Source organism: Scomber scombrus, chromosome 21, assembly GCF_963691925.1.
Source record: "Scomber scombrus chromosome 21, fScoSco1.1, whole genome shotgun sequence".
NCBI classification, from domain to species: Eukaryota; Metazoa; Chordata; class Actinopteri; order Scombriformes; family Scombridae; genus Scomber; species Scomber scombrus.
In genome coordinates, this window is record NC_084990.1 from 7,683,523 (window position 1) to 7,816,457 (window position 132,935).

The 132,935-nt window shown below is 39.4% G+C and overlaps 3 protein-coding genes across 4 annotated transcripts; 2 read left to right on the plus strand and 1 right to left on the minus strand.

Annotated features, from left to right (window-relative positions):
* Positions 1 to 4,921: 4,921 nt before the first annotated feature.
* Positions 4,922 to 32,262, plus strand: si:dkey-191m6.4 (rho GTPase-activating protein 22). The gene is made up of 11 exons (XM_062443183.1): positions 4,922 to 5,043; positions 5,200 to 5,264; positions 7,941 to 8,140; positions 13,989 to 14,076; positions 25,500 to 25,628; positions 28,158 to 28,365; positions 28,470 to 28,602; positions 28,684 to 28,757; positions 28,938 to 29,059; positions 29,204 to 30,218; positions 32,040 to 32,262. Exons 1-11 carry the CDS (start codon positions 4,922 to 4,924, stop codon positions 32,260 to 32,262), a joined length of 2,379 nt encoding a protein of 792 aa, XP_062299167.1.
* A 2,983-nt stretch (positions 32,263 to 35,245) lies between these two features.
* On the minus strand, positions 35,246 to 63,542 carry mapk8b (mitogen-activated protein kinase 8b). 2 transcript variants are annotated; one of them, XM_062443139.1, is made up of 12 exons: positions 63,268 to 63,542; positions 55,911 to 56,091; positions 53,542 to 53,671; positions 52,867 to 52,925; positions 51,276 to 51,414; positions 49,730 to 49,895; positions 47,458 to 47,529; positions 44,866 to 45,048; positions 43,256 to 43,380; positions 41,916 to 41,979; positions 41,250 to 41,327; positions 35,246 to 40,165 (listed from the first exon to the last, which is right to left on the minus strand). In XM_062443139.1, the coding sequence occupies exons 2-12, from the start codon at positions 56,030 to 56,032 to the stop codon at positions 39,960 to 39,962; spliced, it is 1,344 nt and encodes a 447-aa protein (XP_062299123.1). In that variant the 5' UTR covers positions 56,033 to 56,091; positions 63,268 to 63,542; the 3' UTR covers positions 35,246 to 39,959. The 2 variants fall into 2 exon arrangements, with proteins under 2 accessions (XP_062299123.1, XP_062299122.1); XM_062443138.1 differs by having other exon boundaries at positions 35,246 to 40,170.
* A 5,268-nt stretch (positions 63,543 to 68,810) lies between these two features.
* Positions 68,811 to 82,495, plus strand: frmpd2 (FERM and PDZ domain containing 2). The gene is made up of 25 exons (XM_062443140.1): positions 68,811 to 68,931; positions 69,116 to 69,279; positions 69,423 to 69,488; positions 69,591 to 69,770; positions 69,899 to 69,974; positions 70,058 to 70,145; positions 70,334 to 70,490; positions 70,754 to 70,825; positions 71,522 to 71,696; positions 71,816 to 71,951; positions 72,061 to 72,199; positions 72,898 to 73,050; positions 73,127 to 73,312; positions 73,496 to 73,655; positions 74,801 to 74,881; positions 75,282 to 75,389; positions 76,188 to 76,304; positions 76,477 to 76,655; positions 76,972 to 77,070; positions 78,010 to 78,103; positions 78,867 to 78,952; positions 79,156 to 79,333; positions 81,235 to 81,449; positions 82,300 to 82,366; positions 82,449 to 82,495. Exons 1-25 carry the CDS (start codon positions 68,811 to 68,813, stop codon positions 82,484 to 82,486), a joined length of 3,135 nt encoding a protein of 1,044 aa, XP_062299124.1. The 3' UTR covers positions 82,487 to 82,495.
* The last annotated feature ends 50,440 nt before the right edge of the window (positions 82,496 to 132,935 follow it).

A 132,935-nucleotide genomic window follows, 5' to 3' on the forward strand; every position in this document is an offset into this window, starting at 1 on the left:
TGCAATGTAGCGACAGCCTTTTCCAAGGCTTATGAATGAACACCCTTACAGCGTGATACTGAGAGCAAGAGCAAGAGGCGAGGATAAAATATGCACACGCTGACACTCTCATATCATGTGTGCATTAACGCATGTGGAGATAACATGCACAGAAATGCACAGATAGGCACACACCCTGTGCTGCACATCAGTTCCACTCCACTGCAGCTTTCACATACCGGCTGTATATTACTGGCCACACCTCCAGCCTGTCAGTGGAGGCTGCCACACACATACACACATATACACACTCAATGGTTAACACATTAATCAAGAATGATAGGATAACTGGAAGTTACGCACTGATGCACCTGTAACTCTCTCTGCTATTTTCCACCAGCCATAAATCACAATACAACAACCAGATTAATGAAATTGAATTCCTCCTAAATGTGTTGTGTGTGTGTGTGTGTGTGTGTGTGTGTGTGTGTGTGTGTGTGTGTGTGTGTGTGTGTGATTTAGCTATCAGTGTAGTATTGTCTTGCTATTGTGGAGTACCCACCCTGCCATGCTAATGGATGGGTTCCTCTGTGATGTGCATAAGAGCCATACATCCATTTCCTGCTGATAGTAAATATGCGGCTCCAAAATGCATTAAGTGACATCATTTGAGGTCTAGAGTGTGTTGGGCGTGTGTGTTTTCAGGCATGTGTGTGTGTGAGAATGTAGCATCATATGTGCCTTCATGTGTCATACCACTTGTGTTATGATTTTCAGTCTGCAGACAACCATTTGTTCACATTGTTAGTTCTATGCTTGCACTCCAGCTCATTCTATATCCTCCAGCAGGCTTTATTTGCATTTCTTATTTCATTCTTCCATTTCTGTGACAGAACAAGCATAAACGTCACTAACCACATTGCATTTGCTAAAATTGGCTGAATCTACAGCATCCCAGATAGCGTGGATTTGTAGAACCCTTGATTAATGCCTCCACTAACCTAGATAATGCTAGTTTCCCCCATTTTGGACGCTCCAGCTTTGCTTGCTATTGGCCAATGGCATCAACTTGTTTGTTAAAAATTCTCTCTCGCCAGGTTTTTGCAATGTTACTAAGTCATTCAGCTTAGTTCAATATAAGGCTTGTAGGTTGAAGTTAGGGGTGGGTGACATGGCAAAAATATATGACATTTTTTCAGGCAGGATCACAATCTTATCACTATTCTTTTTCTTTTACTTTATGTTGGTGTTTAAGACTATTTTACAAGTTACTGAACAGCACTCAAGATTCAAAAAACTTTCTCAGATTAGGACCTCACAAACAACAAAAAACACCCATGAAAGACTCATTAAATCATAAAATCCCATTAACACACAAACAATCCCATCAATGAATAAGAGCAGGTGTGCATAGCTGCATCAAAAAGTGGTGACAGGCTATTTGGCCTTGTTTAAAATGGATATTACAGTGTGAAACCTAACTAACAGTTTGACCAAAGTCATTTTACAGCTGAAAAGCAACTTGATGTTGTGTGGAAGCATTAGTGAGTTGTTTCGGAGAGCTAGCAATGTTTATTTTTAAAAAGGCACTGACACAGTTCACCTGAGCTAACATCACCCTAGCTTGCAGCATGACAGAAGTTAATGCTACCATTTAGTAGGTGAGCTAACTGCTAAACAGTGGCGTTTACCTGCACCCAGAAGGCTAATAACTTGACCTGACACAAGCATTCTCAATTTTTATAGCAGTTACCATAAAAGACTGTTTTGGCTCCTGATGTGGACCGTGCAGATAGTTTGATCTACTTTGAGTTCGTTTTTACCTGAGATCCTTGTCACTGGAGGTAATATTCTACAGAAGATTGGAGATGTGGTACGATGTCAGTGCTGTGACTCGTCCATTCATCTGGTATTCCTGGATATTCACCTCCATGCTCAGAATTATTCATCCACTACCCAAAAATAACATGACACACGAGCCTATTCACATTAACTGTCAATAGTGTACATCAGCACAAACAAATGTGCGCATGTACACATTCTGAAACCCCCAAATTGAAGTCTTGATGCTGACCTCTTACTATTTGACTCAGCCCTTCCCTAACTACTATCTACTGTAAATGAACGAGCCACAATTATGCTCTTTATTTCAGTGAATTGCAGTGATTATGCATAAAGTGCGCCTTAACAGTAGAACAGCCTCTTTTCAACTTTCTAGTTGATAGTTGTAGAAGTGACCACAGAGTAGCTCCACCCAAGCCAAGGAAGGTCTGAATCACCCCGAGCACGATGTCCAAATTGGCGCAGTGGGTGGTAGTGTTTGGCACATACATAGACACACACGCGCACACACACACACACACACTCAAAAATCAGTTGTTGTGAGTCAGGCGTGAATCATTGGCCAGTGTATGTTCCACTCAGTCCATGATCCAGACAGCTGATGTATTAAACAGTGGTGCTCTTTTATGCTAACACTGGCAGGGCGAGGAGGGATGGAAAGACATGAGGGATGTGATGTGGTAAGTAAAAACAGAGAAGTGAAGGAGGACAGGGACGATGGAAAGAACAAGACACTATCCCTGTCAAAGGCAAATAATCTGTACTTAGTTAGTGTCCTCACCCTGAGGAAAAATAGATCTTGATGGTGATCACACATGTATCATCTTAAAACTAATTCTAAAGGTATGGTGTAGCAGATTTAAAGGTTTTGGGAAAGCACTTGGAACATAACTGCCAATAACTGCCAAGAAATGTTAGGCAAGAGCAGTAAAAGACAAAAACATACAGCAAAGGGGCCTTTCTATTATATAGACAAGTAGCTTTAAAATGACTTACAATTACAAAACTTTACATTTTGGCAGAAAACGAGCTCTGAAAGCCAGAAACATAAACAGATGGTGCTGTAATTGGTTCAGTCACTGATATTAAACACTAACATGGTCTTGTCAACTATGTTGTATTATACATAAAACATAACCCCCTTATTAATGGCAATGAGACCACTGTGCTTTCTTAGTAGGTTACTTTGTAACTCAAAAGCTCACATTGCAATTGACAGTATGGAAGATAAAATGTTTGTTGGTGTGATTAATTTGCAGAGTTGTAAAATCCAGCCTCATAATATAAAATAATTACGATATATTTATATATATTTTTATAAAAATATGAATGAATTAATGGATCTATTGTTTAATCTGGTCTTACTCTATTTTATTTCAATTTGTGTCCGATATCTGAGGCAACACACCGCCACCAACCTTTTCAGTCTGAACGCCTGCTAACATCATGATGTCACGTTCTTAGAAGGACTGTTGATCTCCAAACAGCCATTCTGGGTTAACCCTGCCTCACCTATACAGTCATCTCTCATTGGCCACTGACGTGGTGTCATAATGATAAAGCAGTGTCAGTGCTGCTGACAAAAATTTTGGGACACAAAGTTCTAAACAACCAATTCATCCACCTACAAGACAGGGCTTTTTTGTGTATGTCTGATGCTTTTTTAGTGCATAGACTCACAGGCATAAATACAACTATATTAAAAAATATAACCCATAACTATTGTGTAGTGTTGTCCAATAGAAAAATAGCATATCACAATGGTTAAAAATTAACATTGTTCTGAAAAACAGCATTAACAATTGTGTTAGAAAATTGCCAATGAAGATGTGCTTCTAATCCAAAAACTAATTTATTAGACAAAACCTGTTTAAATGAGGTACCAGTGGTGATAATTAGCATTTTTGTGTGTGAGAGTGTGTCATGCATGTGCCCTGTGTGCTCTCAGTAATAACAGAGCTCTGATTCAATAGGAGCAGCCGTGCTGAACGTGAAGAGGGAGAGAAGAAGTAGAGCGAGTCAAAATAAGAGAAATGGAGGGAGAAGCAGCCAGGGAGTGAAAACAGAGCTGGAAAAGGCTGGAATTAACACAAGATGGATAAATGAGAAAATCCAAGGTAGAGAAGACAGTGATGAATGCTAGCAGAGAAGAGCAGAGAAGAGTGGAAGGGAACAACGTAAATGAAGAAGAATGGGAAGAATGTTAAGGTTTGAGGCCCTGTGTTTAATTTGAAATGAATTTTAAGGTTTGTTAACGTAAAATATTTCCTTTGATCTCAGATCAATTAATTCAGCAACATGTGAGTTAGAAATAAGGAAGTGTTGTTGTGAAGCTGATGAAGTGCTGAGTAGTAAATGCTGCTTAAGAAAGTTACTTTCATTTTGCTGTTTCTTCTCATTAAGACTGGTCCAACTTTCACGTCTGAATCCTGCAGGTTACAGAACATTATGGATTGATATGAAGGAGTGAAGGATTTGGATGGGTTACTATTTTATCACAAGAAGAAGAAGAAGTAGACAACAAGTTTTAAAAAAGGGATATAATTCAGCCACTTTGCACTTGGTTACAACATCTCAACCCAAGTCCAGGCTCTTCCATCTGCACAGATCTGTTTTTTCTGGCTTTAAACACTTGACAAGGTGCCATCGAGAAGTAGCCTAAACCTAAACACCAGACATCAAAAAAGGATTTCACAGACACTACTCTCTCTGTTTTCATGCTGTCAAAGCACACACTTAATGTGGTCTTAAAGGATTAAGCCCATTTAGTGTGACAAACAATGAAAACCTGGATTAAATCACCTAATGTGGTAATGCTGTGTGACACTGTGTAGTGTAGGGAACCTGAATGAGACTTGCATTCTGGCCAGACAGCTATACAATATGTATAAAATGTAGAGAAATATGAAATAGGAATGCAATGTCCTCATGGTACCACACTGACAGAGCAGACATTACAATTTAGCAAATAATAAATACAGGGAATCTGACAATAATGTATTCTGTAGATTCCTCTGTGACATTTTAAAGTTGCTCTCATCAATCATTTTAAAATCAGCGATGGATTTAATGACTGTGTGTAATGTGAAAGGTATTGCTCATGGTGATGATGGTGGGTCTACAGCCCTCAGTAGTGTATTTTGGCCGTGAGCAGGTGCCATACAATGCAACAGAGAGCCAGCTGATGGCAGCTAGTGTCACTGCAGTACCACAACGATCTGTGTACGTTTTGCCCGTCGACTCCTAATGTAGGCCTGTCATGATAACTCATTTTGTTGGACGATATATTGTCTCAAGTAATCGTGATAAATGATATTATTGTCATTTGAAGACCATTTTATACCACTGATATAATGATAATATAATAGCATAGTAAAGCAAGGGGGCTGGAGGGTGGGATTTGAGAGTTTATGCTTCCATAAAAACACAGACTGCCATTATGGGCTGGGACAGAGTGATTTACCTTTGATTCCAAATAAGCTGCGCCGCTCGCTTCTGCAGTCTCCACTCAGGACGTACACAGTGAGGAATGGCAAAAACTACTCGCTTAGCTAATGTCACATGAATAGCCTCTTAGCTGCTAATGTGAAGTGTGGTAATATTGAGGTCAAAAAAATGATCAAGGTCATGTCCATGTATCATATGATAAGTCCATATATAGACATGATGACGTTGATAACTACATTATTGTACGATAAGTAGATAACATAATTATTGTGACAGGCCTAACTTCATATCCATAGCAGTGTGTAAAGAAATGATTTGCTAACTTGTTCACTGCAACTTTATTAGGATAAGTTAACGTGGAGTGGTCCACTGCCCTCAAGTGGCCAAAAATAGTTTAAAGACCATGTAAAGTGAATTCAGACATTTTCTTCTAAACACATTACATAGGTCATAAATGTATTTCTAAAAAAGGTGTAAAAAGCATTTCAACCATTTAGATTTGAATTGTGGAGCTAGGCTTCACGAACTGTGTTTCAAGATTTCTGTGTTCAGGATTTAGTGGGCAGGTCTGAAAATCACTGCCGCGTTTGGCATAGACCCACCCCTTGCTGCTGTAGGTATATATTAAATACATTCAGCAAAACTGCTACTACTACTACAGTCTACAGTTAGCCAGTTAGCTGAGTTAGCCGCCGAGTTAGTTGCCGAGCTAGCAGCTGAGCTAGCCGCCGGGCTAGCAGCTGAGTTTGCAGCAGAAAGCTCTCAGACGTAGCTTCCATGTTTCTGGTAGAGGTGGTGACTTTGATTAACAGGTGACACTTGGTAGGGGGCGGGGTTTCAGCGGACTCGGCAGGCACTCCTACAGCGTTTGGGAGAAGAGAAAGAGGCTGGTTTTTACACAATTTTGAAGCCTAATTTCATATATTTGGCGATTTTTTAATCATTCAAATTTGGCAGGGTGGTTAACGACACACTTTTCTGTGGTATGTCAAACTCAAAACACATATTTATTCTTACTTTACATGGACTTTAAACTACAAGCTGGTTTATTTAATAATCTTTGGTAATGTATATCTGATGTGAGAAGTTAACATATCTCACATCAACACTGCCATGTGATAAATGAAACGTCAATCTGGCACCAAGTGAAGACACATTCAAGAATTTGTTGTTTTTCATATTTCATGATGAATTTCCTTAACATGAACGTTTTTATCCTATCGATTACAGTACAAATGATTAACGATGAAAGGATTTCATTTAACACATATTTTTTTTATGTTTTTTTATGTATAATGTGATGTATATCAAAACCAGCCACCATGGAAACAAGGTCAAACAAATCTTTACCTTTACCAAAGACTAGTCCATCCTTCATTCAGCACATCTCTGAGGATCAACAGGCTTTTTAGACTGCTAAGAGAAGATGTGACACGAGAATAAAAATGACGTGAGCCCTCTCCTTTAAGCTATATGCATGCTGCAAAGAGAGACACGAGACAATAAAAGAGAATAAACATTGATTTTCTTCCCCCTCCCCATTTATCCATCCCCTTCTTCCCTCTGCGCCATCTGAACATTGATCATTTCTGTGTGTGTATGTGTGCGTGCTTGCTTGCGTGCGTGCGTGGCACAAAATGCACACCAGCAGGGAGGATGTCTCCACAATTGATTTCTATAAATTATACATGAACATCAAATAGCATTGCCTTGTTTGCCAGCTCTGTGTGTCATCCTTTCATCTGTGCGGAACCACGAAAGCTTGAGCCAGTTTTGTGAGCCTGTCACAAAATGTACCCTCAACATGATGATTAACATAGATGCATCCTTCTTCCTCCTTGAATTACACACCCTCTCTGTCATAATAGTAACTACAGCACAGAGGCTAATATTGTCCTTGGCAGTGGCTCTGTATGTTTACACATGCTCAAGTATCAGCTGATGTAGTCATGATTTAATAATATCAAACTGATACTTGTATATATATATGTATTATTTCTAAAGCTGATGTCATGCAAGGACAATCTGAGGGGATCAGGGGGCCCAAACATGATGTCATATTGTGACACGGCTATAAAGCTGCCATCCTCTCCCTTTTAAACCTGTCCTTGGCCGAGCTCGGGTTACACACGTTTGTGGAGAATGCTTCAGTCACTCAGCCAGTCAGTCAGTCCCATGTGGTCTTATTATCCCAGCTCAAAAGCCTTTACTATTCTACTGGGTTACGGCAACACACAATAAGTCTTTTCCAAGGACCTCTGAAATGGAGGGGGGAGATCCCTGTCACCTCAGGCTATAAGCATGTGTGTGTGTGTGTGTGTGTGTGTGTATTCCTCCCCTTCACGGTCTCTGTTTTATCTGTTTTCTGTTATTATTTGTCCCTGCTGCCTTTTTGAAATTCTACTCCCTCTTCATCTGGAGGCGTTGCAGCCCGGGGCAGAAGGTTGTGTGTGTGTTCATGACTGAAGAGCCTGGCAAGGGAACACGCAGCATACACAATGAGGGATAACACAAGCATCTATTAGAGAGAAAATGGAAAGACACGAGCCGCAGAAACAGAAGAAATTAAGCAGAACCATCATCAAATCCCCTTTGGCCCTTTACAAACGCTTGCTTTCTGTTATCTTGTGTATACAGAGAATATAAATGTGTGTGTGTGTGTGTGTTTGCAGCCAGGTCCAAGAGCATGGTGATGGGCGAGGTGTCTCGGGGACCATGCCGGCCGGCTTCTCCCAGCCTTCAGGAGGGGGCGCTGAAGGCCGGCTGGCTGAAGAAGCAGCGCAGCATCATGAAGAACTGGCAGCTGCGGTGGTTCGTGCTGCGCTCAGACCAGCTCTTCTTCTACAAAGACGAGGAAGAAACCAAACCACAGGTAATACTGACGCTCAAACCAAATCACTGGGATGACATCTACACAATTAAATGAAAGTTAAATGCAGTTGCTGCAGGCTTCAACACTGAGCAGTAACCAATCAGATCAATCAAAAAAAGTATGATTAAAGTCCCCCTCTACTCAAAAACGAGGTCACTTTTTTAGATACAAATACTATTCATATGTATTTTTCATTTGAGTATTTTGTATGTCTATTAAAACATGTCTGGAGGGGGTTTTAACACATTATAAATCACATATGACTAGCAGGGATGCCTTAACATTACTATAGGCCCCCAGGCAACAGAGCCCCCGCCACCCCCCCACCCCCTTACCCACCCCCGTCTAAATGCACTCCCTCCCTCCCTTCACAATATGCCGAGACAACATTATTCAGAACGCTGTGTCAGTGGACAATGACAAATGGTAGATGGAGTGCCCTCTAAACCAAAATAAGTCAACAATAAGTATACCAACAGTAAATCAAGACCAAGTGAGTTTCACATCTACTAGTGACCGTCTTAATTAAACCAGAATTACCAAACCAAAACCAAAATTAATGAGAAATCCACACGGACACGCTCTCTTGGTGTTTTCAACAGCTGCCGTCACCACAAGCAGCCAGGAACCACTCATCTGAAAGTCACTAGTTAACATGTCACTCAACTGGCATCGCGATGCCATGTTCAAACTGTTTCGTTTTTGTTGTTCTTAAGGTCATGTTTCAAAACCCCTCAAAGCCCGAGGTCCGAGGCCCAGGGGTTCATTCCCTGTAATCCAGTGCATTAAGGTGCCACTGAAAAGACAATATGAGAGCATTCTCTGAGTATCAATCATTGATATTATTGTTATTCTGGCAGCTTATTTGCTGTTATTTTCATTCCATATCGCTTTCTTTCTCTTTGAAGAGTCCACGATTACAGGTCTGAAATGATTGTCGGTTTCCTCAAGAAAGATACATGTAATGAATATCTGGGTGTGTAAGAGTGAAAGTGCCTGCTTACCTCTCCATCAATAAAACCACCACTGATGTGGCCTTGGGCCAGGCCCTTAAACCCCCACCTGCTCAATGGCCAGAAGGTCAGACTGCGGTTTTACTGGGCAGCTTCCAGGTCTGAATGTCAACTGTGTAACAGTGAAACAACCCTGGATGAATAAATAAAAAGGGAGAACTAGATTCCTTTTTTAAATTTTTGCTAAGGAGTTTTTTTAATTAACTAGACTATTTTAACATCACGATTCACTCTCAAGAGTCATAAACTAAGTTTTTGTAAAGTATGAAAAACATGGTGCATCAATTATATAATGAGTAGGAAACAGTCTATGGCTTTATTTTTTGACAATAGATGAAAATACACAGTGTGTGATGACACATTTTAGGGCATTAGTACAAACAGCAGAGAAGATTATATTATTATTAATAAGCCACCCTAAAAATATAAATCCTCAGTTGATCCTATTATTACTTCTTTGACTGTGGCCAAGTGCTGACTCAGGTTTTTTTTCCATTTATATTTGCCATTGAAGAGCTCATAAGTGATAGAGTAGCTGGTCTGGACTGACCTCAGACATATTAAGATAGACAAGTCAACACAGCTGACAGGCTTACATAGTCCTAACAAGAGGCAATGATGTAATCTGACAACAAAAGACAGCAGGGGCAGCTTCGTGACCCACACGCACACACACACACATAAACATACAAGCTTTAAAAGCATAATAATCATCTCTGTACATTCCAGGATGAAATCTCGACACTTTTATTGATTTCCTTAGTCTTCACTCTGCGTGACTGCTGTTCATTTAATGTGGGCAGCAGCTGTCTGCCATCGCTGTCTTTCAGTCATACACACACACACATGCACACACACACCATATCCACACAGGATGCTCTCCTCCTCGTTGTCTCCATTCTGTGCGGAACAAATGACTGAAGGCTTTGACAGACTGGCTTTAATCAGAGCCTGCCAATACTCATCCAGCCTGTATTGATTTGCAAACCCTCAATGGATTCAAGTCACACACACAGCTGAATGGGCACAAGCACACACATACACTCGGGGTAATGCGCACTTATGCATACACACACACATACACACACACGCATCCTCCCCCCTCTGAGAGCAGGAAGTGTGAGAAAGTGTCATTCTGGCCCTCATTCTCCCTCTCATCTTCTAATCGATAGGAAATCCGAGGCTGGGAGGGTGAGGGGTTTTTTTTTAGGGAGGGGGAAGGCGGGGGGTATCGTCCAATCAGTGCAACATAGAAAGAAACCAAACCCCCCCCACCAAGATAAAAGGATGTGATAATTAGCGGAAGGAAAGGCAATACTGACAAATGATCTATACAGGTTTTATTTTCCTTTTCATCATGTGGAGATAAATCCACTACACTACAAATGGACTTCAGTTATCGGATGATAGATCTCTGTTGCTCCGACCTAGACAAACACATGGGTGACGCAGATGGAGATGGAGGTGGAGGTGGGGATCACCAGTGCTCTGAATGCATAATGAATCTTCAGCTGCAATTAAAATGTAATACAATGCTGAGACTAGAGAGCATGCTCCTTATTGCTTAATTCACTTTAATGTGATATTTAGGTGAAGAGACCACTTGTCAATCAAGTCAATCAACTGGTAGTACTTTTTTCAATAATGGCTGATCTACTTCTTTGATTAAGCTGAACAAACAATTCAACATAAAACACATAATTAACTGTTTACCATATGAATTAAAAAAGACTCCAGCAGTCAGATATGAACAATGTATATTTCTAATTAAGAGAATTTAATGTTGCTATATGCGATATGTATTTTGTATAGGTCTTTCCAAAGGTGTTCAGTTTTTACTGATTGTTAGTTCACATAATTTTGAATTGCAAAAGCAGCAACAATAATCTAGTTCATCATGACATAAAATGACACTAATTTAATTTTAAAGCCATATTAATTGATTTTCTGGCCACATGGGGGCAGTAGAACAAACTGTCATCACAACACTAACATATTCCAACATATACTGATATACAGTGTCTGATTTTTAAGCTGCTATATTCTCCACTATGTTTGCCAACTAGATGCTAACTTTGTGGCAGGGTTTATCAGAGCTTTTTCGCAGAAGAAAGCTACCTTCTATGGCTGGAAACAATGCAGATGAGACTGCTTAGACTCAACCATAACAGTAAAGTGTGGATCATTAAACAATCAGCTGAAAGATGAACTGAGAGGAATTACACAGTTGGGTGATACTTTTCAGTGGTTTTGTCACTATTGGTCACTGCTTCTAACATTACACATAGTCATTTAATCTCTTGCTAGTTTTAACACTTACATACTGGTCATATTCTGAACAGGTTTAAGTAATCCTTTATAATTAGTATCTATACTAAATTTTTAACCACAGATGTATTTTGCATTCATGTTTTGTTTTGTTTTGACACTGAAAATACATTCACAATCACACTATATTATGATCTTGTGTTATCTAAGCCATCATTATTTCTGTTAATTTATTAAAAGTGGATGATGCAACATTTGAATGGTGGGTTCCACAATAAATTTGAAGACCATTTATGTGCAAAAATGTACCAACTGCAAAAAAAGAAAAAGAAAAAAAAAGATAATATTTTTGAAATATTTACATTTTTGTACTCTCTGGGCGACTGCAGGAAAAGTCATATTATTTCAGGCTTAAAGAATGTAATTCAGGGTTGTATTGCTTTCAAATGTGAGAATGGGTCAAATTTGAACCAATCAGTATATTAAGGTTAAAAAATGCTGATGCATGCAGCTTTAAATTTGTCAAATATTCTGTGTATATATAGGTGATGTTAATTTTGAGTAAAGTAGTTAAACCTGATACTTTTTTAAATTAATTTGATCTACTTATGGATCCACAAAACATGTTGAGTCCAACTGAAACTGTTAGTTTGCTAATGGGATGGTGTAACTGAGCTTTGAGTCTGAGTGTGCTGCTTTGACCGGGATCCAGTCACCACAGATTTATATGTGAGGATACAGCTGTTGAGAGACTCGGTCAGAGCTTCGTGGCATGTGTAAAACAATAGGAGGTTGGGGTGTTTGTGTGCCTTAATTTAGGGCCTGCACACATGTTACCAATCAATAGCGATGTGTAATGTCTCTGTGTAACGATACACCGGCTGCTTTGGCTTTGGCTTTGGCACCAGTTTGGGAAGGTGTCTAAAAGGAGATGAAAGTGAGAACGAGTCTTCAGGGGCTCGGGCTGGGTTTTTCTGGTCCGGGATGATGATTGACATTTATGTGCAAAACCAGGTTAAACTGGGCGTGTCAACATCTGCTGAGGGCCTGTATGCAGTTTCACAGCAGCTGAAATAAGATGTGAAGACTACGTAAGCAGGGTTTTAAAAAGCTGAGAGAAGAAAATGTGGGGATGTGTTTTTCCAGTTTGTACACATGCAGATTTCTGACACATCTGGATGTAAAAAGAGGAGTTAAAGAACAGACAATGTACCATATATTTGACTCCAAAATGATCCAGATGTATATTTCTGATATATATGTACTGCAAAATCACTGTCAGCAAGCTACAGTAAGATAAAGAAAAATATATTATCGATCCCACATTTTGATTTGTTTTCTAGGCCTTTTCTTACTCATTCATCACCAGCCAGCCACTCGTGTCTCATGTTATTCGAGCACATAGCACCCTTGGGAGTCCCCTTTCTCCAACCACCCCCACAACCCACCCCCCCTCAGCTCTGCTCCTGCCCTGCCCCTGTGCTTCATCCATCCGCAGCTCCCACCTCTTCCATTTGTTGCCATGGTGACTAATGTTGGCGACAGCCTGGCCCTCCGGTTGAGGCGATTTGGCAGACTCCTCCGCCTGTTTGATGGAGGATGCCAGTGCGCAGATTAACGGGGGTCGACCCACAGATGCTGGCATCTCTTCACAGCTCACTTGGCCTTAGTTCTTGGGGCAAATGGATATTGATCTGGATAATGTATTCTGATAATCTGCGTGGGTCCCTGTTCAATCACAGAAGTAGCTGCTTTAAATGGCGGAGGGGTTAAGAGTGTAAGGAGGGAGGGGGCAAGGATGAGGGGAAGAATAGGAGGAGGAAAGGAGGAAGGAAGGCAGGGTTTTTTTTGATATTGCAACTGCGATTTAAATTGTGTTAACTAAGCCGTTTTTCCATTTGTGGTTTACATGATATTAAGGAAGATTATCTACAATCCACGACTATATATCATAAATTATGACCCTGCATGGATACTTCCCAGAACTCCAACATTTCAGTGACAGATCCACTCATAAAATTACTTATAGATAAAGTGTTGAGCACCCATACTCTGCAGGTGATAAGAAATGTTCTCAGTGACCTATAAACTGTTAAATTAAGCAAAAACACATGAGGCTATAATTTATTCTGATCGCAGCAAAGTCACCAGCTTGAACTTTTGCTGGTTACAGCTTGTGAAGACACAGTTAGAAACAGTAAATTACAATTACAAATGTGAAAATTGCACTCTTTCATATTGCCATTTTTATATAAAATGAGCAGCTCTTAAAGAATTGAACAAATTAAAAATTAAAAAGACAATAAAAAAGAGACAGAGGACAACAGAGAGGTAAGGAGAAATGAAAGGACAAGAGGAAGACAGTGAAAAGAATAAGGAACACACAAGCATGAGAAGAAGAGCGGACAGAAGGTGGAAAGTGGGGAGTCTGGGACAACATTTTAATGTGTGTGTGTGTGTGTGTGTGTGTGTGTTTGTGTGTGTGTGTGTGTGTGTGTGTGTGTGTGTGTGTGTGTGTGTGTGTGTGTGTGTGTGTGTGTGTGTGTGTGTGTGTGTGTGTGTTTCAGGGCTGTATAACTCTGCAGGGATGCCAGGTGAACGAGCTGACCGCTAACCCAGACGAACCAGGACGACACCTTTTTGAGATTGTACCAGGTAAGATCCACCGTCCCCTTCCTCCTCTTCCACCACCTGTACTCATCGTCCTTGACTCAGTACACATCTCTGCCAACACGCCCTGAAATATGACACTGATATATTCATTGCCTCATGTGTGTAAATGGTTACAGTGTACATTGGAGTAATTTCATGCTGTTTGATTGTGGCTATCCACCTCTTTTTAGAGCCTATAGGTAACTTTACCGCTCTTCATCTCTCTTAATGGATGTAGACAGGCCTTTAATCAGCTGTTTGAATGTCAACCAAACCGGTCATGAACAAAAAATAAATAAAAAATGTACAGGTTATTCCAACAATGCCGCACCAGCTGTCAATCCAAGTTTTTAATATTGCTTGCTTTTTGACATTGCTGCGGTTGATTTTAGCACCTGTATCATTAATTCATCACATGTAGGCCTACCTTTAAACAATCACTTCTCATGTGTATACATATGACTTATAACATCACCTGTATATATATAACGTATTTACCTGTCTATATAACTTGTTTTCTTCCCAGCACTTTACTAGTTTGCACTCGGGTTAGATGAAAAACCACATGTACAATGTACAATGACAATAAAGTTGAATCTAATTTAATCTAATCTAATTATCATCAAATGTCAGAGGGATAATCAGGGATTCAGTTTATAGCCCCTCTATAGAAACAGGCTCTGTAAACTGCTCCGCAGTAAGGGATAAAATCTAAAAAAACAACAAAATAAATATAAATAAATGGTGCCTTCACTCTAAATAATAATCATGATGAAATTGATCATGCAAAAGAAATTCTACAAAAATTATTTATAAATGTGACTTTGATTTAAATTTCCTTAAATCATTGTGTTCAATTGAAGAAAAAAAACATTGGCTAATAACTTAAAATTCCACCTTCTTACTGTATGTTTTTCTATTATAAATATACCATTTTGTGTGTGGAAATGGCACTCTGGCCATATTGTCAAATAGAGAGAGCTATATGCTGCTATATGGCCACATTTTTTTCTGGCTGCTATTTGGTATTCAAGCAGCAGGGAGCACTATTACCCAAGGGTTAGTCAGTGTGGTGGTAAACCTCCAAACCTCACATCTCATGACCTCAGAGCCGATCAGGTTGTGACGGCACCAGTAGTAAATTTGTAGCTTGTGAAGTGTGAAAGTTGATTCCTGCTAGTAACACCAAATAAATCAAAAAGAAAACAGCCTCTCCATCATCTCGAGCCGTTACGCTTCACAGTTGCACCATCCTGAGCCAACATACAGAAGCCATACAGAAGCTTTGCCTGCGGCTGTAAGGTCTGGTTAGATTGACCTTTCGTGGCTTTACTGAGATCAATGTAACACTTATTTTTACGAGTGTATTGAAGGGTGCATTTGTCAGCGTGTGTGGACACAATTTTTCTAGATTCAATAGCCAGTCTCTAATTTTCTAGGTCTTGTTAGATGAATTTCAAGGCTAAAAGAGCAAAGGAGAAAAAAAGCTGGCCCCACTTGTGGTATAGTACATCCTTCAGGCTCCCTATATCACTCTGTCATTCAGGGAGTGTTTGCTTGGAGGTCTCTCCTTGTGTTTAGAATGGCTGACAGGCCTGTGAGTCTCTATGTGTTTTGTTTATGGCCAGTCAACATAGCAGATGGGTGTGAACCCCAATGAGCCTCTAACTTGTGGACAGGCCTGGAGGCGAGCACCCTGGAAGAGGAAAGAGATGGGAGGGAAGCGAGGGCAGATCAGATGTATATTTAGGTCTGAATGAAATGTTGAGGGTTGAAAATGTGGCATCAAATACGAAAGAGGGGCTGCTCTTTAGAAGATGGATGTTCTTTTATAATACAGAAGCACAACCCGAGTCTCTAGCCGCACTCGACATCAACAACAGGAACCTTTCAGCATGGTCAGAATCAATCTGTGTGAATTACATTCTTCTCTCTTTCAATCCCCCTGCTTATCAACTCAAAGCGAATCAGCAACAAGCTCAATGAGCTCAATGATGCTCTTTTACACAAATGCCTTCCACCCTTTTATGCCACTATACACTCTTTCAAGGAGCGCCCAGCCGTAGTGGCAGTCTTTACTACAACTCAAGAACATCTCAGCCATCAGTTGATAAGAGGAGAGTGTTTCTCAAGGGTTCTTTGATTTGAGTCCTTGTACACCTGTTTTTTAAGAGTTCCTACTTATAGCTCAACTGGAGAAAGTAAAAAAAAAGATTATTTAGGCATTCATTTAGCAAAATAGGGCTATTTTGAACAGAATTTCAGCTTAATCTTTCATTTCAGAATCGCATCTTTGGAGTGGCCGAGTGGTCACTGCGCATGCCATATACCCCGCAACGTCCCTTGTTCGAGTCAAGCCAAGGGACCTTGTTGCATGTCATACTGTTTCTCTCTCCACTTGTGTCCTGTCAGCCTCTCTGCCATTAACTGTGCAATACAGGCAAAAAATAATACAAAAAAGAACTTCATCCTCCATAAAGGTGCATTTTTGTGTAGCACATTGTATAACCCCGCTCCCATACAAACGATGGAAAACCACACATCTAAGAGGCAAGACTAATAACCAATTAGGACTCCCAGACTGATAAACCCACAACATGAAGTGAAACCAGCACAGGAATGAGGGTGGATGATGGCCGATAAATATGCTGCTGGCTTTATCTCACTTTCAGCACTCCTTTGTCCACTGTAATAGTAGCCTTGTCCTTCAAAGGAGCCCAGGGACCTTGGCTGTTCATCTGGGTCATGTCATTGATTGATGGACTTTGTTTTTTGTAAGACTGTGTGTGTGTGTGTGTGTGTGTGTGTGTGTGTGTGTGTGTGTGTGTGTGTGTGTGTTTCAAGCTACCGGGTAAATCCATTGGTCATGTTTATTGTTGAGATGTGGAGTTGCAAAAGGTAGATACAAGACTAATAGCAGCTGCAAGATGCTGACACACAAACACACACGAAGCCTATATAATACTGCGTGTTTAATGTGGCCAAAGCACAGTGTCTTTAGCCATGTTTATAAAAACAGATTAAGGACACTTTCTCATAATGTTCATGTTAAAAACTGCTCAGATTAAACAATGAATTGGAAAGGGTCAGTACAGATGTCTTATGGAAACATTCTCAAGGTCACTGTCACTATAAAAGTGTCTTTATGTGCATTTATCTCACATCAACACTGCAGACATTTGCTCAGCGGAAGCAAACGGAGCACAAAACTCTAATTTCCTTTTGGCATCTGAGTAAAATAACAGCAGTAATTCAGCATGCATGTTATTAAAAACTGGACTCCTGCCGTGTTTTTTTTTGTTTTGTTTTAAGTCTGTATGTACTGTAGTGCAGACAGAGCGAGCAGTGCACCCAAACAAAGCCGATTCCACAGTCATGCGCCTGAGTTTGAATTGAGCTAGTCTGAAAGCCTGTAGGCATGAAGGAAATGGGCAAATAATTGGATATTTTAAAATATTCTTTGTATTTAACGGCTGACTCAAGGCTATAAGCCCTCTGTTGTTGCAGTGTGAGGCAATGAAGTCATCTGGAAAGCAGCCCACACACACACGCACACAAAACACACTTGTGCCTGTGCAAACGTGACAGCTTCTGCTAATTAATCATTGTGGACCAGCCGTTTAGGCAGCCCACACACTCGCACTACATCCGTGCATGCACAAACACATACTTGGCTTTTTCTATGTCTCAGAAATGCGCTAACAAGCCAGCATCAGAGTTCAGAGTCCTGTTGCCTGTCCTGCAGGCAGCATTACCAAAACACACGCTTACACTTGAGGCCTTTGCCCTTTCACCTCTGTAACGTTAACACAAAATGCATATTGGCCATTATGCTAATTCGCTCATTAGGTCTGACAGTTTTGAGTCTTCAAACAGCATAATAAGATACAGATAGAGACAAATAGGATCGTTAAACACTGCTGGATGTTATAAGTTAGCTTTTTATTTATATATACTTTCAGATTGAAATGTCTCAACAACTCTCGGATGGTGATTTTTCATCTAGCAACATCCTCAGGTCAAAATTTAAATTCATCCAATACTTGGATTTATGACCAAATACCTGCCAAAATACATTCCTATCAGCCTGAGCTTTACTTTGCACTTAGTGCTGATCAGAAAACGTAAGTACAGTATACTAACATGCTAACAAATTAAGATGGCAAACATATACATAAGCTTGTTAGCATCGGCATTATGAGCATAGTAGTATGCTAATGTTTGCAGTTAGCTCAAAGCACCGCAGCCTCACAGAGTTGTTAGCATGACTCTCAACTCCGAAATCCCTCACTGTCCGCTATTTAATTATAAGTGTTAGAATGTGTGTCAGAAAGTGTGTAACTGTATCCCCAACCTCCAAAGATTCTGCCGTGAAACAAAAAAAGCAGTCTCCACGGCATGTACTGCACACTACTTTTTGCTAACAATTTCCCAGTGAAATGTACTGTATTTTACAGAGGCTAAGATAAGCATTGTAACTAGTAGGTGAATCTCAATTTGCTGTTCGCTATCAAGTAAACTATTGAGTGTCTAGAAGTAAATAAGTGAACAAGGGACACAGCCTTAGTCATTGTTTTTTTAACATTTGTACAGCTGAACTAGCAGTCCCCCGTACATCCAATCTTTACACTAAACCAAGCTAATCATTTCCATTAACATGTGTCGTATCAACCTTCCTGTCTGACTCCTGGCCAAGTAAGTAAATTAATGTGTTTACTGAAATGTCCAACTATTCCTTTAAGTAGTTTCTTGGTGTATCCAACTTCTTCAGTTTGTGATTTGTTTCTTATATTTACCAAAAGGCCTTTCTGGATGACCCAAACACATGTATGATATTAAGTGTCTGTGGTCTTAGTGTAGTAGAAATGGAGATACATAAACCCTTACCTAAAACACAGCTGCTCTACGCTTAGGTCTATGTTCTGTTATTGTGGGTGAAGAAACTGGTTAAATGATCAAGATTTATAGCAGTGTATACATAAACACTGACAGCCATGCTTTCACCTCCCCATAGGCAACAACATTACACTGTAAATATGGGTTAGTGGGTTAATAAACACATATAACTGTAAATACAAAAAAATTCTGAGAAGGTTATGTACACTGTGAACACTTGGGATGTTAGTGAAGGTGTTAAATCCAATACCAGTGAGACAATATAGGCCTTGATAAGAGCACAGAAATTGCATCTCTGTTTTTCTGTTGTTCATTTTCTTTTCATCTATGATCCTCTCTGGGGTTCTTCTGAATTTCCCAAGGATAACCTGTCATTCAATCAAAGTCTGCAAGACAAGATATAGACTAAATTTCTTTTTCTCTTCAGCAATGTTGGCCATCATTGTTTACCTTTTGTATCTTCTTTTTATTTCAGCATTATATTTGGACAAATCTTTAGAGCAGTAAATAGAGAGGTTTTTATAGTGTTGATTACAGGTTTAATCACTTACGGGTTATAGTTGTCAGAGCTTAAAAGCGGTAAAACTGATTTTTTCTTAAACAAAAAGTCACAGATAATTATAGTCATACAGTTTAATATGAGCCTAAATCAGATATGACTCAAAGGAATCCAAAGTCTATATGTCAGATTGATTAGTATTGTCTGTTTTCCCTCAGTGTGTGTGTGTGTGTGTGTGTGTGTGTGTGTGTGTGTGTGTGTGTGTGTGTGTGTGTGTGTGTGTGTGTGTACAAGTTTGTTTGGCAAAGATTGGAGGACAGCCCATCTCCCACTTACTGCACACACACAGACAGAAAGTAAGAGAGAGAGAGAGCCTTGTTACACTCCTCCTCAGGGATTTACTTCTCCCCAGGGGGGGGGCTAAGGGAAAGAACCTGCTGCCCACATTGTTGAATGAACCAGACAGGAAGAAAGGAGGGAATGAATGGACAGTATAAATGAGTGAAGAACAAGAAGTGGGACTCGTTTAACGGGTTTTGTTTGCGCTGGCATTGAGCATGCCTCACTGGCAGGTTCTGGCCGTCGGTGCTACCTGCGTACTGATCTGCTTCCAAACGGACTTCCAAGCAGAGAAGCTGCTTCATGCATCAGAAGCATTAGGCCAGAGCCAGTCCCAGCTCCAGCCTGCGCCGCTCACTCAGACATGGGGCCGGTCTGCTGCAAGCCGGACAGACTGAAGAAACAACATCTCCAAGGTAACGGGAAACAGTTACTGGAGATTTTTAACTAGGGGAGTATAGGCTGAAGTGAAGCGCCTGAGTAGCTTTGAGACTGATGGAGGCTCAGATACGTAGTTTGTGTAAAATATCTTCTTACTTGAGGCTTTGTTGGATAGCTTTAAGGTACTGTCTCCTGTTCTGATGCCTGTTTGTGGGGTACATCATGCGTTGAGACATTGTCGCATCTCTTCATGCATACTGGAAACTTAAACTGAATGTATTTTCCGAGATATACAATCCAATGACTCTGTTTTTCAAACGTTGTATTGCTTGCTTTACTTAAACAAATGTAACTTTTCTAAGTCTAATTAGCAAATGTGTAAATATAAAGACAAGCAAATAAATATTATCTAGTGACTTCCAGCATAGTTTTCTTAAGCAGTTTGTTGCTACTTTTATTGGCAGTCAGTTAAATGATACACGGGTCAATTACATATGGAATAGTACAGTTGCAATATAGTCACTGATACAGTATAACTGTGGTTCAGTGTCTATTATACATCACAGTCAAAATATTGTGGCGGGAGCTTGTTGTGTCCACAACAAGACATGCTGCACGAAAACATGAGGTTAGATCTTTAAGGTGGCACAAGGTCATACAGTCTTTGTTGGGATTCATTATTATATTTTGTATTATACATATATTATACATGTTACCATCACTGTCCTGCAATACTAATCCTATCTGGGCAATGCTAAAATTACATTTTGTTGAGAAAAATGTAATTGCGACTTTGTGAGTTATTAAGTGTTCGAAAGCTTGTAATACTACTTACTCAAAATAACTGATCCTGAGTTTTTAATTTCCTGAGTGGAAATCCTGAAATATCAAAAGTCTACTAACTGGCAACACAAAATATCATCACCATTTTACAAACAAAAGGAAAGCTGACCAAAAATGAGGCTGTAGTATTTTAACATGTTATTTTTTTAAGTGGTTGCATACTGTAGGTACTAAGTATTAGGTAGTTGACCCTGTGCTGTAAGCTATAATGCTACTGTCTGCACTGATTGGTCCTCAATGTTTGTCTACTCATTCACTTATTTATTTTCTGTCTGTCTCTCTCTTCCTGTCTCTCTCTCTCTCTCATACATAATAGCAATAAAAAAGCAGCACAGGGGTCATATAAAGTTAATCCCCAACCAATTCACTGAGCCCAATCATCAGTCTCATTATTAATAGAGGACTTGGCCAGAGGGACAAAGCACACCAACAAACCAAACAGTGTATTTACTGTGTGACTGTTTGCTAGGCTAGCAAAGGACTTTAATAGTTGGAGACAGAGTCACAGGTTTGATTCTCATAGACTAGAAAGGGGATTTGTGGAAGACTGGTCTGTGCTTTAATATTTTCTTTCACGCAGAGTTAGATTAAATTATACCCAATGTGAAGCTAAAGTCAGGAGACAATTAGCTTTAGCATAAACACTGGAAGCAGTGAGGAAACAGTTTCTCTCGCTCTGTCCAAATGTTAAAAAACATGCCTACCGGCACCTCTAATGCTGTATTACATTTACCTCGGAAATTGGACGTTGAAGCTAGGAATGACGTCACACCCGAGTATGATTCGTCAGAAAAACAATCCTCGCCAGGTTAGCCACTGATTGCAATACCAGCTGATAAAAACGCGTTTTGTTGTATTTTGCACATACAAACAGCATAGCAACATGTCCACAGACAAAAGTTGGACAGTGCTGTGTGTGCAACCAATTTAATGAGACATAAATAAGACAAAACTGCTAATAAACAGTACATTACTACAGCTTTCACACTGTTGATGCACAGGGCCATCCATCTTGGATTTTGAGGCCAGGGCTGGTGAGGTTCGTCCAACTTTCCAACTCAGAGATTCTTCTTCGGGTTAGAAATTCCAACTGCCGAGTGCAACTGGAATGCACCATAAAGCTCACTAATGTCATGTTTGTTTAAAGATATACTATGCAGGATTTTCCTTAACAAAAAAAACAAAAAAAGTATATACTTACACAAAAGGAATCCTTCTCGCCACTAGTAGAGTGTGGCGTTGTATGTTTCTACAGAAACCCCTCTGTCTGTATTTTCTTATTATTTTACTGTGTTTCAGCGTATCTAGGGGGGCTGGGGAGGGTGGTTGACTATTGGACTGAAAGCCGGAGAAAAGTTGACTGACACACTACCATAACTTATTGTTACACCAATTAGGCTACCTCTATCATTTTGGGTAAGGGGTTAAAGTTAGTATGCACTGATTGCACTAAAAAGCAAGCATTTTGTAAATAGTATCTTTGTGTTTGCACTCTAATATACACTAAGATATTAAGGGTAAAAAACTCTAGGGAGAGTGTGTATTTACAGAGCGGTGGGCTTTTGTTAACCAAAGAGGAGGACTGCGTCTTTCTGGAATTAGCCTCCTTGTTACTCTAAACATTTAACTGTACATGTTATGTGTTCTTAGCTAGCCTGCTAACATTAGCCGCTGGTAAACTACAATTAGGAATCACCTGGCTTGTTCAGCTTTGGAGGGTTAGTGAACCGTGGGAAAGCTACTTGCAGTCAATAGAGCGAACGGTAAGCTAGCTGCTGACATTGACTGATAGAACACCTTCAAAACATAAGCTGGCTGCTAACAAGGGCAGCCAGCCAGCCAGCCAATAACAAAAGCAAATGTAATAAAAGTTAGCTAATTACTTTTGCTCTTGAGTAATTAGTAAAGTTAAGTAGTTAGTTATGAGTAATTCATTACATTTTTTATGTAACTTGCCCAACACTGGCCATAAAAATATGTACAATATCTTATGGCTTTTAGGGCTAACAAATTGTTTCACCTTTGTTAAATATCCACATTCATGACTGATAGACAATCCACCTTTTTCATCTTTCCAGTGGAATAAGCTCACTGGAAAGATGAAAAAGTGGAGAAGAAAAATCCCCAGACTGGCCTTGACTATCACCTGACTGCCTTGTCGTCTTGACTACAAGTATCTTATCCCATACTGACAAGTTTATAATTTCACACAATGACATCAGCAAGAAAGATGTTATTCTCCTGCCCTATAAAAAAAAACTACAGTACCTCCTCCCTCCATCCCTCTCCTCTCCTCATCTCCCAGTCAGCGCCACCTGTGAGCTGGCTGACATTTAGGAACTGATGCTATAATTGTGATTAAATCTTCAATAAACACAGACACTCAAAATGCTGCAGCTTTATGCACACATGCTGTAAACATTCAACCTCTTCCCAAACTCAAATGTCAACCTCCGACTGATTCTGTGTAAAAGGACAAAGATCTGCTTCATCAGTAAGACTTTGTACTGAGAGGAAAGCTCAGTTAAATTGTATTTCTGTTAACCCTACAGTCAGCGTTAATCTTAATTGGCTCCAAAAGGGATCTTTGTACTTTTTAATGTATCCATCCACTCCAGGCTTGGATGTTCTAGTGGTTTTTTGGTGTCTATTGGCTATTTTAGGATTGATTTTAAATGGATCTGTGTGTGTGTGTGTGTGTGTATGTGTGTGTTATCAGGGCTCGGTTTCTTGAAGAGGAAGTATTGGATGTGTCGCGGCTCCTTAATGTCTGAGTCTCCTCTCTACACTGACTACCACAATTTTAATTTGCCTCTTTTCCTGAGGGGAAATTAAAGAGCCCATCTAGTTTCAGTTGTACATATCCTAACACACTGTATAGATGCATTAATGGGGCCAAAATTATAAATTCACATTATTTGTCACATCATTTAGACTTTAAATCTTATGATGGTACCCTGAATGAGACTGACTAAGAAAAAAGACAATAATGGTATATCTTGGGTCCACTTTTTCAAGACACTGGTGCACATGTGAAGAAGGACCACAGTGTGTTGTTCATCATGACAGTGTGAGTTTGCAAAGCTGGGCGACAATGGCACTTAGCTTTATGGCACTGCTGTTTATATTTGGATTCCCTCCTCACAGCTAAATGACTGTGACAACAATGACTGTGACTGTGGCAACAACATCATCCAACACTAATGGCTCATCCAAATGGAAAACACATTGCATATTCTCCACAACATGTCCAACAAAATACAAAAAGATGAAAGAAGCAGGATAATAAATAGGACAAATTTGCTGCCTGTGGTGTGGTTTCTTTATGTAGCAATCTATCATATGATTATTCAAGGTAGTTTATATTTCATACTGTTGTGAAGTAAAAAGAAAAAACAAACATATCCAGCACTATCTCAGCATAAAATAACTCATTTTGCATTATCATTCTGTTAATGTTGCACTAGAGGAACATAGATAATGTTCTTTGAAATGTGATTTGGACTGACTGGTGTCATATTGACATTGAGGACATGAGAGTTGGGAGTGCAAATACAGTGAATGCTTAACAGAACCACTGTGCCATCTAGTGGTGAGAAACCTTTATAGCATAGTGGTTTTAACCTGGTGGGAACCCTATGCTGTCTTTGGCACCGGACAAAACTATTTGGATTGACATTTGATTTTGTTTTTCTTCTGGCTTATTATACATCTATTAAAAGCTTTGTTTTGACTTTATTTCATTGTTTGAATAAATGCTGATTGAACACAAGCATGGCTAGATAACACAGAGGCCAACACCTACAGCACAGATGCAGTTTCAGACATTTTGCCGCCAAAAAACTCACCTAAGGCAAAAAATACCTGATATTTTTCATTGAGCATTATTTAGAAAATCTGCATGCTACACACTTACTGTACAACACACATTCAATAAACCATCAGCACTCATACTTAACTGTTTTAACTTAGTCATGTCATCTTTCTTTCTTTGCACAAAAGCATCACTAAGATCCAATTGATTTTTCACTTGTCCAAACGTATTAAATGAATGCTCTGACTGAATGACTAGTTAGTGCCACATTTTAAAACTCACCAGACATGAAATATTAAACATGCACAAATCTATCCAACTAGATGCGCTGATTCATTCTCCCTTTAGCTCTGCCTGATTATACTGTGCTTTACCTGTTTTTCTTCTGTCTTTCTGTGAAAAACACCTAGGGGCCTGCTAGCCAAAGGTCAGTGGGTGCCAGCCCAGTCAACCCAGGTTACTATCTACGCTTTGACTCTCACAGGAAGCTGGCACAAACTCAGTGCACGAACAAACTCAAACTAGCTGCAACATTAGCAGAAAAGGGCACAAATACACTGCCTTTAGAATAAGGTTCCTACAAGAAGAGACTTATTCTCTGGTGCACTCACCCGCACTTTTCTCTCCTTCTTCCTCGTCATTTTTTTCTTACAGGTGGAACAGGAGACAAGGACCGGGCACCAATCAGCCATGAATCATTCCTACTTATGGCAAACTCCCAGACAGATATGGACGACTGGGTCAAAGCCATACGCCGGGTCATCTGGGCACCATTTGGAGGAGGTAAAGTTCAACTGCAAGCTCAAATATGAGAAACATGATCACATCAATTTGTCGTAAACAGTTCATTTCAACCTGATCAATGCTACCTGTTCATGACTAGGCGTGTGCTCATGAGATTTGATCATTTGCATAACCATATTTTCTTTGCAACTAATGACTGTTGGCAACTTTAACTTGGACCAAAGCAGTTCCTTCCAAGCAAGCCAGGAAGTCATCATTTCCTCTCTGCCATGTGGGCTCCACAGATCTCCCAACACGAAACCAGATATTGCTGCTGAAATTGGAAAAGACTACAGTAACACCTCTCTGGTGTGTCTATATTATACTGTATTAGTTACTAACTTGAACGCCATCATGCAAAGTATCACCTGCCCCTACTGTGTCTCTTTCTTTAGCCGGCAGTTAATTCTCACCCGGCTGTCTCTATTCCTGGTGTCCAGCTACCTGACTGGAGAAATGTGATGAGAGTTTGCTGTCAATCTATTCCAGTATGCTGTTGGTATAAATTCAAAAATAGAGGACAGAGTGCTTTTATGGGGTTTCTGCCATCGCTGGCGTCTGTTTAGGTGTTCTTTGGCTGGAGTTTGTTGAGGAATAAACTATGAATAAACTCCTTCAAATTTAATTTTTCTACGCAGCAATGAGCCTGTGGTTAAATCTCAACCTGTCTGCTCCGGTCTGGCTGCCCAACTACTGTACTTGAAAGGAGTCCAGAAATATAACCAGGCCTGTCTGGGTGTGAACAGGGACATTTGGAGCAGCTGAATAGCAAGGTGTTGGGTTACAAAGGAGTGGTTTATTAATAGAGATATAAATGTAGAATAACACACCAATGATATAGTGTATGTCATCACGGGTCTCATTTTAGTCTTTATTTTTTATCAGCCAAGTTTAATCTCTTTTGGCACGAGGGGGAGAGGGGTACAACTAGAGCAGCAGACATTTAAATTATTCATCTCTTGGGTGTTTTTTGATTGTATAGTCAATAAGAATTCAGAATTCATTTATTTGGCAAAAGTAGTGTCTTCATATTTCTTATTTTGTCTGACAATTACAACAATAAACAAACATGGCAGTAAATTACCATATTTGAGAAGCAGCTAAAATTGTTAAGCAGTTACCAACATTACATTACATTAGAATTGACTATTTGTAGTTCATAGATTCTAGTTTCAACACTGCCAACAACTCAGACCATTCCCTTCAGTGAAAGGGAGTAAATGCCATTTCTGGTCCTTCTTTTTAATGCCTTCTCAACATTTCTGTATTAATACTGAATCAAATGAGTGAAATGACTACAAAGTGGTTGCTCCTAATAGGGAACCCGCAAAGTATTCTCATCCAACACAGTTGGTCTACTGGGTTTTTAGTCTCTTTTAACTCATTGTTTTGCCATAGATGGGATGGTGGCAAAGCTATGCACAGGGTTCTGCATGCTCGCTACGCCCCTGCCCACAGATATAATACCTTTCAAAAGTCTGTCAGAGCTGGGGAGAAGCATATCAACAAGCAACATTCAAGATAAGCTGTCATGGTAATATAGTATCTGCTGGTTTACCTCATGCTTGCTTGGTCATATTTCAATCACCCCTCTCAGATTCACAGAGAAGGGGTGTCTGTGTCTCGGTTCTCGGTCCAGAATAGATCTGTCGCCAACTTATAGACTTGTCATTAACTGCAACACTGCAGTCACTGCACACTGACCTTCGTCTGCTGTTCACATACATGTATATGTGCCGTCAGCTCAGTGCTCCTCCGTCAGTTCCCTCAACTGTACTCTTGTTTCTGCTGTGAAACAATTTGTGTTTGCAATATTAATCTACCAGCGGAGTCAAATGCCTGAACCGGAATGGATTAATTTGGTGAAATGTGGGTTGGGGATGTATGAGAAACGCTTGCTGCTGCTGTGCAGCCCCTGTTCTGTGAATTACTACGATTACTGCGAGCTGTCAGACAGCTGTGAATACTGCAGCCTGACAACAGGTAACAATTACCACTAATTAATTATCCAATTGAAGTGCGTTTTTTTTTCAATTTAAAGAGGACCTCTAGTACTTCAATTTCCTTCTGCTTATAGATTCTGTTAAATAAAGTTTTTGGGACCATTAAACGCTAGAAACTCATCTGCCAGCCAGGATCATCACAGACAGGGTGTCAGTAGGACTAAGTCAAGTGGTGTTGCTGGTGAAGCTGTGACTGGGGGCCCTCATTGTGAAAAATTGGGAAGTAATATGCAGCAATGTACTGTAGTTCTTTTTCCATTTACTCTGAAGTTAAAAGGTATGAAATTGCTTTAAGACACACTGTAAGTTACATTACATTAAAACTTGTATGTCTCAACAGCATTTTACAAATTGGCTCATGGAGACAGCTTGGTTGACTGAATACTTTTCTATCTTTTGTTTAAGATTAAAGGCCTACTGTTGCATTATGTCTCTAGGGAACAAAATAGATCCAACACGTATAACCCACTACCTTCAGTGAATACAGATATACAGATATTTGAAAGCTTCCCTCATCTGTCCCCAGGGATATTTGGCCAGCGTTTGGAGGACACGGTGCAGTATGAGAAGAAGTTTGGCCCCCGGCTGGCACCCCTGCTGGTGGAGCAGTGTGTGGACTTCATCAGGGAGAGGGGCTTGGATGAGGAGGGTCTCTTTCGAATGCCAGGACAGGCCAACCTGGTCAAAGAGCTGCAGGAGGCCTTTGACTGTGGTGACAAGCCTCTGTTTGACAGGTAAGGAGGAAGGGCCTTTGGGAGTCAAATGATCAACTTCGGTTTTGTAAAAACTGGTCTTGACCTTAACAGTCCTAATTCATTTTTTATGTTTTCCCCTACAGTAATACAGAAGTCCACACGGTGGCATCCTTGCTGAAGTTGTACTTGCGAGAGCTGCCTGAACCTGTCATTCCCTTCTCCAAATATGAAGACTTTCTATCCTGTGGACAGCTTTTGGTCAAAGATGAGGAGGAGGTGTGTGCAGTTTACCTGGTGTGTGTATGTGTGTTATGTGCTGTACGTGTCTAACAGTGAGTACAATCTTTCTTTTATCAGGGGGTCCAGGAGCTTGGAAACCAAGTTAGCACTCTACCTCTACCTAACTACAATCTCCTCAAGTACATATGCAAGTAAGTACATCACCTATTCCCTCTCCTGATATTTAATAGATGTGGACTGGTAATAACTTCCCACTATTTAAAGTGATCAGAAATAAATGTCATCAGTTATATATACATCAGTAATATTTTCAACAATGATGGCTGTTTCTGCTCTAGTATTTACTGCATCTCATGCATCGTTTTTCTTAGATTCCTTGATGAGGTCCAGTCCCACTGTATTGAGAACAAAATGAGTGTCCAGAATCTCGCCACAGTATTTGGACCAAATATCCTTCGACCCAAGATAGAGGACCCAGTCACTATCATGGAAGGTACAGATGATGTTCACTGAGTTCATGGCAATAACGGCTGCAAACTATCATGACATTTAAAGCCCATATGGCAATGCTGCTTGATTAATATCTTATTACATTTGGTAGTATTGACGAAGATACAAATTGGTCCATATTCTCTAGGTACCTCTATGGTCCAGCACCTGATGACAATCCTCATTAGGGAACACAACCGTTTGTACTCAGGAAGGGACCAGGAAGGATCCACTGTGCCCCAAACAGAGCTCCCTGTCCAGGGACAACATCGCAGCCTGGGAGCCTGGATCTCAGAGGAGGACCTTCACAACTGCCCAGTCTCCAACCCTGACCAAGAACTGCACAGCAGTGCATCATCTCTAGATGCAAAACTGTGTGCAGCCATCACACCCACCCAGACTCCTTACCCAAACCCTGGACCAAAACTGGGGTCTCCGTCAGGGAAGGGAGATATCGTGGTTAGCCCAAGTAAACACGCCAAGACCATACCTTCCTGGAAATACACTTTCAAAAGCTCCTCAGCGCCTCGTTCCCAGCCACAAGCTAAGCAAAGCAGTGGCGGCTCTGTGGCAGACACTACCAGTGTATCTTCTGGCGGAGGTGGAGGTGGAGGTAACTGGCTCATGAACGGTTTGTCCTCCTTGAGGGGACACCGCCGCACCTCTTCAGGTGAACGGTCTGCCCGGGACCGAGACTCGACCGGCTCTTCTCAAAGACTGTCCACCTATGACAATGTCACCTCCTCGTCCAGCATGGGGAGTGTTCCAAGTGTAGCCAGCACACCTTGGTCCACTTCCTCCTGCGAGATCTCCGTCCCTGACTCTGGTAGCAGTGAGCCCTCAGCTAACCAGATCTGTGGAGTAGGGGGTGAAAGTGGGGAAAAAGGGGAGTGGATGGAGAGTCAGAGGGAGAGTGACACAGGAAGGGATGGGGGTATGACGACAGACCCAAGCTCTGAGCAGGACAGTTGCGAGGCCATGGAGCTGTGCAGCAGCAGTGCAGCATGCAGTGAGAACGGACACATCGCCATGGCAGCTGGGGTGCCATCCATTATCATGTCTGAGGATGGAGATGGGACAAGTGTAACACTGAGCAGTCTGGTCGAGGGTCTGAAGGACGAGTTGAGGAAACAGAAGACTACATATGAGACCAGGATCCAAAAGTAAGTCTAACATCTAGGGTTTCCTGAAATTTGTCGTATTTGTGTTGATTTTCTTACAGTGGGAACTATCTATCTATCTATAAGAAAATTAAAGTTAGTTCAGTATGTTCTCCATCAAGGGTCGCCAGTTTGGAACCACTCTGCTCTACTTTAAAAACCATCTAGGTTCTTTATAAAATGGTTCATTTTATAATTTTTTTTGACTTGCATGTGTTACTTAAGCAATATGACACGAGGAGTGCTGTCATACTGAATATCAGCACGACTGTGATTCAGTTGTAGGTACTAGGCCACAGCCTTAGTGCCAAAGATAATCACAGAGCCTCAAGTTCCACATCAGACATTTTCTGTATAGCAGTGGCTCTCAGGCTGTGGTTGGTGTAAGACGTGTGTGCCCCTGCCTCTTTGCACATCCTGGGTAACATCTGTGACAGCTGGTTTACTCCTAGAGGAACGGCGGTATACCAGAAGCTGTCTGTCGCAGCTGTTACCCTCTTGAGCTGCAGATAGAGGGCTTTTGCACCAGGCAGAGTTTTGCTTAGGGGTGGTTTAAATCGATGATATGACGAATTAAACCAGCCAGAAGCCCAAGGTAGCTGCTGATGCTGTAGAGCTCCCCTTTAGTTGTCTAGATGGATCCATAAAACGGCCTCAAAATTCAGTCAGACTCAGTGTAGTCTTCTTAACAAACTGAATATTGATGTTTATATTTTTTGAGACTTAGCCAAGTCTGAAAGCAGGTTGGCTTATGTCATATAGGTACACCTGGAGGTTTGCACTAAATTATTCAGGCTTCTTTCCTTTCCAGTGTCCTCTTCTAATGGCCCTTCATAATTTAACTCAAATGTTATTTGTGGAAATATGTTTATCTTTGCAGTGCAAAGTTCGTTACAATCTAAGATACATAATGAACAGTTATTAGAACACATGTTAAGCTAAGTGATAATGCATATTTAAAGGTTTTAGTGCTGTTGTACTCTATATCAGTACTCACAGAATGCCTCTTGTCCAATCAAATTACTTGGTTGAAACTAAATATTGTATAATACGTTTTGTGAACACAAACACAATGGAGTGAATTCACACTTAGCCATGTCGTTCTCTTATTTACTGTTATTAACCAACTTTACTGTATTGGTTAAGTTACTTACTATGATAGTGATCTTAAAGGGGTACTTGAGAGATGCATTATTGAATTTCAATATAATTGGGGGAATTGTGAGACACCAATTAAAAAATAATGAATCTTATCTATCTTGTGCAGGGTATCTTAACTTTCAGTCCCTAGATGTGCCAACCTCCAAGGATCCTACATTTCCCATCATGCAACTGATTGTAGTCTTTTTTGTCAGAATCTCTTTATCTGTTAAATGTCCACATCTTTCAAACTCCACACATCCAATTTGTAGCATAGGTTTTCTGTTGAAAATTGAGTGTCTAAGGCAAAGCTGAGATAACCCAGATGACATTATCTTGGGTTATTCTGTCAGCCTTTACAAAACTCCTTCAGAGCCAACAAAGACATACAATTAAATTAAATTACAGTATTACAGTACAGTTAAGTTGAAAAACTCAGGAATTCTTGTGGTAGTCTCAGAGCTGTACCATGTAGACACAATGTCCCCAGTTTGATTTGGACTGGAGAACTTTATTACATGACTATCTCGATAGCTAAACATCAAATAAAGCTGTAAATGCCAACAAAATTTAAACTATTCCTTTGGTAGAAAGCATGTGCAGGTATGTGATATGTGTATACTAAGAGTCATGGCGAGTGTCACTGACCTTTCTGTTCTGTCTGTGATGTCCTGTATCTCGCAGATTGGAGGATTCTAGTGCTGCTCTGTGTGCACAGATGGAGCGTTTAGAACAGGAGATGGAGCAGGAAAGGAAGAAGCAACGTATGCTGGAGATCAAACTACGAAACTCTGAGCGGGCACGTGAGGACGCGGAGAACCGTAACCGGCTACTGGAAAAGGAGATGGAGGATTTCTTCTCCACACTCGGAGATCTGGCCTTGGGTGCAAGGACTAGCGACATTTGATACAGCAAGGCCACTCTTCTGTCTGGGGTCAAAATAGTGGCTGACATCAGGGTTTAAATTTAGGGTGTTTGATGTTTCTTAAGGGCTCGTGTCCTCCTCAGTGCAGCAAGATGTTCCTTCAAGAAAAAAAAAATAAAAATAAATAAATAAATAAATAACAGGCCTTTTTTTGCGTTCATTCAGGACAAAATCAAAGGGACTGTAATATGGAGATGACAAAAGAAATTCACATGAAGTAAAAATGAAATCATCTCTACTGAACACCGAGTGGTTTTAACTTTCCTTGATGTGCAGTGATACTCTTACGCATGCTTGAAATGGACATTGATTTACACCTGTGTTGAGTCCAGGGTTTGTCTTGTGGAGGCAGTATTTTAACAGTTCAGGTAGCTGTATGCGAATGGTTGGACATATAGTGTAATTTCTTTGACATTGTCTTTACTGGAGAGCACTGACGTCTTCAACCACTATGTTACAAGGACACTACGTGAATGGATCTCGTGCAGAAACTGTAAGACTCTTTTTAGAATTCAATGTGGAATACAGAGAGCTGACTGACTTATCTTTATCTGATATTTAAAACAGGAATAGTTTGACACTTTTGACATTCTGGATACTACTCTCATGTATGTACGCTAAATATGAAGTAAGACAAAGGAGACAGCTTGGCTGAGCCAAAAGACTGGACGCAAGGGGAAACAGCTAGCTTGGCTCTGTCCAATGTTTAAAAAAGAAAGTGTATCAGTGCTTCTAAAGCTAATTTACACTGTATGTCTTTGTTTACTCCTCATCAAATTTGAAATGTAAAAGCAAGTGAGATATAATACATTAACTAACTGTAGAGTTGCTTGTAGCTGGATTTTCTTTGGGCAGAGTAAGGCTAGCTATCCCCCTGCCTCCTGTTCTAATGCTAGGCTGTAGGCTATAAGCTATAACCTCCCGCTTCCTCTTGTTAGCTTAATACTTAGTGTACAGGCAAGTGTGGTATCGACCATCTTATCTATCTCTCGGCAGGAAAGCAAAGTTTCCAAAATGCTGAATTATTCCTGCAACTGTTGAGTCACTTCACCAAAATTACAAAAACAACATTTTCTAACCATATTTAGCTTTTTGGCCAGGTTATGAGGTTGCAAAGAGTTGTGTGAACTATCCAGATAGTAACAGGTTTACTATTTCTGGAAAGAGATGTTGCTGAATTGGATTTTATTAAATGTAGTCTTTAAAGCTGTGAGTGTGAGAAACTAGACTCAAATAACCTCCATTTTTTGGAGGGTTGGTGGCAGAAATGTCATATATGAATATCTCATAACCTTAAAACCAAAGTTACATGATTACACACCACTAGTTGTAAGTGAGAAAATTGTGTTTTTTGTAATTAAACTGAATTGACTCTTTTTATACAGTGGTAGCTTTTGCAGAGGTTTCTCCCCTTGCATTTATCCTCCTGTCCTGTATTCACACTGCAGATTTTTTTTTTTTTGCTGAATCAGATGCGTATATTATAATACAAAAAAAGATTTGCAGGAGAAAAAAAAAAAAGATTTCCCGATTTCTTATGATAATGGAACAAAATTAACGCAGTGAGAGGTGGGACTTCTGCCATAGCTGCTTCTGAAATCTTTGTCCTCAGGCCCTTCCAGTGCCTCTCTCGTCACCATCTACAGAACATGGTTTCCATGTCCATTTGATGGCAAACCTCAGTCTTTGGGTCACTCTGATCCTCACAGATGTCAATGTACTTGTATTGTACAGATAATAAAACAGGGACTATGTCAACAATTTTTGAAGCATTTTCAACTAAGCGCATGGTGCCAGCTATACGGCACATGTGGTTCAGTAGGTGAAGGCCATTTACAGTTCACAGTTAATACCAAAGCTGGACCGCCTCAAGCTGTTCGCTCATTAAAGATCTGAATGGCCTGCCTGGAAGCCATGTTGATTTTGGCACATGAAGCTGAACACTGCCCTCAAAGAAACAATGGAATTTCCTGGTTGTGCCTTCAGGGAAGTGTTTTTAAATAGGAAAAATGTAGTGTTGCTTGCTTGTCCAGAGATGTAGTGCATACAGTATATTCGCCCATTAGTACGCACAGTGGCTGCATTGTTTTCTTTCTTTTTTTTCAATATGGCAACAAACTGCTGAAGAATGATAACTTGATCTCCCTAGAAGGTGCCAATTCTTGTGAAAGTGAATTGTGATTTGAATGGAAGTTTTGAATTAAGAATGTATCATTGTGGTGAATGTAATGTGTTGTTGATGAAACCAGCCCTATAAAAATGTTAACAGAAGGAAAAAATATATATAATTGCTGATGGTGTTCAGTACTTCCTACCAGATGTCTGTTAGTGACTGAAAAAATGATCTCAACACTTAAATTCATGTTTCCAAGATGAAGACTTGTTCTGTGAGCGTTGCATGTTTGAAGATGTCATCAATCAGAAGAATGTCCAGAAGTGTATTAAGCAACACTTATTTCTGAAAGGGCCCAACAAACAGTATAATTACAAGTGAAAAATGTGTTTTTGGTTCGATAATGTGACTGTATTTTTTTTTTTTTTTTTACATTTTATAAACAAATATGAAGCCAATGTTATATTACCTTCTTTAATTGCACAGGTTTACAAGGTAATTGTCCTTCAAGACATTTTAACTACCACTCTTAGACAGTTCGCAGTATGATGGTTTAAAATTTATTGCAGGTTCTTTGACTCCCATACAGACATTTATTTTCCTTGTGCGTATGTCTTATGACAGGCTAAATGTTTCTTACTGCTCTGCTGATCATCTATGGTGCTTATTTATTATGGATTTACACTATTGTAATGAATGGACATGTATGGGAATAAAGGTGACAAAGATCATCTGTAAGATGTTAATGAACCTGAGTTCTTGGAGTATCCTTTCAAGCCTTTTTGTACATATCAGTGAAATAGGATTGTTAAAAAAGGTAACTCAGGAAAGGAAAAGACATACAACCATAACTCAAAGTGTATTTCTTTTATTTGCAGTACATGTTTTTTTGTTTTTGTATTTTTTAAGAGGTGGCATCCTCAGATCCCAGTGCATGTATTCTAGTAGTGCACTTCTTCGTTGGTTGCGGTTTTCGGGACGCGCAGATCCAGGAATTCTTAAAACTACTTGCATGGCTGGATTCACTAGCAAACATTACAAACCAGCACCATACATATAATGATTTCTTGTAGGTATTTACTCATCTTTTTTTTTGTGTTTATTAACATTATTGTCCTTACCACAACCAAAAGCTAAATCTGTCGGCCTTGGGTGACTGAAAGAACCTCCTGCTTCTACATCAAACCTCAGCTGACAGATTTGTTTGGTGGGTAAGACTGATTACGCAACATTATGACTATAAACAAGTCACAGAAATAAAAATTGATCTTATTCATAAAAAAGGAAAACATGGATTGACAGTACCAAACATTTTCTTTACCTTCAGGAGACAGCTAACAAAGGCTAGGCCCATCACATACTACTAGCACAGTTTGCTGAAGGTATTGCACATTTAGTTAAAAACAAAAAAGAAAACAAAAACAAAAGAAAAAAAAATACATATAACAATTCTCTTACTTCTAGGTGAAGTATACATAATGTACAAAACTAGAAGTCTGTTGAAACCGACAAATAGTACACTTTCAAATAAATAAATAATGGAATCTGTTATTCACACGTCTTCGATAGCTAATTCTGCAGGCGACCAAGTATATGCAAGAACTGGCAGAAATTCAGCGTGAGGTAGTTCATCAAAGCCGACTGATATCATGACATGACATTGAATGACATTGTTTGGAGAGATGTAGAAATAATAATGAAAAAAGCAACAACAACCTAAGAAGAAAAAACACAACAAAATACTCCAATTAAAGCCCCGATTGTTAGGCTAAAAAAATTAAGAGCACTTTAAACAACAAAGTGTTTTTTCTGATTGATTTTTTTCTCTTTTTTGCTAATAAGATAAATGGGTTAATAGTACAAATGGATACATATCACGGATTTTCTCCCTGTTATTGCTGCCTTCTTAAACATGTGGCACTGCTTAAATCTTAGTTTTTACCCTTTGTCAAAATGCACATTTACTACTAGATAATCTACGTTTTTTTCGCGTTGGAATCTACCATGACTGGTAGGTTAAAATTTTGTTTTGTACTACACTGAGCTGGCTCTGTATTTGCTACCACTGTACCCTACAAGCACACTCTTGATGCTCAACAATTACCAAACCATTTCTTTTAAATTCTGGTGGCTGAAAAGACAGCAGCAGCCGGGGGGCACCAGCTGTTCGTAAGTTCTAACTTAGAACAAGTTTAAAATAAAAAAAGGTTGCACCACACAAACTAGTTGTAGTAGAGTAGTTGTTACCAAATATTTACACTCACTAACTGCCAGGTTAACTGTTTTGCAAAACCAAACTGACAAAGGTAATGTTAGCTTGCTAATATAACAAATGTTGACTGTTCTGTTGCTAACCAACAAAGGCTGATATATATACTGCCTTGCTAAGTGAGAAATTTAACGTGAGCTAGCCAATATATTAAAAGTTAATAGTGAAAAGCAAAAGAGGACATTTAATAAAATGCTGTTTAACACTAATGTAAACTTAAATTACATTCTTCAAAAATAAAAATTACAAAGTTTTATGCTAGTAACATTAGCCTACCTCATACCAAAATGACATTTATGGATACTACAGTCATATTTCTGTGCATATGTGAATAAAACTAAATAACAATTCTGCTGTAAATGTAGTTAAGTTTGATATGTTCTTGAAGTTTCTTCACAACTTGTGATGTTACAATGACTTTCTTGCTACGGTAGTAACTGGACAGCGCCAGGTTAAACATCTCTTAGTTTTAATGGTGCAACGATTTCACTAGTTTGAAACTAACCTATAGTTATTTTACACACAAACTTAGAAAAAAAGATTTACGAATAGCTGGTGCAACCCAATCCAGATCTTTAAAGAGTAAAGCAGTTCTTGACATAGTATCGGCAGTGGGCTAATCAGAGCAAGGCAAAGAGCTACAACGTATGCTACAGTCTGAAGACAACCTTTCCAAGCAACTTTGCTTTGAGCTTCCTAGAACATTCACATCAGAGACTGAGCCAGGTTCTAAACAGTGCTGTATTAACACATTTAGACAATCCCAGCACAGTGATGTTTATTCCTTTACTGTCAACATCCACGATACTTGCTTATGATCCGTGATGAGTACAATACATCCAGACTCCGCTTTTACAGATAGGTTTAGTTATGCAAACATGTCTAGCAGAGCAGAAAAATAGAATAGAAAATATAAATGGCATTGACTACTGTGATTTATTCTTCCAGACCATGCTACTCATGAATTTAGACTGTCTCAATCATTTTGCCAAGATAAATATAAGCCAGCATGTCTACATCAAACTGGAAAAACTTATGGTTGTTATTTTTTTTAAGTGTTACATAATGTTAGCTACGTCCACTGTTGCTGGACCAGCTCATCATTAATTAGCCAGGAACACTGTGGTTGTTTGGCTTTGCCTCTTAGAAATGTGTTCATAACTAAAGCATCAATCTGCCTTTTCCCACAGTACAATATTCTCTATAACCATCCACAAAATACTGGCTACAATGCATTAGCAGATTTCATTTGTTAGTTTGATCCAGTAGTTGAACTGTAGGGTTCATTCCTCTCTTACAATAATCACATTAAATTAGTACTCAAAGAAAAGCCGAAAAACTGTTATTAACCTATATTTCGGTTGCTGTCACTGCAAAGAAACGCTTCTTTTTACTTTGATGAAAGACCTTGATAAAACTGCCTCTTCTTCTGAAATGACTCAAACACATGCTTAAGCATCCCAGCGTATACATCATCACCTTTCATACCCTGCAAGACACTACAGGCTCCCCTCAAGGGTCAAAATCAAAACAAGTAGAAAAATATACAATACATTTGTGAGAACTACAACCCCATCATAGAGTATCGGTTTGATATGGAAACTACTGTTGTTACCCAGACGCCATAGAAACCTACATATAATGGACACACTTCCTCCCACCTACTCAGGAATGAATGGCAAACAACAGGCACTTTTCCTTTTAAAACAAAATCAAAAACACTCAAAGAGGGCACTATTATTGCATACAGTAAGAATTTGTTTTCTTTGACTCTCTTTCTTTTTGTTTTTTTTCCCCCCATCTGTGCTGCTGTTTAACATGCCAAGTTTTAGGTTCTTTCAGTTTTCTTCACAATCGCAGGCAAGTGTGGTATGCAAAGTGTTTGGCCAACTTTTAAGAAAAATCACTTTCAAATGTCCAAATTCACAAAAAGTACATTACATTACTAATAACTGGATCTGGTAGTAGGAAGTAGACATCTTTTCACACTGTTCCATCCGGCTGCAGAACCTCTACCCCTCCTCAAAGACACCGAATATCAACACGTTCACATGCGTTCTCAATATCACGATTCCCTACTTGACTGGAGCACATTCTACTTACACCGTCACCGATTTTACAACCTCACACAGCTCTACGTCTCAAAAAAAACCTCCCAAAACACAACAACAACAAAAAAAAGAAAAAGACATTTCTAAATCCTGAACTTTTCACAATACCTCACTGTCACAGCAGAGAACGAGCGTTCTCTGGCTTTACCAAAGCGATTCCACCCAAATCCAGTTTCCATAAAGTCACACAGCCTGTTGCAGACAAGAGGAAGAGGTACTTTAAAGCACTTAAAAATACAGAAGACAGTCATCAAAACGCTCAAAGTTATCTTGTGGGACCTTACTCTGCCATTATCAATCCCGTAGCTTAAATGTAGAAGGTAAATTGAATCATTGGTGAGTGAAAATCGCAGTATTTTGAAAAATCACACAATGACTGAACAGGAAAGTAAAGAATGAGCAAATTATAAAGCTTTCATTAAACTGAAATTTTACAATGCAGGAAGTAGTAGTGACTCAAAAAAAGAAAAATCTTTTTTTTTTTTTTTTTACAAATAAATCTAGATGATCTCAGTTCAAATAAATGGATAGGTCGTATGCATTTAAAACATTATCCATATGATGATGAGATAAAAACAGATAGGGGAGTACTAAGACCATACATTTGTCAATTAAATTATGTTTCAATGGCTCACTGCAAACTTGTATTGAAGATAAAACTACATCTACCATAAAATCTGTACAAACTCAATCTACATTTATATGGCAAGTTGTAAAAGCAGTAGCTTACAAGTGAAACAAATGACTTTCAACAGAAAAATAGATCACATTAAAACATTTTACAGATATTTCTTTAAATTCTCACTGTCGGTTAATACAAACCGGAACATAGTGAAATCATAAAAATTCTCTTATCATCATCTTAGGTTTCTGAAAAATTAAGAAATGCCACAATAAATTACAGCTAGGACTCAAAATAAAAAGAAATCCTTATTTAAAAAAAAGACTAGAACTGTAATAAAAAAAGGAAATCTGTCCTTTCAGAAATCAAAATAGTTCTCTAACAGCTAGCTGGCTAAACGCTACACTACTGAAGACAAGCACAGACAGGAGGTGGGAGGGGGTTAATGCAGGGGGATGGGGCCAGGAGCCAGTGTTGGGCTTGTGGTCTTGGATGTGACCAGGGGGTGAGGCCTGGCCTAGGACCAGGACCAGGACCAGGATCAAGAGGAGGTGTAGATGATAGTCATCTGCAGCAGCCCAGGGGGCCGGTTGCTGTAGCAGCAGCAGCGGCGGCGGCGGCGGTAGCGGCAGCAGCGGTTCTGACCGTCTCCAGGCTGCTGTCGGTGTCAGTCAGGGTGGGGTCGGTTGACATGGAGGAGACGTCGCTGGCTGAGGCGGAGGAGGATGTGGAGGGGAGATGCTGCTGGGGGTCACTGCTCACTGTTGCACCTGTGCTATGAGAAACAGGAGAAAGCCTGTGCTCAGCCATTGAGCGCCATCAGTCGGTCCTACCTTACACATTACCTCCAATGCTGTGCTTAAAGGATCCCTGTGGAGTTCGCAACCACTAGGAGCGCTGTGGAGCAATGTTTGGATGAGTGGCTTCCTGCTTTGTTTCCATCTTTCCAAAACTAAAATCAGGTAGCCAGTGAACATGGATATAAATAATGCTGGTTTACATTTTCCTAAATAAAATGACTCTGCAAATATTTATTGAGACCTCAGCAGTAAAAATATAAGCCTATTATAAACATAGCAACTAATACCCTTGATTATCGACTAATCGTTTTAGACATTTTCTAAGCAGAAATGCAGAATATTCTCCAATATATGGACTTATTGTTTGATACATGGAAATGACCTAGATCATTTTTTTTCAATATTGCCACACTTCACATTAGCTGCTAAGAGGCTATTCATGTCACATTGGCTAAGTGAGTAATGTCCTCCATATCAGTGTTATAAAATGATCTTCAAATGACAATAATATCATTTGTCCCGATAATTTCAGAGACAATGTTTTGTCTGACAAAAGCAGTTAAGTTAGTTGGACAAAAAAAAACATTATAAGAGGTTAACTGTGGGAAATAATTCCACTATTATTTGAATTTTTATAGAATAAACCATTGATGAATTGATAATGAAAATAATCATTAATTCTTTTAAAAACATCTTCAATAAGATGTGCTTTAGTAGAACACCACTACACCACCTCAAGGAAATGTATATAAGCTTTGTGAAAGCAGACCTCATGATAGAGCTGTTGTATTAGATTGCATTACTCAAGTACATGTATACCTGATAAAGTGGTAGATGAAGGTGTATAATTACACTAGCTACTGCTCAGTCATTTTCCCTCAACAGAGACATTAATGGCACCATTATAACTAAAGTGTTGCACTTTAACAGTGCAGGCTGTGTGCGGTACAACACAGTCTTGATCATTTCCCCCATTTCTAAGAGGTAAAAGCTCATTTAAACATGCTCTCACGCTCTCTCTCTCTCTCACAAACACACACAAGACTCCACTAACCTATGGACGCTGGCTGTCCCCTGATGACTCCATTCTTTGTCCTTTCCTCCCAGTCCAACACTTCTTTGTATATCAACTCTGCAAAAAACACAAGATGCAATTATTTGGTTTAGTCGACTCGAGATGGTGACAAAAAAGCAGACACACACTTCATCTTATCAGCCTCCATCACAACGTCCAGCTGGAAGAAAGCAAATGGAAATACCAGTGTGTGGTCAGGCAGTAAAAGACATATCCAAATGTCAAGCTGGACTCACAGCACCTTTTCCTATGGTGTCTTTCTTTTGGTATGAAGCGTCACAGGTTGGTAAACGAGCAAGCAGCTGTGGAACTCACACAGCTTTTTAAACTCACGCTAATCCAGCAGAGCAAAACGGACAAATTTGGACACATTTCAGGCAGTGAAAATAAAAACACCAGGACATGAATGTGCGTAACATTAGCATTATGCATCAGACATTAGTGCATTTATGAACTTAGACAGACTTATGCAAGTAAAAAGATGCCCCTCGGTTTGAGAATAAAGATTAAAAACCCCACAGGCTGCAGAGCACAAAGATAGACCGACCTTATGCAACACACTACAAAAAGCTAATTCCTTATGACAGCTTATCAAAGGCACGAAAGAATAAGAGAAGAGAGGAGGAACAGAGGATCTTTTCCTACCTTTCCACTCCTCCACTGTGTGCTCTCTTTCATCCAGCTGCTTGTCTGTGATCACGGGTGGTGGCTGGAAAAAAAAAAGGACAGACACATGTTTTCTATATTTCGGTCTTCTTAACAGATGGTCGTGGAGCAACGAGTCCACACACATCACAGTGACACTGGCATCACGCTGGTTATAATGGTGTTATTTGACACTCTACCCATAAGGTTGCCCTGCTGTCATGTAAAACTGTTGACATTTCAGCTGTTATCTGATGCTCTTTTCAATCACTGGCTCAATATGAGTTTTATATCTTGCAGTAGGTCACATGAATACTGATATTGGAATTTACTGAACTTGTAACCTTTCAGTTATGAAACAGTTTGACAGTCTTTACCTATCATACCTGTGGTTATGTCATCAATAATCTGCCACTTTGAGTTAAATCGGCCTGTTTTTGTTCCAGTCAAATATTACAGCAGGTGAATTCAGGGATGAGACGCTTCAAACTAGAGAGGAAGTCAATTCAGCTGCTGCAGTTTGGATTGAAAAGCTCTAGACTCAGCTAATGATGCCACGAGATAGAAATCTGCCGCATTAAAACTTCCTCACAGTAAGCCCACTTAATGCTGAACATTTTTCTGCTTTGGTGTGCACAATCCGTTCCAGGAAAATACCACAAACTACTAAATTCAAATTTATAGCGCAGACCGGGCTGGAATAAACTACCTCAAAGCCAGCCAGTGAGATAGAGTTATCCGTCTGCCCTGAGAGTCAGATGGAGGAGTTGATGCGTTTGTGTTGTGTCGGGGCGAAAATCTGTATACAAATCTGCCCCCCCTTTCAAGGCGGAACTGTCATTTCTGAGGAGTCCTTTCATGCCGGAGAGGAGACGGAAGAAAAGCGACGATTCGTCTCATCTCCCGAAATCTCCTGATCGCAGGCAAAAAAAAAATCAATTTGCACTGGCTGAGTCATTGTGTTTCCAGGGAGAGCACAAAGGATTGTCGCCAAACAAAATGTCCCAACTTTAGGAAACGGTAATTTTCAAGGCTTTGTGAGGACAAACACAGAAGCATTTTGCATGCAGAGATAAGAGGCCATAGAGCCTGATACCTAGAAGAATGTGTGTAGTGTGTGTGTAATCATTAAAAATACATTGTGATGAATAAAACATGTAAAGATTAGAGCTTTTTTTTTTACCCAATTTACCCAAATTTCTCTAGAAATATGTATGATGACATAACCTGTTATTTAATCTTGAATATTTAATGTTCTAGAGAAACTAAACTTTAAGGGGCTTTTAAATGTAGAACAAACTCAAAATAAATAGATTAAGCTTTAAAAGGTGGGTACTTACTGCCTCCACTTCAGTCGGGTCGTACCACACGTTGATATAAGGGTGCTGGAGAGCCTCGTCCACTGAGATCCGTTTTGACGCATCTATTACCAGCATCTTGGATAGCAGGTCCCTGGCTTGGCTCGCTGAAGGAGATATTGTGGAAGAAAAAGGGAAATAAAGGGTGAGTGCTTAGCTTTCAACCCACTGTTGCTACACCCCTCCATCAATGCTTCCATTCTGTAATTTGAGAGGATGTTTGAGCAGGACATGATACAGGGTGGGACTGTTCAGAAGGGTAAATTAATGGAGTATCAGTGAGGGAAGAAAAGAAAAGACAGATTCATTAGACGGAATGAGGAAGGAGTGGTCATTTAAATAATAGAATGGAGCTGGTATGGGATGATACCACTAAAATAAGTAAGTAATAAGTAATGGGATCTTATTTGAAGGTACAGTGTAAAATGTTCATGTAAACAAAGTTATGTTTACATTCAGTGTTGCTATAAATCAAGCAAAACTTATTGAATGCATTTCTTTAATTGTTTACATCCATGTTTGCTAGCTTGCAGTCTTTTTCCTTGTCTTTGCTGGCACATTGCTAATTCCGTTAGCATGTTAGCACCACTAGCTTTAAGTCACAATGGAACAGCAAGTAACGGACACCAAGAATGCGTATTGCATCACCACAAGCTTGTGCACGATACATACAAAATGTGGACCCACTCCAAAAAACTCTGCTCCATAGTTCTGTTAATAGGCCTGTCACAATAATTACGTTATCAACTTATCGTACAATAACGAAAACATCAACATCATCATGTCTATATATGGACTCATCATATGATACATGGACATGACCTTGATCATTTTTTTGACCTCAATATTGCCACACTTCAAATTAGCAGCTAAGAGGCTATTCATGTCACATTGGCTAAGCGAGCATCATATCATTTATCGCGATTATTTCTGAGACATTATATTGTCCCACAAAATGAGTTATCGTGACAGGCCTACCTGTTAGTACCTGTAAGTTTGGCCTTTTAAACATTAAAGTCAGATGGAAAACATAAGGAGTAACAGTTTTTTGCGTCCGCATATAGGTTTTTCAAGGATATCCACTTGTTTGGAGTCTTGCCAGCATAGGCTTTCACACCCAGACGTGAACATCCAATATAAGAAGTTTAACAGGAGTATTCCTGGAGGATACACTGCTGTCATGTATTCCTGTCTGTGTAAATTAATGAGGACAGAAAAGAATGAGCTACTTTTTTTTCTCCAGTGACATCTTGCAACAGCTCCGTTACACTCACTGTGAGTGTTCCTGTCATCTTCTCAACATTTAGTGATGAAGACACGCTCGAGGTAAATTCCTCTTCACAGTAAACAACTTTGTGCTGAAGTGTCACCTTCTGTAATAAGTGCTTAATCTAAGGCAGCCACTGAAAAACTGAAATGTCACTTGGGCTTTCCTGTCAGGAAAAGTGTGTAAGGTTGAAAACCCTGAGTGCAACACAAACTGATGTTACATGGAGGATGTTTTTACCTCTAAAATCGCCCCTCTACACATTTTCTTGCACTACACTAAGCCTTTACAGGATTACTTTTATGCCATTTAGACAGACATTTACCTTTCAGTTTGTTGTGTTCGGAGTCGGCAGGAAACAGAACGTCTGGGAAAAGCTTCTCGAAGCTGTAGCCTGCATATCGTGGTCGGTTTTCCACGTAGGTCCTCACTGACTGGTTGAGCTTCATCAGGAACTCCTGAGACGGTGTCCCCAGCTGCTCGATGACCTTATTCCACTGGTCGATATCTTAAGGTTACAATATTAAGAAAAGCACTGGGCTGGATTTGGACAAAAGGAGCAGGCGGTCCAGAGTTGGGGTGGGTAATTTTGAGTTAGATTTCAAATTGATGAATATTAAAAGGGAGCCATCCGGAGAGGTTATGTCTTACACTGCATTGTTCTGGCTTGGATATGTTCCTTAAAAGAAAATGTCAAATGCCACTACTGGAAAAGGGAATGTGTAAAAAGGTGCAACAGATTATTATCTGCAGTGGAAAGTGATTGCTAAGGATTATATACTTAGCAAACAATATATATCCACATTTTTTGGGGTTAAGAAACAAATTATTGGGCAAACAGTAAAAATACATAAATGAAAATTTCCAGAAGGTTTGGTGAAAAGTTGTCCAGACAGTGATTACATATGAAGCAATGACCATATCCTAGTCATACATCAAACCTGTGGAAATCAGTTAGGATAAACTGGGTGGGACACATAAATGATGAAGTTGCACAAATTATTTCAAACATCTGTACGTTTGCATGTAAGGTGCTCACCTTAAGTTGTTCGGATCCTTGAAATATGAATGCAACTTTTTTTCCCCCTCAAGGACAAAAACACACATATACATACAGATGTAACATGTACAGGTCTACCTGGAGGACACGTCAAATGCCTTGTTCATACCTTTGTTCATCCTTAACAATGAATGAACAATGAGGAGGAGAAGCCTAATCTGCTTTTAGACCTCAGAATCAGCTACTTCTGTTTTTGTTTTGTTTTTTCTTCAGCAAATCAAATAGGTGTAGGAAATGCAACTGAGCCAATTAGAGCTTCCTAAATGGGATTATTTTCCTGTGGAGAAAAATAGCAACAGCGTATGACAAAAATAGCCACATGAAAAGAAGTGTGCATTACATCAATGTGAACCGCTCCTAACAGCTGCAACCGCAGTTTCCATGTCAACTAAACAATTCCCAGGACAAATACATCCTTGCTACTGTCTGAGTAACAAGTAGCAACCACTATCTTGTCTAAAATAACCCCTCCACCCCCAGAGACCAGCTAAAATGAACATGATGTCAGAATGGAAAGTGAAGAGAAACAAAAAGGAAATTCATTCAGTTGACATGAAAAATCATTAAAAAGAAGGTAGTCAAGTAGAATTAGACTATAACAGTATTCATTAGCCAAATCAGCAGGTTAATGCTGACCTTTTAAAGAGTCCATTACATGCTAGCCTCTGTGTAATTAGCTTCTGTCATATTTTCAAATTAAGCTTTGTAAAAACGTTTAAAAAATGACTTATCTAATTATATGTTATCTATTATAAGTTAAATTAAATTGTGTGTAAATGGCACTGTCACTTTCAAAAAATGTAACATCCAATAAAAAACTTTAACTAACAAGCTAATGCTACATTAACTTTAGCTAACCAAAGTAACCCATTAGCGTAGTACAGTGCTAAGCAAATATGAGCTCCAAGATAGCTAATGTCACAGGAAGAATCAGCAATAGGACACAAAAACTACCCAAATATGAGTACATATCAGATAGTTCTAAAGCTACCAGTTACAATGCAGTGACTCTGTGCAGGTATACCATCCTATATGCTAATTAGCACATCTTAACCAATAAGCTACTGCTACATTAAGCTTAGCTAAGCAAAGTCACTCATTAGCATACTACAGTGGTAAGAAAATATGAGCTCCAAGATAACAACCATTAGTAAGACGCAAAAACTACCCAAGTATCAGTACATATCAGATGGGTATAAAGCTAACAGTTACAACGCAGTGAAATGTTGCTTCTGTGTGTGTCCTCTTCGCTAATTAGCACATTAATGCTAAACCAAGTAAGACAAAACAAAAGGTAATAAACCCTTTAGTTTCAGGAAAAACATGCAAACCAACTTTACATGCTGAATAAATCAACCAGATAATAATAAAACACAACTTAAAGTGTATTCATTCAGGGATAAAAACAGATAGAAAGAAGGCGCAGAGAGAAAAAGGGTGCGGTTGCTGTTGTACTACAGTCAGGTTTACCATGTCCATAAATGCAAGGTCACTGACTGCTTTTTGGAATATTTAAATGTTGTTTATTGTTAGTGTTATTAATTACACCTGCTATGAGCATTCATAAAGTATTCCATTAAAAAGGTCTATACCTCCTCTGCTCAGCCACTGACAGAGATGATTGCAGACACTGAAGATGACGTAATTGAACTCATACTTGGCAAGTATTCTCTCAATTTATGAGAATAGAGCAGCAGCAGTAAGAAAGAACAATACTCGTAAATGTAATAATGTTTCATTTTTTTTATAGACAAGGTCCTCCTATTGTGTGCAAAGATATGAACAAGGCATCAGACAAATGATGAGATAAGACTGCATTTTGGGGGGGGGTTGGATGAAGGTTCAACTTAAGGATACGATCAGTGCCTGGAAACAACACACTACCCCGGACCATTTCAGCCATGATGCAGCCAACAGACCAGACATCAACTGAAAAATGAAATGACAACCACTGAATTAGCATGCAGGACTGAAAAAAAACAACAAACAAAACTCAAAAAGAACAAAAGGGTAACTTAAAATTACAGGATGTGCGTGCCAGGTGATGTGTGTGATGCATGACAAAATATATGACAAATAAAAATGAATTGCATGCAGTTGAGTGCACTCTCAAACCTGGGTCAGCGTCCCACAGCGCTGGGGAAAATGATTGTGCTTTTTGGCTCGCTTAAAACAAATACAGTGCATACTTTTGTAGGAACCGCAATAACGATCCAAAGGAGAGACATTTCAGATTGTTTCTGCTTCAGGTACAGTCAATAATGAATTTCAAGCTTTGAGAAGTGAGACACTGACTTACAAGGTCTTCTGAAATATTGTTTTAGGAGCAGAAATGCATTTCAACACCCTTCCTCACAGTTTTATGTGTAAATATGGAATAGTCTGGTCTATAAGGCCAGTTATTAGCTGTTTTTGAGTCGTTTTGTCACAGCCACATTTGTGACATTGCAGATTAGGTGTTTCACAAATATTTCTGTAACCAAGCAGCAATTTATTCTGGAGAAAAACCCCATCTATTCATCTTTTTCTGTGACTGCTGCTATGGAATCTACAAATATGTATGAGGAGCAGGTGAGGGTATTTTTTTGCAATTCAGTTCTCAGCTACGGAGGAGCAAGCTATTAAATTCTATTTCACGTTTTTCATGTGACTGTCATGGTGCCTGAAGCAACAGTGCTGCTGCTTAGGTGAGTGTTTGTGTATCTGTAGGAAGAGGAAGTGAGTGGTTGCAATTTAAGCTGTCAGGCAAATCCTGAGAAATAGAATTTCTATAGTTGCTCACAAGTCATGATCACCGTCCGTTGATGAAAAATAATGGGTTGAAGTGCGATCCGTTTGATGAAAAATAATGGGTTGAAGAGACGAAAAAAAGTTCTTTTGTGCTTATGTTTGTTTCACAAGAAATGCCAGACACTGCTGCAAGCAGCTCAAGGATACAATCCCTTCCTGGAAAAAGGATTTTGTGGCGAACCATTTCTGCCATAATGCAGCCCACAGCCCAAATATCCACTACATATGCGCAGCATAAAAGGAGGGAGAAGAGAATAAGCAAAAATAAAATGCAAAAAAGTCAGCAGGAAAAAATTAGGGTCAATGTTTTTGGGTGAGAGAGCATTACAGAGTTTTGCTGGAATAGGAGCATTGTTTCTATCCATTTAACTCATGATGCCTGTGCTAAAGGGGAATTTTAAAATCCAAAACAATTAGCTTAACTGGCTATTATGCATCTGACTCTATAGCTGCAAGTATCTGCTATGTTATTGGAGCTAAACTCATGTCTCAAAATTAAAGGAATAGTTCAACATTATGGGTGTTACACTTTCTAGGTGAGAAACAATGGGTGATACAATTCTATACATTAAATTTAAAACCAGAGCCAGGAGACTTGGATGTTAGATTAGCTTAACATACAAAGAAGAAGCAGGGAGAAACTGGTAGTTTGGCTCCATCCAAAGGTAGAAAACTCTGACAGTTTTAAAGGGTTTCATAGGCAGATTTTTAACCTTTAAAAAGAGCCAAGTAGCTCTATCCACTTGTTTCAAGATTTTATGCTAAGCTAAGCTAACCTTTTGCTGGCTGTAGATTAATATCTAAAAAGGACATATATGAGAGTGATATCAATCCTCTCAACTACCTCTTAAAATAAGTGTATGTCTCAAAATGTAGACCTATTCCTTTTAGACTGTCTTGCAGAAACTGTATGTTCCAAGCAGGAGCACCAAGTGAAACTGCTGAAGCATGCAGGAGTGCCTGTATTCACACTGGTGTATCTTTGTTTTTTTTTAGCCAGGCTGTACTGAGCTCAGGACAGCCAACCTCTTAATAAAACATCAAACGCATGCTAAAGCACTGCTGGGCTCTGGGGTCCCCAGACAGGAAGTTTCCTACAAAGCAGCGATACCCGACATGCCAACTTCCCCCCTGAGTGTGACCTTTATAAGAGGAACAGGGAGAGTGTGTGTGTGTGTGTGGGAGTGTGTGCTTGTGTGTGTGTGTATGTGTTTGGGAGGTGCTGTCGAAACATCCCAGGGTGGGGGGGGGTGGCAGGGGGGCCATGCAGCAGGCCAGGCAGCAGCTTAGGAGCTCCACATTGGCCAGTTGCTGTCAAGAAGCGGCTTCCTCCACTCACCGTTGGCCTGGTAACCCATGCCCAGGATGACTTCGGGGGCGCGGTAATAGCGGGTAACCACGTAGGGTGTCATGAGGAGGCCGGTTGCGGCCGTCCTGGCCAGACCAAAGTCCAGGATCTTCAGTGTGCAGTCAGACTTCACCACGATGTTACTGGGCTTCAAATCCTGTCAGGGATACAATAAAATACAATAGTTACCAAACTGGTAATAGTTACCAAACTTGTGTTGAGTGAAGAGTTGAATCGGGTGTTCAAATCTCAGACATCATAAACTGGAAAGCAGCATTCAAGAGCTCACTTTAGAGAACTCATTTTCTTCTGAATGCAACACAGACTTCAAACAGGCACCGAAACATCATTATTTTATGGGTGGGAATGAACATCCAAATAAAATCTATGTAGTTCACTGCTGTTGGTGTAGTGGAAATTTAATATCACTGCTCGTTTTCATCCAAAAAGAAGCAATCACTCATTCTGCTTTTATTTAACTGCTGCCTGAGCTGCATCATGTCCCACCCTGTTTCATCTTAATCACCTGAAACCTACAGGAAGACACAGCAAGAGAATAATTCAACATATATGACATGTATTGCAAGAAATTATTGGGTGGAAATGTAAACTTGACACACACTTGGGTAAATAATGTGACTGGAGGCTTGTTAGATAGGGAAACATATTTTAAAGGGAGGGGTGCGTGCAGCATCTAAAAAGGACTAGGAAGCTTTCATCATTGAGACAATGCGCCCCAAAAAGTACACGCGGAGCTGAATGTTTGGCGATACATGACTCATACTGCATCTGTTCACCTTATGAAAGCTTTGCGTGTGAGCTGCGCCGACACAAGCGAGGACTGGTTAGCGCCGCCTGTGGCTCAATTAGTTCTGGCTGGCAGAACAAGAGGAGCTCTGCTAATCTACTGCTTCTTCCTCCACTGCGGGTGATTGACAAGAGTGCCGTTAAGTGTGTGTGTGTGTGTGTTAGTGACTGTGTGTGTACATACGAAAAATAAGAGAGATATGTTGTATTTTGCTTTTGATGCTGCAGGGTTTGTGTGCGTCATGCTGTTACTGTTGTTTCAAGGTGAACGTGTGTGTGTGTGTGTGTGTGTGTGTGTGTGTGTGTGTGTGTGTGTGTGTGTGTGTGTGTGTGTGTGTGTGTGTGTGTGTGTGTGTGTGTGTGTGTGTGTGTGTTACTGCAACCTATTCATGTCAGCTGCGTAACCACCTGTTCAGCTGTGTCTTCTGGTGATTTCATGTATTATTAAAGGTGTCAGAGAATGCAAATGAAATGACAACTAACTCTCAGCTTTAAAACTACAACGTTTTTGAAATAATGAGGATATATTATACATGATCTATTTCTGTGTATCTGCACCCCATTTGTCTTATATTGCATGTTTTTGAATCAGCAAATTTTGACACTTCTTATTAACATATCCACGTTGGCAGCCTCCTGATTCCTCTCCGTTTCTGCACCTGAGAATAAACTGCATATGTGTGTTTACAGTGTAACATTTTGTTGGTGTGTGTGTATGTGTGTTGCTGACCCTGTGTATGATGCCAGCAGCATGCAGGTGTTTGATTCCACACAGCATCTGGTAGAGCAGGTAGGACAGCCTCTCGTGGTCCAGTTCCATCTGAATCACCTGGCAGAGGTTGGCGTCCATCAGCTCCATCACTAGATACCTGCAGAGAGGAACCAGAGGTCAAAACAAACACAGACATACACACACACAGGTTTCATAATTTGGCTAAGATACAGAGTAACTGGTCATGTAATATCAGCCAGATCAACTATTATTATCAATTTGTGTACAATTACTGAAACTGTTCAAGCTACATTTAAATGACTTATTAGTCAAATCAACAACATATTTTGGGGTATTTTTTATTAAAAATCCACAATAGAGAACATAAATGAATATAGATCTACATTTGGGTCTGTTTTTTCCTCGCTCTCACAGCACTTGTTACTCATGGCATTTAGGAACTGACAATAATGATTCTTCTTTTCACAAAGTGATGATGTGACATTATCTGGCAGCTGTTACATCACATCGGTGCCTCCTGCATGGAGTCAGGAACTTGTGACAGATTTTTAACATTTTTTTGTTTCATAAGCTGGAACAGACTGAACAGACTGAATAACACTTTCAGTTTATTTTTGTGTAACTTCATGATGAAATCTATATTTTTAGACATTCTGCAAACACATACCAAATCACTGTCATGCACGTTGCTAATATGAGTATGCATGCAGCCTTTGTGCCTGAACACATAGGCTGGCACACTTACACACACACACACAAACACAAATAGAGTGTTTTCCTTCATCCTGTAACTGTGAGTTTGCCCCACAGCCCTCTGGCTATGATTTGTCCAGTTTCCTTTTTAGCTCCAATCAGGCAGACACAGCACTGCGTGCGCGCGCACACACACACACACGCACACTGAGCTTCCAGAGGATGGCATTAATCATGTTTGTTCCCGTCATACTCTGCAACGTACCAAACCATCACTTCCCCCTCATCTCTAGTCTAGTATTCCCCTTTCTGTGATTCTGCAGCCAGTTTCCACTTGTATGGGCATCTTGTCGACTTCGAAACACATCCAGGACACTGCTAAATATACCCCGCTGATCTTATTAAAGGCAGAGTCCACTAAAATGAAGCATTAACAAAAAAGCCAGGGTGTAAATAGAAACAGGAATTAAGTGTGTGGACATATTGGTGAATTCTTTTTCTTTTTCTTATATAATCTTATATATTACTTATTATTTCCACCTCAATGAGCTTCTAATCAATGTAGTCTTTACTGTATTGAAAAATGGTACTCTTTTGTATTTTATTGTGAAATGGACCCTTCATAATCTGTGCCCTTAATAAACTTTTAACTGAATGGCTATTTTAAGACAGACATTAAACATGTCCACTCATTCTGATTACAGCTATTACAACTATGGGTGTGCATCCCCCTGTTTAAGCACTTGTAGTAAAGCAGACTAACACACTAAATAAAGATCCAGCTAAGCTGCACAAGCCCCTAAAATTCTGAAAAGATGATCTGAGCCCCTGGCGTGGTACATCTCCGTACTGATCTGACAAACATACAGATGTTATTTCGCTCGCTTATACTCACACGTCTTGGAACTCTTCCAGTGTCTTCTGTGGCGTGAATACATTTAATAGGCCGATTATCTGTCGAGACAAGAAGCGCAGTTATTACTCAGAGGGTCCTGGAGGGGAAGATGAAGAGTTGTAATGAGCGACAACATCGGCACATCTAACATCTCTGAACCAGCGGGGCCGACCGTTACAGACTGCGCCAGCGTGAGCGTCAATAATGAATAACAACAGGACGTCGAGTAATTCAAACACTAAGTAAAAAACATGTTGCGGCAGCACAGAGAAGCACTGCGGTACATTAAAAGATACCATGTTATCAGCACTTACTGTATTCAGAATTCACCTGTCAATCAAACATGGCGGGCGGTTTTTCCGGATCACTACTGACTCAGCACAGAGTTGCAATAGGGAAATCAATTTTTATGGAAATGTCACAGATAATTAGGTTATATTTGGTTGGATGAGGTGTGACTGCACATCAGTATTTGACTATTTCCAATGCAGCCAATCAAAATGGACACACAGGGATAAAAACTATGCTCAATTTGATTTCCAGAACGTTTCTCAAGCCAAGCTTTGCTCCATCCAAGTTATTTCTATTGAATGCTTGTTCTTCACATTACTTTTTGACTGATTAAAACTCTGAAACACGCCAATGTTAAAAGGACAGAGAGAGTTCTTTGCTCACGTTCTTGTGGTTGACACATTTCATGAGCACTAGTTCCCTGTAGGCCCGTTTGGCGTGAGTTTGGTTCTGAAAGGGCCGGCTCAGCTTCTTGATGGCGACGTTCCTCTCCAAGTTGTGGTCATACGCCGAACTAGAGAAGGGGAGAGGAGAGAGAAATAATTCATGTGAGAAAGTTTCGGAGTACAAAACAAAAACAAATGTGGTGTTTGATTTTGTTGCACTTTTAAACACATTTTGTTCAGTGCTGAACTTTTAACCGTTTGCTCTCTTCCCCAGTGCTTGTTTGCCATGTTAAAAATCACAGGGTGTACCCTCTCTATTCATGCTGTGGAACAATTTAGTCAAACTTCCCTCCCTGAGCTTGATTATTTTGGCAAGGAGAGAACAGGTGGCACCGCATTGTCTTTTTCATTTCCCCACTAGAATTTGTCAAAGTCAAACATTGTTTAACTACTTCATGTGGGAGGCTTTAATAGAAATTTATAAACTATAACACAAAAAATCTAACTGAAATCACAACTAGGCTGGGGCTAATATACTCCATCAGACATGTTGGATGGTCATAAACCTTCCGAACCCCTTACAAACGTCTAACTTTCTGTGGGCTTTTCACTCCAACTTCCAGTGTAGCCGCTCAGAGCTACTTTAGAACTCAGTCAGCCCAGAACAGCTTTTGATTTCTGATCGACCATATGCCAAACTTTATAGGAGTTTTGCAGCCAACTTACTGGAAATAAGAAGGAAATAAGAAAGATATAAGAAATTCAACAAGCCAAACCTTTAGAACATTTTTAAAAAGAAAATATACATAAAGTGATAAAACTTAATTCATATTATTCAGTCCTGCAAGGAGGAAAAAAACTATATTACATCTGCCATTTAAACTTGATAACTGTTTAAAATGGTGCCTTAGAAAGCATTAATTGTCGGGCTGTTGTGTGTCCCTGTTTAAAACACTGTTACTAAAGACGTGCACAATGTGAAGCAACTCGAACAACTTTAGGAGAAGAAATCTTCAAAGTTTTATAACGATTATGTTGGGTATCCTGTATGCTGCCAGTGGAAGAGTATCATAGCAGATTTAATAAGCACCTTTTTCCTCACATAACACAACGAAGATTTGAGTGACGCTCATGTGCATTTCCTTCTGTTCCTGCCTGCTATTAAGACCAGAGAAGACAGAGATGATTTCATCATGTTTAGCTTATGTTATGAAACCTGGATCTGGATTTCTTCTGACTGAACCCTTGGGCTAATAAATAAGAATGTATCTACCACTGTAAAGATGATTGTAGGCCTGTCACGATAACTACTTTTGTTGAACGATATATTGTCTCGCATTAAACCATATTGTCATTTGAAAATCATTTTATACCACTGATATAATGATAATATACTAGTATAATAATGCATGGAGGGTGGGGTAGGGATCGGAGAGTGGGTGCTATGCTTCTGTAAAAACACTGACTGCCATTATGGGCCAGGTCATGTCCATGTATCATATGCTCAGTCCATATATAGACATGATGATGTCGATAATTATGTTATTGTATGATAATTCAATAACGTAATTATTGTGACAGGCCTATAGGATTATACAAACAATGCAACAGTTGTACAACTTTTTGATATAGCAGAATATCATTACAGACAGGAACCAATCCTGACATGAACCACAGAGTGATCGTGGGTTTCAGATTCAAAGTCACCTCAACACCCCACCCTTCCCTCTAATCCTTTCACACCTACTAAACTCCACAGGGAACACACACACACACACACACACAACACTGCACTGTCAACAACTACTACATTATGCATCACTTTCTGTTCGGTATGCTGCTGCTGCTGCCCCCCCCCCCCCCCCCCCCCCCCCGCCTCCCCCCGCCTCCCCAAATATCTGATTTCATCAACTTTCAGGGCCAACAGCTGACAAGATTCTAGCTTTCACAATCAATAAACAAGGTGCTTCTGAAAAATGTTGCTGTCGTTATACTAGCTGCGAAAAGGGCAACAAATTGATTTAAGATGAATGTTCTTGAGTGTTTGTGATATTACAACATTTGCAAAATAGTAGATAGTAGATGATCTATCATAGAACCAGTATGTTAAAGTGTGTTTGTTCACAAGTTTTTGATAGGAGAGCAAAAAGAAACAATAATGAAACAGTTAAAAAAACAGTCCATGGAGACTTACTGGGTTGTCATAGAGACTGAGACAATTGAGCTAAATCCATCTTCTAATGGAGACCATGATATAGAGGTTGAGAGCTCCGGATAAAAAAAAGCTAGAAGTTTGGCTTGAGTTAAGAACTACTATTTCCAAAGAATTTGTCCTTTTCGGACACCCCCAGGCCCCCTTCAACTCACCAGACGATTCCCTGTGCTCCGGATCCGATGGGTCTAAGGTTCTGGTAGCGCTTTAAAACCATAAAAGTCGAATCGCCCACATCTATACTGTAGTACTCTTTTTCCCGCTTGTTCCGGTTCATGGTGAAGCCTGACACAAACACTGTGACTGGGCATCCACGTGGAGCTTTCCTTTCGATACCTGCAAGAGAGTCAAGAGAAAGAGACATTGGATCTTTAATTTCCAGGGACTGAAACAAGGAATTTCTAAAAACACCTGAAGCTGAACTGCAACTTTTGTCAATGTGGGATAAATTTTTTTTATCATTTTGTTTTTTTGAATCAGGTAGTTTTCTTAATGATCTTCATAAAATTTTGGAGCAAACATCTTAAAAACAGGTCCTATCTGTCTTGTACCAGCATCAAAGCAAAGCATGTGGATCACAGCCAGTAAGACAAGTGATATTTCGTGTTTTAATCGTTTTTTCCCCTTAAAAAGAACTGCTGAATCACTGATGGCGATTACTCCGTCCTACAATGCGAGACCACTGCCCCTTTAACCCAATTAAATCCTTGATTCAAGGGTGTCAGAAACTCAAACTCTCCATGTGATGACTACTAAGCCTCTGAAATACATCACATAACCCGGAGGAGCCGTGCATATAAGAACATAGAAACCTCAAAGGTCAGAGCGATGGATTGATGAGCCGGGCTGAGAGAGAGGGGAAGAAGCAGGAAGCTGGGTTTCATGCTGGGACCGAAGACGACGAATCATTAGTGGAATTTGGAACATTGAGCTGAAGAGGTCTTCGTTGTGATGATAGCTGTACGTTCGGCGGACCACGACCTGACCTCTGGATTTCTCTGACTACAGCTGAGTCCCCCCCACCCCACCTCCTCCTTTCATTATCATTTAGCCTTCAAGCCTTTTCCTTCTCTCCTCTTCTCCGCTGCACTTTATTCTTAGGTGCAGCCCCTTCTTCAAACCTTCCCTCTTATACTTGTGTTTCATCCTCTCATCTTTGTCTCTTCTTCTCTCTGATGCCTTCTTCTCTTTGACTCTGATCGTAACATCATCATCATCGTCCTCTCCTCTACTCTCCTGCTGGAGAACCTCGTTGACAGAGTGCAGCTGAGCCGCACGGCGCAGAGGTACAGAGATGAATGAATAGAGTATAAAAGAGCCCCAACTCCTTTTATCTAACAGAAAGAGGTGTGCTGACAAAATGTTTGCCGAAAAGATACACTCGTTTGTCATAGTGCGGTGTCCTCCCTGTTACACATCATTAAAATACAACCAACGACACAAGATTAAAACCACCTGCCAAATACTGTTTAGGTCACAATCATGTCACCAAAACAGCTCGGATCCATCAGCACAAGATCTTTGAAGGTGTCCTCTGTTATCTGGCACCAAAACAACAGCAGCAGAACCTTAAAGTCTTGTAAGTTGTGAGGTGGGGTCTCCAGCACATCCAACAGATGCTCCATCGACAACACCTTGAACGCTTTGTCATGATCTTCAACCTATTCCTGGACATTTTTGCAGTGTGGCAGGGTGCATCATCCTACTGAAATAAGAGTATCGTAGACAGGAAGGGGTGTACTTGGTCTGCAACAATGTTTAGGTAGGTGGTACATGTCAAAGTAACATCTACATGAATGTCAGGACCCAACGATTCCCAGCAGAACATCACTCTGAGTATCGAACTGCCTCCAGCGGCTTGCCTTCTTCCCATAATGCATCCTGGTGCCATCTCTTCCCAAGGCAACCAATGCACACACATCCGGCCGTTCACATGACGTAAAAAAGAAAACATAATTCATCCGATTAGGCCACCTTCTTCCATTGGTCCATAGTTCAGTTCTGATGCTCACATGTCCTGTAGGAGCTGTCGATGGTGGACAGTAGGGTTGTAAAACTAATTGAAATTCTATTGCCGTTTTCAAGGAGGCGCAATATTTGTTAAAGGCGAAATGTGTGTCAAAATTGTTTAATTTTAAATTAGACAGTTAGTCAGTTAGTCATGTTGCAGAGATATCCTGGACTACACGTCATATTCTACAGACCAAAAATCAAACCACAATCATTTTCTAAAACTGGCAATAGTGATGTACAAATTATCATTCCCATAATATTGCAAATCGTATCGTAATTGCAATATCTGTCAAAATAATCACAATTGGAATTTTTTTTAATCGTTCATCCCTGGTGGACAGAGGTCAGCATGATAACTCTGACTAGTCTGTGTGTTCTGACACTTGTCTATCTTAGAAAGCATTCACTTTTTTCCAGCAATTTGTACTGATGCTCATATCAATGGGCCTTGGGTGTCCATTCATCAGTAGTCCTTCCTTGGAGCACCTTTGGTACTGACCACTGCATACTGAGAAGACCCCACAAGACCTGCAGTTTTGGAGATGCTCTGACCGAGTCATCTAACCATCACAATTTGGTTAAGTTGCTGAGATTCTTACGCTTGCCCATTTTTACTGCTTCCAACACGTCAATTTCTACAACTGATTGTTCACTTGCTGCCTAATATATCCCTCCCATTGACAGGTGCCACTTTAACGAGATAATCAATGTTATTCACTTTACCTGTTAGTGGTTTTAATGTTGTGGCTGATTGGTGTATATTGGGTTTTTGGGCAGACAAAACAAGTAATTTAAAAACGTTACTTTGGGAAATATATTCTAACATTTTATGAAGTGTATAACTGAAATAGATCTGATCAATCAAAAATGGAAATAATCATTATTTAGTCTATCATATCTACATAATGTGTGATTTTTGTAAACATTCCGACTAAAAATAATCAAAATCTGTTTTCCCTTGTTTCGTTTGTTTAGTTTCTATTAAGTTCAAGATAAATCCTGCTGATTGTCATTTGTGACATCCTGACTGGATGTTCTTAGATCAGAAGGAACAATTCACAAAAATGAATCGCCTCTAATTCTGAAGTCATCTGTCAAACAACAATGTCAAACATCAGCTTGTTCTAGCTTCTCAAATGTGAGAATTTGCATCTTTTTCTTAACCTCAGTTGTTAATAATTGCTGTATTTAATTGGTGGATAAAACTTATTTAGATCAAAAGCGCACTTAATAGATTATCAAAATTGCCTAACATTTTCCATCAATTGACTCCTTATTTAATCAACTAAGTGTTTCAGCTCGATACTGACTGACACACGAGGACCTTAATGCAACCAACAATTTTAATTATCAATTAATCTGCTGATTATTTTCTCTATTAATCAATCAGTGTTTTTTAGGCTATAAAATGTCAAAAAAATAAAGAAAAAAGTGAATCACTGTTTTCCAAAGCATAATATGGAACCTAAAATATCTTGTAACAGAGAACTTTTTTTTTCTTTTAAAATTAACTCAATTAATCAATCATCAAATTATTTGGCAATTCATTTTCTGCTAATTTATGGATTAATTTTGCAGCTCTACTTTTTTAGGCGGAAGAAAACAGCAAAAAAAAAAAGACTGTGCTGTTTACTTGACATGAACATATAATCCAGCTGTAACAAGTTTTTAAGGAAACATCAAACACGCGCATCACTGCAGAATAAGTCCTTTCCTACCTCTGAGGTACATGTAAGCTTAAGTCAACACTGCAGAACATGTCTAAGCTGATGTTGGGTTTCAGCACGCGGCGTGACACGATTCTCTCTCCCCAGCACATATCATAGTTACTGTGGGAATGGAGGATCACTGGCTGCATGTGAAACTGGGACCGAGTGATATGACGGAGTGTGTCAGGCTGTCGACCCGAATTCAACTGTTTGTGTGGCCCTATATCGCTATCATACAGCCGGGGTTGCACGCAATGAAATGAATGAATAAATGAATGAATGAAGGCCGTAGACTCGTGTGTAATCATGTGTGTGTAAAAGATAAAAGACAAGGCTTACATCTCCATTTATCTGAACACACAAAGGAGGCTCTTATCTATTGATAATTCTTCAAAAGTGTGAATATTAAGGCATCAAAGCCAGCGTCACTTTAAATCCACAGAGAAAATGTCTGCCCCTGACAAGCAAGTGTCAAAAAAATGTGTCAGATATGGATTTCTCACAGGTGGGCGTACATTAACCCGGGCGGTCCTGTCCGTATCTACACTGGCCTCTCTTCCACACAGCTGTCCATCACTCCCTTCTCCTCTGGCAACTCATCTTAAGTAAGTCTGGTCCTAGTCCGCTCAGCCTTCAGCGAGTGTACCAGCCACATTCTCCAACAGGTCTGTATTATCTGGGCGACCTTGATTGAGCCAGCCAGCAATTTGTGAGGAGTTAGATGTTATCAGTGAAGCCGCTCGCATTCAGCCGCTGATAAAAGACTGATATAAAAGGTGCGTTCTGTGCCAAATGTTGGTACTAGCTGAACCCCTAAAACCTGATTTCTCGCCTGATTGTCTGAAGGGATAAATCTGTGGTATTTTTGGCCCCGACTGTGTGTGATTTGAACACAGCATTAGCTGCTTTGCTATAATCGTGATAATCATAGAAGAAACCAAGCAATAGCAATGAGAAACTCAGAAATCAAGATGTTGCTTTTTTACACAATCTCAAATACCAGCAAATAGATATATCCCTTAGAGAAACCCTTCAGTAAAAAATCATAGAAGTTCTATGTGCTTTCCATCCCACGACTCGCACATTTACAGGCTTTAAACATTTCACACAGTGTGATTTACAGACTTAAACTCACGAGAAGACTTGTTTATTATTGTGTAATTCAGTAATTAACAGTCCCTTCAAATTTCAAGATTTTTGTGACCATTGTAGCCAAAAATGCTTGATACTGAAGCAGCTTTTCTTCAAGACTGATACTATCTGCAATGTTTAATGTTCTTTTTTTCCCTATAAAATTGTAAGTTCCAAGCAAAGCTAAATAATGTTGTTTTTTAAACTACTACCAATGCAGCATATCACAATAAAGACTGTATTTCTGTGCTAATTTGTTTATTTGTTTTCTGAACATGACAATTATGGTCTCAAAGCTGTATAAAAAAAGACAATACTTGATTTCCATTTATAAGACTTCCTAAGATCAACTTTCACCTCAACATTAGCACCAAACAAAACAGACAATAATGCCATTGAAATGACAAATATAGTGTCATGAAAATATAGTGCCCATTTTGACGTTTTAGGTAGATTATGTCCACCTTTGCCAACTTATGATTAACTAAATGAAAACCAGCTGTACGCTACGACCACGCAACTTACTCCGACTCAAAATGCAACAATTGGTCCAAATCACAAAACAATCTATTAATCTGACCATTTCATGCAGAAAAGTTGCTGTTAGTTTCCTCGAGTGACTGCATATTTTTTTGTCCTACCCTCTGCTAACTTTAAGTCATTTTTCCAGTTCTGAATTCACAACTAAGTCATTCATAACAACCACGAACATTCTACTGTATAGGCCTGTCACGATAATTACTTTTGTTGGACGATATATTGTCTCAGAAATAATCGCGATAAACAATATTATTGTCATTTGAAGATCATTTTATACCATGATTTAATGATAATATATTTAAGCATAATAATGCAAAGGAGGGATGAGGGGTGGGATTGGAGAGTGGGTGCTACGCTTCGGTAAAAACACAGACTTCCAATATGAACCGGGACAGAGTTATTTACCTTTAATTCTGTATAAGCGGTGCCTCTTAGCCGCTAATGTTAAGTGTGGCAATAGTGAGGTCAAACAAATGATCAAGGTCATGTCCATGTATCATACGATAAGTCCATATATAGACATAATGACGTTGATAATAACGTTATTGTACGATGAGTCAATAATGTAATTATTGTGACAGGCCTACCAATGTGCTTGTAAATTTGTACAACATCGCTCATTTCATAGACAGAGCAGCAACATCACATCTTGCTGGAGGGAATTTGAACTCGTCCCAAAAGGTGTGGCCAGACGTGAGAGAGGCTGGTGTTTCTTTCTCACGGAAACTGACTTTGTCCTCATCCATGACTGTCTGCAATGTGCCATGCTGTTTGTTTTGTTTTATTTGTGTCAGGGATGTTCTCGACTGCCAAGCTAGAATAGCATGTCACCTTTTCTTTATACGGGTAGTATTGACTTCACCTACCCAGGCAAATTTCAGTATACACTTTTGGACATTAGAGCCAAACAGTCCAATCATTTTGAGCACGGAAAAATCGACACCCAACCGTGACATTCGTTGGCACTGTATTTCAGCCATTGAAGAAAAAAAATTCAAATCATCTAAATATTCACAAGTCAACAGGCCCCAAAATGACTGTCAGCTCAACCAATAGGACCTCCAGGTATGACAGTGGGCTTCTCGTGTGTTAGCCAGGCCTCATAATGCCGTCTCTGCAGGCTACCTTTTGCATTTGGTGCAGGAATCAGATTTCTTGGTGCTTTTTTGGCTGACCGTCAGGGTTCTCTTGGCAGCTTGTTCAACAAAAAAAAAACCTTGATAGCAATGTGCAGTGCAGTGTGAGAGCAGCACACCACAGATGCACACACACACACACACAGAATAGCTACGACCTGTGACAACCCACCTTTGATCGAACCTATTCCCATTGAAGTTATGGACACTGCAGATGATTTGATGGATTGTGAAACTTAACATTGGCATGATAAGCTATCTTACATTACTGTTGGCATTGTACGCCATTTCATTGCTGCAACAAAGATAAACCAAACTGCAACATTATGCAATTTGCCAAGGACTTCCATATTCATACTCACCTTACAACGTGCAGGTCAGTGGTCACCACAAGAATGACAGAAAAAAGACAGTACAGCGCTGCCTACAGCCTAAATATTGATGTCGGTTTTGAATGCACAGAGATGTTGCTACAGTGTAATAACCGTGGATATATCAGGGTAAAGCCATAGGAAGACCTTTCAAAGCGGACAGAAATATTTATGAGATCATTTCGCGGCAGTAAATATCAGCGAGCTGATGTGAGCCGCATGGAAACAGGGTGTATTCAAAGGCATCAATATGTGATTTCTGCTCACACGGAGGATGTTATTGTTCTTCGGCGAACACACGCTGGAGGTCACGGTGTTTTAGTACAGCCTTTTCACTAGTTTTAAAACCGGCAACACCAACCAGTTCACAGTTTACAGTGTAAGCAGCGCTAATGTGTGTGTGTAGCTCTGACTGTGTAGGTTACAGCAGTGTAGTCACTCAGTCTGGTTGCCTTCCACCAGTTAGGCCAGACCTGTCCTGCCACCATGTACATTATAGTAACACCTATTTACAGTAACGTGTGTGACACAAATTTGGCTGTTACCATCCCCCAACGGCTGACAACAAACACGTCTTAAAGAGAGGAAAGAAAACCCGTATGTGGAGCTCACCCCTCTCCGGTTAATTCCAGCAGTGTCGACCCCGCAGTCGCCGCTCGCTGCTCGGACAACACAACACAACCTGGACGTTTGGGGAATTTTTTTTTCTGGAGAAAAAACAGCACTTTAATCCCTTTTTTCTCCTCCTGCGGATACACTCCCGTTTCTCTCACACTAGCAGACCGGGGTCGCCGCAAAATACATGTGTAGCTCCTTCGTAACCTAATATTTGTGCTTCCGTGACACACGCAGTTTCTGCCATTTCATACCGACGTCGTCGAAACCAACCTTGCGATGTTTCCTCGGCTGCACAATGAGGACCAGGGGGGCGTTCAAGACCGCCTGCGCGTTCCCGGAAGCTGAGCCGGGAAAGCGGAAGCGACGGTTTCGCAACGTTTTGCAATGACGGCGTACACAGTGGGAGAATACGGCATATTTCATATATATTTGACGTATATTTCTTCCCAACTTACTTAAAATACATTCACAACGAAAAACATAAATTAATACAGACATTATATGAACGTTGTAAACACATTTAGCCTGTGAATGATTCAAACGAGTGTAGTCTATAGCTGATTTGTAGTGCCCAAATTGGCTGCTTTGCTAACATATGATATAAAATATGGTCCCACTACAGTGCCAGCTACATTAATAAACCTGGGTTACCATATTTAAAACACAATAATTAGCACAAACACTGCATTTGATTGGCAGCTGTAGTGGTTGCAGATTAATATGTTAACCAAAAACATACGCTTATAAAACAATAGGCTGTGTATTATTAAATATTAAACCAGTGGCTTGTGGCCCCTTAAAAACATTTTATACATGCCCTTATGCCTTTTTAATTAGCCTATGAGTTCTCCACATTTCTACCAAGAGATATTTACCCCATAAACTTCTCAGATGCTGATTTCAATAACCGTTCCATGCTCAAATAGGTGCAATTATATATATTTCACCAAAAAAAAGCAAGGGTTTAATATAATTCTAATAAATAAATATAAATTCATGAAGTAGAACTTTGTTTTTATTTGTGTGTTTCCTACCCCATTTCTGAACTACCAGATTTATCTTATGACCCTCTGGAGGGGGCCCAAGGCAGAGAGCATTTTATAACTCTATAAAGTAAAACTAGCTCCACCTTCACCAGCCACAACAATATAATACTATATCAGTCACATGGCGCCACATTTTTACCTGAGTAAGCACCTTTACTTTTGATGCTTTAAGCACATTTTATTGATAATACTTCTGGACTTTTACTTAAGTAAAACTGAGGGATTGTTAATTCCAAACTAGAACTGTTAAATTACGTAACTGGTACTTTTAGTTAAGTAAAGAATTTGCTACTTCTTCTGCCACTGATGTTTCATTAAGGGTCACTTCACTCCCACACAGATGATATTTTTGCACTGTTTTTTGAGGATTTAGATGAACATATGTAGAGTTGTGTTTATCGATAATAACAAGTGTCAAATTTGACCATGATGAAGAAAGCAAGGACAAGCAGGCCTTAAAATGTTCTTCTACAGGGGGGATCCTTGGTATTTGGCTAGACAGGTCAAAGGCGTAAATCTGGACTAAGTTAATTAAGCTACAAGACATCTCTAGATGATGTGGCTGACCCTGCTGGGTGAGAATGTGGACCAGAAAACCTATTAAATTACAGATTATTGGAATATAGTTTGAAACCTTTTTATGCACAAAATAGTGTGTAAAAGTGTAATTTTGGAGATTTTACATTCTTTATACAACATTTCAGAGATCAAATGTCACTTTTTACTCCCTTTATTATTGCACTTTTTACTTATCATGTTTTTTTAGTGGAAACATACGCCATTGATGTTAAATATTGCATCATATTAATATCAATTCTTGAGATGATCTATCCATAAGTTTTAATTGCATTGACATTAAATATGAATCATTTTTTAACCTTTACTCAAGTCAAAATCTTCATGACAGAGCGCTATAAGCCTGTTGCAGGTTCTATAATATCTGTTAATTTCCACAGCCACGTGTATTAAAAAATCACCTGAGTGGTCTTCTATGTAAGGCACTAATAGAAAGTGGGACAGTGAATGTGTCACTTGTGGTCGAAACATCAGATTAACACAGTGCTGCCTACAATGGATTGGTCCTTTGCCGCCCCATCTGCCGCTAGCTTGCCCTGCAAATCCAATTATGTTCTTATGTCCCTAGTCTAAATATAGTTGAAAATGACGGAAAACACAGAAAGAGCACGCCATTAGTTAGAGGAAATTATGTTATGGAGCTGATGTGTCTTTTCTGTGGAGACAATTGATCTGTCATGAGGAAATGACGATGTGTGACAGGCTGCCATGACATACAGAAACACCCGGACGAGGGAGAGGTGGGTGGAATGGCAGCAGCAAGGGATGCATAAGAGAAAGGATTAGATTGAGAGAGGTGGATGTCTGAAGGAACTTAGGAGGAATCTCTTCAGGCACCGGATGAAATAAGGTAGGCCACATTTCATGTAAAAAAAAAAAAAACAAGAACAAAAAAATAAGTTATGATGTTTTTTGTGTGACCATTAGTTATCAAACCACCTGTAGGCCTTGAGGTAGTTGCATACAGACACAGTGCTGGCTGTCGTATGACTCCATGCAGGAACAGAATGAGCTATTAGAACTTAACCTAGTCAGACAAGGGGAAGTATGGCTTTATCTCCTTTATTATTTATCCTATATTTATATCAACTGGGGACTATATATCTATCTATATATTTACAATATAGGGATTGATCTGAGATCGCTTTGAGGGAGCCATTGTGCAAGGCTTCGAAGCCATCTCTCTCTCTCTCTCTCTCACACACACACACACACACACAAACACACACACAAACACAAACACACTGAATGAGAAGAAAAAAGAGATGTGGGTTTTCTCTATCTTTATCTTAATAAATTAACATTTTTATCAAGTCAAACATGTGTTTGGTTGCTCAGCTCCCAACTGAAATCATTATTAGATGTTCTGTGTGAAGGGAGTGGCAGTGGCATTTGTCATTGTAATACAAACATAGAAACATGGTGTGTGGAATGACTTATGTTATTATATAGTGCATGTGTGTGTGTGTGTGTGTGTGTGTGTGTGTGTGTGTGTGTGTGTGTGTGTGTGTGTGTGTGTGTGTGTGTGTGTGTGTGTGTGTGTGTGTGTGTGTGTGTGTGTCTGCGTGGGTTGGGGTTTGAGGGAAGTTCATAAGCCAACAAACGCCTTTTAAATCATGTTTCTTTATCAGTTTTGCTCATTTTTCTGCTATGATTCAGGGTGTTAAAGCGAGAAGTAGATATGGTTATCAGTGGACAATCTATGTTAAATGAGCTGTTACAATTTTGGTGTAATCATTTATATTGATATGATGACTAATATGATTGTATGTGACTAGAGCAAGTACTATGTCAATAGGTCAGCCTAGGGTACACATAACCTGATTACCAGAGCTGGGTTACTTGGCAATCTATCCAACAACTGCGTCATGTCTAGTTTCTTATGTCAGTGGTTCAACTCAGTTCATGTTTCATAATGAACTGGATGCAAAGCAGCGTGTCTATATTGAGTCTCAACATTAGAGCAGAAAGTCGTAATGAAAATAGTTCATTTCAAGAAATGTAATCATCTGTGCAAAAAATGTCTTCGTCTGAACATTTCTTCTTCCATTTATTCTTTCACAAGAGAAGCAATAAGACAGTTGATGAGATGCTTCCTAGAGGCGACCGCATCAGCATTCAGACGTTAATCTCATTATCAACAAATAATGAAAATTCAGATTACTGAGAGCAATGTAAACACTTCATGTTAATCTGGTTGTTCCCAGTAGCCTTCATATAATACCAGTGGCATTGCTAGCTGCAATGTCCTGATGTTACAAAAATATCTGTAGTCAGCTACATGGAAGTTATCATTTGTCCAACATCCTCAATTTGCCCTGGAAGTACAGAAATTTCCTTCTGCTTTGCGCCATAAAGCAACCCTACAGTATCTTTCAAATTTGACCCAATTTCAAAATGCAGTGGAGGGATATGTAGGTGTGTGGACATGGTGCAGTGTCTTCTCAGTGACGGTGTTTGTGTCTGCTGATTTATGCTAATTCTTGCATGAACCATTAAAAAAGCATACTAAACGTTTGCTTGTAGCTGTGTCAGTACAGCTTACTGAGACTACTGACATACATACATCTCTTAACCTCCTAACAGTTTATAATGTCTGCTATTTTTTATATTCTGTCAGATGATTACACAGAAAAAGGATCAGTGAGGAGCAGCAATGGCTAAAGCAACTGACTGAATGCTTAAAAAATATATTTGGTCTTATACAGAAGCTAGAAAGTCCCACCCAACTCAACCAAAAATGTTGGGGGGAAATAGTTGGGTAATGCATCCTTATCAATGATGTATTACCACATACCACATATGTATGTATGTGGTATATCAAATATCCTATCATATCAAATGCTCCTCAAATTACATTTTTATTCCCTTTATTTAACAAGCCATACTTGTTCAATATGTCTAATGTTCTTTACAATGCTGTCTACTGCAAATAGACAGAAATAAGGGCTTACTGAAGATCCAACTAATTCGAGAGTATCTAATACTAATAATATATTTTAGTATCCAATGCACATGAATTACAGTCCTTGGTTTCACCTGAGCTAATGATGTATTGTCACCAGTATACCGGATACTATCAATTACCAGAAGCCTCTCAAGCTAATTTACCATTTCAGAAATCCCTCAACGTAAGCACATAAGTGCTTTAATACTGCTCAACACCAGGCCTAACCAAACAGGCTCTAAAGATGCAGTATAAACCCTCAAAAACTACTCATCAAGCAAAAGTGTATAAGTGTGCATATATTTACAGTATAATTCAGAAGTGTATAATGGTTTCCCTTTCAGCAGTCTTTGAAAACTAAAACGGTGCGTCTTGGCATCTTTCATTAATCCTGTTAATCAATTGAAAAGGAAAACCTGGAAAGTCCTTACATAGAAACTCTCCATACGTTAGGGCACAACAATGACATCATCTGGATAGCAAGCATATGAGAGGCAATTAACCTATGTGTTGGATTTGTTTCCAATTAGGTCTAATGCCACTAAACTCTAAGCTTGTCTGTCTGAAACTCTGACCTCTGACCTTAAAACACTCTGTGACTTCTCAGACAATGTCAAATGACAAAGGACAATATAAGGCATCTGCCCAGCTGCCACCAAACCTCATATTATGTCCCTTAACAAATGTTCTTGTCATAAGAAAACTCCATTGTTTAAGTTAAATAAAGTGATGGTGTCAAACGAATCAAATGAGAATCAAGTCGTTTTTCTGGATCAGACAACATCCTCAACTTTTTTACTTTGTAGTTTATTATTATATTTTACATTTTTACCATATTACCCATCATCTGACAGGACAACTTATAGAGCATTAGGTTACATTTATCCAGTTATTGGTGACCCTTTATTAGAAAGATCTGCAGGTTTGTGTGTGTGTGTTTGTGTTATATGTGTGTGTTCCCCAGCAGGATGGGTACGTTTGTGACCCTGGCAGAGGTGCTGGAGGCCCGGGGTTCACCACTGGATGAGGATGAGGTCTGGTGTCTGCTGCTCGCCACCACTGAGGCCTTACTGGGCATATCCAAAAAAGGTAACCGACCACTAAGCAGCTCCTGCCTCCCTTCTCCACCTCCCCTTTGAACTTAATTCAAGAAAACATGCTGCCCCCCTGATATCCCTAATGCCTTTCACCAAAAAATGCTGTTTCTAAATGGCAAAGTTATCAAATCCTTGGTTGGTAAATGTCACCGGTCTCCGTTCTGCTCTCGGTTTAGGTTCAGGTAACATGTACAGTGTGCTGAGCCCATGCTCGGTGCTACTGTCAGCCAATGGGAGTCTAGCCTTTAAGACCTGTGCCCGATATGAAGATGTGGCCTCCTTCACGGCTCCTGAGGTCCAGCAGGGCCATGCAAACTCCACCAGGGCTGCAGCCGAAAAGGTTGTAAAAACATAAACATCTGTATATCGTCAACAGAATATGGAGATTATGTGCATGTGCCCCGATATCACCTTACCAAAGACAATATAGCTTCAGCTACAATGCTAATATCTGAATCATTTTCTGTGTCCACTGTCCATCAGATGCTTGTGTACTCCTTGGGGATGACTCTTTACTGGTGTGTTGACTATCAGCTATCTCAAAACCAGGTATTTCGCTCCCTCTCTGTCTCCTACCTCACGTTCAAATCTCTCAAACTCATTCTCAGTGCTTGCTCTTCACTTGTTTTGCCATCTTCTTGTTCTTGACAGCCAGTCCAGCTAAGCACAGAGCTGGAGGGTTTGCTGCTAAGCATGTGTGAGGAACTGGTGGTGAGGCGGACCGACCTGCTGACAGTCCTGGAGACCTGTGAGCTGCACCACAAGACCATGATGCTGCCTCCAGCGGAGCGACTCATCAGGCAGCTGGTGGAGGACATCTACAGAAACTCAGTGAGTGGGCACTGGATGGGTAGTGTGTGGAGGAGTGGTTTCAGCTGGTTAGGTTTAGTGATTTTGGTTTTGCTTCAACTGATGACTTCCTGCTTGTTTCCTTGAGCTGGACAGTGATCTCTTTACAGGTCGATCATGTGTCCATGGCAGAAAATGGATCCCATTTGACAGATCGCAGTCAGATGGTCAGAGACAGATTACACAGTAAGATTCTTTTCAAAACACAGATAGAAACATTTAGACACCATATCAAGACAAATATGAATGTGTTACAACATGTTTTACAGGAGGCTCTTTTAGCAACTCAACATGGGCGCTGAGGAATAAGATTTCCAGGACCTTTTCAGGAGCATCCTATCCACCTGAGCCCATGGGGTATGAAATGATATGTGTTGTTTACTTCAAAATCAATGAAATTCAAATCATAGTTAAGTACGTATATTTGGTTAAATGATCACCAAAAGAGCCAAACGCTTCATGTCTGATTGGAAAGCTTTCATCTCATAAGTGACAGATCTCTCTTCCCATCATACTGAGTACCGTAAACTCTTTTTTTCCCCCAGAATGCCCTCGGGAGGTCGACACAGGGAGAGTTACGGCAGCTGGCAGCATCTGAACCGCAACCCCTGTAGTCCGTACATGGATGGCAATCGACATGGCAACTCTAGATCCATCACACAGTTTGACTCCAATATGAGTCTGAATGAGAAGAAAATCAAGGTGAGGCAGATAAATGTTATAAAGCATGGTATGTTGTTGTGGTATGTCGGTTTATATGCTAGTGGTTAGATGACATTTGATATTTCCTTGAGTGGTAGCCATTGTCTCCAGTTGTATAGTTCCTCTATGAGCATGCTATACTAGTGGCAAATTGGTGTATTTTAAAGCAAGTTTCAAATCAAATTCCTCATCACAGTTTTCATCAAAATCTTGTGATGGATGCAGTTGATGATGTATTTTCTTTACCTTGTATTCTGTTGCAGGACATGGGTCCTGAGTTTATCAGAATGGCAGATGAACCGCTAGTGGTCTTGGAGCTGCCTGGATCCATTGTGGTGAGTTGTTGCTTTGCAGTAGTTGATAGGGACGGTCTAGTCTTGTATTTGATGCTTAAAGTTACGCTGTGGAATTTTTGACCACCAGTAGTGCTATAGAGCAATGTATTTATAAAGGGTTCCCGGATTTGTTTGTGTCACACAAATGCAGGTGGACAGACATGTAATATGAAAGTTGGCGACAGTAATATAAGCCTGTAAATGTTATATTGGGAGGTTAATCCATTAAATGAAGTTTACAAATCATTATTTTCATTATCGATTAATTTGCAAATTATTTTCTTGATTAATCATTTAGTCTTTTTTTTTTTTTTAAAGGAATTCAAACTTTCTCAGAGTCCATGATTATGTCCTCCGTTTGCTTGTTTTGTCCAAAAGATAAAGATTTACTCAGATATGACAAAGAAAAGCAACAAATCTTCATAATTGTGAAGCTTTAACCAGAGCATGTTTGGCATGTTTTGCTTGAATAATGACTGTTGATTGATTAATCAACTAATCATTGCAGCCCCACATTCAATATATTCAAATAGAACACAAAACCATATCAAATAAAAATTGTCGTTTGCATCATTATGACCCACCTTACAAGGTTCCCAACCTTACTATGCTTATTAATCCCCACATTTCCCTCTCATTTTTTATTAATTTACCAGAGTATTGTCATTCTGTCTTCTATTGTTCTCTGTGTTTCAGTCGAAGAAAGTGAAATCTTCAAATATCCAGAGAGAGCTGAGTGTGGTGATGCCAAACGGTCAGAGCATCCTGGTGAAATGTGAGGTGAAATCCCGAGGACGAGACGTCTTTGACATGATAGTCGCTCACTCCAACCTCATGGAACATTTCTACTTCGGCCTTGCTTATACTGATGGTAAAGAAGCAGAGAGGTTGCAAATGGCGTGCCAGTGAGCAGGCCAGTGGATGTGGTGTTGTTAATAATTCATACAAAATGTAATGTGTCAACTCACATCTTTTCTCTTCTCTGGTTAGATAATGAGTTTTTCTTTGTGGACAACGATACCAAGATTTCCAAAGTTGCTCCAGACAGCTGGAAGAAAGTGCCTACAACCTCCTTCGTCCTTTACTTCAGGGTCAAATTCTTTGTCAATGACATTTCTCTTCTTTTGTAAGTTTCTACATTCTTTTTTGATTACCAAAAAACAAGTCCTCGGTTACAAAATAATTCTGCAGAATTCATCTGGAAACCTTTGAATGTTTGCTTCTCTCTCTATCAGGCACAAACAGACCCGTCACCAGTATTACCTCCAGCTCAGGAGGGACCTTTTGGAGGACAGGCTATCCTGCCATGAAGAGACTGCTCTCTACCTGGGAGCTCTGGCCCTGCAGGCGGAGTATGGAGACTGCATGCCTGAGGTGGTGCACCTGAACCTAATTTAACTAAATGTACAATTTTAAGGATTACTCACCACATGAGTTGAAAGGGTAATTTAGCATTGCACTTCAATGAAGTTGGGTGACTCACAAGAGAAAGATTTTCAAAAAGGATAGTCTAAAACAATGTAGCAGAAGCAGAGAAATACTGACGTTTTGTACAATGTATAGGTCAAACACTGAATCCTACATCTCCCAAAAAAGCATCCAACTAGCATATTTCATTGGACCACCCATGCCTGACATCTTTCAAAGTTCTTATCCACAGTCTTTTAGTAAGTCTGTCTGTTATAAATGTGTACTCTCCAAGCCCAACTTAACCCTGATGACATCACTGTGACATCATCAGTTTTATTTTCTCAGATTTGACCGCCACAAATGCCATTATCATTATTAGTTCCCCTTTAAAGGCGACAACACAAACAACTATTGTTTGAGTAGAATGTAGTTGTATTATCACCGAAAACAAATGTGTCCATATTGTAGCTTTAGTGGCAGCCTCTATCTCTTATTATTGCTAATTTAAATGATACTGTATAATTAAGACTACATTTCCCATTAGTCCTGGTGCTTTTTGCCACAAAAAAGATGTTACCACCATCTGCTCCTCCTTCTTTACATGCATTTGTTTTTTTGTCTTAAAGCAAAATTAAGATTCTCCGTTAAAATGTTGTTTTTAGGTGTACGGTAGGAACTACTACCGCCCTGACCAGTATGTCTCCAAGAGTGTGATGGAGAAACGTGCCTTGCCTTACATTCAGGGGGAGCTGCTACGGCTCCACACCAACAACGCTCAGATGCTCACCGACGAATCGGAGCTTGAGTTCCTTAAGGTAGCAAAATAGTCCAATTGATTTAAAAATCAATATCTAGTAATGTGCCACAGACTTGATAGTTCTCTCTCTGTAGGTGTGTCAGCAGTTGCCCGAATATGGTGTGTTGTTCCACCGTGTGACACGTGAGAAAAAGCCTTTAGAAGGGGAGCTTATTCTCGGGGTTTGTGCCAAAGGAGTTACTGTCTATGAGGTGAAAGGAGGCTGCAGATCCACCAGTCAGGCTTTCTACTGGAGGGACACAGCGACCATTTCCTCGAATGTAAGTGGAACAATGGGACGGGCTTTGTCGTTTCACGGGTAGTGCTGGATAAAATACATACCAAGAAATTCAAATCAAATTGATGCCAAAGCTAAAATCTGAAACTACTGGTTTGCAATGACATTGGATATTTCTATGTGTTCCTTCTTATCCCCTAAAATTCTTTCTTTGATGTTCTTACAGAGGCGTAAATTTGTAATAGAAACCCGGGGCAGCAAGAAGAAGTATACCTTTATCACAGAGAGGTCGAAGATAGCAGAATACCTGTGTAACTCCTGTTCATCCCAGCACAAGTTTAACAATGAGATGAACTCTCGTCAGCTCAGCCACAGCCTGGTCTCAGGTCAGTTTTTGCACCATTACCTCTACAAAAAAATGTTTAACTTTACAAGAAGTTACAGCTTTCTGCTGCCATCTTATCTCTTTCTGCCTTTGAGAAGAAACAACAAAATCCAAATGTATTGTTCTACATTTTGGTGGCCTCACAATTTCCAGTCACTGAAAAGACCTTTCTTTTGCTTCCAGAGGAGAACATTGTGCAATATTCAGCAGTCTGCCGCGCTCAGAGCAGCCGGCTCAAGACCTTTTCATCTTCTGAGACGCCACAGGATGACAGTGGTCTGACCACACCTCAGGATGAGTCTTTGAACAAGCTGTGTGACGATGTCACAGCCAGGATTGAAGCCCGCATCAAACAGCAACGTCAAAGCATCAATGAACAAAGGTGCATTAGTCCCCAGTTCTCATATTCACATAAAATCTGTTCTCCACATTTAAACTACAGTAAAGATGAAGGAGCATCTAGTCTTGTTTTACTTCATTGCATGTGGTAGCTACCATGGCTTGAGGCTAAAACCAGAGCAGAAGTACCTTAAAGTGCAATGCCACTGATGTTTCACTTGATGCTGGCTCCAAAAAATACCTGGCTCCAATTGACTCTCATTAAAACTTTTCTCTAAAAATGTGGCTTTTCATGAGTTAAAGTCTTATTCCAAGGCTAGCTCATGCTAATCTCGTCCAGTGTGTAACCCTGGTTATTCAAAAAAACTTGCTGCAAAACAAAAGCACTGGTAACGGTAGAAAAAACTGTGTAACATCACTGTTTTGTTATTGACTTCATGTGTGACTTCATATGTATCTTCTACAGCACCTGCTCCAGCAGTCAGCGTAGCAGCACTGGTATGCGTTCCCCAGCCTGCTCTCAGAAGAGTGGATCTGAAGCGCGCTCCTGCTCACCAGCAGCCAGAGGTATAACTAAGTATTCTGCGCACATTCCCTGCGTGTGACTGCCTGTCCACTATTTAACAAATGGCCTTCCGAAAGCATTTTAGTGCTTTGCTCCACTGTAGCGATGCATAGCAAAGATGATTTTCGCAGTCATCAGATTGAATTTTTAGTAAATTTTGGCTGCATCATTTGAGAAAAAAGGCAAGACTACATTTCGTGTCAGTTAATGATTATGGGTTATTGTTCTACTTTGTCTCACAGATACCCCGCCTAAACAGGGGTCAACACCAGAGAGAGAAGTCATATGTGTTTCTTTGAAGAAAGACCCAAAGTTTGGCCTGGGTAAGCTGATCCCACTTTATCACACACACTAAGACAGCTGTTGTGATGCAGATGATTGATGAGTTTTCAGACTTTCTCACTGACTGGCTTGCACTGACTGTTGTTTCTAATGACTTGTTCTGCAGCATGGTCAAGCGCACTTTCATACAACCGTTTGCATTTAAGTGGTATTTCCTGGTGGTAAAGCATAATGACATGTTTAAGGAAAACTCATAACTTTAGATGGATGTTTATGGTTTGACAGAATGGAAATGGTTGTTAATGGCTTCCTTTCCTTTGAGTAAAAAGACTGTATTAACAAACAGGAAAGGATACGGAAGGAAACCAGCGCCTTAAAGAAGGTTCTTCCTCCATTTGAAAATGATTTGACCTTACTTCTCTGTGGTTTGTATCTATCCAGGTATAGTGATAGTGGGAGAGGACACAGTAGGGCGTTATGACTTAGGGATTTTTGTGGCCTCCATTGTGCCTGGTGGACCTGCTGACAAGGATGGACGAATACGGACAGGTAATGAGTCACAATGACAGTAAACTTTATAATCAGCATTTATTAGCTCACGAATATAAAGGTATCTGTGTATATGCTGGCTGACAAGTAAGACTAGGATTGAGGACAGTATCTCCATTACAGTTTGTTCAGCAGAGAGCAGGAACAGGTTGATTTTTCAACTATGAAATGTGTTAGTATGTATCTGTATCAACATTATTTATGTTTTAAAAAAATATTATTGACTGATACATTTTTATTGGATTTTTTTTAAACTTTCAAATATCAGTCGCAGCCGCATAAATCTATAAACCTGACTCAACTTCCATTTTTTGACTGTTTTCTAAACGTTCCTTGGCCAAAGAGAAATCAAACTGTCCTCGTCAGCCACTAATCTAGTAAATGTAGTAGTTAGCTGAGAGATATTACGTTGCGTGAGGGTGGGGGGTAATTTTTTGGTAATGTTTTTTTTCTGTTTTTGACATTTAGAAAAGGCTTGTAAAGTTGACTTGAGCTACAGTATGAGGATTCAGTCTCAAAACTGTCATTTTTACTCCTTGCATCATGTATGTTGAATTATCTGAAGATTAGTGTTTTAGTTTTGTCATCCAGCATCTTCTTCCATTTAAGAACATGGATGTAATGGATAGGTATAAATTAGACATTGGGAAGAAAGATAGAGGCGAGTACGGGAGGCGTTTGGGTATTCAACACCAGGTCTGTAAGGTCACGTGTGAGGTTCAGAGGCGGGGGTGTAGATATTCACCATTACACTGTCACTGGACACCAGCGCCATTTCACTGTGACCTTTGCCTTCAGGTGGTCGTCTGATCTCTCTGAACCACATCAGCCTGGAGGGCGTCACCTTCAGCGAGGCGGCAGAGGTCATGCAGAACAGCCCCGAGGAGGTGCAGCTCATTATCTCACAGTCAAAAGGTGCTCCCTGCATGTATTGTTACTGAATGTGTGTAAGAATAATGCAGCTGTGACCCTAGAACTCCTGAACTCCTGCTGCTCTACAGATACACCTGTTACACATCAGTCAAATGTAAGGCAATTAAAAAAGTAACTACATCACACACTTAATTCTGTCATTTTTTATCCCCAGTTTCCCTCAGTCCCATCAGTATGCCGTCTCCTGTGTTGAGGAATCACGAGTCACACACCACATCGATGTCAGACGGACGATCAGGAGACAGCAACCCGGACGACATCGTCTCGGTCATGATGACACCGAAGACTAGCAACAGGCTACATGTGCCCCCAGAAGTACGCGTCAGTGCGCAGGTAGTTTAATGAAACAATCTTTATTTATAATTATTTAAAGGATGTTTAAGACCCCATATAGGTAGCCACATATATATCAACAATGCAAACAGCTATATTGTATTATCAGTCCTACATAAGTCTTTGTCTTTAGTCTGTCAAACATTATTAAGCTACAATTTTAGTCACTACTTTGCTCATTTTGTACTTAGGGACAGCAAATATCTGATCTGTAGCCTATTTAGTACTGCCAATAATCTGGATACATGGATGGCTTAGGGTGTGGGTGTGTATGTAGTTGGAAATTGAATGTTATTACTGCTCGTGTTGGTTTCAGGATGGTTACTCACAGTATCCACCTATAAACAATGTGAGGCCGGAAGAGATCACTGTGACGCTCAGGAAGATATCAGGAAGTCTGGGCCTCAGCATCTCGGTGAGCAACCCACACAAATTAATGCAATCAATCTGAATTCCAGGTAAAATATTCAACTGAAGTTAAAAACTACAAAAATCTAGTGTCCTTTAACAGTCTACACAACGTTTCAGATGCATTTCCACGGTATAAAGAATAAAACTTCAACATATAGTTTTAATCCAAAAACAGTAGCTTTGCAAAACCCTGTATCCGTCTAACTAATATGTTAGTCAAACCTTCATGTAAGAATTTGATTAAAAACATTTAGAATGAGCAGTCAGGGAGGATAATTAGTGCTGCAACTCATCTCCAGCAGTGGGTCAGAAAGTCTGTTTCACCCATCTAATCTGTTTCACCCCATCTCATTAACGTCTGTGGTCTGATGAGATTAGACAGAGAGACAGAAAAGTTGATCCAGGTTTTTTTCTTTCACTGGTTACTGCTGTATTATGAGTTGCTATTCAACCAGTATTCATTTACTTGAATAAAAGTAAAAATATGCCCCAAGTTTTGGATTCAAAGTTGCCCTCAGTGATTCATCTATGAAGCCTTAATACATTATCTAATATTAATAAAGTCATTACTTAGAACTTGTAAACCCTTTATTTAGTAGGCTTGAAAATGGTTCCAAGCAATGTTGAAGCTGGTTCAGGTGGAACCACTTTTTATTCTGTTCGGTAGTTTAATGTATAACAATGCATTATGTTTTACGATATTAATATATATATTTTGTAATGGGCCAAGTGACTAGTAATTTTAGATGCCAGATGAATGTAATGGAGTAAAAAGTACAATATTTGGCTCTGGAATGTAGTGGAATAGAAGTGTTAAGTAGAAGGAAATGGAACCCCCCCCCCCCCCCCCCCCCCCCCCCCCCCCTCCTTGACATTGTCAGTGTTTCACTGATACATTCTAAATGAAAGTTTAATTAAAAATACTTTGTCATTAAATGTTCAGGGAGGCGTCAACACAAACCTTCGTAATGGAGGAATCTACATCAAGAGCCTCGTTGCAGGGGGTGCTGCCGAAAGAGATGGACAACTTCATACAGGTATCACAGCTTAATATCACACGCAGTATTACAATATTGATGACAGCGAGTGGAATGTCTTGTGGGCGTGTATCATGTGTTTTAGTTAGCTTAGTAGTGTTAGTACTAATTACTCATTTATTTTATTCTTTTACAAGCACCCTCTTTCTTTTTTACTTATGATACCATAAAGATTGCTTTCAATTTCGTTGTACATGTACAATGACAATAAAGACTATTCTATTCTATTCTATTCTATTCTATGTGTCCTTGTGGATAAGCTCTATAAGTTTACATAAGGTCTCAGTTATTCCCTGAAGAGACCCTGAGAAACACAACCAACTAACAAGCATTCAGTATGAATTATGCCAACAATATTACAGATTACATTCTGTTGGTCAGTAGGCACATCACATATCACCCTTAACATTGAATCTGCTGAAGCCTAGGTCTAAAGTTCACATACATGCACACAGAACAATTGAATTGAATTACAGCATCCATCCAAAGAGCATAAACACATTTCATGCGTGTCAGAGTGCATCAGCAGAATCAAAGCGGTAATTCATTGTTTTCAACAGCTTCCCCAAAGCCAAAACAGATCCAATAATGTAGATAAACAACGCATTTAAGACTCTGTCACTACAATTCAACACTTATCAAGACTGGAACATTTGATTTGACGTTTTGGATTTTAGCCGAAGCTTCCGCAGCACAAAGATGCTAAAAGGAGAGGAAGAAAATATGAGAGTAAAATGTCATTTATCTGTTTGTCCTATTACAGATGACAGAGTGTTGGAAGTGGATGGGATTAGTTTTCAGGGTTTCACCTACCAGCAGGCTGTGGAGTGTCTGTCAAAAACCGGGGAGGTAAAACACAACTTTGACTGATGATTAGAGACAATAGATGACCTGTTTCTACTAGTGGTGACCTTCTTTGCAACTCCTAACTTGCCAACCACACCCCCTTCTGTTTATTCTTCATTCCATTCTTGTCCTCTACTCACCATGACTCACATTTTTTCTGTGCTTTATTACCCTTTCTTCATTTTCCCCATTTTCCTCTCCTCCAGGTTGTAACCTTGGTGGTTGAGAGGGAAGCGGTGCACCTGCCCAGGGTTTCTCTAAGTGCAGACACTGGCAGTATCAGTCCACCTACCAGCCAACCGAGGTCTAACAGGTCCTCGTCCATTAGTACTCCTCCACAAACAGTCCCTGACCGGCCCACAGACTACAGCTTTTCTACTTACGGTAGGAAACCTCAGATTAGATTCTGACCTTTTGAATCAAGCACACACAATGCATATGATTGTCGCAACAAAAAACAACAACACAAAGCCTAGGTTCTCTTTCTGGGGACATCTCAGAAGTATTTGTGGCTGTGTAAGTATGACAGCATTCTTGAATGAAAATGTTGTCAGTAGATTGGATGCAATTCCTTCAGAGAGAAACAACACCACCACAGTACTGAGGGAAAACCTGCGTGAAAGAACCTGCCGTGTCTAAGCTGTTTTAAGCTGCAGTCAGGCTAGTCTGACTGCATGCATGTGAACTTTCACACACTTCTTCCTTTTCATCCTGATCTTCCTTTGCTTAACCTGACCTCCTTCTTCTTCTTAACCCTCTGGTCTCCTTTATCCCTCTGGTTGGTTCGTCTATATCTGTCATATTCCCTCTCACCTCTCTCTGAAGATCACTTATTTTAACTCAATATAGAGTCAATTTCATCCATGACGATCAATGAGATTTTTTCAAAATGGTGTAATAATTGATTTTTATCTTACCTTTCATTATGTCTACAAAAGGCTGAGGAGAACATGCAAGTAATGATTTCTTTATTTCAAAATTAAGATGATGATTTTTTTTTCTCTTGACATGAAAAGCACTTTATAGTAATGACAAAATGTAGAAGAATCTGGTTTGCTCATATTTTAGATCTGCAAATGCTATAATCAAAAGAAAACCTTTTCAAATCATCCCTTATGGGTAGTCAGCAGCGACTGGACTCTAATATAAACACTGTAAAATGAGGCCAACTGTTTTCTGCTCATAATATTTTCTCATTTTGTGAAATGTGCTTTCTTGCTGTGAGGTAGAAGAGAAGAGTGAAACCACACTCATGTTTTATGGTAAATATGAAGCTACAGCTAGAAGCTAGTTAGCTTAACTTAGCACAAAAAAAAACAGAAACAGGGAAACAGGGAAACAGTGAGTCTGGCTCTGTCCAAAGGAAACAAAATCTACTTACCAGCATTTTTAAAGCTCACTACCTAACATGTAATAACTTATTCATCTTTTCACAAATGTTATAAAAGTTTTTTTTTTTTTAAACAAGTTTAGATTTTAGGGGCTTTGTGGCAGACTGATGAGATATTGTAATTGTTGTTGTAATGTTGACTATAGTGACAAAAATGTACAAAAAAAGAAAAGGTGCATTTAGGTCTTTTACAACTAAATGAAGCAAAGTCTGCAAGCTACTGTATTTCAGGCAGATAACTCAAGTCTGCTGCTACTCTTGTGTAACTCTACTACTCTTCTCATTGTAACATATATAACCAACACACCCTGTTCTATATGTTGGTGTAAACCCATCACTAGTCTGTTCACAGGCCTGGCTTTACCAGTTGCTGGTTTGCTGTTATGATCCAGTACTCTGGGTCGTAACAATTGCACACCTGAAAACTGACCTGTAACTTTTGCAGTCACTTATGCTTCTGTTTATATTGTATTTTAAGAGCCCCACCCCCACCCTAACATCCACCTGTAGACTACGAGTCTCATTTCCTCAGGGATAAAGTTATTGTCACTCCCCAATTCCAGTTGTGTTCTTTTCGTTTTTGTCCTTTTGGGAAGTGATGAGATCAGGTCTAAGTTTGTGTAATTTCTGTATTCACATAATAATACATTGCATTTGATTTGGCTGACTGAGCTGTAAACTGTCACTTTTAGTTTTGTATTTTATGTTTTACTTTTTCAGTCTCGTACGTTTGAAGCTAAGAAAAATAAAACTGCTGCTGTGCCATCTCTTTGCCTCCTCACAAAACTTCCTCTTTCCTTTGTTTGTCCCCATCCACCTCATTTTTTCCATTCTATTCAAATCCCGACCTCCCTACTCCCTCCATCCTTCATCCTTCCATTTCCGAAACCTTCAGACAACACCCAGGAAGTGACTTTGACCAAGAGTGCCAACGGCCTAGGCTTCAGCTTCCTCATGTGTGAGCTGGAGCCGCCCACGCGGGACTTTGGCAGTCTGATACGGATAAAGCAGCTTTTCCCTGGCCAACCAGCCGAGCAGAGCGGCAGAATACAAGAGGGAGACATACTTTTGGCCATCAATGGCCAGTCACTCAAAGACCTGTCTTATCCAGTATGTGCACAATTTAAATTTAAAAGTTTATTACTGACTCATCCATATGTACTTATCTCATGGTAATGCTTGATTTGTTTCATATTCAAATTAGTTAACATGTGAACTTAATTCACTTTGAGAATTTTTTTCTTTTTATTTCATGTTGGTGTATCAGTTTGGAAAAGAGTTGAACTTATATACCCATATATTAAAATGAGTTACATCTGATCAGTGCTGCAACTAACTATTACTTCCATTATTGATTCATATGTTGAATAATTGTTTGGTCTATAAAATGTCATAAAATAGCAAACAATGTCAGTTACTGATTGCCGTCTAAGATGCAATCTAAAATGTCTTGTTTTGTCCTGACCAACAGTCCATGACTCAAACACATTCAGTTTACCGTCAAAGAAACCAGAAAATATCACATTTAAGATGCTGACATGAACATTTTTGTATTTTTTCCTTTAAAAAATGTCTCAAAATTATTAATCTGTGGCTATTGACTAATTGTTACAGCTCTGTACCTGATATTATGGATATGATGTAGTTGTATGCATAAGTATTGCATAACTGATCAGTTATGTATAAAAATATACCATTTCTACCCACATTTGAACTTTTTAGGAGTGGTTTTCTTTGAAGTGATGTTCTAAATTTAGTTTGATAGGTTTTTACACTCTGACAGGAAAATCAGATTATTGAGAAAATGCTGATCTTTTTACTTTTTTGTCATTACTTGCCAGAGAAAGTCAAAATATTTAAAACTCTGGCACAAAATATCAGCCATTTGCAGCTTCATCAGCCCAAAAATACAATGTTATCTGAATAAACCCTTGATCATAGTTGTCTTATCTTTCTGTAGAAGGTGCTGAGGCTGTTCAAGACTTCTCCTCCAGATGTTCAACTGACCCTCTGTCGGCTTGCTCCAGGTACACGCATACTTATTTGCGTATACACGTGTGTACATGTTCACACACATTTCATTAACTCACCTGTTTGTGTTTTCTGTAGGGATCCTTCCTTCCATTGATCAGTTTACTGTCCCATGAGTGAGTTACACAGCGCCAACAGCAGCGGACACTCAGAAGCAACACTGTGCTTCCTGATCAATCAGGGGCTGGTGATGGAGACAGCATGGGCGATTCGAGCGCTCCGATCAACAAACAGGAGCGCTAAGCTGATCTTATCAACAGACTCCAACACTGCAGAAAGGTCAGTGACATTCCTCAGTGTGACATGATGTGACTTGATTTGACACCAGATGTCTTGATAACCAGCCGGTGGGAGTTTTATTCATTGTGTGTTGTCATATCTGATTGTATTTTCACCTTTCGTCATTGAAACAGATGACACAGGCGAGTCTGTTTAATAGTGTTCAGCAGTCCAGAGGGATAAAATGATCTTTGCAGTCACATCAAACACGCAATGAGTCAGTCATGCTGCATAACAAACCATGACACAACATACCACCCTTTCACATCATGCAGCATATTGTGATATAATAATACACAACATGTTGTGACACAACATAATGTAGCACAGTGTGACATGACACATGATGCAACATGGCACAAAACATAAATATTACTAAATGAATCAGATCCTCTGTCATGTTAGTGCTAGTGTGACTAACAGGGACACACACAAGCATCTTGAATATACTCTTAAGGACAATTATGGAAGAGAAGAAGTTCTTTTTATTTGTTATGTCTTCTTTTTTCTCAAACAGAAAATGTTCTGTAGGCTTGAGATTGAATATCAGTCATGTTATATAAGGTTTTCACCAGGAATTGTATCTGTTTTCTTACAGTAGCATACTGAAGGAAGAAATGTAACAGTGGACGGGTTGGAGGCTGAATGTGGGCTTCAGTGTGTGAAACCTTCAAGATTTGTGAAGAGAATGACAGGATGCAAAGGTGAATGACTGGATAATGAAAGAATATGAAACGTACATTAAAATGAAGCATTGTTAAACATGTGTCATACCCACAGTTTTTTAAATATTCTGGATCCATGATATTTCTCGTTTTCTTTGAATTGCGTTTGATTATAAAACTGAATTCATACAGACTTTAGAGTTCATACTCAGCAGGCATTTTTCTCCCATTTCTTCATTTTTTCTACTTTACAGAAATGGATTTTATCTGTTTTATTATTAAATCTAATGATTTTGATGTGCTGCCTTGAGTGGAATGAACCATTTCTTATCTTGAGTTTTTGAAGAGTTCTCTTTAAAGATGTTTTATTATCAGTAAATAAAACCAAGCTTCAGCTGATTTTTATTTCATTTTTTATAGATAAAATTATGCAAATCAATGAGATTGGCTCTTCTATTTGTTAAAAAACAGCATGTCTTGTTGGCTCTTGGTAATGAATCACACAGACTTACTGTATTCATGAGCAGACACAGATTTTTCTTTTCCACATGAGCATCTCAAGGTTTATAACCTTTTACTTTGGAAGATTCTGCCCATAACTTTTATGAGATTCATGATTTCACACTACCTGCTGGTCAAAAGGGAACCCTAAACAACTTTTACTACATTAGCTGTTCATCTGTTAGCCACAAGGTGTCAGCAGTGCTACAAGTAACAAAAACTCCCCCTCTGTGCTACAAACAGTAATCATTAGTGCTGTTTCTCACTCCTCAGCTAACATTATTTCATATGAAAACAACAAGGAAACTAATAATGTGGGTTTTTTTCTCTTCCATAGGAAAAAAGCTTCTTTTTTTGGCACCAACAGACGAAGACTGAACTGAACTGTTTTGTTTTTTGGTGTGAAGTTCATAAAGGACACAAAATACTACATCAAAGCCACCAAGACAGGAATGAAAACTTTTTGTTTTTATTGATGAAAATGTGGATTTCTATATCATTAAAAAGGAATTGAACCAGTACAAAACTTTTCTGTGTATACAATTTAAAGTGTTTGAGTCTCCAGAAATACAGTGAAAACAAACCCTCAGTTTCTCACCAAAATAAATGTCATTAAACTAAGTCTGACCTGAATATGGATGATCCACCCCCAAACACTCATTTAGTATCTGGACAAACTGGTCAGTATACACACACACACACACACACACACACACACACACACACACACACACACACACACACACACACACACACACACACACACACACACACACACACACACACCTCCCTGGGTGAGGAGCCAGTAATGGCCCCTCGTAAATAAGGGTTCCTGTATTTCGCTGAAACCCAGTAGTGCATCTGGATCCCATCAGAGTGTTCCCTTTGCAAATGATCCCAAATGTTTCTAATTATGCCAGTGGAGTCGGCACGAGGCTGTGTGTGTGTGTGTGTGTGTGTGTGTGTGTGTGTGTGTGTGTGTGTGTGTGTGTGTGTGTGTGTGTGTTTTCATGTGCGTGCGTTCACCCTGACGGACACGCACACCCATACACTAGCCTCTGTTTATTCATGCACAGAGTAACAGAGATGGACAGCGTGGTCTTGACCTCTGCAGCCTCTGCTTAGGTCACTGCAAGTGGTGCTGACTGATGAGTGAAAGATGGTGTAGAGATGGATTTTCTCCACCCGTCTTCTCTGCTGACGCCGATGTCTCCAATGCTGTTCTCAAGTGATTTCAAGCCTGGGAGGGTGGCAGATGAGATATTAAGGGTGGCTGAGGTTGCAGAGATGAGTTTTAGAATGTGCAAACATTTTTAAAATTTAAAATGATACAACCACATAGGGAGTCTGCAGTGAGAGCTGATACTATCTGTTAATACTTGATCACACTTGGGTCAATGCAATTTACATATTTTAAGCTGAGCATTGTGTTTAATATGTAAATTATTTGAATAGAAGGGTGTGGATGACCCTGTTCACTGTAGATTTAGCATACAAACTGCAAATGTGATTGTTTGCACTTGGACGGTGTTGTTAAAACTTTGTAAGTACGTGACTGCACACACCAGGGAACATTTCATGAGCTGCCAACAGAATTATGGCAGACTTTTTCTCTGGTACTTCACCATAGATGAATATACTGGACTCAATCCACTGTTGACTGTGCCAAGTGTTGTGTGAGGCTGTAATGAAGAGCAACAAAAAGCATGATTTCTTTTTAAAAACAAGCAACTGAAGTGGAGGGAAGAACAAGGACATAGCAGTGACCTCCAGTTATCAGTCCTCATCTGTTTGTTGGTTCACTGTTGTAGTAAGAAGAGTTGCTTTATCTGGAGAAGGTGTTGCTAACCAATCAGATGTCTACTTAAAGACTTTTAAAGTAATGTAATCACTCAACAAATCTCAACATTTCCATTAATGTACTAAAACAGAGCTCTGGCTAGCTTAGATGATACACTGTCTTCAGACACCTTAAGGCTCATGCTTATTTAATGAATGCATAGTACCTGTTGAAATCATTTCTTAGCATACGTCTTAGTATTTGCCAGTAATCCAGCTTGCACAATTGTTCTAGGCATTAATAATAGATGGACAATATGGAAAGTGAAAGATGTCTCTCTTATTGACAAACCTGCCAGGAATTACCCAACTCAGCAGTTCCACACAGCTCTACGAAGCATTTACACATCTTTCAGATCATTATTTCAGCATTATTGTTTTGGTTGAGTCTCACCACTCTCACCAAAAAAAAAAAAACTTGTTTCACTATCGCAATTTGATCCATTTGGTCTGAAAGCATTTGTCTAGAATAGCTGCACCATTGAAACATTTTATCCCATTCAAGTTACTGGAGGGCTAAACTGGAGGTTGACTGATAATGAAACCCATCTGGGGTCATCACAACCTGTTTGTAGGCAGGTCAGGCAAGTATATCCAGCTGTAGCAACAGCATGAATGTGCAGTATCTACACGACAGACCCATTTTACTACATGTAACACCCACTTGGTTAGATTTAGGCATGAGAAGGGGTATGGTTAAGGTTTGGGGTTGAGGTCAGGTAACATGCCGTTATGGGGAAAACATTAACCCAAGTTCAGGAACATGATTCCAAATAAATGCTAACATTTATGCGTTCCTTCTGGGCGTGTAAATAGGTAGGTGTTTGCTAGCATGTTAGTCATATCAACTCAAGCAGCTGATGATATGCCAGTGTTGTGTTAAAAGCTGGTTCAGCTGCCTCCAAGTGGCTAAAAAACCTGTAATAACACTGTTCTATGGTTAAACCAAACCACTTATTTCTAAATCCAGATCAGCTTTACTTTTTGTTAAAATAAATAAATAAACCGGGGGCAAAAAAGTACTCCCCCTCACAAAGTACTACAGATTGTGACAATTTCCCACCCACAGACTGTTACATGGCCCTGTTTATTGTGCACATTTACAAAGAACAGCATTTATACAGTTGTTTGAAATCCAACCAGTCTGGTTTGGCTTTGTCCCTACCATGACGTAAGCAAGGAGGACGTGACATATGAGAATCTGGCTCCTAAAACCATAAAGGTCGGTGATATTATAGACTGTCTCCAACACATGGATATGGATAAACATCTCTGTACTGGAGTCAAATGCTAGAGCTCTGTGACCCCCCCAAAGTAACATAAAAACACCATCCAGACAAATGGGCACAGTGATACAGTTTGGCAGGCCTCAAAGATCTTTCTCTACATTACAAGGCATTCACAAAGATTCACATTTTCCACTGCAGCCACTGTGACGCACGGTCCTGTCCAGAGGCAGCAATGGATGCTGGGTGATTGCATGCGTTGATGCCACCTCTCACTCAGCTATTTCCCCCAATTAAACTGATTGTGCTAATGTGTAAAGTGGAGTGCCACGATTAAAGGTAAGCCGTGTTGTTCTTGAGAAGGGCCTCAAATCCATCACCATGGCTGCAACGCCAAGCATCCAGCGACACAACTCTGGGCTTGGAAAAAGGCCTCCAGCTCTGTTTGAAACGTGAAGGGGAAATCATCAAATGTGACTTATTACTGGCGAGTGGAAAAGGATATCCTAATTATAATTATACCCTGGCCAAAATGAGTCGATATTTAAAAATGAAAACAATGGTAATTGCACATTTTAAGGGAGCAGTCGGCCAAAGAATTTCACATTTCTGAAAGAGTCAAAAAGGCAGCGGAGATTGAAAAGTTAATTGAGGAGACGTCAATGAAAAGGAAGCAGTCAAAAGAGAAAAATTCAATACGTCGAATAGATGGATAGAGGATGAGGGTGTAAATGAGTTGGCATTCATAAGCGCACACACACATACACTTTAAGTGAGAGAATCAAAGGAAATTGGAGAGTTATATAGCTTGCTCATCATATATCAACATTGTTCAGTGTGGGAGGTCGCCCCAGGGGATGCAGACTAACGCACAAGGGAGAAATTCAACAGCTCTTTCAGCGGAAATCCTCATCATACATCTCCACTGCTTTAGGAAAGCAAAACAACCTGACGAGAGGACCATGGAGCTGTGGTTGTCTCAGTCCATGAGGCGGAAAGGAGAGTGAGAGATTTACTCGTTTTGACGACAGGAATCTGGTACTTCGTGTGTCAAAACTAAGAGAAAAGAGATCAGTATTTAAACATTATTATATGGTTAGTTTAGCGTATGTTTACTTCTCAGTGGCACAACATCACCATAATGTGTCTGCTAAAGGCTGATAGGGTTACTGATTCATGTAAAAGGTTCAGTAATTACTTCCATTGATGACATTTACAGCTTTCCTGCTTTCTTTGGGAAACATTTTAAGGTATTGACAGTAATCACTTATCTAGGGAAAGGTGACCGTAATGTGTCTCATGCATATGCTCCTTCTTATCAAGACCCTTCTTCACACGTAACACCCATTTACATCTGAAAGCCACATACTACAGCAACACTCTTCAGCTGTTGGCTCCTGAGTAACCTCCAAATTAAAGCTAAAGTGCCATGACTGAGGACATGTCATGAATGCAAGGCACTCTTCTCTCTGGCAAACTACAAAATTCTCATCTTGATTGCAAACATTAAAAGTTATTCAACTGAATATGTTGGCCACAAATGTATTTATCATCATGTGTACCATTCCTGTGGTAGCCTGTTTCCATTGACTTCTGTTGAGAATTTGCTGGTTATTGGTTGTTTAGCAATTGAACTATTTGACAAGTTACACTCTATCCTAATTGAATTTGACGAAGTAAGAGTTGACAAAATATGTTTCATTGCTTTGTTTGCTATTGGAATGTCCCAACTGGCGCAAACGACACAACGCAACGTGATGCAGCGTAATGCGGCAAATTTTCAGCTGAACTTTTGTCAGAAGCACTGTTTCAATCTACTTCCTGTCGCTCACATTGAGAGCGCGTCATGGATGAGGAACAGCTGATTTATTCAGTTTAAATGAGGAGTTGTCTCCATTTCTTCTCACTTTCCTACAAAAACCTAAATAAGGCAACAGCTGCCCGGAGGGAAATCACCAGGGAGCTGGAAGTTAGCAAGTCCTCACCATTTTTTACTTGAGTGGTTTCTTGTGTGCACAGCTCATAGATACGTGAACAGAAGTGGATATTTAATGGTTTCAGTGTGGACAAAAAGCATCTGATGTTAAAGTCAGATGCTCACTTGCTGTTAGGACACAGTGTTAAGGAGCAAATCTGCTAGATTAAAAAAAAACTTGGAATTTATTCCACCACTGTGGTTCAAGAATCCTTGACACATGTTTGTGTGGTTCTTTGATAATGAGCCTCCAAGTGAGTAAGCGATTTTATTACAGCACAGACTGGAGATACATCTAATAGGCCAACATCAGCATCTTATGCTCTCAGGGAGCCAGTGTGCAGGACAATGTTTGGACAGGTTTAAGACAACATAGGCTGCTGCTTTATTGATGAGTTGGAGGGGGACTGCATGCATAACAATGCCAAATATAAGCTAAGATTATCAGGGGATCCTAAATGACCACACCAATGTTTCATGAAGTCCTGGAGGATAAAACCATAACATCAACTGTACAGTCTTTTGAATGATGGGATAAAGAGCACCTCTTGGCTTGATTGAGCTTCAAAAGGTCATTCTGTCTGTCAAGAGGCAATAACCTGCCAGGCATACCGGCAGTCCAGATGTGATCCAGAGGGAGGAAGAGAAAATTTGAGAATGGTTAGGACATTAGAATTATGAAAAGTTATGTGAAGGAGTTTCAATAAATAATATGTTCTAAGCTAGTTTGCGTGCCCGTTGACCAGCCGGTATGGTAAATGTCACATTCATGTATAAAAGAAAAGAAAAAAACAAAATTTTAGTCCAACAAACTATGTTATTTAAGAAAAAGATTGAGTGGTGTGCTCGAGGACTGTCTTAACATATAAAAACAACAACTTTTGGATAAGGTCAAAAAGATTTCATTCAAAAACATGGCTTTTAAAAAACACCCAGTTTAAAAGTCTTCATCAGGGTTCAAATGGTGAACAAACCTCAAGGAAATAAACTTGGTAGTGGGTGTCTCCCAATCCTGATTCATGAGTGAATGCAGGTGGGTGAGTAGCAATTGATTACGATGAGAAGTCATGTTTAAGATGGCAAGTATCCCCAAATACTCAAAAGGCATTCTGCACAGTGAGAAAAAATGATCAAACCAACATCAACCAAACTACATTATACCACCACTCTTACAAAAATATTCAACCAATTTTATGGAAATTACCAAAAACATTAAAATCGCATGCATCATATCCACACATTTCTAAACAATATTCAGTTTCATGGATTAAATGCTTCTATACAGAAATTGATTCCTGTGTGTGTGGCCCTCTGTCTTATAGTGTTTGAGAATTACTGTTTTTTTAGGTTTGAATGCCAATCTCATTTAGACCAGGATATACCATTGCTTTAACTATGATATGTGATCCCACTCACTCATAAACCATTAAGCTTTTTATAATGAAGATGTAAAGTAATACTTCAATATTTGTGAATTCATCCTCCGACTTCCAAAAAACCCCCATTTTATACACGTATATGGTTCAGGTCTTTCAATAAAGACAGCGATTATCCTCACCTTCCTTCAGACCCTTTTGGTTTGCTCATTCCACCGTTAGCTTGAGTCGCTCTTGGCAGGACTGCGCAAATGGTCAGTACTCGAGTTCTTTTGATACCTTAAACCAGATTTTTCAGCTCTCACTCAGCACCTTTTCCTGAAGAAAACCATCTGTTCAAAGGATCAAACAACCAAAAGGAAAGAGGCTCAGTCTCCCAGCAGTAGAGGTTAGTCCAGGGCCCGATGTTCTGTATAGTTCAAGGCCAAGAATTTTGGTTATGGACTTAATGTGGGAGGAACAGTACGTGTAACAGAGGAGTGATGGGACTTCAATTTGCAAGAATCTTTTTACAGTGATGATAAGACCAGAAAGATGAGGTATTGTGCGACAAATTAACTCATTTTTCCAACAGTCTTAATGAGGCTTACATAAAGGGAAGGAGCTTAATATTACCAAAGACATCTCACAGGCATCCTGCTATTATCTTACATTGGAATAGTTTAATTTCAAAACACTATTTATTTAGTAAAGTTTCTAAAAATAGTAAATGCCATGTGATGACTTCTTATTTGAATACAACCCTACAATTATATTGTAGCTGCTCTAATCAGAAATCATAATAACAATGAATGACATGATTTGTAATGTGAAAAGTGTCAGTCATAGTGAAAATCCCACCGATCATTATTACACAAACCTACAGTTCCCCTCAACCCTATGATACATTGTGGTATCTTTTAGCTTATTGTTTTGGTTTTAAGGCCAGCAAATTTACTGTTTTGGTTCACTCTCACGACATTCATTTCCAGCTGCAGTAGGCAGCTGTTTTCAACAAGAAAGCTGATCAACAGCACCAAATGAAAAGATAGTGACCAGCTGGTGAACATAGTGGATGCAACTGTTTGCTGACACACTTACCACAACAACTTTATTGGGTAATAATATGCAGTGTCGTGTTTACAGCTTGTTCCGCTGACCTTAAGTGGTTAATAAAATCAGTTAAACTTTCCTTTAACCATCTAGGGTTAGGTATTTGTTGACTTTTTGATTCTCAATACTACTGATAATACAATACTTGTTTTTTTTCATGTCAAAACGAAACTTTTTCAATATCTTATGGTCATGAGACTAGACATGAGATGTGAATCTTATATGCAGATGATGTAAGACAAATCTACAGAACATTTAATTTATTAAATAAAAACACACACATCCCAGCCTCCAATATCAAGCACGGTCCTTGGTAAAATATTTTAGTCAAATGTGAGATGATGGGTTGTTTCTCCGCAGGAGTTCAGGAATCTCCGGATGGGTTAATGGGCCAAACATACTATGTTTTTGAATGAAACACGCTCCATTGCAACTTAATGGTGTGAATCCTGATGAAGAGCACCACCCAGATTTGCATGAGAAAATGAGCAAAAGAAAATAAATCAGATCGTGGTTGTTGTTTTACAGTAGGAGGTGGCATTTGAAGCTATTCTGCGCAGTTTAGAATCCATATAAAGGAGGCAGAACGTTCTGCAGAGAGAATGTCTATCATTGTCCATGTTCATGTTCAGACTGTTTGAAAAGCTGCAGACAGAGCCGAGTTTGACCTCTGCATGCAGCTGAGCTGTATGAAGAAAATGGATTTTTTTGTGCAATGCAAAAGCCATTGTAAATGATGGGTTTTATAGTGCAGGAGTGGGGTTACATCCTATGTGAAAGTCCCTATGGAGATATAAGTGCATTCTGAATGCAATAATCATTCTTGTCATTTGCGTGGAAGGAGCATCAACCACATGAACGCATGTGGTCAGACTGTACTATTCTCATATGTACTGTAAAGCCCACCCATCTGCAGTCACAGCCTGGATCATCCAGAGTTGTCTCTTCTCTCTCTATGCACCCAGCTACCTTCCTGTCCAGGATAAACAGACAGATTTTGGACCCTCCACCTCGCTGCAGCAGTTAACATCAGCCTCCATGAAACACAGCGAGACCGCATCAGCCCCAGACAAGTTTTACAAGCCCTCCGCTCTATGTCCGGCTCTCGTTCAGCCCGCCCCTTTTCCCCCTAAAGGCTCCATTCCCCCTCTCAAACCACTCCCATAGGCCCCATTAGCTCTCACAGGTTGGAGTTTTACTTAAAGAAAATGTTCTCTTCAGCAGAGCTGCCCCAGAGGCAGAAATCATCTCAATGGGTGGAAGCCAAAGATCAGTTAAGTTAGAAAACGTGAAATCTTAACCAAGAAAGGAACTCAGGTCTTGTGGTGACCACATCATAAATTAGAGTCATCTTCCTCTGATTTATATTTAAGCTGCTAAAAAGCTCTATATTTCTGGCTCCATTTAGCTGTTTAGTCTACAGTTTCTCTTCCTGTCTCGTCTAAAACAGAAGTAACTTGAAATGACATTCAGATACAGCAGCTTAAGGGGGTTTTGAGCAGGATGCAGTGTTTAATCTTAAAGATCAATGGTAAAAGTCAGGTTTTGTTGTCACTCATATTAATCGTTGCCTTTATGATCAAAGAGCAAGAGCTTCTTTCTAAAGCACACACCTTTATAGGTGCAGTGTGTAGAATTTAGTGGTATCTAGCGAGGTATAAATAAGAATCGTGTTTTCCTTGCCTTAGAATGAGCCCTTTATATTTACAAAGGGAGCAGGTCCTCTTCCTGAGCCCGCCATGTTGCATCACCAATAGCCCACAATTGACAAACCAAACACCGGCTCTAGAGAGGGCCTTTCACGTTTTTTGCAAGTTTTGCGGCCATGGTAGGTTCTCCTTCATGCTTGGAAGGGCAGGGGTACTCAATAGGTTGCAATCTGCAACCTCACCACTAGATGCCACTAAATCTTATACACTGGTCCTTTAATGGTCATGTAGTGACAAATCTAACCTGTAATGCAGCAATACAACAATGTGACAGTGGCACGAGTCTTCCTGTATACGAAAACTGTCACTCTTTCTTCAAGTTCAGATTTAATAACACAAAACAATTTTAAGATGGTTGAGATGGTTTGCAATACAAACAGCATGCTAATGTTACTCTGTATCTGCAGGGTGTGTTAATAGGTAGCTGTTTGCTATTATCAATTTTCCATTTGCTAATATAGCAGTGTTGTGTTTACAGCTTATTTTTAACCAATCAACCAATAATCAATTAATGCTGCTTTAACATGGATGGATGTTTAAACAGATACTAACCAGGAAGGTACTTTTTTCAGTTTTTGCATTCTTAAATTTTGAACAATGTATGGTAGAATACTCATCTGCCAGTCATTACTGTAATTTCTGATCCATTCTTCTATATCTTTAAGTTATTTTTGTGACTCTGATGTTGATGGCTCTAATGTCATTAATAGTCCCTCTCTTTTCATGCAATAAAAGTAATTGATACTCTTTTTAAACACAATGTAAACAGGATTTATCTCTTTACATACCTTGGCGCTTACTATATCACCTCTGTGTATATTGTTCTTCTTAAATGTCCTCATGATTAGCTCAGGGAGGTTGAGATCACTCTCTCCTTACTGTTTTATTCATTAATGGAAGTGGGACTGATAACATATAATAGAATACTGTACAGCTTTCAGTCAGTAGTAAAATGTTGGCTAGCTTGCACTGCGGTTTGATGCGGTTTCAGCCATAAATCGTTCGCCCACTGAGGGTCAGTAAGATCCTTTCTGCCACTAAAGCAGCTCTGCTCAAAACATATGTTTGCAAACTGTAAAAGTCCAAAGTGCTTCCCACTTCCTCTTAAAACGGATGGACATCCACATTCCTTAGGAGCATATGTGTGATTCAAACCTGCAATGATGTGTAATAGAGAGTATGAACAAGGGTCCAATAATTTCCAATAGTAGGATATGGAAATGTAATATGTGGGATATGTTTCAATGCAAGTTCTAAAAGCGTGTCAAGTGTTCAAGGCCAAATTAAAGATGCTGATAGTATTTCTGGTCCGGTTTGAGACTTGAAACAGAGTGGAGCGGTCTGCAGAAGGAATGTACCATGCTCTCACTGCTCTTTTATTTGACGTTAAGATAATGGCAGTGAATGAAAGGAATTCAAGTATCCCCACAACACATTTCTTTCTCTCTTTTGTCTCCCTTCTGTTTCCTCTGGTTTATTTCTATTTTACTTCACCCCTTACTCTTCCTCTTCATCTATCTTTCCCTCCCATCTTTTCCTTAATGCGTCCCCGAGGATGAGCAGGTAAAACCAGAGCCATAAATCTCGGCTCTGTATCTGTCCGTCACATCTCATAAAAGTCTTATTCTTCCCAGTTAAAACTCAAGCTTCTTTCCCTGTAAATGTTTTTTTTTGTGGTGGCAAGGATCCCTGTAAATAATTTGTTGCCATGTATTTTACAAATCTTCCTCCCGGTGCAGTGTCCATCTTGTTTCAATCACAGCTTGGAGTGGATGATTTGATGCACAGCATGCACAGATTGTTACAAGGTGGACTGGGGCTCGAATCAGGGATGGATGTACGCATGCAAGCATAGAAGAAGAATTTGTGTGCATAATGCATCTTGACCAATGGGTCAAATTGTCTCCACCTGTTATTTTGTTTCCATAGGCATTCCTGTTACTTTTCCTTTTGGCAAATTTAAAGGCTACAGAGGATCTTTTCAGCATGTTGTGAATCATTTTTGACTCTTGACCTTATAAATTCAACCTTGGAAGAGAATCTGGATGGAAGAATATGGAGTCTGCTCTATAAAATCCTGCTGAAAGATCAGTGAAGTGGTATGCCTGTAATATACTGTATGTTGGCGGAAATGTGAGTCTACAGGCTGCCATTAGTTCAGAGGACACTATTTTCTTGGAGATTTGGAAAAAAAGCTGATGTGATGGTTGCTGGTTTGAATCCAAGACTCATTTGGAAAAGTGTAGGTGACAGTGGTTAATTAAATGCAACCTCTTACAACAACTCTAGCTTGTGTTTTGCATGACAAACTATCACTTCTGTATACTTGGATTTGTTGCAGTGCTTTGATGTAGCAGGAGAGATTTTCATTATGTTGGAATGAAGCGACTGTAAGATATTGGCCAGTAAAAATATACAGGACACTTGTGAGCTGAATGCTCTATCATCTGGTATTTGTTCATGTATCTTCCAAGTTTTCAACAGTTGTTGAATTTTTTGATCCAGAAAAGCTAATTCACATGTGGATGAGTCAAATGCTTCCTGTGAACACAGATATGTTTTGATGTATTTTAATCATAGTTCAAGCCGAACCAGAAGATGGCAGTGCAGAGCTTCTATTGGTGTCATTATCACAGTCTGTCATTCTCCAACATGTCCCGCAGCTCAAACTGTGGTCATCAGCCTGGAGGTCGGAACCAAGTAGAAGATTATGAAACACAGAGTATATTATACCCCCTGATTGGGTTTGGAGGCTCATATAATTGCAGCCTGCTTTGCCCTGACAAAAATATATTTGTTGGCTCTGTAGTCATATCCAGAATAATTCTTTAAAAGATTCTCTCCAACTGGGCAGAAGTAAAATTACATATTTCCAAACAGTTCTTTCTTTGGAGGGTGAAGAGAACAACTGTAGCCAGAGCACAAAATTAGCAGCAGCCACCAACCAAATGCTGCTAAAATATGTAAGTCTCTGGTAGATTTGCTTCACTCACCAGCCAAGAAAAACAACAGTAATATATTCAGTATCAACATTGATTGAATGGTAAAATCTGACCATTCATTAGCCATTTGGCCATGGGACAAAATGTTAATTTGTTATCCTTGTTGTAGTCCTGCAGCCACGTTGACTTCTACAGTAGCTACATCTCAACCAGGACAGAGGCATTTTAAGTTGCCAGTGTCTTCAATTTGTTATCTGTTAACTTAAGCACACTTTCTACATCTTGTGTGTATGTGTGCCCATCATTAAAGATAAATGCAAAACCCATCAGTCTGACTCTGTCTGTGTTTGCTTGGCTATTACCGGAGCAGACAGACCATCAGATTACTAAACTTTGTTCTATTAGTGTGCGTGTGTCTATGTGAGAGTGGATGTGCATGTGTAATTGTATATGTGTGCCTGAGTGTTTGCTGTTATTAGAGGTCTGTGCTCTGCTTGTAATTGAGTATCCACAGACTGAACTAGAGATGAATAATTTATCCTGGTTCACTGGCTGGAATAATACCACATCCCTTTACAAGAAAACTTCAATCATAGAAAGAGGAAATTGTATAAACTTCCATAACTTTTGTTGATTTCATGGTGCATTATTGTTTTCTTTTTTTTTAAATTCTGGTAAATGGTACCCTGTATGGTAATTTTACAAATGCACCTTTCTAGTCAAACAAAGGTTTCAGATTGAAGTACAATGGACTTTTTGCTTGTACATACACTTATCAGGCATAGTTCTATCTTTATGGTTTTTTAGAGCTACAGTGAAGAATCTGATGCCCTAATTTCTTTACCCAAATGTATATTTCCCGTCTTCAGGAACTAAATTGGCCACCAAATGCAGGCTTCAAAAATCTCCAAACCCTTTTCCATTACATTAGAATCTGACACCTAAATAACGTGATGCTTATGTTAACTTGTGTGTTACAACCACATCTGCTTCACCACTGTACTTGTGTGGTAAAACTACCTGTTTGGTCATCAGCTGATATACAGATGTGGGACAAATGAAAGGAAAACCTGTATAGGTCTCAATGTTTGACCCTAGAGTGTGGGGATCTGATGGCTCTGTTACACTGTTGGGGGCATTTTGCTGGCATGGTTTGGGTCCACTTGTTCCCTTAGAGAGAAGTTGTCCTGAGTGATCACCTTTAACCTGTGATGAAACATTTATTCCTGATGGCAGTGGTCTCTTCCAGGATGACAATCCCATCCAAAGATCATGAGGGGTCACTGATGGTTTGCTATGAGCTTCACAGTCACCAAATCTTAAACCAAATGAACACCTATGGGAGACGTGTTAGCACTCTTTCATCCATCCAGTTGAGTTCGAAGACTGTAGAAATCAATGTTAAGGACCACTGAAGCTGTTCTGGCAGCACATTGTGACCCAACACCTAACTAAGACACTTATATTGGTTTTTCCTTTAATTTGTCACATATCTGTAGATTCAACATCATATCTACCAGCTCATGCTTGCACCTCATTTAAACAGTTTTCCCTACCCCTTTCTTTATGTAACATGCAGCAAAGCCAACAGGAGAGCAGACTGTGGATCAATGACTCTCTCTACTGAGGTTTAGCTCAGTCTATCTGTGGCTATAGAGCAGTTTCCAGCAGTGTCAAATTCTTCCAATATCAACACATATAAAGTCAGGAGTCATGACAGAGCGGTAACAGGACCTGAGCATCAATTCTGCTTTTTGCAGGGGAGCGCAGCGCTCTTCCGAACCCTCACAGTGAAGACCAGCAGTGTGGGGTTGTGATCGCACTCGGTTTCAGTTCCTCAAAACTGTGAGCGGCAGTAAAAAGTTATATTTCCATTACAACCCCTGTGTGTGTAGACAGGTGTATATGTGTAAGTGTGTCTGTTTGGTTTAAGTGTTGAGTGTGTGTCTTTGTGAACAGGTGTAAAGTGGCTTAGAGTGTGTGTGTGTGTGTGTGTGTGTGTGTGTGTGTGTGTGTGTGTGTGTGTCTGTGTGTGTGTGTGTGTGTGTGTGTGTGTGTGTGTGTGTGTGTGTGTGTGTGTGTGTGTGTTTGTGTGTGACATTGGCTACTCCATCTGCCATTACCTCACTGTAATAATAACACCATTATTCTCACTAACTAAGATTCCATCCTCAACTTTGACGACAGTTGAAGCTTCTCCAGTGTGTGCGTCTGTGTGTGTGTGATGTTTCCCTGCCAAAGACAAATGCCTCAGGACACACAGCTGAGCCGGCTGGTTGGGGCTAATGTTTCACTGCAGAAAATGTGTCATCTTTTCTCACCGTGATGGATATTATATCCATGCCTCTTCCAGGTGCCCAAGCTCTGCTGAAGTGTGTGTGTGTTTCCTGCCTTACTGTATCCTCACCATAATTTCATTAATCACAATCCTTTGATGTTATCTTTCCTGTCAAAAGAGAAAAGATGACAGAGAGATTTGTTTTCATAAAGACACTTGTTTGATTTCCGGCAGCGTCTTTCCTCTCCTAAATCATCAAATGAGATAGAAAACATGATCTGTTTTCACCACCATTCATAAGTTTTGTTGGCACTAGTTGGACAGCTTAGCCTGTATTGTCTTTAGATATGGACTATATCGTATAGACTGTGCATGTGGTTTTCCTGGCTTGGTAAACGTGCAGGAGGGAGAGGAGGAGAAACATTGAATCGACATTACCAGATGCATTTGTTTTTACGTTGTTGAAGGATATCAGTGTCAGCGAGGGTTACAGCCCATTTACTGAACTTCTGCTTTTCTAGCTTAGCTTCTCATATTTTGTATTGTAGACTGTATTTAATTAGATGTTTGCTTTTTCGATTAGTTTTCATTATTTTTAAATGGAAAAATTACTGACCTAAGAAGAAAAAGTCGCCCTGGCTAACAAAGATGCTCCAAAAAAAAGCATGAGAAATGAAAAATCATTATGATGCTAGTTCAAAAAAATCCCTGGCTTAAACGTACTCCGATTCTAAACGTCAACTTCTTTCTCTAAATATTAAGTCAACCATTCTTTTCAGTGAGTCATTAGGGTGTCAATTGCTGAATATGGTCATGTCATATGACATCTACTGTCAGGACTTATAATAGCCTTGATATCTGCTGTGTAGGTGTTGATTGACAGCTGTAATTGACAATGAACTCGCCTGCTTCTCTCTGAGACTCTAAGATTCCGACTATTTTCACAATATTTTGCTGAGTTTAATGTTACTGATTAAGATACCTGCCATGTTAGCACATTTTAGCTAATGTTGCTAACAATATTTTTAAGCAAACTCCAACTCCAAGCAACTCCGTGCATCAAACTGGCTCAAATGTAAACTATTGGGTGATGTCACACGTGGCTACGTCCATTTTTATAGTCTACGGTTGTGCCTGAGGGGTAATGACATAGCTTTGGAAGCTATTCACGCAGTAGCCAAGGATACACTGTAGGTTGACTATGCTATAAATGACTTGCGCCTCCTCAAAAATGTAGTTACACATCAGGGCTACAGCAACAATGAAGATACCATATGGAAACCGCAAGAACTGTGATTGGTCTGGTTGGGCTGCTTTTGTTTTCTCTACAACTGTCTCCTTTTCAATAACACACATCTAACAAAGCTATTTCCACTGCAACCTGCTTACTGCCATTGGTGTTCTCTATCACAGTCAATGAAAGAGCGAAATTATGATGATTACACAACGGTTGACTCCTATCCAGTGATGCTACAAGCTGAAATATACATTATTTGGATGTAACTTTGGTTCTACAAGCATGTGCATACCTCACTGTTGCTGTATCTCACAAGTAAGCCATGGGGAATATAACTAAAGCATGATAAGACTTGTCACCAAGGTGCAATTGATGGGTGAAATCCAATGCTGAACTATAAATCACACCTGTGCTGTAGGTATACACCAGGACATTCGTTAACCCCTTGCGACCACTATAAAACCGGCTTCAGCCTTTTTGTCCAGTGATCAGAAGAACATCTCCCATGGACTATCTGAGCGCCAGTTTTCTAAAGAGGTCCCCACCGCCTCGTGCTAATAACCGTTTTGTAATGACTTAATAACATTTGCAGGTTTATTTTAAAGAAGAAAATCACACTTTTGGCACGTGGATGTGCCAAATTCCATAAACGGACATGTTTTTTAGGGCTTATTTCCTGCATAGCTTCTGTTTCCTTCCTGTGGGCATGAAGTGATTGGCAGGAAGCAGAGCGTAACTTCATGCAGCACTGATATGAAAACACAACTCAGCACAGTGAAGTGAAGACAAACAAGCTCTCTTCATGGTTATTTGATGGATAATCTTACTCTGCAGTTATTTTTCATAGCTGACAAGAATGAACGGCAGCAAATGGCTTTTCTTAAGGAGGAAAGCAAACTGTTATGTCCCACAATGCTGACTGTGAGCAGAAAAAACAAAGAAATAATATTGGGATTAGGTATAAATGTATCATTCTTCTCAAATGGCTTCACCCACAAATATGAGGCTTTTCCCGGTCGTATTTTGGGGTGTGTCTTCCTCTCAATATTTATGGTCAGCATTGTTGTGTATCTGGCTGAACTCTGGTGGTTTTTGATTCATGTTTTTCATCGCTTGGATTGGGCCCGACCTTGAGCCGTGGGTTTGGACACATCCGATGAACACGCACACACACATAGAAAAACGCACATATCCTCACACATTCCTAGAAAACGTCCACAATCACAGACGCTCCTCAGGTCCAGTGGGAAGCAAAAAGGCAGATTCCTGTAAAAGGTTTGAACTTATTGACTGGGAAGACACAAACTTCCAATAGGCGTTTATTCATTTCCCCGCTTCGGAAACAAAGTGGTGGTTAGTGAGAGTGCTGGGCCAGATTCCCAGACAAAAGACTGACTGACCCGGATCATTTCCAGTAGAGATGTTTGAGTAAAAGTCATCTGTCGGCCAGAATTGGGCCTTATCAGGATCTAGAAAAACATCGGCTGTGCCGTTCGTGGTTTGGACAACACTGAACGAAGCCAAGCGTTATCCACATCCATTCTTGGGTTGGTGTATCTAATCATGCTAAATAGTGTTTATATGTTCAGCGTGGAACTGATTTAAATGCATATTTTCTCTAAGTCCCTGGCTGCAATAGTGGTAGCTTTTGTTGAAATCCTAGTTCAAATTCAAGTTTATTTATTTCCACGGGCTGTCATCATAAGCCTGTCTCGAATCAAACAATCAATTACAGGAACAAAATGCAGTTGTACAGTATGAAAAAAACAAGTCAGTATGGAAGATATAACAAGCCCCCCAAATCTAGAAAAGCCAGCTGAGGCTACCTGGCACCACCAACCCACGGACCCTTAAATGTGTTTAAGGAAAAACCACCATGAAAACCTTCATACATTTATTTATCCTGCATCTTTCAGGACTAAATACAGTCTCCTACAAACCTCTCTGCCAGAAACCTTGGTGGTATGTAGTAATTACAGTGGTCTTATACGATTTTAATCAGTGCAAATCGGCCTTATTTACTATTTGTTGAGTAAAATTTTGTTGAATACAGATGTCCCCTGTTAAAAATAATCCCACACAAATGAAAAACACAACTTCTTATTTAGTTTTTTCCTTTCAGACTACAGTCCCTGCCTTTTTCATGTCTTCGGAAGAGATAAAATGGTTATACAGAGAGACATGTTTAGAGTGTATTCTCAGTGCCAATGTGCTAAATGACAGACTGTGGCATGAGTGTTCTCAGTCAAGTTTACTATCTTGTGTAAAGACCTTTCACAGAATTCAAAATGCCAAAGTTGGGGTTTACTTTCAGTCTGAGAGGATGGTGGAAAATAACAGCTTCACCAACTACAATGATGTAATGCAATATAATACAATCAGAGTAATAAAATTTTTTGTGAGGCTTATTCATAATGATGCTCTGTCATCTTTGCTGTAGTTTGAAAGTTATAAATTGCAGCTTTATTTATCATTTGAATTACATCCACATTGGACGGTTCCAAACCTCACTATTAATATCCAATGTCAACATTAAAAGCCAGTTCAGGAAGTGGTATGCTCTTTATGAAGCAAGGAAAGTAGGGCTGTGGGGGCCGGGTGGTAAATGGTTGTGTATTGGGTCTGAAATTGATGCAAGAGGCCTGTGTTCCTGTCCCCTCACACACCAGCAATTAATGCTTGCTTTTCATTCACCATAACCATGATCTTTCCCCCTAACCTTTACCAAATGTTTGGTTACCTAACCCTAAATACATGACCATATTTTATTTGCCATATTCACAATCTTTCCTCAACTGAACCGTAATCGCAAAAGTCAGAATTTTGAAAACACTGACAATGGACAAAGAAAAGTAAGTCTATAGCCATGCTAGTGAATTTCTGAGGCTGTAAATGCTCACATCAGCCAACTAACATGCTCTCAAACATCTGCTAATTAGCACTAGATTGCATTGTTTGGGAACCATGAATGAGTGTACCCAATTTTGTGCCAATCCATCAAGTATATGATATACAGTATATACAGCTTTGGCCTACAGTTAGAGCTAAAGTCATTAGAGGTTGTTCTCTTGGGACTTTGTTGTAAATTTCATGGCAATCCATCTGGTAATTATCGAAATATTTAAATGTAAATGACAATTTCAACCTCATGGTGGCCTTAGAGGAAAAGTCAGGGGACCACCAAAGTCAGTAGGCTTAATCCTATAAGCCTGAATTAGACTGACCTGAATGACGGTACAAAATTTCATACCAAATCATACAATAGTTGCTGAGATATCTCAGTCTAGTCGAACCAACCTTACCATCCCAAAAGCTGTGCTACCAACATGGCTAAAAGTCTCGTATTTGAATATCATTTGTGGTTTTGCTGAATCATCCAACATAAACATTCTTGTGTGAAAGATATATAGACTAAACTCATCTTTTTGCATCTTCTCTAGACCTTCTAGGCTCATTAACTTTACTAGACGTTATGCTGTACTTCTGTCCCTCAAGTAAACATGTTGATGGAGGGAATGTGTATAAAGGTTCAGGTTCAGTTGTGTGGGAGGTGCTGCAGAAACTCATCTGACTCACTAGTTATTCAAATTAGGGTCAGTTTTCCCCACAGAGAACATGATCTAAGGTCCTCCTCCTTAATGCATAAGTTTGCATTATTAACATTCTTCTGACTTGAAGATAGAAGTGTCAAAGCAGGATAGATGCATGAAGGCGGATTTACACAATGGCTGCTACTGTGTGTCAAACTGCGTGTTTGTGTGCTGTTTGTGTTTTCAGGACAGGACCATTAACTGGCTCCTTACAGAGAAGCTCAGCAGGGTTCAAATGTGTTTTGTCTTACTGTTGATTCAAGCTGTGTTACTCTGAGGCCCCACAATCATCATGGGTGGCCACATTGGGCCCTTGGCACAGCACACAAACACGCATGCACACATAAATGCTAACCATATTTACAGTGCAACCTCTCTCTCTCTCAAACACACACTCACATCCAAAGAGAAAAGTGTATGCATTAATAATTACTCTCGAATGCACACGCACGCACACACACTGTATACTGACATACACCCATGCAATTAACATTCTCTCACTTCTTTAAGTACACACATGCACTGCACTGTTACTCTGCAAGAACAAACGTGTCACAAGTAAATGCATAAAAACAAGACAGAAAAATAACCTGAACGCATGTTTATATAACCTCTGCACAAATTCACAGACACACTTAGACAAAAATGCGCTCAAACACCCCCCTGCTGGGCTGTAAAAAATAAACTGCTCAAAATATGGCATTTGTTTTCTGATTAAACACCCACATTCCAGCAAACTGTGTTTGGCTGGCCTGGCAACAGCCGTCATATTGACAGTCGGATGTGCGGTTTGTTTCGGGTGATCTCTCATGAAGGGAAGCTTTATGGCACAGCCAGCTCCATATAATCAGCTTTAAATGCCCCAATGCTAACGAGAGCGACGGCACCCTCCCTCCTTCCTCACCAGCCAGCTGGCCCCAGGAGTCAGGAAAGACACAGACAACAGCTACAGAGGCCACTAAGGACTGAGGAATGTCAGGGGGTTCAAAAATCCCCAAAAGTCAAATTTATTGATGTAAATCTGAGGTAAATTTTTAGTTCAATCCATTGCCATTTGTCTGGAAAAGGTTAAGCTGAATGATGATTTGGTCCTGCATGCTACGTTTTTACAGCTATGCAGATGGGATGGGATAGTAAAATTAGCAGCCAAAATATTTGAGGTTACTTTAGGTTTACCAGAAAAATCAACCATCTGAATTTACAGGCTGACAGTGATGGACCATTAATTTCAGGAAATGTTCATACTGCTGTAATAAATCTTTTGCCTATTTCCATACAAGTACAAATGGGAACCAAAAAAATGTGACCCAAAAGATTTTAGGTTTGAGTGTTTGCCTGATTATAATTATATCTCATCTTTGCATGGTATTCAATTTTTTCAGCTTTGTGCCTTTGGTCAGACTAGCTGCCACACCTCCAAGCCCAAGCAAACACTCACGACGAGTCTCTCCTGATCACACTAAGCCAAATTAATGTCAACACTTTGTAAACTTATGTTAAGACAGCTGACGACTAAATTGCTGAGGTTTTGTTCAAATATTAATCCCTTAATACAGAAGTAATACTGAAAAATTAATTACATTACTGTAACGTTTCATTAAGTAGTAAATACATTTCTGACCAACAATATAATGTGCAGGATGAGTTGCTGAAAGCCAATAAAATGACTGCATTCATAAGTATGACTCATCTTGCAAAGACCCGTGATGCGCGGAAAAGTAATTTCAGATATAAACAGAGAATACAATCATATGAAATCTGATGTGGTCCTTCACTAATGTTCAGTACTACGATATCATATTTTATTGTCTCATTATTCTGTAATTCATCTTTGTGTCTTTGGCAAAGAAAGAGTCAAAAGAAACCTACACATCAACAGACAGCAAACCAATAACTGGACATCAGAAACTGGACAGCATCTTGTGCTCTAAAAGAAGCCCAGACGCTGTTATTATCAAGGCAACGCTGTCTGAACGAGAACCTTTCATATCTATTTCCTCCTTCATATGATGCTGGCAGGATGCATTTATATTTATGTAGTGGCTCTGTCTCAGCAATGTCGGACACGAATGGTTTTGCAGGTGATCTACTAAGAATAGAGTTTGGATGAGCAGAAAGCTGTAAGCGCAAAATGAGGTTCTAGTGGAAGAGGTTAACAAATATATTGAGTTATAACAAAAACAAATATTACCAGAAGTAACTTGTGACAAAGTTAATGTTGTTAGTAAAACTAAAAATATTCCACTCCAAAATTATGAACACAGGTGGAAAAACTCCGTCCTGTGCGTATTCAGTCATTGTGCCTCCGTCTCCTCCTCTCCACAGTAACAGCAGTCACCTGTGCTCAGTGCGCAGCAGTTAATACCTGCCCTTCAAAGGTATTATTTATAGACACAGTTACCGTTAGCAAAATTACCTTCAGGTTTGGTAAATCACAATGCGCGTGCTAAATAACATATTCACATTTTCTCCTCCCTGTATTTTGCACACTGGGGTTAAAACGCCTCATATTACATATTCATTGTGGCAAACTTACTAAATGGACAGCGCATACTATCTTGCACAGTTGAAAGACGCTGTGTTAGTAGATCAGCTTGCACATTTTTTTGCGGGTGATGTCTGCAAATGTTGTTTGCACATGTTTTTATACACGCAGACCTTTAATAAATCAGGCCCAAAGTCCATATAACAGTCGCGCTATCAGGGGTCGAGTTTTGATCAAATTTACCACGCTCACAACCTCTGTCACAACCTTGTTTAGTTTGGGGCTGAGCTGTATTGACACTAGCGCTTCCCTTTGAATGACAGTGCGTCCACTGTGCATCTGGCGCAACCCCCCTCATTAGTGCCTGCTCAGTTATATTGTGTAGTTGTTGTTTTTTTGCATTGGACAATTCTGTATGCAACTCTGTATGAAGCCATTTGTGCTTTACTGTTCACTGCTGCAGCTTTTACCATGCCATTCTCCTGCTGCCTATTTATTTATATTTTATCTGACTTTAGTTCTGCTGAAGAGGACCTGTTTACTGAGATGACCTCTGACTCCACCCTGAGGCTGAGGTTTACAGCTCAGTGATATTTTGTTAGCATTTTGTTGGGGTGATGGGCAGGTGGGGCTTGAACATTCCACCTTGTCCAAAGTGGGGAATGACAGAAAAGGTTTGAGAACCACTGGTCTAGAGGTTATATCAGAAACCATAAAACAAACTATAGTATACTATACCATAGGATTTCAATACTTTTTCTCCATCTTACCTATCCAAAATATGAGAGAGGAAAGTGCTAACAACATATGGAAAAGCCTTAGCAACAACCTTAGCAATAAAGGCTACAGAATAGATGGCTGTTTATAGGCATGAGTAGCAAGCTGACATCAGCTCGTCGGCAGGATAAAAAAAAACATTGCAAATGAAGCATTTGGGGCAGATAGAAGCCCTGGCTTTTGACTTGCAGGGATCATTTATACATAAGCTAACCTTCATTTTTGCAATTTTGACCATGATTAACATCTGACATCATAACAGTATGAAAATAACAGAAACAGCACAATATGTCCCCTTTAATGGAAGCCAGCAAGCTAGCTTAATTGCGTAGCTTACAGTGGAAGTTAGTGGACAATAGCTAACCTAACTTGCTAACGTTTAGATTGTTTTTTTTCTTACGTGTTCACATTGTTTCAACACTTACTGAGTCATTGTTGGCTCCTGCACACTCAATGCTGTGTTCATCCTACTTTATAGACAATGGGGGGCTCACCCAGCTTAGCCGTCAATCTTTCATGGATCCAGATGTGATGAAGGCAGACTGTCATAATAAAAACAAGTAATCCTGTTATCTCAGCCCTCCATATGTTACACCCTGATTTTAATCACAACAATCAATTAAACAATGAATGAGTAACATAGGGAGTGACGTTCATGTTTTATCATGACACATAAAAGGATGACTAGCATCCACAGTGCAAAGAATGTTCATTATCTCATCTTGGAGGCTGCTCAGGCTGAATTTGGAAATGTAGAACATTTATTTTGATCAAATAGAAACAAACGTAAAGAATAAGACACAGGGTATAGAAGCTGTGGTGGGTAAAAAGTCTCCTGTGAATTTAAATAACCACACATAGTTGTGGGTAGTTTTTTAAATTGTTGACTCCATGTTCAGCCATGCAAATCTTATTAAATGAACTGAGTTACAATGGGACAAATGGGCTGAAGTTAACAAGGCAGAGAGCATCTGGTAAAAGTAAATCTTTACAAGCCCCAGACACACAGACAGACGTATTATACAGAGATAGGAAGAGAATAGCTTTATGGGACAGCTGTGTAACCCAGGAAAGCAGGAGGAAGTGTTAAAGGATGCTACTGAGGCGTGCTGAGATGGACCATCGGCCATTCATTTACATCGCATTTTGTGGAGGAATAGTAGGTGAATTGTTTACAATTAGAAATTTCAGCGACACCTTAAAATAATTAAACAATATCCATATTTTTTCATGGATTTCAATGTCTCTCTGAAATCAATTCAAAACACCTTTAATAGTCATTTTGACATAAAACATCTCTTCCTTTGCATGTTTCCTCCTGTTTGTCACATTTACAGGTAACTACTGACAAAGAGACAAAAATGTTATAGAAAGACAAGATGATTAGAAGCCAGCAGGAACCTTTGTATTACTGAAAACATACAAAAATTAAAATAAATGTTAAAGTGTCTGACATTTTTAAAGATGCAGTGTGTAGGATTTAGTGTCATCCAGTGGTGACGAGGCTACAACTTGCAACCTACTGAATACCCCTCCCCTCACCATCCCCTGCCAAGCATATAAAATAACCTACAGTGGTCGTGAAACTCACAAAAAATGTGAAAGACCCTCTCTAGAGTCAGTGTTTGGTTTGTCTGTTCTGGGCTACTGTAGAAACATGGCGGTGCAACATGGCAGCCTAAGAATACTCGCTCCCTATGTAGCTATAAAGGGCTCATTCTAAGGTAAAAAAAAAAAATACAATGATTCTCATTTTCAGGTTATTGTACACTAGTTAAAACGTACTTATAAATATTATATTGAATTCTTTTTTTTGTTTTTTTGTTTTGATGCTACTAGATTCTACATACTGCACCTTTAAAATAATAACGTATTGTAGAAAGGCTTTATCTTCCAAATCAACTAATACTGTAGGACAGATTGGACATCAATCTTTAGTTACTGCTGAGGCTCATATGTATTTTCATTATTTGTATTCCAGTAAAAATATTACAGTGCCCAAGTCCATCCTCAGCCACAGAGCAGCCACCTGTTCCCGGCCCACTTTTGCGGTGGCTGTAACCTTTTTTTTAGCAGCTCTTTATTCAAAAATAGCAAGGCTGGAAGAGTCATAGTTTTGTTATATTTGCCATAAAATACATTGCTTTGAAATTTTGGGAGGTTATTGTAGCTTTTTTTAAATTTCAAGGCAATGGTCCAAAGGAAATATTAATAAAGCTGAGGAACTGAGCTGCTTTATAAAAGAAATTGTAAGATTCAGACTCCCTCCACACCCCAAAAACCATTTATGTGTCCTTTAACAACTCTACACTTTATATATCAGTGTTTTGTGTCTAAATTTTGACTTGAGGACCTGAAATTAGTGCATTCTCATTTAAAAAAAAGAAAACAATGAGGTGACCATCTGTCCGACCTTTTTACAAAGTGAAATAGTGTGCAGGTTGTCCTTCCACAGGTCCAAACCAGTCAGGATCTTTCAGCACTTTCTGGATCAAACTTTTTTTTTTTCCGTTACTTTCAAAGATGTTTATCGCTCAATACAAGTAAATGATGTGAAGCACGCATTTCTCCCTCGGTGTGCAGCTTGTAAAAATATCACTGCTGCTTTTTGACTGTTAAATTGCTGTAAAAGCTGTGTGTGTCTGTCTGAGAGTGTGTGAATGTACTTGTATTAAAGCCAGCATGGGTTGCTGCCTGCCTGCATCAAGCCCATAGCCATAAAATAAGCTGGTGTCATGTTGAGAAATACCACAAATCTACAGGATACCTATTTGCATAGCAGACATAATTGAAACCATAAACATGTTTGTCATCTTCAAGGAGGGAAAGTCACTAATTTGAAGAAGTTTAATTACTGTAATTATGAGTAAGCTTTTCAAGTACTGAGAATATAAAACAGACATCTGTTAAAACTGCCTGACACCTTGTGAAAAATAGGGATTTTTTTTATTGTTACCTCTGTTTTTTTTAACACTACCAGGATTCAACAGAAGTAATCTCACTGTTATTGATATTTTAGTCATATTTAAAGGACCATACCACTGTTTTTCATATGTTAAATTACTATTATTTTTAAATAATGAAAAGAATCCCAATGTTGTATTTTAAAAAATATATATATTTCATTTCATTCATTTACACAAAGAAAATCATGTTGCTCGGACTTGATGTTATGTAATTGTTTCAGGCTAATACCATACAGACTTTTTAAAAACTGTCCTTTACCACACAACAGTAATGTAACATTGGCAATAACAAAGAACGTGTTGTTCCTGGTTATCTAACTCAAGTAAGCTGCAAGTCTCTGTGCATTCATTTTGACAAATAATGGAAACTAGAACGATGAAACAACAGTATTTAGTCGAGCAGTTGCTACCTTTGCATCAACTGTACTTCTGGGTGGGCAGAATTTTTTTTTAGCCTGGACCTGGGAACAATTTATATTATATGATTTAAAACAGATTCCAGTTTTCTACACTCAATATTTTAAATTGGACAAATTATAGGATAATAAATACGCACATGATAAAGTAAAGAATTAAGTATAAACCTCACCAGAAATTGTGGCCAAAAAAAAGAAATTGAAGTACCATGTAGAATTCTTAACCACTAGTGGTGCCATGGAACGATATTTGTATGTATGAGTCCTCATTTTGTTTGTATCTTGTGCACATGAATGAACAGGCACATGAGTAATACACATGTATGCTGCTGTTTTCTTGCTATTCTACTGATCGACAGTCGGTTCCAGCAACATGCCAAGCAACGTAGCAATGCGCCAACAATAGAAGACAACAACCTCTAGCCAAACATGGATATAAACAACCCACTATTATTAAAATCAGCTGCTGTTTTCAGTATGTTCATGTGTGGACTGTGTCGACAATGGGCTAAACGTTCAAAAAGATATCCCTTGTCCAGGTCTAATAAAAGTTTATGTTCTAGAGTAGGATAATCTAGTACTGTACTCTTTCCATCTCTGATCACAATGCTGAACACTTGACTTTCTGACCTCTTGAATTTACCTGGACACTCTGCACAGGTTGGCTGTGCCGAACCAGCACATGACACAGTGCATTGAAGCTTTATGACTATCTGGCGACTTTCGGAGCAGCCAATAGTTCTTTGGCACAATTCTGACTCAAATCCTAATGTGTCCAATGTTCCCTTGTGTTGGGTTGAGTGTGACGGAAAACTGCAGGTTTCAGCAACTGCAGTGTTTGGTTGGAATGAAAACCTCAGTAACGAACAGCGCTGGCTCACACAGAATGTTGGGTGCAACTCACCTCTGCGAGTATTTTCTCAACTGGACTCCAGTATAGGAGGCTCAGAACTAAAGCGCTATCCCAGATGTATGCTATGCATCAAGTTTTTGATTGCTGTCCATAGGACACGGCGCCCAAATGGCCGTGGATCCGATGGCTTTCCAGTGGCTTTATGACTTGAGATCTTAATAAAGTGTCTGAATGACTTTCCAGTGCTCTCATTCGGCCTTATTCTCTTTACTGGAGGAAAGCGAGCTCTTTCTGACTGCTGTGAGGATCTGCCTTGAAGAGCTTTGCAGGTTTTTGCCTTTGAAGGATCTGTTCAGCAGGGATTTTCCCTCTACAATTCATCACTGTCTGTCTTTTCTATGTGTGTGAGTGTGTGTGTGTGAGTGTGTGGGTCTGCCACAGGCCTTTACCGCTATTAGTGGGGATTTTGCCCTCTCTTTGAGGTGGTGATCTGTTTCGTTTTAATAGGTGAGAGCTTGGATTAGCTCTGAATCTCCTCCACACACTGTAGGACTCACTTTCCCACAGGGTGCTGCAGATCATCACGCAGTGGACCACCATTGCCCAAGATGTGCGGTGGGTATGCATGTGTGCTTTTATAATATAATAACACCAAGATGAGATCATGCTGGGAACATGGGCAGCACAGTGACCAAGAAGTTACACAGACTCATGTAAACGGAAGGACCAACCTTTGATTAACTGTTGAACGTAGTGGAAGGTTTAACATCTGAAGGCCCAGATATTTGCCTCAGGGGTTAATGGAGACCAAAACAGATCTAAAAGGAGACCGAAATTTGTTTTTTGGTGAGTAACACAACTCCAAATCATTGTTAATTTTGCTCTGTGTCTGCTGGAAGTGAAGTAATATGTTAAACTTTGACAGAAAGAATAACAAATTCTCTTACAAATATACAGTTGAATGGGGGTTTATTGACACTAAAGACATTCTAGCACCATTATCCCATAAATACTATTTGTAGACACTGTTAACCAATGCTACATAGGTTTGTTAATGTGCAAAAATGATTGCACTGTTGGAGGTAACATTTTGCTGTGGAAAATGGGAGCTGTTTGGGAGTCACTAAAGGTGAACAGAAGTCTGCTGCATTCAACAACAGCAGAACCATATTAAAATGTGTTTTCTTACTATTAATGAGGCATAATTCTCTGTTTACGTCTGCTGCTACAAGACCCTGAAAAATAAACAGCTGTGACCATTGTGCTGAAAAATGCCCACAAAATCAATGTAATGCTTTATTCCATTCACCCAGCTTGATGCTGAATACCAAAACATAATTGTCTCTGATTGGTTTGTGGCAAAAAAAAAAACAGAACATAATTTTAAAAGTTGGAAAAAATACAAAAGTCTGTATATCAAGTTGAGTTTAAGAGTGCATTCCACAAATACTGAGTCAAATGTCTTTATTTCAAAATGGGGGCTTTTCTACAGACATCATTGACAATTTACAACCTTGGGGCTTGCCTCAGGTCCTGTATGTCCCATCTCACACCCACACACATACACATACACACATTCATACACACACATACCTATTTGGAGTACCTCTCCACTGAAGTGTTTTGCCAGGGAACCTCAGAAGCTTTCATGTGCTTAAGTCATGTCGATCATATTAACCTTAATTGGCTGTGGAAGCGCAAAAAGACAACAAACAAATCCAGAGTGCTGTAGAGACAGCTCAGCCCTGAGGGCTGCACACATAGAACTGCTTTGGGACAAATGAAACTAGTCTCTACAAAACAACATGTTGTGAATTGCTGACCACAAAGCTCTGCAGAGTCACAACTGTAAAGTGATAGTCATGGTGGCAGAGAGGTGCAAGAACAATTAAAAGGTAGCATTTATTTAAACTTTGAGGTATTCACAACTGATGATACCCTAATATCTGGGAGAATCACAGGTTGATGAATTCTCAGCTCTTAGGCAAATTTACTAACCTAAATCCATTTTTCACACACACAAATTGACTTTGTATTGCATCTTTTTTGTCAATTTAATTCATTCAGTGTTATTTGTAATTCTGACCGCCATTAAGTTCAGAAAACTGGCCTCACTAAGAAAAAACAATAATTGTCTGTCAGGAGTGAAGACAGAAGTAGCATGATGTTGTTTTAGTGTCATACACAGATGGTGTGATGTACCATACCATTTCGTCCCACTACATTTAAGCAGTCAGTATTCTCTGTGAAAGCCTCAGTATAATGCCCTACCTGATGACATGAGGAGCTATAGTTCCTTCAGCACGTTTAAAACCACATTTAAAAGTGTGCTAAGCTTCTCAACTCTGTAACCACTGACTCTACATTGTATGTGATGTGCTATTGTGTGTGGTTTGTACTGTTTGTTATTGTGCTGTTATATTTTTTTATGTTGACCTTCTGAAGGGATTTGATAGTAACGTATCTGCTTCTCTTAAACACAAACTAAGGCGAAGATGCATTCACGCCAGTTCATAATCTTTCAATTTTAACTTTTCACAAGGCTTTATTTTGGACAAGATGAAAAAATAAATAAAATTAGGCCCTATGTTACCACATTTCTAACTTTCTTTTCAAAATTAGGCCCCATGTTCCCACAGCTCTATGTTCCCACATTTCTAACTATCTTTTCAAAATTAGGCCCTATGTTCCCACAGCTCTATGTTCCCACATTTCTAACTTTCTTTTCAAAATTAGGCCCTATGTTCCCACAGCTCTATGTTCCCACAGCCCAATGTTCCCACATTTCTAACTTTTTTTCTCCTCAAAATTAGGCCCTATGTTCCCACAGGGTTAGGGTTCTATTTTACAACTGCATCCATAACATTCACCCTCCAAAATTTTCCCAACACTCGTCCGGGTCTACGGCTCGTGAATCTTAAACATTTAAATGGTTTAAATTTGTGAAATTTGAAAATTCAGCTCCATAAGTCCCTGGTTATGCCAATGCTCAAAGCCTGTGCGCCGTGCCGTATCAGATGGATTGGTCAACCCAATGAGGAGAAAAGCCTGGTCTACCTGATCTTGCGAGTGCAACAAGACGGTCCAATCAGGACAGCGTTGTGCCCACCCCAGTGCTTAATTTGTAAATGATTGCTCATGAGGGACTTTCACTCCATATGTCTGTGGCTGTTGGAAAATAGGGTCTAAATTTAAATAATTTCTTAGAAACGTGGGAACATAGGTGCTGTGGGAACATAAGGTTGTGGGAACATAGAGCTGTGGGAACATAGACACGCTCCCGTTGCTAGCTATCTTACAGCTAAAGTGAACTGTATTTAGCATGCCAATATACTGACTGGGGCAAACAAACGAAAACCAGTCCAGTGGTCAAATTCACACAAATAAGAAAAACTGGCCTCACACCTTCAGCTGGGAGGTTGGTTTTTAGCAGTGTGGATGTAAAATGTGGTCTATGTTGTCAGCTGTGACAAAATTGAATTATTTTAACTATGTACTATACACAATCTTTCTTTACTGTTTTGCATAACATGCTCATTCGCTTTCTTTTGTTAGATGAAAATATTGATACCACTCTCATGTCTATAGGATATGAAGCTATCACCAGCAGCTGGTTAGCTTAGCTTAGCACAAGGACTGGAAACAACAGGAAACAGAACAAAATTAAAATGTGTTACATTTGCTCTGGAGCGGCGGCACCCTCATCCTGTTTTACGTCATACGCTTCCCTCAAAATCCAACCACAAAGGAAATGACTGAATAGAGGTACTTGATGCCTCAGGATTCAGTCTAATTTCGTCACAGTATTTAGATTCCAACAAATATTTTATTGTCACATTATGTTGGATCTTTGAAACAAGAACGTCACAAGTCACCACAATGTATACCAGACAGGCAAACACTAATCAGCTAGACCAAAAGGGGTGTGAAAAGGTTGCAAACAAACAAACGAGAAAAATGAGAAAAATCTCCACCTACATGACTTTTTCACCATTTTTTATCTCGTTTGGTCACAAAAATAACTCTGTTAGTCGCTGCAAAAGCAATAATGGCATTTGACTAGATTTTTTTGGTTTGTTAAGATGAAAGAGAAAATTTGATTATTTTGGTTTGTTGAGATGAAAGAGAAAATGTGACCATCTGAAAAAGCTGTTGCATTGTAAGTTGACCTGAATCCATTTGTACCAATTTGACTTTGAACCCAATCATTATTTGTACCGTCTGAACGCCAATCAGACAATATAAATGAGGATTTTTCCAAACCACTTCTGTGTTCATGGGGATTTTCAGCTATGCCATGGCTCTTGGAATGCTAGTGTTGGTCTGTCTAATGGTCAATCCATCAATTTGGTACAGGTTGAAACATCTCTACAGTTATGCAATTGATTGCCATTCAATTTTGAAGAGTCATTCCTGGTCCCCAGAGGATGAATCCTACTTTGTTGATGTCCTGACTTTTCTTCTAGTGCCGGACTCTGGACCCAAACGGTATGTCAATCCGCCAGCCCATACCTCGTGTTATGGCTACAATATGAAGTGTAGTGTTTTTCTTTTGAAATTAATTTTCTTTTGATCAATAAATTGTTAGTGGCGTTGAATATACAGTCTAGCAGGAAATCATAGCAATCCTGTCCTCAGATTAATGTGGTTTAAATGTGCCTTATTTCCCTATTGTTGACATTGTTGTTATGGTGACGTTAACTACTGTAGAGTGTTGTGTGTTGTTGCTGCAGAGTTCTTGCATTAACATTACACCGGAGAATTTGTTATCAACCCCTCCATCAGAATGTGTAATGTTTTCTGTATTACTGAATGTGCCTTGTTTCCTCTAGTACACATTTTCTGATGTAGATGTAGTTGTAAGTCAAGTCGGACTGGCCGGTCACTCTTTGGGTTGCTTGTGCATCCCATTATACAAGATGTGTCGTCTTTTCAGTTTTTACTTTTACTGGGAAGCTACAGAATGATAAACCTTTAAAAAAAACACTCTTTACAGTCTTTAAAAAAGCTGTAAATGAGTAAAGTCACCTTTTTCTCAAAACTATTTAATCTGTGTAGACATAACCCTGGCATATAGCCATAAAGAAAGTCCAACTTTTTACACGTTAAACCTCCAGAGATTACAATAAATGGCCTGGAGACAAGTTAGACAGTAGGTTGAGTATAATTTATTTTACATACATCTAGTTTGTGTACAGCTATTGCAACATACATGTAGAAGTATGACAGTCAGCCTAATGTGTTTGTATAAGTCTTAGGAAAGCATGAGTGGAGCAGCTTAGTTAAGTGTTTGATTCACACCTTCAAACACCCCCACCGCAGTGTATACACACACATTCACGCACACACCTCGCGCCATTCCTGGCGTCAGTTGAAGCACTATGTGTGAGACACCCCTCATTAAGTTTGTGTGTGTGTGTGTGAATTTTGACTGGCCCCTCTCCTCGCTTATTAAACATTCATAGGAGAGCGACTACTCTGATGTATAAGTTCCTTTGGCTTGTGTGGGAGTGTGTGTATGTTTTCTATGAGGCCTGCATCCTGCGGTGATCGCACAGGGAGAGCGTTTCTGTCTGCTAACAAAGAAGCACTGTTCAGCATGTTACCATACCAAACTGTGTGGCAAAGCAGTTGTCTGTGCTTCCTGCTGCAGCCATACATTTCTTTTATGCATTTATCATGCTCTTAGCCAGCTCTTCCCGGAATGTAAAACAAACTCAGATATTTCTCAGACATTTACATAAAGAAAGACATGCGCATAGGCTACGACTGGAAATAAACTGTTGTCATCTTCCAAGTAATGAAGCAAAAATGTTGAATTTTTGGATAACAAGTGGTAATATTCCAAAGAAAATGTGCATGGAAGGAAAAGCAAGCAGGTGTTAAGCATATTATACACTGCTTGCATTGGCATTTATTTCCATTTTCTATCAACCATGCCAAAAAAACAACAAAATGACAACCAAAAAAAACCACATGGGTACATTTTCAAGACTGCGGTTTGAATTAAGAAAAACAAAAGGTTGATCAAGTTCAATGACCAATATCCCAGCAGCTCTAATTTTCAGTGCAGTTACATTACACTAACATCCACAAAACAGGCCAGCATTCATCCCTAATTTTTGATTTGATATCACAGTTCTCATGAATGTAATCACAAACTATAAACAATCCATTTGAGAATTGTGTCTTGTAGTCTGGTTATGACTATTGCAGTCTAGATTAAAGACTTCTACATTTCCAAATCAGCTCATTCTCACAAGAAAAATGACAGTATAGGTCAAAAATTCAGCCACCAAAAACAACCTACTTTTGTTTAAGCCATCTATCAGCCACAGTTCTGATAACGTCAATATATGGTGACAAATTCACCACAAACAATTGGGTTGATGCCTAGATAGATTTAAATGGCAAAAGTGTACTTAGCTGCAGGAGACCACTGTTCGCTTTCCGTTTCCAACTGCAAGTTTCACATTTCCAACCGCAAGTCAGGACAGTTTTCTAAAAACTGTAATTTCAATTGTCGTGGTGTTTACTGTTGCCATGATGATGAAGGTTGTGTAACTTTAAGGACGTATCTTTAACCCACACCATGTCTCAAGTGATCATTTTAACCCAAACCATGACCTTTCCCTAACCCCAAGTGGTTTTTGAGCCTCCACCTAACAAGAGCTAAACCACAGTGTTATCACATCATAAAACATCATTATGTTTTGCACCGATAGAGACGGCATATTAGATTACGCTCCTATGGGTCGATCTGGAGTTCAGTTAAATTTGACAGTCGTTTTATTTTGAGGATGTGTTGTTTCAAATGCAGTGCATGAGTGATTCCGTTGGTCGACTTTGCACATTCACCAGTCAAAGTGGAACAAAGGTGAACTCTGACTTGAAAGTGACCTACTGTAAAAGTAATTTTTCCTTTAGCAGATTACAAAATCTTTCACATTCCCGAACTTAAATTTAAAACTTAAAACCAAAATTGCTCAATTTTTAAACGAAGAAACCGTATCAAAAACCTGTTGATAGTTAGGGATCATTAGAACAATTACACTAACAGCAGCATGATGGACCCAAGTTCACACTCTCTATTTTAGGTCACATTTTTCTCCCTTAATGATTGCAGCAAGCCCACTGGCATTCACTTGGGTATTACACATACTAACAAAAAGACCTATGATAAAACGTACCCCTGGCCCTACACACTTAGACTAAATATAATAAAACTAAGTGGACCCTGACAACCTCTACCTGAGTGTGGTCAGTGATAAGTACATACTTGAATATACTGCATATGTTCTCCACCACCAGCTGTTTCATGCATTATTTTCTGAAGTTTGGACCTAAATATCTTTCACAGAATTGTTTAAAACTGAACTCTGCCTCTTTCTCTCCTCTGCTCGGTCTTGCTGGCATGGAAAAGCTGCAAAACACCAGTGAAGCAACTTAAAGAGGTGGGAAACTCTTAAACCTGTTGGCTCATATAGGCTACCTGTTGTTTGTTTACCTTTTCTCTTTAATTTATTTATCCAAATAAAAAATGAAGAAATGTAGAGAAAGAGCCTTTTCTTATATCTTGTCCGCCTTAGCAGTCGTCCTCAAGCCAACAGGGTTTACAGAGGTTGGATCTTTTAAATCCTCACTCTGGGGAGCTAATCTGTGATTCCAAACTTTAAGCCAAAAAAACATTTTAGACGATGTAATTATTCAGCTTTCACAATGCCTGCAGCCTCGCCTGCGTTGCGTACCTGGCTGGCTCCCCATGCAGGGTTATTTGCTCAGCTACCAATTGCTTGTAAAAATAAAACATAAAAAAAACAGCTTCTGAAACAGAACAACTCATTACTTCTCGTAATCAATTTCAGATTTGGTTTATTCATCAACTGCAGTTTTTCTTAGCCTTATGAAATCCAGGCTGTTTCATTTTCCTCTGATTTAGATGCAGATGGTGCTGACTGTGAAGTATTACAGTGTGAGTAATAGTGCAGGGACACATACATTTGTTTTTTAACCACCAAAAATGAAACATAGCTGCATACCATCGCTGCACACTCAGGAGAGCTTTCATTTCAAAACTAAACATTTGTTCAATATAATGATAATGCTGTTTCCTGGAGAAAAAAAAAAGGATTGATTGGAAGTTAAACTTTCATCATTTTTTGATTTGGCAACAGTAATGTGCAAAAGGTGGTTAGAGTTCAACTTCATTTGAACCATTGTTTCTCATTTCAGTTGTAAATTTCACCTGTAAGACTTTGAAACTGTAGAAAGTTCAATTTAGACTACTTTTCAATAAATCCAGTAAACCTAGATACATGAAACCGGTGTTACAAACTAAAAGAAGAGAAATGAATATAACTTTGTGTGATCATATAGAGTATATTACCTCCTAGTACAGTGTAGTACATTACAGTGTCTTAGGCTACATTGCATGACACATCTATTTTAATAATTTCTTTAGTCATTTATTTTGTAACATTAGAATGGATCGAAGAATACATTCACCATTGAGCACGAGGTGAGCATAAACACAGCACACATAGACAACCAGGTGGCTTACAGTGCACTCCTGCAGCACAGTATCACAGTGGAGCGATGAGGGAAAATCACATAGCACATGTAAATGCTAATATGCAAATAATAATGCTAGTTAAACTGACAATGTACGTTTTAGCAAGTCTTTAAAATATCATTTTAAGGACCAGAGAGATCATAGGTTGGGCTCATGGCGGTTAAATGTCATCATAAGTATATAACAGAGTAAGAAATGAAGTATGAACATTTGGAATCTCACAAAATGATTAATTATCCCTGACCATGCAAGACAACATGATCTACCACAGTGCATTCTTCATCGCTCTGTGTAATTCCCACACCGACCCACCTACGCTACCGCCATGCCAGTAAATGGTACTGTTGCACCACTTTCGCTATAATTTAAACCAAGTGTATTCTACTCCATTACAGGGGCATCACAACAAGCTGTACACAACGCATTAAGATAATGACAATGTAATATTTGCAAGTCACAAGTGAGTCCAACTTTTTGTTGATCGACTGAAAAAATGATATGAATAAACGTTTTAATGACAGACTGAAATTGATGTGATGCTAGATCATTTTACTTGAGAAGAGTCTTCACTCTGTTGCCCTCGTTCATCTAAAAAAAAAATCAGGAGTAGAACAGACTCAAAAATACAAGATTTTTGTTTTCAATGTTCAATGTTTTATTGTTTTTTATTCATTATTTATTATTGTGTAGAATATGTCTGAATGAATGTGTGGAGGATGTGTTTTTAACTTGTGGCACCTTACACTTGGAAAAACTTGTTGGAAAAAGTACATAGAGTGTGGCCTGGCCTCCTGGTGAAATTAAGCCACTCTCCTTTAAGCTTTGTTTTTGGTCTCCACCAGCTCGTGATATACCTGCTCTTTAATGATTCCAGCTAAACCTGTACTCAGCTTCACTATGCTTGACGCTAACTTTTGCTTGTCTTTTGTTTGGATGCAGGGCAAGTACCAAATAGTAAGTTTATTAGAGCTTTTATTTTTACCATTAGCTGCCAACTTCTGAAAACTACACTGATGAGAGTGGGAGTAAAGTTTTGTATCATAAAACCAAAACAATAAACTGAAAGACACTAAAACACTCAAGCTGACAGGAAGTCTCTACAGTCTGAACTTTGTGGGGTCATTCTTATGAGACATTTCACATTTCAAGCAGTCATTTGACTTTTTGTTGATATAAAACATTGATTAGTGCAGCTTTTACAGATTTTATTGATCACGGAGGACTGGATTTTTAGGACTTCCACTGCATTAGAAGGAAAGAATATTTCATCAAATTTCCCAACACAAAATACCATATGAACGTATGTCTTATATCAAATACCTGCAGGACCCCTTCCAGATTTCTCATACAGATGTTATAAGTCTGGAAATGAAGTGATACAGCTTTAGATCAAGAAACGTTGGAAAGTGTATGAAAAATTTGGTCAAGTATGCAACAGTACTTTTGAACTATTGAAATGATATACAGCCAGTCTGGTTTTAGACTGAGCTCAGTATGTGATGGTAATCTACTGTTAACAGAAATGTGACTGAATATCTGAACCTTCAAATGAAATCAAGACATGACGTTCTGGAAACGTTTGGGAATTTTACCACTTAAACCCCAGAAACCCTGCTTTTCTCTTTAGCGTCATCTGTTTCCTACTTGTCATTTCTCTCTTTCTCCCCGCCTCACACACGGTCGCACACATACAGTTCTGTTATCAGTTCAAAGCACAAAGCGAGGTCAGCGAGGGAGCATGTCAGTCAGACAAGTTGTCACCCAAATGATGACAAATTGGCCGCCTCTACGCTCACTTCCCAATCAAGTCCAGACCTGGCTTTCATGCACGCACTGTTCATGTAAATGGAGATCGATGGCACTCAGGTGAAGCTCACAATCGCTTTGTTCGGTCACACGGAGTCAGCACTCTGTCACTGCCATATGGACTTAAGAGCTACTCAGAATTAAATAACTGACTTTTAGTGTCCAACAATCTTCTCAATGTTGTTTCACATGACTTCTCACCCCGAATACACAGTTTTTGACATGAAAATTGACAGAATTGATCTTTTTTTAACTAAACACACTTGCTGTTGGCTCCAAGCCTCATTCTGTATTAGGTAGACAGACGGTGTGACCGGGAGAGATAGCCTTCACCTGTTTCTGATCTCCACTCGGCTACTAACCCTGACGCCTCTCCAACGGGCTTGTTTCCAGGGAGACAAACATCATGTAACCCAACACTGTGAGTCTTGCAATAACATTGTCTTTATTGACGGCAATGGATGGAATTTTCTCATTTCACGTCTTGAAGCTGAGAGAATATGCAGGAATGCCTTTTTCTCCTGCTGAATGTAGAGCAGAATGTGGGTCTAAATGTTTTCTTTCATGCTATTTTCTCTCACTTTTCTAGGCCTTTATTGTCTCTCCTATTTTCTATCTTTGGCCACCTCATTCATACAGTCTGTGTTTGGTTTGAAACTTCAGATAAAACTGTGGCTGCTTATATTTCATTTTAAGACCATCGGTTTTACATATATATTACTTTCTACAGCACATAAATGGCCTAGAGTGTTGTACGGATACAGTTTCATAATATCTAGTAATTTCTTTTTCTACTCTCCTTTACTTCTTCTTGTATATACCCGCTCATTTTTTCCTTTACTCTCCTCCAACTATTTGAATCCTCATCTGCTTTGTCTGTGATCTTGATGTCATATCATCTAACTTCCCTCAGGGGCCTCAATACCCCAACTAAATTGAGATATCAGTGGGGATAAATAGTTTTTATCTATCTTAACATCATGAATTTTAACAAAATGTTTGCAGTGTTAATATTAAATTAAAAGAAAGAATGGGCCTCATGCAAGAACCACTTAGATTTGTTCTTAAATGGTATGTACCAGTGATTTAAGACAACATGTATTCACCATTTTTCTCATACAATGTTGTCCTTGGTACAAACAAAATTGAGGAGTGGTCCAGAACTGTAACACACTGTCCTCCCAGGGAAAAAAACACATAAGAATTAGAAGGCCGGCACCATTGCACTGTACATTTCAGCACACCAGGCCTCTTAAATCCTCAGAACAATTGTTTTTAACTGTTCCATGATCAAGGCTCAAGGGTAACAGAGATTGTGTTTTCGCGGTTGCTGCACCAAAGCTTTAGAAGAGTCCTTTAGTCTCTTTCCAACAAATATTCCCCCTTGCATTAACACTTTTAAGACAAAACTCAAGACATAGATGTTTTCAGTGGCCTTTGGTTGCTCTTAGTAGTTTTAATGTTTTAGTATTTTTTTTATATTGATCCAAGAAGTTTTATTCTTTTTTCTGTTTTACATTTGTTCACATATTTGTGCCTTTTTACCACTGATGTCATTTCACTTGCCACTGTTGTGCCTTTGACTATAATTTGTACAACTCCAGTTGTTTTTAAATCTGCTGTTTAAATAAACTAGACTCCATGACTGTCACATCAAGTTATGGCTGCTTTGCTTCATTCCCTCTTTATTTCTTTCACAGTTTGACTCTGCTCTTATATAGGTTCTTTACAGCTGTGAAAGCCTCCTTTTTACTCTTGTGTGATATTTTTATGAATGAAACTTAATTGTGCTAATGTTCAAACCACACAAACACACTACTAATAATGTGCAGGTGGCATTCAGGCTGAAACGAGCAATTTAAAGGAAGCTTGTGGAGTTAATAGAGTTTAGTGAATCCAACTTAAAGGTATTGTAACCATTAAGGTAGGTTTTCGAGCCTTACTGCCTCTACAAAAAAGTCACAAAAGAGATGGAGATGAAGAGTAAAAGCATGGGAAGCATTACTGAAATGTTACTTATTCTGCACATTCAATGCATAACCTCAAATCCCCTGTCATGGTATAAATCCCTGCCTTAACTGTATGTTTGCGCTGACACTCTTGTAATCTCTTTGATCAGTGGAATGAACTGCTAAGCACAGAGAGGCACGACAGTTTGAAGTTAAATTAAACTGACTCTACTCTGTTTTGTGGCATTAAAGAACAAATTATCCAGAGGACAAATGCAGGACAAAAGGCTACCGCTGTGATGTGGGCAAATCCCAGGATGAAGCCTTTTCCCAGATTCATTGTCATTTCAACATTTGGTCATAGAGTCATTGGGAGCAGGAGGGCTTTGGGTCTTAGTGGGGGCAGAAGTGAAATCCAAACTTGAAAGGCTAAACCACAAGGTTAGCATAAAAACAACCCTGGACCTGAGATGGCAAATGTGAACAAAATAACCCAGACTCATTTTCTTTTCTTTACCACAAGCTTCCTTCATGCGGGGTTACGCCAAGTCGCAAATTAACGTTGATTTAGAAACAACAGAAGCCTTTTGTCTCAGCGGGCTCCGGGTTTTTTTTTCTTTCTTTCTTTCGACCATCGAGCCACTTGGCTCCGCGTCTTGTTATTTTTCCACGCATAAAACTTTCATGATGAAATAAAGCAGAGGGCGGACGGCAGCGGGGACAGGCCGCTCGCAAGGCCTTTGGCTGCTATCACTCATGAACTTGTCTGATGAGATGAAGCGGAGCTGGCAGCCCCTTTATGTCCGTCTCACACTCTGTGCCTCAGTCTTTCTTTTTTGCTGTCTTTTCTCTGTGCTTCATTCAAGTCTTTGTTTTTTGTAACAGTCTCCTCTCTGTTTCTTCCCATATCCCCTCGTCTCTTCCCCCTACTCCATTTCTCCACCTCGTCTCCTCCCCACTATCTCTGTCTCTTTCTAAATTCATTTAAACTGAATTATAAAAAATGTTTTATTGGCATGGAAGTCTGAAAATTAATCCTGCTGACAAATCAAAAACATTCCTGTTATCTGTATCACTCTCTGTCTCATCTTCCCCTCCACCACACACACACACACACAGGCTCAGGTTCCCTCAGATGTCGGGTTTTGAGATTCATTCTGGAAGCCTGATGAAGAAGTGCGTCTGGGTCATTTCCACACGGATGTTGGTTTTGCCTGTAGAGCGTCGCTCTAGCGTCGATATCTGATATTGAAATTCTGTCATCTCTGATGTTTTTCTAAGTCCTTTTCTACCTGTCCTCATAAATAAGGATAAGCTGTGGAGCAGCAGCAGAGACCAGTGACTGCTTTTGTGCCTCGCACCACATTTATTTCACACATCTTTAGTTTTGTGACTCAGTTTCATGTTTTATGATGGGGAAACAGAATCCTTGTCCCCCACATACAAAAATAACTTTCCTAAACCAGAGAAAGAGATGGTTAAAATAAAACCCATAAATTAAGTGTCAGGCTGGGAGGTGATTTAAGCACCGTAACCATATGACAATCTAACATACCTGTGAAGGGGAAAAAAGTCCAAGCAGAACAAGCTGGAAAGTCAACATGGACACACTGCCCTCTTATAAAGTTGTTAGCAAGCGGTTTCCTGTTTACACATGCAGCAAACATGGAGCAGAATTAGCTTTTATTTTAAGCTCTGTTTTTGGCCAACTGGAGACTTTAACCTCATTATTCAATTTCCTTCAAGCTCTGTTTTGGTCCCCACAAACTCTCGAGGGAAATAGCAGGCTCTTGAACTTGCTAGCTGCTGCACTATGTTCACCAGCTAGTTGCTAGCTAGGTTTGCTGTTTGGTACTTAAAGTGGGTTTATTGGATGCTTTCTGGCCAAAAACAGCTGCTTACTGAATCTAGAAATGAGGTGGGAAAGAGCAGTGAGAGTGAACCAAACAGTAAATTTGTGGGGCAAAAATAATAGGCTGAAAAAAGCTTTTTTTTAAAAGAAAGAAAAGAAAAGTGCCATAGAGCTCAGGAGAACTGCATATTTAAGTGTTAGTTCTGTGGGTTTATTTCTTTAAGCAACATATCTCACATTACATGAAGTCATTTTTTCGATCGTTGATATGAATATTGATTAGTGCATTTTTAATGTTTTATTGGAACAATTTAGTACTCAAAAGAAATAATGAGAAACACATTAGAGGAAGTTTAAAATATGTTCTGTGGACAAAAGCTCACTTGTACAGTACCACTGTCTAAGAATGCATTCTTTATAAAAGGTTTACAAGTTGTACATATATAAAGGATTTATTGTAGTTTATGGATCATTTATAGCATTTCAGATTAGTGTGAAAAAGCTATTAATAAAATCAAATCAACCAAAAAGGGGTTTTCACAGCGTGGTAACCCAAAAGTTGTTCTTAATGGCTTAAGAAACAAAGTTAACCATTAATAAAGCCATCAGTCACAACGTATGCACCCTTTATAAAGTGTGCTTTATTAGAAAGTGGTATGAGCTTACAGACTTTTTATTTTGAGAGGTTTTCCTGTTCACTTGAATACAGTTTTGACTTCAGGCGGCTGCTGTTTGTTGTCACAGTAGAGAAAATGGGCCATCAGATAGATATGATTAGATTCTATCCATTTGTAAGCATTTTAGCTTAACCGAAAACCACAAGACCTGTCAAAATAATATTTGTTCAGTGTTAGAGGCTTTCATTTACTACAGTATCATGTTTTGGAACAGTTGGCAGGGTTGGTCTGTTAAAAACAGGCTCTCTCGTGTCCCTCTCAGTTATTTTTTAATGCCACTTGGGAAAATGTCTCAGTATGTCCATTATTATTTTAAATTTTTATTTATCAATGCATATTACTATAGTTAGACATAACTGCACTAGTCATACATTTCTTTGTTTGTAATTAATCTAACAGTTTACTTCCCTCCGAGTCATTAGCTTGTAAAAGGACAGACGTTAAGGTTAATTGTGAAATGACACATTAAGCCGAATCCCCCTTGATTCTCCCGCAGAAATATGAAGAAGCGGTATCAAATATCTTACTGAAAGGTGTTTGGCAGAGAGCAGCAGGCTTACTTCACTGCTAAACACACGACTGACGCACAGAAAAACAGACTGACTGACAGGAAGCGTGAAAGAAAAGAGAGTGGGCTGTGAGCTGTGAGTTCCTCTGTGTCATTTGATAAAGGGGGGGAAAGAGAGAGGAAACAGACAAAGAAAGAGTTCACTGTGGTTTGATAAACGCTGCAGATTTACAATCACATCACACTACATTTGGAGTATTTAATGTCAGAGGTTCAGGACTGGGTCATAGGATCATTAACTGCAACCTGAGAGAGCCTGTAGCAGCGTAGTGTGTGGTGGAAGACTGTGATTACAGATATAATTCAGTCGGAACCAGAAATTTGCTCTTCTAAAGTTAGTGCTGGCTAAGTGACAATGTTTGTGTGTGTGTGTGTGTGTGTGCAGTGCATGCTATTAAGTCTGTAACAATAGAAATGTGGGTTAATCAGTGTCAGTGAAAGTGGAGACTACACAATCATAAATTTACAGTCAAAAGATATTGCACAGACTGACATAAAAGTACTACATAAAAATACCTTGGAGGCTGATTCTGTCAGTAGATACGAGGCACAGCTGCACACTGCATCATCGGGGGTCTCACTCTTACTATATAAATAAATAAAAATGCTGATGCATGTGTATTCTAGTAAAGCTGCTTTAAGCCAAAATACTGAATTTCATGACTCGTGATCAGGTTTGTTTGTGGAGTTACATCATAATCTTTAACTGACAAAAACACAGAAACTGAATCAGGTCTTAGGGATGTAAATAAATACGCTGTAGAGACATGAACAGATCATTTGATCTAACCAAATATGGACAGTTTTTAACCAAACAAGTTGTGCAGGATGAAGCTTGATTGATGTTGCATTAGTGTTATATACCTGGCATCATGTGACATAGCTACAAGAACTAACAAGCTAAAGTTAGGGACTTTTTCAAAAGTGCATGCAACATGGCCAAGGGACTGTTTAAAAGTTTTGTCGGTAGCTTTCTCATTTTATTTGTCATTCACAGACATTTACATTTACCTATATTATATATGTCATATATATATATATATATATATATATATATATATATATATATATATATACATACATACCTTCATTATATTACCTATATATATAACCTATATTATATATGTTATGTATAATATATATATATACTTACATTTATACACAGTTAAGTAGGTTAATCCATGTATTTACACAACCTCAAGTTTTTAAATAAAAATCACGCATTATGGATCAGTGAAGTTCTTACTTGTATACAAATGATACTTTTTTATTACTACGTTGAAAATATTATAAATATACCAGTTGTTTTATGCAGCCAAACCTTTACATATGTGTATAAATATGATGAATATAAATGGCAGTATAAAACAACTGAACACAGAAAATGAAACAATGTACAGATAAAGTAGCTTTGTGTAACACCCCTATAAGGTCGAGAAGAAGGTGAATTTTGATTGAGACTATTGCTGTGATGCTTTTGGTATAACAGCATACTCATTAAAACCAGTTTTTTAGTTTTCTAGTTTCTAACTAACTTTCTTGCCAATATGTCAAACAAAAGTACAGTAAACTGCTGGTAAATCATGAATTACATCTGCTGTTAATCATTAGCATTCATGTGGTGAGTATGGTATGTTTTACTGAAATACATTATTCCTGTATAGGTTAAATACAAGATGTTTACATTACCATTCATCATACACGCTCATGGACACTCACAAAATTATTACAAAAAAGTATCAGATAAAACAAACACAATGGCAGAGGGAGAATTTAACTGTACAATAATTTCTCTGGGTTGAAATAATCTTGAGATGATTACCTGTGGGTCAAATTAATGACAGAAGGATCAGTAACATAATATCACTTCAGTCTTATTGCTCTTGGAGAGGAAGAAAACCTCAAAAACCTCCCAAACTCAAAAAGCTGCTCAACTTACCATTAAATAACCTTAATATAACATCAATTTAGTTGATGTCTCTATCGAGGGCTCCGGTTCCATGAGAACGGACGTTTTCAGTTTGAGAAATCCCGACAGGAATCAGACCATTTGAAGTATTAGGTTAGTTTTTTTTCCCCAGGGGAAGAGCTGGAGCCAACAGGGGAAGACAGCATGTAGTCGGGTGTTCCCTGAAAGAATTAAATTCAAAGTATAAGCAAAAATACTACTTTCCTGACCTTAAATAACACATACAAAAATTATACATAATATCAGTTGTACAGCCATTGCATGTTTAGCTTCTCCTTAAAGCAGTGGTTCAGTACTTTGGGAAATGCACTTATTCAATGTCTTGCCAAGAGTTAGATGAGAAGATTGATAACATACAAAGTTACAACCAGGAGAAAATTAGCTTAAATTAGCACAAAGCAGGAAAACAGCTAGCCTGGCTCTGTCCAAAGGTAACAATATCTGCCTACCACCTCAGACACTCACTAATTAACACAAGTTATATCTTGTTGCAAAGTGTCGCAAACCTGTAAAAGCACAATGTGTCATTTAGCATTTGGTTTGAGAAAAAAAATCTGATTTACTTTCTTGCCAGGCATTAGATGAGAGGATTAACACCACTTTTATATATGCAGGTTAAATATGACTCTTACGGTTAATTCACCAAGTTCCAACACCTTTAAAGTAGTTTGGATTTAACATATGAGATATAAAGCGTTAATTAGTGAGCTTTAGATGTGTTGTTGGGCATATGTTGTTACCTTTGGACAGAGCTTGATTCTGCCTGTTTCTAGCTTTTATGCTAAGCTAAGGTATCAAGCTGCTGGCTACAGCTTCCTATTTAGCATACTAGACATAGTGGTATCAATCTTGTCATCTATTTCTCAACACGATACTGAACAAGCATATTCCCCAAAATGTCAAATAATTCCTTTAAAGCCTACATTTGGCTTTTTGGAGGTGTTTGGAGACATTTTTTGGTGTGTATTGCTTGCTGTAATTGTATTCTGAGACAAGCTGGGCTATGACTATTAACATTAATCTTATCATTTCATTTATTCCCTTCCCTGTTGCAAATATTGTGTCAGTACAACATGAACAATATTTTTTTTGGTCATTCCTGCTATCTATGCTCCGATCTCCTGCTGCCTCCTTCTTTCTTTCACTCATCAGCTCTCAGAGACAGGAAGCAATTCACTAACCCCTCTCATCACCACTCCAGTTGTTCCCGTCTCCACCACTTTGGCAAGCCATTTTGATAAATACCATGACAATTCATATACAGCGAGCCCGCCATACCATATTAGCCTCAATATGATGGAGTGTGCAGCACAAATCTAGGGCCCCTGACTGAGTATGGTGTAGTATCCTCTTAAATCCCTTCAAAAAGCAAGCATTCCCTCATGGATTCATGAAAAGAGCCCATTTATAGACATGAAAAAAAGGCCTGTTTCAACAGACTTTAAGTGAGGCGGCCAAGGAAAACAATGTGCCTGGCCAGAAAAACTGAAGTCTGTAATGCACCGACTTAATTCCATTCTCTCGCATGAAAAGAGAATAAAAAGTTCAGTGCTGGCTGGAAAACTTGCTGTGTCCGAATTGTGTGCGACTGACAGAGGCACTGACATACAAAGTATCACTCTGCACGAAAATCAACTTGAGGCTAAATCACACCACAGGCTGCCTCAGCAGGGCCAGACTACGTCACAGTGATATGACAAGTGATATATAGACAGTTAAGCCAAAATGCTGAAAACAGGATTGGGAGAAAACGTGAGAGGGAAGTTGAGAGACAGAGAGAGAGAGAAATAAGCAGACTGGGAAAGGAAGAGAAAGTTAGAAAGTATACAAAGACAGAGTAATAGTAAAGTAAGGGCGGGAGAGAAAGATGGAGAGCGCTTGGTGCCAGTCGTCAGTCCATTTGGTCCATTAATGTGGAGAATAACGGCCTCACTGACTGAGGGATGATGGGAAAATGGTCCCTCCTGTAGGGTAGCCCTTGAAGTGATGGATCATGGCGAGGACAGAATGTGGCACCCGATGACCGACACCACCTTCCTTAGCTCATCATAGGCATAAACAACAGGGGAGCCTTTCTGTAAAGAGAGAGCACTTTCACAACACAGAGCCAAACCAAACTACAGGGTTTTAGCATGATAACCTTGTAATGGCTCAGTCCCATTTTTAGCGCCTGCTTCTGTCTTTCTGCCTAATAAGAAAATGTTGCTGCGCTGCACAAAAACTGAAAAATGCAACATCACTACACCTCAAAAATACTTGCAGTTAACTGTTTAACCACAGCACTAAATAGGTAATACTTAAAAACAAACAACGCTCCCTTTATTTCTTTGTTAATTTACCATGGTGTAAGTGTGATAACCAAGTAGCAATCACTGGAGCTGAAAAATGAAGCCAATGTGGAATTTGAGGCTGGCTCCAAAAGCAAGCTAATACCCATATACTCCCATGTTGAAATGCTCAAATTCTGGTCTGGTTAAAAAAACTGTTTTCGTCTCTGTAGCTAATTTCTTCCTTAATGACAACAGTACGAGGGTGAGTTTTTATATAACTCACACATTTAAATCTTATTAAGACTTAAAGTTATGCATAATTAAGGGCGTGGCTGCACTGAGTCATTAGTGGGTGCCATGACAGGCAAGTCGCTACCACAGCGACAACATTGGTTAAGTAGATAACGTAACCATGACATAACTCTATATTAACAGAGTATATGTGTAGCCATAGCCATCTTTATTTCAATGTAGTTTTAGTTCATGAAAGTTAATTGTAACTTATTGGTTGCCTAAAGAAGTCCTGTTTTTCATTAGCTGAAATTAGTATTAGCAACGGCATTATCACAATAAACCATAGACTGTAAATGCACTGTGTTAACCAAGCTAGCAGCTAGCATTAGTGTCAGCTACACCCAAATTGTGTCACTTCTGGCTCCAAAAGTCCAAATGCAAACTCGAGACTTCACAGTGGGAGTCCATAAACCAATGGGTAGCTAGACATTATTTTTTAGAGTTTATGGTGATAATGATATCTCAAAAATGATCACTTTTCTTACTGGGCTCATTATCCTAAAAAGAAAAATACTAAATTTATGTGACAATATGATTAATTCATACGCTGAAATTATGTAATTCCTGTGCACAATTAACAGGACATAATGTTAAAAAGGATATTTTTCATACAGTATGATCAATGCTTGTCAGAGACAATACATTTTAACAGGCAAACAGGCAAAATCCTCTACATATCTTGAGTATCAAAACTACAGCTTTCTTACTGACCTAACAAGAGTAGCCACAAAGACCGTAGCTTCAGGTCCTGCTATTTTGGTTTGATTTTGAAAGAAAATTCCTGTTGTGCTTTGAATTGTAATCTTTGACAATCTTTGACATCCCTTAACATATGAAAAAACATTATGCTCCTTCATTCGTGTGCATGAACTATTAAGTCTAGAGCATGATTTATTAATTTGTGCACGCAAATTATTATTTTTACCACTGCATGTCCCTGTATCTGCTTGTCCAAATTCCCCAAAATGGCCTTTTCATGATATTTTGGTCAATACAGCATATATAACTTGATTAAGTCACATGGGTAATGGCCAGCAGTGACCTGGTTACATTTTTTCAAGATTAGAGGGGTATCAGCAGCAGAGCAGGTCATCACAAAAACAACACTAGAGGAAGGCTGTTTCAATCAAGATTACAGTGAATGTATGTTTGAAAAACATGGTGAACCATTACTGTATGTTGACAGGATACACACTTGATTGGCTTAGTGAGAGGAGGGTGAGGCAGACAATACACTTCACTGGTGTGGAGTATAAGCTGAAGCTTTAAAAAGCTCCAGAGGATCGAATGTGATTCATGGTGTTTTTGCTTTATTTATTCTTGTTCATGGTTACAAAAATTCAGCTGGCTTGGGAATTTGTGCAACCTGCACTCTTAATAAATCCTATAAATCAAACATCTACCAAGTCAAAATACTGCACAAGATCATATTCCACTACATATATCAATTACTAATAAGACAATCTCAGGTATTGTACAAATGAACAGCATCTAAAACTGATCTTGGGTGCTTTTGCAGTATTGCAGAGTGTTTCCTGGCTAAACAACTGCATTGTCTAGAGGTAATTACCAAGGAGAGAATTAACAACGTGAGGCCAAGTGCGAGTACAGGTCTGCTCCTGGAGTGTGAAATCAACTGGAGAGCCTGGTGCTGCGAACCAGTCCTGTTGGCAAAGGAAGATAGGTCGTCTTGGCCGGCTTTTAAATACAGCTGTTCCAGGAGCCTGAGACGTGAATAATAGGTGCAATATGAGATCGTTGTCAATTTTTCAAATAACTGACAAACACGTCGTGGATGATTGTTCTCAGACGGGGGCCTCGGTGGAGGAATTTGCCAAAACAGCCCGCCTGGTGTAGCTGAGAGAAAATTACAGTCTTGAAAACATTCAAGGAGAGTGACCACAATTAATGAGAGCTCTTCTCATGGGAGACATTCAAAGTCATCCGTCAGACGAGCACAGATTGACACTTGGTTTAGACAGACTTTGTAAAGTTTGGGCCTCGGCTAGAAAAAGGCTTCCCCTGACATGTTTTCTCATGAGTGGTGAGAGTAAGATCTAAGTGAGAATCCCTCAAAATCCACAGTGGGAGTCTGCTGTTGGACAGTACAGAAAACCCGTTTTTCAAAAGTATGTTATGGTCTGTCTGCTTGTCTTCGAGCCTTTCTGCGCCTGTCTGTCTTTGGTTTTGAGTTCAGCACCTCCAGCCTCAATCTTAAGATCTGGTTTCTCTGGTTTTGTTTTGTTTTGTTCTGTTTTGATTGTGTCTGATTATTTTATGACTGTGTTACCTCCTCTGTCCTGTCTTCCAACACCATGTTTTTCTATTGTTTTACACTTGTATTGTTGAAACTTTATTTCACAAATTAATTTAAAAAAAGAAGATCTGGTTTCTCACTTTCC

Excerpts from the sequence above, each read along its gene's own strand:
- si:dkey-191m6.4 (XM_062443183.1), top strand. The coding sequence starts at position 4,922 with ATGGTGATGATGGTGGGTCTACAGCCCTCAGTAGTGTATTTTGGCCGT. Across the intron at positions 8,141-13,988 it reads AGGAAGAAACCAAACCACAG|GGCTGTATAACTCTGCAGGG; the intron begins GTAATACTGACG and ends TGTGTGTTTCAG. Across the intron at positions 25,629-28,157 it reads CTGGGCACCATTTGGAGGAG|GGATATTTGGCCAGCGTTTG; the intron begins GTAAAGTTCAAC and ends ATCTGTCCCCAG.
- mapk8b (XM_062443139.1), bottom strand. The coding sequence starts at position 56,032 with ATGAACCGGAACAAGCGGGAAAAAGAGTACTACAGTATAGATGTGGGC. Across the intron at positions 53,672-55,910 it reads GGAGCACAGGGAATCGTCTG|TTCGGCGTATGACCACAACT; the intron begins GTGAGTTGAAGG and ends CCCCTTCTCTAG. Across the intron at positions 40,166-41,249 it reads GGGACAGCCAGCGTCCATAG|GTGCAACAGTGAGCAGTGAC; the intron begins GTTAGTGGAGTC and ends CTCATAGCACAG.
- frmpd2 (XM_062443140.1), top strand. The coding sequence starts at position 68,811 with ATGGGTACGTTTGTGACCCTGGCAGAGGTGCTGGAGGCCCGGGGTTCA. Across the intron at positions 71,697-71,815 it reads CGGCCTTGCTTATACTGATG|ATAATGAGTTTTTCTTTGTG; the intron begins GTAAAGAAGCAG and ends TTCTCTGGTTAG. Across the intron at positions 79,334-81,234 it reads CTACAGCTTTTCTACTTACG|ACAACACCCAGGAAGTGACT; the intron begins GTAGGAAACCTC and ends CGAAACCTTCAG.